The following is a 144,179-nucleotide window of genomic DNA, read 5'->3' on the forward strand; positions in this document are numbered from 1 at the left end:
TGATTGTATTTGGGAGATTGTATTTTGGAGATTGTAATTGTATGATTGCGATTTTATGATTGTGATTGTATGATTGTGATTGTATGGTTGTGATTGTATGATTGTGATGGTATGATTGTGATTGTATGATTGCGATAGTATGATTGTGATTGTATGATTGTGATTGTATGATTGTGACTGTATGATTGTGATTGTATGATTGTGATTGCGTGATTGTGATTGTATGATTGCGATTGTATGATTGCGATTGTATGATTGTGATTGTATGATTGTGATATTATGATTGTGATAGTATGACTGTGATTGTATGACTGTGATTGTATGATTGTGATTGTATGATTGCATATGGGAGATTGTATTTTGGAGATTGTAATTGTATGATTGCGATTGTATGATTGCGATTGTATGATTGTGATTGTATGATTGTGATATTATGATTGTGATAGTATGACTGTGATTGTATGACTGTGATTGTATGATTGTGATTGTATGATTAGGATTGTATGATTGTGATAGTATGATTGTGATTGTATGATTGTGATTGTATGATTGTGATAGTATGATTGTGGTTGTATGATTGTGATTGCGTGATTGTGATTGTATGATTGCGATTGTATGATTGTCATTGTATGATTATGATTGTATGATTGTGATTGCATGATTGTGATTGTATGATCGTGATTGTATGATTGTGATAGTATGATTGTGATTGTATGATTGTGATTGTATGATTGTGATTGTATGACGGTGATTGTATGATTGTGATTGTATGACTGTGATTGTATGATTGTGATTGTGCGATTGTGATTGTACGATTGTGATTGTACGATTGTGATTGTACGATTGTGATTGTATGATTATAGTTGTATGATTGTGATAGTATGATTGTGATTGTAAGATTGTGATTGTATGACTGTGATTGTATGATTGTGATTGTATGATTGTGTTTGTATGATTAGGATTGTATGATTGCGATAGTATGATTGTGATTGTATGATTGTGATTGTATGATTGTGATTGTATGATTGCATATGGGAGATTGTATTTTGGAGATTGTAATTGTATGATTGCGATTGTATGATTGCGATTGTATGATTGTGATTGTATGATTGTGATATTATGATTGTGATAGTATGACTGTGATTGTATGACTGTGATTGTATGATTGTGATTGTATGATTGTGATTGTCTGATTGTGGTTGTATGATTGTGATTGTATGACTGTGATTGTATGATTGTCATTGTATGATTATGATTGTATGATTGTGATTGCATGATTGTGATTGTATGATTGAGATTGCATGATTTTGTATGTATGTTTGTGATTGTATGATTGTGATTGTATGATTGTGATTGTATGATTGTGATTGTATGATTGCGATATTATGACTGTGATTGTATGATTGTGGTTGTATGATTGTGGTTGTATGATTGTGATTGTATGATTGTATTTGGGAGATTGTGATTGTATGATTGCGATTGTATGATTGTGATTGCGTGATTGTGATTGTATGATTGCGATTGTATGATTGTGATTGTATGGTTGTGATTGTATGATTGTGATGGTATGATTGTGATTGTATGATTGTGATTGTATGATTGTGATTGTATGATTATGATGGAATGATTGTGATTGCATGATTGTGATTGTATGATTGTGATTGTATGACTGTGATTGTATGATTGTGATTGTATGATTGTGATTGTATGATTAGGAATGTGTGATTGTGATAGTATGATTGTGATTGTATGATTGTGATTGTATGATTGTGATTGTATGATTGTGATTGTATGATTGTGATTGTATGATTGTGATTGTATGATTGTGATTGTATGATTGTATTTGGGAGATTGTATTTTGGAGATTGTAATTGTATGATTGCGATTGTATGATTGCGATTGTATGATTGCGATTGTATGATTGTGACTGTATGATTATGATTGTATGATTGTGATTGTATGATTGTGATTGTATGATTGTGATTGTATGATTGTAATTGTATGATTATAATTGTATGATTGTGATTGTATGATTGTGATTGTATGACTGGGATTGTATGATTGTGATTGTGCGACTGTGATTGTACGATTGTGATTGTACGATTGTGATTGTATGATTGTGATTGTATGATTGTGATTGTATGATTGCATTTGGGAGATTGTATTTTGGAGATTGTAATTGAATGATAGCGATTGTATGATTGAGATTGTATGATTGTGATTGTATGATTGTGATTGTATGATTGTGATTGTATGATTGTGGTTGTATGATTGTGATTGTATGATCGCGATTGTATGATTGTGATTGTATGATTGTGATTGTATGATTGTGATTGTATGATTGTGATTGTATGACTGTGATTGTATGATTGTGATTGTGCGATTGTGATTGTACGATTGTGATTGTACGATTGTGATTGTAAGATTGTGATTGTATGATTATAGTTGTATGATTGTGATAGTATGATTGTGATTGTAAGATTGTGATTGTATGACTGTGATTGTATGATTGTGATTGTATGATTGTGTTTGTATGATTAGGATTGTATGATTGCGATAGTATGATTGTGATTGTATGATTGTGATTGTATGATTGTGATTGTATGATTGTGATTGTATGATTGTGATTGTATGATTGCATTTGGGAGATTGTATTTTGGAGATTGTAATTGTATGATTGCGATTGTATGATTGCGATTGTATGATTGTGATTGTATGATTGTGATATTATGATTGTGATAGTATGACTGGGATTGTATGACTGTGATTGTATGATTGTGATTGTATGATTGTGATTGTCTGATTGTGGTTGTATGATTGTGATTGTATGACTGTGATTGTATGATTGTCATTGTATGATTATGATTGTATGATTGTGATTGCATGATTGTGATTGTATGATTGAGATTGCATGATTTTGTATGTATGTTTGTGATTGTATGATTGTGATTGTATGATTGTGATTGTATGATTGCGATATTATGATTGTGATTGTATGATTGTGATTGTATGATTGTGGTTGTATGATTGTGATTGTATGATTGTATTTGGGAGATTGTGATTGTATGATTGCGATTGTATGATTGTGATTGCGTGATTGTGATTGTATGATTGCGATTGTATGATTGTGATTGTATGGTTGTGATTGTATGATTGTGATGGTATGATTGTGATTGTATGATTGTGATTGTATGATTGTGATTGTATGATTATGATGGAATGATTGAGATTGCATGATTGTGATTGTATGATTGTGATTGCATGATTTTGAATGTATGATTGTGATTGTATGATTGTGATTGTATGATTGTGATTGTATGATTGTGATTGTATGATTGTGATTGTATGATTGTGATTGTATGATTGTGATTGTATGATTGTGATTGTATGATAGCGATTGTATGATTGTGATTGTATGATTATAATTGTATGATTGTGATTGTATGATTATGATTGTATGGTTGTGATTGAATGATTGTGATTGGATGATTGCGATTGTACGATTGCGATAGTATGATTGTGATTGTATGATTGTGATTTTATGATTGTCATTGTCTGATTATGATTGTATGATTGTGATTGTATGATCGTGATTGTATGATTGTGATTGTATGATTGTGATTGTATGATTGTGATTGTATGATTGTGATTGTATGACTGTGATTGTATGATTGTGATTGTGCGATTGTGATTGTATGATTGTATTTGGGAGATTGTATTTGGGAGATTGTAATTGTATGATTGCGATTGTATGATTGAGATTGTATGATTGTGATTGTATGATTGTGATTGTATGATTGTGATAGCATGATTGTGATTGTGTGATTGTGATTGTATGACTGTGATTGTATGATTGTGATTGTATGATTGTGATAGTATGATTGTGATTGTATGATTGTGATTGTATGATTGTGATAGTATGATTGTGATTGTATGATTGTGATTGCGTGATTGTGATTGTATGATTGCGATTGTATGATTGTGATTGTATGATTGTGATTGTATGATTGTGATATTATGATTGTGATAGTATGACTGTGATTGTATGACTGTGATTGTATGATTGTGATTGTATGATTTTGATTGTCTGATTGTGGTTGTATGATTGTGATTGTATGATTGTGATTGTATGATTGTCATTGTATGATTATGATTGTATGATTGTGATTGCATGATTGTGATTGTATGATTGAGATTGCATGATTTTGTATGTATGATTGTGATTGTATGATTGTGATTGTATGATTGTGATAATATGATTGCGAATGTATGATTGTGATTGTATGATTATGATTGTATGATTGTGATAGTATGATTGTGATTGTAAGATTGTGATTGCATGACTGTGATTGTATGATTGTGATTGTATGATTGTGATTGTATGATTAGGATTGTATGATTGTGATAGTATGATTGTGATAGTATGATTGTGATTGTATGATTGTGATTGTATGATTGTGATTGTATGATTGTATTTGGGAGATTGTATTTTGGAGATTGTAATTGTATGATTGCGATTTTATGATTGTGATTGTATGATTGTGATTGTATGATTGTGATCGTATGATTGTGATCGTATGATAGTGATTGTATGATTGTGATTGTATGGTTGTGATTGTATGATTGTGATTGTATGATTGTAATTGTATGATTATGATTGTATGATTGTGATTGTATGATTGTGATGGTTTGATTGTGATTGTATGATTCCGATATTATGATTGTGATTGTATGATTGTGATTGTATGATTGTGGTTGTATGATTGTGATTGTATGATTGTATTTGGGAGATTGTGATTGTATGATTGCGATTGTATGATTGTGATTGCGTGATTGTGATTGTATGATTGCGATTGTATGATTGTGATTGTATGGTTGTGATTGTATGATTGTGATGGTATGATTGTGATTGTATGATTGCGATAGTATGATTGTGATTGTATGATTGTGATTGTATGATTGTGACTGTATGATTGTGATTGTATGATTGTGATTGCGTGATTGTGATTGTATGATTGCGATTGTATGACTGTGATTGTATGATTGTGATTGTATGTCTGTGATTGTATGATTGTGATTGTATGATTGTGCTAGTATGATTGTGATTGTAAGATTGTGATTGTATGTCTGTGATTGTATGATTGTGATTGTATGATTGTGATTGTATGATTGTGATTGTATGATTGCATTTGGGAGATTGTATTTTGGAGATTGTAATTGTATGATTGCGATTGTGTGATTGTGATTGTATGATTGTGATTGTATGATTGTGATTGTATGATTGTGATTGTATGATCGTGATTGTATGATTGTGATATTATGATTGTGATTGTATGATTGTGATTGTATGATTGTGATTGTATGATTGTGATTGTATGACTGTGATTGTATGATTGTGATTGTGCGATTGTGATTGTACGATTGTGATTGTACGATTGTGATTGTATGATTATGATTGTATGATTATGATTGTATGATTGTGATTGCATGATTGTGATTGTATGATTGTGATAGTATGATTGTGATTGTATGACTGTGATTGTACGACTGTGATTGTATGATTGTGATTGTATGATTGTCATTGTATGATTATGATTGTATGATTGTGATTGCATGATTGTGATTGTATGATTGAGATTGCATGATTTTGTATGTATGACTGTGATTGTATGATTGTGATTGTATGATTGTGATTGTATGATTGTGATAGTATGATTGTGATTGTATGATTGTGATTGTATGACTGTGATTGTATGATTGTGACTGTATGATTGTGATTGTATGATTGTGATAGCATGATTGTGATTGTATGATTGTGATTGTATGACTGTGATTGTATGATTGTGATTGTGCGATTGTGATTGTACGATTGTGATTGTACGATTGTGATTGTATGATTGTGATTGTATGATTATGATGGAATGATTGTGATTGCATGATTGTGATTGTATGATTGTGATTGTATGATTGTGATTGTATGATTGTGATTGTATGATTGTGACTGTATGATTGTGATTGTATGATTGTGATTGTGTGATTGCGATTGTATGATTGCGATTGTATGATTGTGATTGTATGATGGTGATTGTATGATTGTGATTGTATGACTGTGATTGTATGATTGTGATTGTATGATTGTGATTGTATGATTAGGATTGTGTGATTGTGATAGTATGATTGTGATTGTATGATTGTGATTGTATGATTGTGATTGTATGATTGTGATTGTATGATTGTGATTGTATGATTGTGATTGTATGATTGTATTTGGGAGATTGTATTTTGGAGATTGTAATTGTATGATTGCGATTGTATGATTATGATTGTATGATTGTGATAGTATGATTGTGATTGTAAGATTGTGATTGCATGACTGTGATTGTATGATTGTGATTGTATGATTGTGATTGTATGATTAGGATTGTATGATTGTGATAGTATGATTGTGATTGTATGATTGTGATTGTATGATTGTGATTGTATGATTGTGATTGTATGATTGTATTTGGGAGATTGTATTTTGGAGATTGTAATTGTATGACTGTGATGGTATGATTTTGATTGTATGATTGCGATAGTATGATTGTGATTGTATGATTGTGATTGTATGATTGTGACTGTATGATTGTGATTGTATGATTGTGATTGCGTGATTGTGATTGTATGATTGTGATTGCGTGATTGTGATTGTATGATTGCGATTGTATGATTGTGATTGTATGATTGTGATTGTATGATTGTGATTGTATGATTGTGATTGTATGATTGTGATTGTATGATTGTGATATTATGATTGTGATAGTATGACTGTGATTGTATGACTGTGATTGTATGATTGTGATTGTGTGATTGTGATTGTCTGATTGTGGTTGTATGATTGTGATTGTATGATTGTGATTGTATGATTGTGATTGTATGACTGTGATTGTATGATTGTGATTGTGTGATTGCGATTGTATGATTGCGATTGTATGATTGCGATTGTATGATTGTGATTGTATGATTGTGATTGTATGACTGTGATTGTATGATTGTGATTGTATGATTGTGATTGTATGATTAGGATTGTGTGATTGTGATAGTATGATTGTGATTGTATGATTGTGATTGTATGATTGTGACTGTATGATTGTGATTGTATGATTGTGATTGTGTGATTGCGATTGTATGATTGCGATTGTATGATTGTGATTGTATGATTGTGATTGCGTGATTGTGATTGTATGATTGCGATTGTATGATTGTGATTGTATGATTGTGATTGTATGATTGTGATATTATGATTGTGATAGTATGACTGTGATTGTATGACTGTGATTGTATGATTGTGATTGTATGATTGTGATTGTCTGATTGTGGTTGTATGATTGTGATTGTATGACTGTGATTGTATGATTGTGATTGTATGATTGTGATTGTATGATTACGATTGTGTGATTGTGATAGTATGATTGTGATTGTATGATTGTGATTGTATGATTGTGATTGTATGATTGTGATTGTATGATTGTGATTGTATGATTGTGATTGTATGATTGTGATTGTATGATTGTATTTGGGAGATTGTATTTTGGAGATTGTAATTGTATGATTGCGATTGTATGATTATGATTGTATGATTGTGATAGTATGATTGTGATTGTAAGATTGTGATTGCATGACTGTGATTGTATGATTGTGATTGTATGATTGTGATTGTATGATTAGGATTGTATGATTGTGATAGTATGATTGTGATTGTATGATTGTGATTGTATGATTGTGATTGTATGATTGTGATTGTATGATTGTATTTGGGAGATTGTATTTTGGAGATTGTAATTGTATGATTGTGATGGTATGATTTTGATTGTATGATTGCGATAGTATGATTGTGATTGTATGATTGTGATTGTATGATTGTGACTGTATGATTGTGATTGTATGATTGTGATTGCGTGATTGTGATTGTATGATTGTGATTGCGTGATTGTGATTGTATGATTGCGATTGTATGATTGTGATTGTATGATTGTGATTGTATGATTGTGATAGTATGATTGTGATAGTATGACTGTGATTGTATGACTGTGATTGTATGATTGTGATTGTGTGATTGTGATTGTCTGATTGTGGTTGTATGATTGTGATTGTATGATTGTGATTGTATGATTGTGATTGTATGACTGTGATTGTATGATTGTGATTGTGTGATTGCGATTGTATGATTGCGATTGTATGATTGCGATTGTATGATTGTGATTGTATGATTGTGATTGTATGACTGTGATTGTATGATTGTGATTGTATGATTGTGATTGTATGATTAGGATTGTGTGATTGTGATAGTATGATTGTGATTGTATGATTGTGATTGTATGATTGTGATTGTCTGATTGTGGTTGTATGATTGTGATTGTATGATTGTGATTGTATGATTGTGATTGTATGACTGTGATTGTATGATTGTGATTGTGTGATTGCGATTGTATGATTGCGATTGTATGATTGTGATTGTATGATTGTGATTGTATGATTGTGATTGTATGATTGTGATTGTATGATTGTGACTGTATGATTGTGATTGTATGATTGTGATTGTGTGATTGCGATTGTATGATTGCGATTGTATGATTGTGATTGTATGATTGTGATTGCGTGATTGTGATTGTATGATTGCGATTGTATGATTGTGATTGTATGATTGTGATTGTATGATTGTGATATTATGATTGTGATAGTATGACTGTGATTGTATGACTGTGATTGTATGATTGTGATTGTATGATTGTGATTGTCTGATTGTGGTTGTATGATTGTGATTGTATGACTGTGATTGTATGATTGTGATTGTATGATTGTGATTGTATGATTAGGATTGTGTGATTGTGATAGTATGATTGTGATTGTATGATTGTGATTGTATGATTGTGATTGTATGATTGTATTTGGGAGATTGTATTTTGGAGATTGTAATTGTATGATTGCGATTGTATGATTGTGATTGTATGATTGTGATTGTATGATTGTGATCGTATGATTGTGATCGTATGATTGTGATTGTATGATTGTGATTGTATGGTTGTGATTGTATAATTGTGATTGTTTGATTGTAATTGTATGATTATGATTGTATGATTGTGATTGTATGATTGTGATGGTTTGATTGTGATTGTATGATTCCGATATTATGATTGTGATTGTATGATTGTAATTGTATGATTATGATTGTATGATTGTGATTGTATGATTGTGATGGTTTGATTGTGATTGTATGATTGCGATATTATGATTGTGATTGTATGATTGTGATTGTATGATAGCGATTGTATGATTGTGATTGTATGATTATGATTGTATGATTGTGATTGTATGATTATGATTGTATGGTTGTGATTGAATGATTGTGATTGGATGATTGCGATTGTATGATTGTGATAGTATGATTGTGATTGTATGATTGTGATTGTATGATTGTGATAGTATGATTGTGATTGTATGATTGTGATTGTATGATTGTGATTGTATGATTGTATTTGGGAGATTGTATTTTGGAGATTGTAATTGTATGATTGCGATTGTATGATTGTGATTGTATGATTGTGATTGTATGGTTGTGATCGTATGATTGTGATCGTATGATTGTGATTGTATGATTGTGATTGTATGGTTGTGATTGTATAATTGTGATTGTTTGATTGTAATTGTATGATTATGATTGTATGATTGTGATTGTATGATTGTGATGGTTTGATTGTGATTGTATGATTCCGATATTATGATTGTGATTGTATGATTGTAATTGTATGATTATGATTGTATGATTGTGATTGTATGATTGTGATGGTTTGATTGTGATTGTATGATTGCGATATTATGATTGTGATTGTATGATTGCGATTGTATGATTGTGATTGTATGATTGTGATTGTATGATTGTGATATTATGATTGTGATATTATGATTGTGATATTATGATTGTGATAGTATGACTTTGATTGTATGACTGTGATTGTATGATTGTGATTGTATGATTGTGATTATCTGATTGTGGTTGTATGATTGTGATTGTATGATTGTGATTGTGCGATTGTCATTGTATGATTATGATTGTATGATTGTGATTGCATGATTGCGATTGCATGATTGTGATAATATGATTGCGAATGTATGATTGTGATTGTATGTCTGTGATTGTATGATTGTGATTGTATGATTGTGCTAGTATGATTGTGATTGTAAGATTGTGATTGTATGTCTGTGATTGTATGATTGTGATTGTATGATTGTGATTGTATGATTGTGATTGTATGATTGCATTTGGGAGATTGTATTTTGGAGATTGTAATTGTATGATTGCGATTGTGTGATTGTGATTGTATGATTGTGATTTTATGATTGTGATTGTATGATCGTGATTGTATGATTGTGATATTATGATTGTGATTGTATGATTGTGATTGTATGATTGTGATTGTATGATTGTGATTGTATGACTGTGATTGTATGATTGTGATTGTGCGATTGTGATTGTATGATTGTGATTGTATGATTGTAATTGTATGATTATGATTGTGTGATTGTGATTGTATGATTATGATTGTATGATTGTGATAGTATGATTGTGATTGTAAGATTGTGATTGCATGACTGTGATTGTATGATTGTGATTGTATGATTGTGATTGTATGATTAGGATTGTATGATTGTGATAGTATGATTGTGATTGTATGATTGTGATTGTATGATTGTGATTGTATGATTGTATTTGGGAGATTGTATTTTGGAGATTGTAATTGTATGATTGCGATTGTATGATTGTGATTGTATGATTGTGATATTATGATTGTGATAGTATGACTGTGATTGTATGACTGTGATTGTATGATTGTGATTGTATGATTGTGATTGTCTGATTGTGGTTGTATGATTGTGATTGTATGACTGTGATTGTATGATTGTCAATGTATGATTATGATTGTATGATTGTGATTGCATGATTGTGATTGTATGATTGAGATTGCATGATTTTGTATGTATGTTTGTGATTGTATGATTGTGATTGTATGATTGTGATTGTATGATTGTATTTGGGAGATTGTGATTGTATGATTGCGATTGTATGATTGTGATTGCGTGATTGTGATTGTATGATTGCGATTGTATGATTGTGATTGTATGGTTGTGATTGTATGATTGTGATGGTATGATTGTGATTGTATGATTGCGATTGTATGATTGTGATTGTATGATTATGATGGAATGATTGTGATTGTATGGTTGTGATTGAATGATTGTGTTTGGATGATTGTGATGGTTTGATTGTGATTGTATGATTCCGATATTATGATTGTGATTGTATGATTGTAATTGTATGATTATGATTGTATGATTGTGATTGTATGATTGTGATGGTTTGATTGTGATTGTATGATTGCGATATTATGATTGTGATTGTATGATTGTGATTGTATGATAGCGATTGTATGATTGTGATTGTATGATTATGATTGTATGATTGTGATTGTATGATTATGATTGTATGGTTGTGATTGAATGATTGTGATATTATGATTGTGATATTATGATTGTGATATTATGATTGTGATAGTATGACTTTGATTGTATGACTGTGATTGTATGATTGTGATTGTATGATTGTGATTATCTGATTGTGGTTGTATGATTGTGATTGTATGATTGTGATTGTGCGATTGTCATTGTATGATTATGATTGTATGATTGTGATTGCATGATTGCGATTGCATGATTGTGATAATATGATTGCGAATGTATGATTGTGATTGTATGTCTGTGATTGTATGATTGTGATTGTATGATTGTGCTAGTATGATTGTGATTGTAAGATTGTGATTGTATGTCTGTGATTGTATGATTGTGATTGTATGATTGTGATTGTATGATTGCATTTGGGAGATTGTATTTTGGAGATTGTAATTGTATGATTGCGATTGTGTGATTGTGATTGTATGATTGTGATTGTATGATTGTGATTGTATGATCGTGATTGTATGATTGTGATATTATGATTGTGATTGTATGATTGTGATTGTATGATTGTGATTGTATGATTGTGATTGTATGACTGTGATTGTATGATTGTGATTGTGCGATTGTGATTGTATGATTGTGATTGTATGATTGTAATTGTATGATTATGATTGTGTGATTGTGATTGTATGATTATGATTGTATGATTGTGATAGTATGATTGTGATTGTAAGATTGTGATTGCATGACTGTGATTGTATGATTGTGATTGTATGATTAGGATTGTATGATTGTGATAGTATGATTGTGATTGTATGATTGTGATTGTATGATTGTGATTGTATGATTGTATTTGGGAGATTGTATTTTGGAGATTGTAATTGTATGATTGCGATTGTATGATTGTGATTGTATGATTGTGATTGTATGATTGTGATCGTATGATTGTGATCGTATGATTGTGATTGTATGATTGTGATTGTATGGTTGTGATTGTATAATTGTGATTGTTTGATTGTAATTGTATGATTATGATTGTATGATTGTGATTGTATGATTGTGATGGTTTGATTGTGATTGTATGATTCCGATATTATGATTGTGATTGTATGATTGTAATTGTATGATTATGATTGTATGATTGTGATTGTATGATTGTGATGGTTTGATTGTGATTGTATGATTGCGATATTATGATTGTGATTGTATGATTGTGATTGTATGATAGCGATTGTATGATTGTGATTGTATGATTATGATTGTATGATTGTGATTGTATGATTATGATTGTATGGTTGTGATTGAATGATTGTGATTGGATGATTGCGATTGTATGATTGTGATAGTATGATTGTGATTGTATGATTGTGATTGTATGATTGTGATAGTATGATTGTGATTGTATGATTGTGATTGTATGATTGTGATTGTATGATTGTATTTGGGAGATTGTATTTTGGAGATTGTAATTGTATGATTGCGATTGTATGATTGTGATTGTATGATTGTGATTGTATGGTTGTGATCGTATGATTGTGATCGTATGATTGTGATTGTATGATTGTGATTGTATGGTTGTGATTGTATAATTGTGATTGTTTGATTGTAATTGTATGATTATGATTGTATGATTGTGATTGTATGATTGTGATGGTTTGATTGTGATTGTATGATTCCGATATTATGATTGTGATTGTATGATTGTAATTGTATGATTATGATTGTATGATTGTGATTGTATGATTGTGATGGTTTGATTGTGATTGTATGATTGCGATATTATGATTGTGATTGTATGATTGCGATTGTATGATTGTGATTGCGTGATTGTGATTGTATGATTGCGATTGTATGATTGTGATTGTATGATTGTGATTGTATGATTGTGATATTATGATTGTGATATTATGATTGTGATAGTATGACTTTGATTGTATGACTGTGATTGTATGATTGTGATTGTATGATTGTGATTATCTGATTGTGGTTGTATGATTGTGATTGTATGATTGTGATTGTGCGATTGTCATTGCATGATTATGATTGTATGATTGTGATTGCATGATTGCGATTGCATGATTGTGATAATATGATTGCGAATGTATGATTGTGATTGTATGTCTGTGATTGTATGATTGTGATTGTATGATTGTGCTAGTATGATTGTGATTGTAAGATTGTGATTGTATGTCTGTGATTGTATGATTGTGATTGTATGATTGTGATTGTATGATTGTGATTGTATGATTGCATTTGGGAGATTGTGTTTTGGAGATTGTAATTGTATGATTGCGATTGTGTGATTGTGATTGTATGATTGTGATTGTATGATTGTGATTGTATGATCGTGATTGTATGATTGTGATATTATGATTGTGATTGTATGATTGTGATTGTATGATTGTGATTGTATGATTGTGATTGTATGACTGTGATTGTATGATTGTGATTGTGCGATTGTGATTGTACGATTGTGATTGTACGATTGTGATTGTATGATTTTGATTGTATGATTATGATTGTATGATTGTGATTGCATGATTGTGATTGTATGATTGTGATAGTATGATTGTGATTGTATGACTGTGATTGTACGACTGTGATTGTATGATTGTGATTGTATGATTGTCATTGTATGATTATGATTGTAAGATTGTGATTGCATGATTGTGATTGTATGATTGAGATTGCATGATTTTGTATGTATGACTGTGATTGTATGATTGTGATTGTATGATTGTGATTGTATGATTGTGATAGTATGATTGTGATTGTATGATTGTGATTGTATGACTGTGATTGTATGATTGTGACTGTATGATTGTGATTGTATGATTGTGATAGTATGATTGTGATTGTATGATTGTGATTGTATGACTGTGATTGTATGATTGTGATTGTGCGATTGTGATTGTACGATTGTGATTGTACGATTGTGATTGTATGATTGTGATTGTATGATTATGATGGAATGATTGTGATTGCATGATTGTGATTGTATGATTGTGATTGTATGATTGTGATTGTATGATTGTGATTGTATGATTGTGACTGTATGATTGTGATTGTATGATTGTGATTGTGTGATTGCGATTGTATGATTGCGATTGTATGATTGTGATTGTATGATGGTGATTGTATGATTGTGATTGTATGACTGTGATTGTATGATTGTGATTGTATGATTGTGATTGTATGATTAGGATTGTGTGATTGTGATAGTATGATTGTGATTGTATGATTGTGATTGTATGATTGTGATTGTATGATTGTGATTGTATGATTGTGATTGTATGATTGTGATTGTATGATTGTATTTGGGAGATTGTATTTTGGAGATTGTAATTGTATGATTGCGATTGTATGACTGTGATTGTATGATTGTGATTGTATGATTGTGATTGTATGATTAGGATTGTATGATTGTGATAGTATGATTGTGATTGTATGATTGTGATTGTATGATTGTGATTGTATGATTGTATTTGGGAGATTGTATTTTGGAGATTGTAATTGTATGATTGTGATGGTATGATTTTGATTGTATGATTGCGATAGTATGATTGTGATTGTATGATTGTGATTGTATGATTGTGACTGTATGATTGTGATTGTATGATTGTGATTGCGTGATTGTGATTGTATGATTGTGATTGCGTGATTGTGATTGTATGATTGCGATTGTATGATTGTGATTGTATGATTGTGATTGTATGATTGTGATAGTATGATTGTGATAGTATGACTGTGATTGTATGACTGTGATTGTATGATTGTGATTGTGTGATTGTGATTGTCTGATTGTGGTTGTATGATTGTGATTGTATGATTGTGATTGTATGATTGTGATTGTATGACTGTGATTGTATGATTGTGATTGTGTGATTGCGATTGTATGATTGCGATTGTATGATTGCGATTGTATGATTGTGATTGTATGACTGTGATTGTATGATTGTGATTGTATGATTGTGATTGTATGATTAGGATTGTGTGATTGTGATAGTATGATTGTGATTGTATGATTGTGATTGTATGATTGTGATTGTCTGATTGTGGTTGCATGATTGTGATTGTATGATTGTGATTGTATGATTGTGATTGTATGACTGTGATTGTATGATTGTGATTGTGTGATTGCGATTGTATGATTGCGATTGTATGATTGTGATTGTATGATTGTGATTGTATGATTGTGATTGTATGATTGTGATTGTATGATTGTGACTGTATGATTGTGATTGTATGATTGTGATTGTGTGATTGCGATTGTATGATTGCGATTGTATGATTGTGATTGTATGATTGTGATTGCGTGATTGTGATTGTATGATTGCGATTGTATGATTGTGATTGTATGATTGTGATTGTATGATTGTGATATTATGATTGTGATAGTATGACTGTGATTGTATGACTGTGATTGTATGATTGTGATTGTATGATTGTGATTGTCTGATTGTGGTTGTATGATTGTGATTGTATGACTGTGATTGTATGATTGTGATTGTATGATTGTGATTGTATGATTAGGATTGTGTGATTGTGATAGTATGATTGTGATTGTATGATTGTGATTGTATGATTGTGATTGTATGATTGTGATTGTATGATTGTATTTGGGAGATTGTATTTTGGAGATTGTAATTGTATGATTGCGATTGTATGATTGTGATTGTATGATTGTGATTGTATGATTGTGATCGTATGATTGTGATCGTATGATTGTGATTGTATGATTGTGATTGTATGGTTGTGATTGTATAATTGTGATTGTTTGATTGTAATTGTATGATTATGATTGTATGATTGTGATTGTATGATTGTGATGGTTTGATTGTGATTGTATGATTCCGATATTATGATTGTGATTGTATGATTGTAATTGTATGATTATGATTGTATGATTGTGATTGTATGATTGTGATGGTTTGATTGTGATTGTATGATTGCGATATTATGATTGTGATTGTATGATTGTGATTGTATGATAGCGATTGTATGATTGTGATTGTATGATTATGATTGTATGATTGTGATTGTATGATTGTGATTGTATGGTTGTGATTGAATGATTGTGATTGGATGATTGCGATTGTATGATTGTGATAGTATGATTGTGATTGTATGATTGTGATTGTATGATTGTGATAGTATGATTGTGATTGTATGATTGTGATTGTATGATTGTGATTGTATGATTGTATTTGGGAGATTGTATTTTGGAGATTGTAATTGTATGATTGCGATTGTATGATTGTGATTGTATGATTGTGATTGTATGGTTGTGATCGTATGATTGTGATCGTATGATTGTGATTGTATGATTGTGATTGTATGACTGTGATTGTATGATTGTGATTGTATGATTGTGATTGTATGATTAGGATTGTGTGATTGCGATTGTATGATTGCGATTGTATGATTGTGATTGTATGATTGTGATTGTATGATTGTGATTGTATGATTGTGATTGTATGATTGTGACTGTATGATTGTGATTGTATGATTGTGATTGTGTGAGTGCGATTGTATGATTGCGATTGTATGATTGTGATTGTATGATTGTGATTGCGTGATTGTGATTGTATGATTGCGATTGTATGATTGTGATTGTATGATTATGATTGTATGATTGTGATTGCATGATTGTGATTGTATGATTGTGATAGTATGATTGTGATTGTATGACTGTGATTGTACGACTGTGATTGTATGATTGTGATTGTATGATTGTCATTGTATGATTATGATTGTATGATTGTGATTGCATGATTGTGATTGTATGATTGAGATTGCATGATTTTGTATGTATGACTGTGATTGTATGATTGTGATTGTATGATTGTGATTGTATGATTGTGATAGTATGATTGTGATTGTACGATTGTGATTGTATGACTGTGATTGTATGATTGTGACTGTATGATTGTGATTGTATGATTGTGATAGTATGATTGTGATTGTATGATTGTGATTGTATGACTGTGATTGTATGATTGTGATTGTGCGATTGTGATTGTACGATTGTGATTGTACGATTGTGATTGTATGATTGTGATTGTATGATTATGATGGAATGATTGTGATTGCATGATTGTGATTGTATGATTGTGATTGTATGATTGTGATTGTATGATTGTGATTGTATGATTGTGACTGTATGATTGTGATTGTATGATTGTGATTGTGTGATTGCGATTGTATGATTGCGATTGTATGATTGTGATTGTATGATGGTGATTGTATGATTGTGATTGTATGACTGTGATTGTATGATTGTGATTGTATGATTGTGATTGTATGATTAGGATTGTGTGATTGTGATAGTGTGATTGTGATTGTATGATTGTGATTGTATGATTGTGATTGTATGATTGTGATTGTATGATTGTGATTGTATGATTGTGATTGTATGATTGTGATTGTATGATTGTATTTGGGAGATTGTATTTTGGAGATTGTAATTGTATGATTGCGATTGTATGATTATGATTGTATGATTGTGATAGTATGATTGTGATTGTAAGATTGTGATTGCATGACTGTGATTGTATGATTGTGATTGTATGATTGTGATTGTATGATTAGGATTGTATGATTGTGATAGTATGATTGTGATTGTATGATTGTGATTGTATGATTGTGACTGTATGATTGTGATTGTATGAGTGTGATTGCGTGATTGTGATTGTATGATTGTGATTGCGTGATTGTGATTGTATGATTGCGATTGTATGATTGTGATTGTATGATTGTGATTGCATGATTGTGATTGTATGATTGTGATAGTATGATTGTGATTGTATGACTGTGATTGTACGACTGTGATTGTATGATTGTGATTGTATGATTGTCATTGTATGATTATGATTGTATGATTGTGATTGCGTGATTGTGATAGTATGATTGTGATTGTATGATTGTGATTGTATGATTGTGATTGTATGATTGTGATTGTACGATTGTGATTGTATGATTATAGTTGTATGATTGTGATAGTATGATTGTGATTGTAAGATTGTGATTGTATGACTGTGATTGTATGATTGTGATTGTATGATTGTGTTTGTATGATTAGGATTGTATGATTGCGATAGTATGATTGTGATTGTATGATTGTGATTGTATGATTGTGATTGTATGATTGTGATTGTATGATTGTGATTGTATGATTGCATTTGGGAGATTGTATTTTGGAGATTGTAATTGTATGATTGCGATTGTATGATTGCGATTGTATGATTGTGATTGTATGATTGTGATATTATGATTGTGATAGTATGACTGTGATTGTATGACTGTGATTGTATGATTGTGATTGTATGATTGTGATTGTCTGATTGTGGTTGTATGATTGTGATTGTATGACTGTGATTGTATGATTGTCATTGTATGATTATGATTGTATGATTGTGATTGCATGATTGTGATTGTATGATTGAGATTGTATGATTGTGATAGTATGATTGTGATTGTATGATTGTGGTTGTATGATTGTGGTTGAATGATTGTGATTGTATGATTGTATTTGGGAGATTGTGATTGTATGATTGCGATTGTATGATTGTGATTGCGTGATTGTGATTGTATGATTGCGATTGTATGATTGTGATTGTATGATTGTGATTGTATGATTGTGATTGTATGATTGCGATATTATGATTGTGATTGTATGATTGTGGTTGTATGATTGTGGTTGTATGATTGTGATTGTATGATTGTATTTGGGAGATTGTGATTGTATGATTGCGATTGTATGATTGTGATTGCGTGATTGTGATTGTATGATTGCGATTGTATGATTGTGATTGTATGGTTGTGATTGTATGATTGTGATGGTATGATTGTGATTGTATGATTGTGATTGTATGATTGTGATTGTATGATTATGATGGAATGATTGTGATTGCATGATTGTGATTGTATGATTGTGATTGTATGACTGTGATTGTATGATTGTGATTGTATGATTGTGATTGTATGATTAGGAATGTGTGATTGTGATAGTATGATTGTGATTGTATGATTGTGATTGTATGATTGTGATTGTATGATTGTGATTGTATGATTGTGATTGTATGATTGTGATTGTATGATTGTATTTGGGAGATTGTATTTTGGAGATTGTAATTGTATGATTGCGATTGTATGATTGCGATTGTATGATTGCGATTGTATGATTGCGATTGTATGATTGTGATTGTATGATTGTGATTGTATGATTGTGATTGTATGATTGTGATTGTATGATTGTAATTGTATGATTATAATTGTATGATTGTGATTGTATGATTGTGATTGTATGACTGTGATTGTATGATTGTGATTGTGCGACTGTGATTGTACGATTGTGATTGTACGATTGTGATTGTATGATTGTGATTGTATGATTGTGATTGTATGATTGCATTTGGGAGATTGTATTTTGGAAATTGTAATTGAATGATAGCGATTGTATGATTGAGATTGTATGATTGTGATTGTATGATTGTGATTGTATGATTGTGATTGTATGATTGTGATTGTATGATTGTGATTGTATGATCGTGATTGTATGATTGTGGTAGTATGATTGTGATTGTATGATTGTGATTGTATGATTGTGATTGTATGACTGTGATTGTATGATTGTGATTGTGCGATTGTGATTGTACGATTGTGATTGAACGATTGTGATTGTAAGATTGTGATTGTATGATTATAGTTGTATGATTGTGATAGTATGATTGTGATTGTAAGATTGTGATTGTATGACTGTGATTGTATGATTGTGATTGTATGATTGTGTTTGTATGATTAGGATTGTATGATTGCGATAGTATGATTGTGATTGTATGATTGTGATTGTATGATTGTGATTGTATGATTGTGATTGTATGATTGTGATTGTATGATTAGGATTGTGTGATTGTGATAGTGTGATTGTGATTGTATGATTGTGATTGTATGATTGCGATTGTATGATTGTGATTGTATGATTGTGATTGCATGATTGTGATTGCATGATTGTGATAGTATGATTGTGATTGTATGACTGTGATTGTACGACTGTGATTGTATGATTGTGATTGTATGATTGTCATTGTATGATTATGATTGTATGATTGTGATTGCGTGATTGTGATAGTATGATTGTGATTGTATGATTGTGATTGTATGATTGTGATTGTATGATTGTGATTGTACGATTGTGATTGTATGATTATAGTTGTATGATTGTGATAGTATGATTGTGATTGTAAGATTGTGATTGTATGACTGTGATTGTATGATTGTGATTGTATGATTGTGTTTGTATGATTAGGATTGTATGATTGCGATAGTATGATTGTGATTGTATGATTGTGATTGTATGATTGTGATTGTATGATTGTGATTGTATGATTGCATTTGGGAGATTGTATTTTGGAGACTGTAATTGTATGATTGCGATTGTATGATTGCGATTGTATGATTGTGATTGTATGATTGTGATATTATGATTGTGATAGTATGACTGTGATTGTATGACTGTGATTGTATGATTGTGATTGTATGATTGTGATTGTCTGATTGTGGTTGTATGATTGTGATTGTATGACTGTGATTGTATGATTGTCATTGTATGATTATGATTGTATGATTGTGATTGCATGATTGTGATTGTATGATTGAGATTGTATGATTGTGATAGTATGATTGTGATTGTATGATTGTGGTTGTATGATTGTGGTTGAATGATTGTGATTGTATGATTGTATTTGGGAGATTGTGATTGTATGATTGCGATTGTATGATTGTGATTGCGTGATTGTGATTGTATGATTGCGATTGTATGATTGTGATTGTATGATTGTGATTGTATGATTGTGATTGTATGATTGCGATATTATGATTGTGATTGTATGATTGTGGTTGTATGATTGTGGTTGTATGATTGTGATTGTATGATTGTATTTGGGAGATTGTGATTGTATGATTGCGATTGTATGATTGTGATTGCGTGATTGTGATTGTATGATTGCGATTGTATGATTGTGATTGTATGGTTGTGATTGTATGATTGTGATGGTATGATTGTGATTGTATGATTGTGATTGTATGATTGTGATTGTATGATTATGATGGAATGATTGTGATTGCATGATTGTGATTGTATGATTGTGATTGTATGACTGTGATTGTATGATTGTGATTGTATGATTGTGATTGTATGATTAGGAATGTGTGATTGTGATAGTATGATTGTGATTGTATGATTGTGATTGTATGATTGTGATTGTATGATTGTGATTGTATGATTGTGATTGTATGATTGTGATTGTATGATTGTATTTGGGAGATTGTATTTTGGAGATTGTAATTGTATGATTGCGATTGTATGATTGCGATTGTATGATTGCGATTGTATGATTGCGATTGTATGATTGTGATTGTATGATTGTGATTGTATGATTGTGATTGTATGATTGTGATTGTATGATTGTAATTGTATGATTATAATTGTATGATTGTGATTGTATGATTGTGATTGTATGACTGTGATTGTATGATTGTGATTGTGCGACTGTGATTGTACGATTGTGATTGTACGATTGTGATTGTATGATTGTGATTGTATGATTGTGATTGTATGATTGCATTTGGGAGATTGTATTTTGGAGATTGTAATTGAATGATAGCGATTGTATGATTGAGATTGTATGATTGTGATTGTATGATTGTGATTGTATGATTGTGATTGTATGATTGTGATTGTATGATCGTGATTGTATGATTGTGGTAGTATGATTGTGATTGTATGATTGTGATTGTATGATTGTGATTGTATGACTGTGATTGTATGATTGTGATTGTGCGATTGTGATTGTACGATTGTGATTGTACGATTGTGATTGTAAGATTGTGATTGTATGATTATAGTTGTATGATTGTGATAGTATGATTGTGATTGTAAGATTGTGATTGTATGACTGTGATTGTATGATTGTGATTGTATGATTGTGTTTGTATGATTAGGATTGTATGATTGCTATAGTATGATTGTGATTGTATGATTGTGATTGTATGATTGTGATTGTATGATTGTGATTGTATGATTGCATTTGGGAGATTGTATTTTGGAGATTGTAATTGTATGATTGCGATTGTATGATTGCGATTGTATGATTGTGATTGTATGATTGTGATATTATGATTGTGATAGTATGACTGTGATTGTATGACTGTGATTGTATGATTGTGATTGTATGATTGTGATTGTCTGATTGTGGTTGTATGATTGTGATTGTATGACTGTGATTGTATGATTGTCAATGTATGATTATGATTGTATGATTGTGATTGCATGATTGTGATTGTATGATTGAGATTGCATGATTTTGTATGTATGTTTGTGATTGTATGATTGTGATTGTATGATTGTGATTGTATGATTGTGATTGTATGATTGCGATATTATGATTGTGATTGTATGATTGTGATTGTATGATTGTGGTTGTATGATTGTGATTGTATGATTGTATTTGGGAGATTGTGATTGTATGATTGCGATTGTATGATTGTGATTGCGTGATTGTGATTGTATGATTGCGATTGTATGATTGTGATTGTATGGTTGTGATTGTATGATTGTGATGGTATGATTGTGATTGTATGATTGTGATTGTATGATTGTGATTGTATGATTATGATGGAATGATTGTGATTGTATGGTTGTGATTGAATGATTGTGTTTGGATGATTGCGATTGTACGATTGCGATAGTATGATTGTGATTGTATGATTGTGATTTTATGATTGTCATTGTCTGATTATGATTGTATGATTGTGATTGTATGATCGTGATTGTATGATTGTGATAGTATGATTGTGATTGTATGATTGTGATTGTATGATTGTGATTGTATGACTGTGATTGTATGATTGTGATTGTGCGATTGCGATTGTATGATTGTATTTGGGAGATTGTATTTGGGAGATTGTAATTGTATGATTGCGATTGTATGATTGAGATTGTATGATTGTGATTGTATGATTGTGATTGTATGATTGTGATAGCATGATTGTGATTGTGTGATTGTGATTGTATGACTGTGATTGTATGATTAGGATTGTATGATTGTGATAGTATGATTGTGATTGTATGATTGTGATTGTATGATTGTGATAGTATGATTGTGATTGTATGATTGTGATTGCGTGATTGTGATTGTATGATTGCGATTGTATGATTGTGATTGTATGATTGTGATTGTATGATTGTGATATTATGATTGTGATAGTATGACTGTGATTGTATGACTGTGATTGTATGATTGTGATTGTATGATTGTGATTGTCTGATTGTGGTTGTATGATTGTGATTGTATGATTGTGATTGTATGATTGTGATTGTATGATTGTATTTGGGAGATTGTATTTTGGAGATTGTAATTGTATGATTGCGATTTTATGATTGTGATTGTATGATTGTGATTGTATGATTGTGATCGTATGATTGTGATCGTATGATAGTGATTGTATGATTGTGATTGTATGGTTGTGATTGTATGATTGTGATTGTATGATTGTAATTGTATGATTATGATTGTATGATTGTGATTGTATGATTGTGATGGTTTGATTGTGATTGTATGATTCCGATATTATGATTGTGATTGTATGATTGTATTTGTATGATTGTGGTTGTATGATTGTGATTGTATGATTGTATTTGGGAGATTGTGATTGTATGATTGCGATTGTATGATTGTGATTGCGTGATTGTGATTGTATGATTGCGATTGTATGATTGTGATCGTATGGTTGTGATTGTATGATTGTGATGGTATGATTGTGATTGTATGATTGCGATAGTATGATTGGGATTGTATGATTGTGATTGTATGATTGTGACTGTATGATTGTGATTGTATGATTGTGATTGCGTGATTGTGATTGTATGATTGCGATTGTATGATTGTGATTGTATGATTGTGATTGTCTGATTGTGGTTGTATGATTGTGATTGTATGACTGTGATTGTATGATTGTCATTGTATGATTATGATTGTATGATTGTGATTGCATGATTGTGAATGTATGATTGTGATTGTATGATTGCATTTGGGAGATTGTATTTTGGAGATTGTAATTGTATGATTGTGATTGTATGATTGCGATTGTATGATTGTGATTGTATGATTGTGATATTATGATTGTGATAGTATGACTGTGATTGTATGACTGTGATTGTATGATTGTGATTGTATGATTGTGATTGTCTGATTGTGGTTGTATGATTGTGATTGTATGACTGTGATTGTATGATTGTCATTGTATGATTATGATTGTATGATTGTGATTGCATGATTGTGATTGTATGATCGTGATTGTATGATTGTGATAGTATGATTGTGATTGTATGATTGTGATTGTATGATTGTGATTGTATGACGGTGATTGTATGATTGTGATTGTATGACTGTGATTGTATGATTGTGATTGTGCGATTGTGATTGTACGATTGTGATTGTACGATTGTGATTGTACGATTGTGATTGTATGATTATAGTTGTATGATTGTGATAGTATGATTGTGATTGTAAGATTGTGATTGTATGACTGTGATTGTATGATTGTGATTGTATGATTGTGTTTGTATGATTAGGATTGTATGATTGCGATAGTATGATTGTGATTGTATGATTGTGATTGTATGATTGTGATTGTATGATTGCATTTGGGAGATTGTATTTTGGAGATTGTAATTGTATGATTGCGATTGTATGATTGCGATTGTATGATTGTGATTGTATGATTGTGATATTATGATTGTGATAGTATGACTGTGATTGTATGACTGTGATTGTATGATTGTGATTGTATGATTGTGATTGTCTGATTGTGGTTGTATGATTGTGATTGTATGACTGTGATTGTATGATTGTCATTGTATGATTATGATTGTATGATTGTGATTGCATGATTGTGATTGTATGATTGAGACTGCATGATTTTGTATGTATGTTTGTGATTGTATGATTGTGATTGTATGATTGTGATTGTATGATTGTGATTGTATGATTGCGATATTATGACTGTGATTGTATGATTGTGGTTGTATGATTGTGGTTGTATGATTGTGATTGTATGATTGTATTTGGGAGAATGTGATTGTATGATTGCGATTGTATGATTGTGATTGCGTGATTGTGATTGTATGATTGCGATTGTATGATTGTGATTGTATGGTTGTGATTGTATGATTGTGATGGTATGATTGTGATTGTATGATTGTGATTGTATGATTGTGATTGTATGATTATGATGGAATGATTGTGATTGCATGATTGTGATTGTATGATTGTGATTGTATGACTGTGATTGTATGATTGTGATTGTATGATTGTGATTGTATGATTAGGAATGTGTGATTGCGATAGTATGATTGTGATTGTATGATTGTGATTGTATGATTGTGATTGTATGATTGTGATTGTATGATTGTGATTGTATGATTGTGATTGTATGATTGTATTTGGGAGATTGTATTTTGGAGATTGTAATTGTATGATTGCGATTGTATGATTGCGATTGTATGATTGCGATTGTATGATTGTGATTGTATGATTGTGATTGTATGATTGTGATTGTATGATTGTGATTGTATGATTGTGATTGTATGATTGTAATTGTATGATTATAATTGTATGATTGTGATTGTATGATTGTGATTGTATGACTGTGATTGTATGATTGTGATTGTGCGACTGTGATTGTACGATTGTGATTGTACGATTGTGATTGTATGATTGTGATTGTATGATTGTGATTGTATGATTGCATTTGGGAGATTGTATTTTGGAGATTGTAATTGAATGATAGCGATTGTATGATTGAGATTGTATGATTGTGATTGTATGGTTGTGATTGTATGATTGTGATGGTATGATTGTGATTGTATGATTGTGATTGTATGATTGTGATTGTATGATCGTGATTGCATGATTGTGATAGTATGATTGTGATTGTATGATTGTGATTGTATGATTGTGATTGTATGACTGTGATTGTATGATTGTGATTGTGCGATTGTGATTGTACGATTGTGATTGTACGATTGTGATTGTAAGATTGTGATTGTATGATTATAGTTGTATGATTGTGATAGTATGATTGTGATTGTAAGATTGTGATTGTATGACTGTGATTGTATGATTGTGATTGTATGATTGTGTTTGTATGATTAGGATTGTATGATTGCGATAGTATGATTGTGATTGTATGATTGTGATTGTATGATTGTGATTGTATGATTGTGATTGTATGATTGCATTTGGGAGATTGTATTTTGGAGATTGTAATTGTATGATTGCGATTGTATGATTGCGATTGTATGATTGTGATTGTATGATTGTGATATTATGATTGTGATAGTATGACTGTGATTGTATGACTGTGATTGTATGATTGTGATTGTATGATTGTGATTGTCTAATTGTGGTTGTATGATTGTGATTGTATGACTGTGATTGTATGATTGTCATTGTATGATTATGATTGTATGATTGTGATTGCATGATTGTGATTGTATGATTGAGATTGCATGATTTTGTATGTATGTTTGTGATTGTATGATTGTGATTGTATGATTGTGATTGTATGATTGTGATTGTATGATTGTGATTGTATGATTGCGATATTATGATTGTGATTGTATGATTGTGATTGTATGATTGTGGTTGTATGATTGTGATTGTATGATTGTATTTGGGAGATTGTGATTGTATGATTGCGATTGTATGATTGTGATTGCGTGATTGTGATTGTATGATTGCGATTGTATGATTGTGATTGTATGGTTGTGATTGTATGATTGTGATGGTATGATTGTGATTGTATGATTGTGATTGTATGATTGTGATTGTATGATTATGATGGAATGATTGTGATTGCATGATTGCGATTGTATGATTGTGATTGCATGATTTTGAATGTATGATTGTGATTGTATGATTGTGATTGTATGATTGTGATTGTATGATTGTGATTGTATGATTGTGATTGTATGATTGTGATTGTATGATTGTGATTGTATGATTGTGATTGTATGATAGCGATTGTATGATTGTGATTGTATGATTATGATTGTATGATTGTGATTGTATGATTATGATTGTATGGTTGTGATTGAATGATTGTGATTGGATGATTGCGATTGTACGATTGCGATAGTATGATTGTGATTGTATGATTGTGATTTTATGATTGTCATTGTCTGATTATGATTGTATGATTGTGATTGTATGATCGTGATTGTATGATTGTGATTGTATGATTGTGATTGTATGATTGTGATTGTATGATTGTGATTGTATGACTGTGATTGTATGATTGTGATTGTGCGATTGTGATTGTATGATTGTATTTGGGAGATTGTATTTGGGAGATTGTAATTGTATGATTGCGATTGTATGATTGAGATTGTATGATTGTGATTGTATGATTGTGATTGTATGATTGTGATAGCATGATTGTGATTGTGTGATTGTGATTGTATGACTGTGATTGTATGATTGTGATTGTATGATTGTGATAGTATGATTGTGATTGTATGATTGTGATTGTATGATTGTGATAGTATGATTGTGATTGTATGATTGTGATTGCGTGATTGTGATTGTATGATTGCGATTGTATGATTGTGATTGTATGATTGTGATTGTATGATTGTGATATTATGATTGTGATAGTATGACTGTGATTGTATGACTGTGATTGTATGATTGTGATTGTATGATTTTGATTGTCTGATTGTGGTTGTATGATTGTGATTGTATGATTGTGATTGTATGATTGTCATTGTATGATTATGATTGTATGATTGTGATTGCATGATTGTGATTGTATGATTGAGATTGCATGATTTTGTATGTATGATTGTGATTGTATGATTGTGATTGTATGATTGTGATAATATGATTGCGAATGTATGATTGTGATTGTATGATTATGATTGTATGATTGTGATAGTATGATTGTGATTGTAAGATTGTGATTGCATGACTGTGATTGTATGATTGTGATTGTATGATTGTGATTGTATGATTAGGATTGTATGATTGTGATAGTATGATTGTGATTGTATGATTGTGATTGTATGATTGTGATTGTATGATTGTATTTGGGAGATTGTATTTTGGAGATTGTAATTGTATGATTGCGATTTTATGATTGTGATTGTATGATTGTGATTGTATGATTGTGATCGTATGATTGTGATCGTATGATAGTGATTGTATGATTGTGATTGTATGGTTGTGATTGTATGATTGTGATTGTATGATTGTAATTGTATGATTATGATTGTATGATTGTGATTGTATGATTGTGATGGTTTGATTGTGATTGTATGATTCCGATATTATGATTGTGATTGTATGATTGTATTTGTATGATTGTGGTTGTATGATTGTGATTGTATGATTGTATTTGGGAGATTGTGATTGTATGATTGCGATTGTATGATTGTGATTGCGTGATTGTGATTGTATGATTGCGATTGTATGATTGTGATTGTATGGTTGTGATTGTATGATTGTGATGGTATGATTGTGATTGTATGATTGCGATAGTATGATTGGGATTGTATGATTGTGATTGTATGATTGTGACTGTATGATTGTGATTGTATGATTGTGATTGCGTGATTGTGATTGTATGATTGCGATTGTATGATTGTGATTGTATGATTGTGATTGTCTGATTGTGGTTGTATGATTGTGATTGTATGACTGTGATTGTATGATTGTCATTGTATGATTATGATTGTATGATTGTGATTGCATGATTGTGAATGTATGATTGTGATTGTATGATTGCATTTGGGAGATTGTATTTTGGAGATTGTAATTGTATGATTGTGATTGTATGATTGCGATTGTATGATTGTGATTGTATGATTGTGATATTATGATTGTGATAGTATGACTGTGATTGTATGACTGTGATTGTATGATTGTGATTGTATGATTGTGATTGTCTGATTGTGGTTGTATGATTGTGATTGTATGACTGTGATTGTATGATTGTCATTGTATGATTATGATTGTATGATTGTGATTGCATGATTGTGATTGTATGATCGTGATTGTATGATTGTGATAGTATGATTGTGATTGTATGATTGTGATTGTATGATTGTGATTGTATGACGGTGATTGTATGATTGTGATTGTATGACTGTGATTGTATGATTGTGATTGTGCGATTGTGATTGTACGATTGTGATTGTACGATTGTGATTGTACGATTGTGATTGTACGATTGTGATTGTATGATTATAGTTGTATGATTGTGATAGTATGATTGTGATTGTAAGATTGTGATTGTATGACTGTGATTGTATGATTGTGATTGTATGATTGTGTTTGTATGATTAGGATTGTATGATTGCGATAGTATGATTGTGATTGTATGATTGTGATTGTATGATTGTGATTGTATGATTGCATTTGGGAGATTGTATTTTGGAGATTGTAATTGTATGATTGCGATTGTATGATTGCGATTGTATGATTGTGATTGTATGATTGTGATATTATGATTGTGATAGTATGACTGTGATTGTATGACTGTGATTGTATGATTGTGATTGTATGATTGTGATTGTCTGATTGTGGTTGTATGATTGTGATTGTATGACTGTGATTGTATGATTGTCATTGTATGATTATGATTGTATGATTGTGATTGCATGATTGTGATTGTATGATTGAGACTGCATGATTTTGTGTGTATGTTTGTGATTGTATGATTGTGATTGTATGATTGTGATTGTATGATTGTGATTGTATGATTGCGATATTATGACTGTGATTGTATGATTGTGGTTGTATGATTGTGGTTGTATGATTGTGATTGTATGATTGTATTTGGGAGAATGTGATTGTATGATTGCGATTGTATGATTGTGATTGCGTGATTGTGATTGTATGATTGCGATTGTATGATTGTGATTGTATGGTTGTGATTGTATGATTGTGATGGTATGATTGTGATTGTATGATTGTGATTGTATGATTGTGATTGTATGATTATGATGGAATGATTGTGATTGCATGATTGTGATTGTATGATTGTGATTGTATGACTGTGATTGTATGATTGTGATTGTATGATTGTGATTGTATGATTAGGAATGTGTGATTGCGATAGTATGATTGTGATTGTATGATTGTGATTGTATGATTGTGATTGTATGATTGTGATTGTATGATTGTGATTGTATGATTGTGATTGTATGATTGTGATTGTATGATTGTATTTGGGAGATTGTATTTTGGAGATTGTAATTGTATGATTGCGATTGTATGATTGCGATTGTATGATTGCGATTGTATGATTGTGATTGTATGATTGTGATTGTATGATTGTGATTGTATGATTGTGATTGTATGATTGTGATTGTATGATTGTAATTGTATGATTATAATTGTATGATTGTGATTGTATGATTGTGATTGTATGACTGTGATTGTATGATTGTGATTGTGCGACTGTGATTGTACGATTGTGATTGTACGATTGTGATTGTATGATTGTGATTGTATGATTGTGATTGTATGATTGCATTTGGGAGATTGTATTTTGGAGATTGTAATTGAATGATAGCGATTGTATGATTGAGATTGTATGATTGTGATTGTATGATTGTGATTGTATGATTGTGATTGTATGATTGTGATTGTATGATTGTGATTGTATGATCGTGATTGTATGATTGTGATAGTATGATTGTGATTGTATGATTGTGATTGTATGATTGTGATTGTATGACTGTGATTGTATGATTGTGATTGTGCGATTGTGATTGTACGATTGTGATTGTACGATTGTGATTGTAAGATTGTGATTGTATGATTATAGTTGTATGATTGTGATAGTATGATTGTGATTGTAAGATTGTGATTGTATGACTGTGATTGTATGATTGTGATTGTATGATTGTGTTTGTATGATTAGGATTGTATGATTGCGATAGTATGATTGTGATTGTATGATTGTGATTGTATGATTGTGATTGTATGATTGTGATTGTATGATTGCATTTGGGAGATTGTATTTTGGAGATTGTAATTGTATGATTGCGATTGTATGATTGCGATTGTATGATTGTGATTGTATGATTGTGATATTATGATTGTGATAGTATGACTGTGATTGTATGACTGTGATTGTATGATTGTGATTGTATGATTGTGATTGTCTGATTGTGGTTGTATGATTGTGATTGTATGACTGTGATTGTATGATTGTCATTGTATGATTATGATTGTATGATTGTGATTGCATGATTGTGATTGTATGATTGAGATTGCATGATTTTGTATGTATGTTTGTGATTGTATGATTGTGATTGTATGATTGTGATTGTATGATTGTGATTGTATGATTGCGATATTATGATTGTGATTGTATGATTGTGATTGTATGATTGTGGTTGTATGATTGTGATTGTATGATTGTATTTGGGAGATTGTGTTTGTATGATTGCGATTGTATGATTGTGATTGCGTGATTGTGATTGTATGATTGCGATTGTATGATTGTGATTGTATGGTTGTGATTGTATGATTGTGATGGTATGATTGTGATTGTATGATTGTGATTGTATGATTGTGATTGTATGATTATGATGGAATGATTGTGATTGCATGATTGTGATTGTATGATTGTGATTGCATGATTTTGAATGTATGATTGTGATTGTATGATTGTGATTGTATGATTGTGATTGTATGATTGTGATTGTATGATTGTGATTGTATGATTGTGATTGTATGATTGTGATTGTATGATTGTGATTGTATGATAGCGATTGTATGATTGTGATTGTATGATTATGATTGTATGATTGTGATTGTATGATTATGATTGTATGGTTGTGATTGAATGATTGTGATTGGATGATTGCGATTGTACGATTGCGATAGTATGATTGTGATTGTATGATTGTGATTTTATGATTGTCATTGTCTGATTATGATTGTATGATTGTGATTGTATGATCGTGATTGTATGATTGTGATTGTATGATTGTGATTGTATGATTGTGATTGTATGATTGTGATTGTATGACTCTGATTGTATGATTGTGATTGTGCGATTGTGATTGTATGATTGTATTTGGGAGATTGTATTTGGGAGATTGTAATTGTATGATTGCGATTGTATGATTGAGATTGTATGATTGTGATTGTATGATTGTGATTGTATGATTGTGATAGCATGATTGTGATTGTGTGATTGTGATTGTATGACTGTGATTGTATGATTGTGATTGTATGATTGTGATAGTATGATTGTGATTGTATGATTGTGATTGTATGATTGTGATAGTATGATTGTGATTGTATGATTGTGATTGCGTGATTGTGATTGTATGATTGCGATTGTATGATTGTGATTGTATGATTGTGATTGTATGATTGTGATATTATGATTGTGATAGTATGACTGTGATTGTATGACTGTGATTGTATGATTGTGATTGTATGATTTTGATTGTCTGATTGTGGTTGTATGATTGTGATTGTATGATTGTGATTGTATGATTGTCATTGTATGATTATGATTGTATGATTGTGATTGCATGATTGTGATTGTATGATTGAGATTGCATGATTTTGTGTGTATGATTGTGATTGTATGATTGTGATTGTATGATTGTGATAATATGATTGCGAATGTATGATTGTGATTGTATGATTATGATTGTATGATTGTGATAGTATGATTGTGATTGTAAGATTGTGATTGCATGACTGTGATTGTATGATTGTGATTGTATGATTGTGATTGTATGATTAGGATTGTATGATTGTGATAGTATGATTGTGATTGTATGATTGTGATTGTATGATTGTGATTGTATGATTGTATTTGGGAGATTGTATTTTGGAGATTGTAATTGTATGATTGCGATTTTATGATTGTGATTGTATGATTGTGATTGTATGATTGTGATCGTATGATTGTGATCGTATGATAGTGATTGTATGATTGTGATTGTATGGTTGTGATTGTATGATTGTGATTGTATGATTGTAATTGTATGATTATGATTGTATGATTGTGATTGTATGATTGTGATGGTTTGATTGTGATTGTATGATTCCGATATTATGATTGTGATTGTATGATTGTGATTGTATGATTGTGGTTGTATGATTGTGATTGTATGATTGTATTTGGGAGATTGTGATTGTATGATTGCGATTGTATGATTGTGATTGCGTGATTGTGATTGTATGATTGCGATTGTATGATTGTGATTGTATGGTTGTGATTGTATGATTGTGATGGTATGATTGTGATTGTATGATTGCGATAGTATGATTGTGATTGTATGATTGTGATTGTATGATTGTGACTGTATGATTGTGATTGTATGATTGTGATTGCGTGATTGTGATTGTATGATTGCGATTGTATGACTGTGATTGTATGATTGTGATTGTATGATTGTGATTGTATGACTGTGATTGTATGATTGTGATTGTATGATTGTAATTGTATGATTATGATTGTGTGATTGTGATTGTATGATTATGATTGTATGATTGTGATAGTATGATTGTGATTGTAAGATTGTGATTGCATGGATGTGATTGTATGATTGTGATTGTATGATTGTGATTGTATGATTAGGATTGTATGATTGTGATAGTATGATTGTGATTGTATGATTGTGATTGTATGATTGTGATTGTATGATTGTATTTGGGAGATTGTATTTTGGAGATTGTAATTGTATGATTGCGATTGTATGATTGTGATTGTATGATTGTGATTGTATGATTGTGATCGTATGATTGTGATCGTATGATTGTGATTGTATGATTGTGATTGTATGGTTGTGATTGTATAATTGTGATTGTTTGATTGTAATTGTATGATTATGATTGTATGATTGTGATTGTATGATTGTGATGGTTTGATTGTGATTGTATGATTCCGATATTATGATTGTGATTGTATGATTGTAATTGTATGATTATGATTGTATGATTGTGATTGTATGATTGTGATGGTTTGATTGTGATTGTATGATTGCGATATTATGATTGTGATTGTATGATTGTGATTGTATGATAGCGATTGTATGATTGTGATTGTATGATTATGATTGTATGATTGTGATTGTATGATTATGATTGTATGGTTGTGATTGAATGATTGTGATTGGATGATTGCGATTGTATGATTGTGATAGTACGATTGTGATTGTATGATTGTGATTGTATGATTGTGATAGTATGATTGTGATTGTATGATTGTGATTGTATGATTGTATTTGGGAGATTGTATTTTGGAGATTGTAATTGTATGATTGCGATTGTATGATTGTGATAGTATGATTGTGATTGTATGATTGTAATTGTATGATTGTGATTGTATGATTGTAATTGTATGATTATGATTGTATGATTGTGATTGTATGATTGTGATGGTTTGATTGTGATTGTATGATTGCGATATTATGATTGTGATTGTATGATTGCGATTGTATGATTGTGATTGCGTGATTGTGATTGTATGATTGCGATTGTATGATTGTGATTGTATGATTGTGATTGTATGATTGTGATATTATGATTGTGATTGTATGACTGTGATTGTATGATTGTGATTGTGCGATTGTGATTGTACGATTGTGATTGTACGATTGTGATTGTATGATTATGATTGTATGATTATGATTGTATGATTGTGATTGCATGATTGTGATTGTATGATTGTGATAGTATGATTGTGATTGTATGACTGTGATTGTACGACTGTGATTGTATGATTGTGATTGTACGACTGTGATTGTATGATTATGATTGTATGATTGTGATTGCATGATTGTGATTGTATGATTGAGATTGCATGATTTTGTATGTATGACTGTGATTGTATGATTGTGATTGTATGATTGTGATTGTATGATTGTGATAGTATGATTGTGATTGTATGATTGTGATTGTATGACTGTGATTGTATGATTGTGACTGTATGATTGTGATTGTATGATTGTGATTGTATGATTATGATGGAATGATTGTGATTGCATGATTGTGATTGTATGATTGTGATTGTATGATTGTGATTGTATGATTGTGATTGTATGATTGTGACTGTATGATTGTGATTGTATGATTGTGATTGTGTGATTGCGATTGTATGATTGCGATTGTATGATTGTGATTGTATGATGGTGATTGTATGATTGTGATTGTATGACTGTGATTGTATGATTGTGATTGTATGATTGTGATTGTATGATTAGGATTGTGTGATTGTGATAGTATGATTGTGATTGTATGATTGTGATTGTATGATTGTGATTGTATGATTGTGATTGTATGATTGTGATTGTATGATTGTGATTGTATGATTGTATTTGGGAGATTGTATTTTGGAGATTGTAATTGTATGATTGTGATGGTATGATTTTGATTGTATGATTGCGATAGTATGATTGTGATTGTATGATTGTGATTGTATGATTGTGACTGTATGATTGTGATTGTATGATTGTGATTGCGTGATTGTGATTGTATGATCGTGATTGCGTGATTGTGATTGTATGATTGCGATTGTATGATTGCGATTGTATGATTGCGATTGTATGATTGTGATTGTATGATTGTGATATTATGATTGTGATAGTATGACTGTGATTGTATGACTGTGATTGTATGATTGTGATTGTATGATTGTGATTGTCTGATTGTGGTTGTATGATTGTGATTGTATGACTGTGATTGTATGATTGTCATTGTATGATTATGATTGTATGATTGTGATTGCATGATTGTGATTGTATGATCGTGATTGTATGATTGTGATAGTATGATTGTGATAGTATGATTGTGATTGTATGATTGTGATTGTATGATTGTGATTGTATAACTGTGATTGTATGATTGTGATTGTATGACTGTGATTGTATGATTGTGATTGTGCGATTGTGATTGTACGATTGTGATTGTACGATTGTGATTGTACGATTGTGATTGTATGATTATAGTTGTATGATTGTGATAGTATGATTGTGATTGTAAGATTGTGATTGTATGACTGTGATTGTATGATTGTGATTGTATGATTGTGTTTGTATGATTAGGATTGTATGATTGCGATAGTATGATTGTGATTGTATGATTGTGATTGTATGATTGTGATTGTATGATTGCATTTGGGAGATTGTATTTTGGAGATTGTAATTGTATGATTGCGATTGTATGATTGCGATTGTATGATTGTGATTGTATGATTGTGATATTATGATTGTGATAGTATGACTGTGATTGTATGACTGTGATTGTATGATTGTGATTGTATGATTGTGATTGTCTGATTGTGGTTGTATGATTGTGATTGTATGACTGTGATTGTATGATTGTCATTGTATGATTATGATTGTATGATTGTGATTGCATGATTGTGATTGTATGATTGAGATTGTATGATTTTGTATGTATGTTTGTGATTGTATGATTGTGATTGTATGATTGTGATTGTATGATTGTGATTGTATGATTGCGATATTATGATTGTGATTGTATGATTGTGGTTGTATGATTGTGGTTGTATGATTGTGATTGTATGATTGTATTTGGGAGATTGTGATTGTATGATTGCGATTGTATGATTGTGATTGCGTGATTGTGATTGTATGATTGCGATTGTATGATTGTGATTGTATGGTTGTGATTGTATGATTGTGATGGTATGATTGTGATTGTATGATTGTGATTGTATGATTGTGATTGTATGATTGTGATTGTATGATTATGATGGAATGATTGTGATTGCATGATTGTGATTGTATGATTGTGATTGTATGACTGTGATTGTATGATTGTGATTGTATGATTGTGATTGTATGATTAGGAATGTGTGATTGTGATAGTATGATTGTGATTGTATGATTGTGATTGTATGATTGTGATTGTATGATTGTGATTGTATGATTGTGATTGTATGATTGTGATTGTATGATTGCATTTGGGAGATTGTATTTTGGAGATTGTAATTGTATGATTGCGATTGTATGATTGCGATTGTATGATTGTGATTGTATGATTGTGATATTATGATTGTGATAGTATGACTGTGATTGTATGACTGTGATTGTATGATTGTGATTGTATGATTGTGATTGTCTGATTGTGGTTGTATGATTGTGATTGTATGACTGTGATTGTATGATTGTCATTGTATGATTATGATTGTATGATTGTGATTGCATGATTGTGATTGTATGATTGAGATTGCATGATTTTGTATGTATGTTTGTGATTGTATGATTGTGATTGTATGATTGTGATTGTATGATTGTGATTGTATGATTGCGATATTATGATTGTGATTGTATGATTGTGATTGTATGATTGTGGTTGTATGATTGTGATTGTATGATTGTATTTGGGAGATTGTGATTGTATGATTGCGATTGTATGATTGTGATTGCGTGATTGTGATTGTATGATTGCGATTGTATGGTTGTGATTGTATGGTTGTGATTGTATGATTGTGATTGTATGATTGTGATTGTATGATTGTGATTGTATGATTGTGATTGTATGATTATGATGGAATGATTGTGATTGCATGATTGTGATTGTATGATTGTGAATGCATGATTTTGAATGTATGATTGTGATTGTATGATTGTGATTGTATGATTGTGATTGTATGATTGTGATTGTATGATTGTGATTGTATGATTGTGATTGTATGATTGTGATTGTATGATTGTGATTGTATGATTGTGATTGTATGATTGTGATTGTATGATTAGGATTGTATGATTGTGATAGTATGATTGTGATTGTATGATTGTGATTGTATGATTGTGATTGTATGATTGTATTTGGGAGATTGTATTTTGGAGATTGTAATTGTATGATTGCGATTTTATGATTGTGATTGTATGATTGTGATTGTATGATTGTGATCGTATGATTGTGATCGTATGATAGTGATTGTATGATTGTGATTGTATGGTTGTGATTGTATGATTGTGATTGTATGATTGTAATTGTATGATTATGATTGTATGATTGTGATTGTATGATTGTGATGGTTTGATTGTGATTGTATGATTCCGATATTATGATTGTGATTGTATGATTGTGATTGTATGATTGTGGTTGTATGATTGTGATTGTATGATTGTATTTGGGAGATTGTGATTGTATGATTGCGATTGTATGATTGTGATTGCGTGATTGTGATTGTATGATTGCGATTGTATGATTGTGATTGTATGGTTGTGATTGTATGATTGTTATGGTATGATTGTGATTGTATGATTGCGATAGTATGATTGTGATTGTATGATTGTGATTGTATGATTGTGACTGTATGATTGTGATTGTATGATTGTGATTGCGTGATTGTGATTGTATGATTGCGATTGTATGATTGTGATTGTATGATTGTGATTGTATGATTGTGATTGTATGACTGTGATTGTATGATTGTGATTGTATGATTGTAATTGTATGATTATGATTGTGTGATTGTGATTGTATGATTGTGATAGTATGATTGTGATTGTATGATTGTGATTGTATGATTGTATTTGGGAGATTGTATTTTGGAGATTGTAATTGTATGATTGCGATTGTATGATTGTGATTGTATGATTGTGATTGTATGATAGCGATTGTATGATTGTGATTGTATGATTATGATTGTATGATTGTGATTGTATGATTATGATTGTATGGTTGTGATTGAATGATTGTGATTGGATGATTGCGATTGTACGATTGCGATAGTATGATTGTGATTGTATGATTGTGATTTTATGATTGTCATTGTCTGATTATGATTGTATGATTGTGATTGTATGATCGTGATTGTATGATTGTGATAGTATGATTGTGATTGTATGATTGTGATTGTATGATTGTGATTGTATGACTGTGATTGTATGATTGTGATTGTGCGATTGTGATTGTATGATTGTATTTGGGAGATTGTATTTGGGAGATTGTAATTGTATGATTGCGATTGTATGATTGAGATTGTATGATTGTGATTGTATGATTGTGATTGTATGATTGTGATAGCATGATTGTGATTGTGTGATTGTGATTGTATGACTGTGATTGTATGATTGTGATTGTATGATTGTGATAGTATGATTGTGATTGTATGATTGTGATTGTATGATTGTGATAGTATGATTGTGATTGTATGATTGTGATTGCGTGATTGTGATTGTATGATTGCGATTGTATGATTGTGATTGTATGATTGTGATTGTATGATTGTGATATTATGATTGTGATAGTATGACCGTGATTGTATGACTGTGATTGTATGATTGTGATTGTATGATTGTGATTGTCTGATTGTGGTTGTATGATTGTGATTGTATGATTGTGATTGTATGATTGTCATTGTATGATTATGATTGTATGATTGTTATTGCATGATTGTGATTGTATGATTGAGATTGCATGATTTTGTATGTATGATTGTGATTGTATGATTGTGATTGTATGATTGTGATAATATGATTGCGAATGTATGATTGTGATTGTATGTCTGTGACTGTATGATTGTGATTGTATGATTGTGATAGTATGATTGTGATTGTAAGATTGTGATTGTATGTCTGTGATTGTATGATTGTGATTGTATGATTTTGAATGTATGATTGTGATTGTATGATTGTGATTGTATGATTGTGATTGTATGATTGTGATTGTATGATTGTGAATGTATGATTGTGATTGTATGATAGTGATTGTATGATTGTGATTGTATGATTGCATTTGGGAGATTGTATTTTGGAGATTGTAATTGTATGATTGCGATTGTGTGATTGTGATTGTATGATTGTGATTGTATGATTGTGATTGTATGACCGTGATTGTATGATTGTGATAGTATGATTGTGATTGTATGATTGTGATTGTATGATTGTGATTGTATGACTGTGATTGTATGATTGTGATTGTGCGATTGTGATTGTATGATTGTATTTGGGAGATTGTATTTGGGAGATTGTAATTGTATGATTGCGATTGTATGATTGAGATTGTATGATTGTGATTTTATGATTGTGATTGTATGATTGTGATAGTATGATTGTCATTGTGTGATTGTGATTGTATGACTGTGATTGTATGATTGTGATTGTATGATCGTCATTGTATGATTGTGATTGTATGATTGTGATAGTATGATTGTGATTGTATGATTGTGATTGTATGACAGTGATTGTATGATTGTGATCGTATGATTGTGATTGTATGATTGTGATAGTATGATTGTGATTGTATGATTGTGATTGTATGACTGTGATTGTATGATTGTGACAGTGCGATTGTGATTGCACGATTGTGATTGTACGATTGTGATTGTATGATTGTGATTGTATGATTATGATGGAATGATTGTGATTGCATGATTGTGATTGTATGATTGTGATTGCATGATTTTGGATGTATGATTGTGATTGTATGATTGTGATTGTATGATTGTGATTGTATGATTGTGCTAGTATGATTGTGATTGTAAGATTGTGATTGTATGACTGTGATTGTATGATTGTGATTGTATGATTGTGATGGTATGATTGCGATTGTATGATTGTGATTGTATGATTGCGATTGTATGATTGTGATTGTATGACTATGATTGTATCATTGTGATTGTATGATTGTGATTGCATGATTATGATTGTATGGTTGTGACTGTATGATTGTGATGGTATGATTGCGGTTGTATGATTGTGATTGTGCGATTGTGATTGTACGATTGTGATTGTATGATTGTGATTGTATGATTATGATTGTATGATTGTGATAGTATGATTGTGATTGTAAGATTGTGATTGCATGATTATGATTGTATGATTGTGATAGTATGATTGTGATTGTAAGATTGTGATTGCATGACTGTCATTGTATGATTGTGATTGTATGATTGTGATTGTGTGATTAGGATTGTATGATTGTGATTGTATGATTATGATTGTATGATTGTGATAGTATGATTGTGATTGTAAGATTGTGATTGCATGACTGTCATTGTATGATTGTGATTGTATGATTGTGATTGTGTGATTAGGATTGTATGATTGTGATAGTATGATTGTGATTGTGTGACTGTGATTGTATGATCGTGATTGTGCGATTGTGATTGTACGATTGTGATTGTATGATCGTGATTGTATGATTGTGATTGTATGACTGTGATTGTATGATTGTGATTGTGCGATTGTGATTGTAAGATTGTGATTGTAAGATTGTGATTGTACGATTGTGATTGTATGATTATGATTGTATGATTGTGATAGTATGATTGTGATTGTAAGATTGTGATTGTATGATTGTGATAGTATGACTGTGATTGTATGATTGTGATTGTATGATTGTGATATAATGATTGTGATAGTATGACTGTGATTGTATGACTGTGACTGTATGATTGTGATTGTGTGATTGCGATTGTATGATTGCGATTGTATGATTGTGATTGTATGATTGTGATTGTATGATTGTGATTGTATGACTGTGATTGTATGATTGTGATTGTATGATTGTGATTGTATGATTGTGATTGTATGATTGGGATTGTGTGATTGTGATAGTATGATTGTGATTGTATGATTGTGATTGTATGATTGTGATTGTATGATTGTGATTGTATGATTGTGATTGTATGATTGTGATTGTATGATTCTGATAGTATGATTGTGATTGTATGATTGTGATTGTATGATTGTGATTGTATGATTGTATTTGGGAGATTGTATTTGGGAGATTGTAATTGTATGATTGCGATTGGATGATTGAGATTGTATGGTTGTGATTGTATGATCGTGACTGTATGATTGTGATAGTATGATTGTGATTGTATGATTGTGATTGTATGATTGTGATTGTATGACTGTGATTGTATGATTGTGATTGTGCGATTGTGATTGTACGATTGTGATTGTACGATTGTGATTGTACGATTATGATTGTATGATTATGATTGTATGATTGTGATTGCATGATTGTGATTGTATGATTGTCATAGTATGATTGTGATTGTATGACTGTGATTGTATGACTGTGATTGTATGATTGTGATTGTATGATTGTAATTGTATGATTATGATTGTATGATTGTGATTGCATGATTGGGATTGTATGATTGAGATTGCATGATTTTGTATGTATGATTGTGATTGTATGATTGTGATTGTATGATTGTGATTGTATGATTGTGATTGTATGATTGTGATTGTATGATTGTGATTGTATGATTGTGATTGTATGATTGTGATTGTATGATTGTGACTGTATGATTGTAATTGTATGATTGTGATTGCGTGATTGTGATTGTATGATTGCGATTGTATGATTGTGATTGTATGATTGTGATTGTATGATTGTGATATTATGATTGTGATAGTATGACTGTGATTGTATGACTGTGATTGTATGATTGTGATTGTGTGATTGCGATTGTATGATTGCGATTGTATGATTGTGATTGTATGATTGTGATTGTATGATTGTGATTGTATGACTGTGATTGTATGATTGTGATTGTATGATTGTGATTGTATGATTAGGAATGTGTGATTGTGATAGTATGATTGTGATTGTATGATTGTGATTGTATGATTGTGATTGTATGATTGTGATTGTATGATTGTGATTGTATGATTGTATTTGGGAGATTGTATTTTGGAGATTGTAATTGTATGATTGCGATTGTATGATTGCGATTGTATGATTGTGATTGTATGATTGTGATTGTATGATTGTGATTGTATGATTGTGATTGTATGATTGTGATTGTATGATTGTGATTGTATGATAGTAATTGTATGATTGTGATTGTATGATTGTGATTGTATGATTGTGATTGTATGACTGTGATTGTATGATTGTGATTGTGCGACTGTGATTGTACGATTGTGATTGTACGATTGTGATTGTATGATTGTGATTGTATGATTGTGATTGTATGATTGCATTTGGGAGATTGTATTTTGCAGATTGTAATTGTATGATTGCGATTGTATGATTGTGATTGTATGATTGTAATTGTATGATTGTGATTGTATGATTGTGATTGTATGATTGTGATTGTATGATTGTGATTGTATGATTGTGATTTTATGATAGTAATTGTATGATTGTGATTGTATGATTGTGATTGTATGATTGCATTTGGGAGATTGTATTTTGGAGATTGTAATTGTATGATTGCGATTGTATGATTGCGATTGTATGATTGCGATTGTATGATTGTGATTGTATGATTGTGATTGTATGATTGTGATTGTATGATTGTGATTGTATGATTGTAATTGTATGATTATGATTGTATGATTGTGATTGTATGATTGTGATGGTTTGATTGTGATTGTATGATTGTGATTGCGTGATTGTGATTGTATGATTGCGATTGTATGATTGCGATTGTATGATTGTGATTGTATGATTGTGATATTATGAATGTGATAGTATGACTGTGATTGTATGACTGTGATTGTATGATTGTGATTGTCTGATTGTGATTGTCTGATTGTGGTTGTATGATTGTGATTGTATGATTGTGATTGTATGATTGTCATTGTATGATTATGATTGTATGATTGTGATTGCATGATTGTGATTGTATGATTGAGATTGCATGATTTTGTATGTATGTTTGTGATTGTATGATTGTGATTGTATGATTGTGATTGTATGATTGCGATATTATGATTGTGGTTGTATGATTGTGATTGTATGATTGCGGTTGTATGATTGTGATTGTATGATTGTATTTGGGAGATTGTGATTGTATGATTGCGATTGTATGATTGTGATTGCGTGATTGTGATTGTATGATTGCGATTGTATGATTGTGATTGTATGGTTGTGATTGTATGATTGTGATGGTATGATTGTGATTGTATGATTGTGATTGTATGATTGTGATTGTATGATTATGATGGAATGATTGTGATTGCATGATTGTGATTGTATGATTGTGGTTGCATGATTTTGAATGTATGATTGTGATTGTATGATTGTGATTGTATGATTGTGATTGTATGATTGTGATTGTATGATTGTGATTGTATGATTGTGATTGTATGATAGCGATTGTATGATTGTGATTGTATGATTATGATTGTATGATTGTGATTGTATGATTATGATTGTATGGTTGTGATTGAATGATTGTGTTTGGATGATTGCGATTGTACGATTGCGATAGTATGATTGTGATTGTATGATTGTGATTTTATGTTTGTCATTGTCTGATTATGATTGTATGATTGTGATTGTATGATCGTGATTGTATGATTGTGATAGTATGATTGTGATTGTATGATTGTGATTGTATGATTGTGATTGTATGACTGTGATTGTATGATTGTGATTGTGCGATTGTGATTGTATGATTGTATTTGGGAGATTGTATTTGGGAGATTGTAATTGTATGATTGCGATTGTATGATTGAGATTGTATGATTGTGATTGTATGATTGTGATTGTATGATTGTGATAGCATGATTGTGATTGTATGATTGTGATTGTATGATTGTGATTTTATGATAGTAATTGTATGATTGTGATTGTATGATTGTGATTGTATGATTGCATTTGGGAGATTGTATTTTGGAGATTGTAATTGTATGATTGCGATTGTATGATTGCGATTGTATGATTGCGATTGTATGATTGTGATTGTATGATTGTGATTGTATGATTGTGATTGTATGATTGTGATTGTATGATTGTAATTGTATGATTATGATTGTATGATTGTGATTGTATGATTGTGATGGTTTGATTGTGATTGTATGATTGTGATTGCGTGATTGTGATTGTATGATTGCGATTGTATGATTGCGATTGTATGATTGTGATTGTATGATTGTGATATTATGAATGTGATAGTATGACTGTGATTGTATGACTGTGATTGTATGATTGTGATTGTCTGATTGTGATTGTCTGATTGTGGTTGTATGATTGTGATTGTATGATTGTGATTGTATGATTGTCATTGTATGATTATGATTGTATGATTGTGATTGCATGATTGTGATTGTATGATTGAGATTGCATGATTTTGTATGTATGTTTGTGATTGTATGATTGTGATTGTATGATTGTGATTGTATGATTGCGATATTATGATTGTGGTTGTATGATTGTGATTGTATGATTGCGGTTGTATGATTGTGATTGTATGATTGTATTTGGGAGATTGTGATTGTATGATTGCGATTGTATGATTGTGATTGCGTGATTGTGATTGTATGATTGCGATTGTATGATTGTGATTGTATGGTTGTGATTGTATGATTGTGATGGTATGATTGTGATTGTATGATTGTGATTGTATGATTGTGATTGTATGATTATGATGGAATGATTGTGATTGCATGATTGTGATTGTATGATTGTGGTTGCATGATTTTGAATGTATGATTGTGATTGTATGATTGTGATTGTATGATTGTGATTGTATGATTGTGATTGTATGATTGTGATTGTATGATTGTGATTGTATGATAGCGATTGTATGATTGTGATTGTATGATTATGATTGTATGATTGTGATTGTATGATTATGATTGTATGGTTGTGATTGAATGATTGTGTTTGGATGATTGCGATTGTACGATTGCGATAGTATGATTGTGATTGTATGATTGTGATTTTATGTTTGTCATTGTCTGATTATGATTGTATGATTGTGATTGTATGATCGTGATTGTATGATTGTGATAGTATGATTGTGATTGTATGATTGTGATTGTATGATTGTGATTGTATGACTGTGATTGTATGATTGTGATTGTGCGATTGTGATTGTATGATTGTATTTGGGAGATTGTATTTGGGAGATTGTAATTGTATGATTGCGATTGTATGATTGAGATTGTATGATTGTGATTGTATGATTGTGATTGTATGATTGTGATAGCATGATTGTGATTGTGTGATTGTAATTGTATGATTATGATTGTGTGATTGTGATTGTATGATTATGATTGTATGATTGTGATAGTATGATTGTGATTGTAAGATTGTGATTGCATGACTGTGATTGTATGACTGTGATAGTATGATTGTGATTGTATGATTGTGATTGCGTGATTGTGATTGTATGATTGCGATTGTATGATTGCGATTGTATGATTGTGATTGTATGATTGTGATATTATGAATGTGATTGTATGATTGTGATTGTATGATTGTGATTGTGCGATTGTGATTGTATGATTGTGATTGTATGATTGTGATTGTATGATTGTGGTTGTATGATTCTGATGGTATGATTGCGATTGTATGATTGTGATTGTATGATTGCGATTGTATGATTGTGATTGTATGATTATGATTGTATCATTGTGATTGTATGATTGTGATTGTATGATTATGATTGTATGGTTGTGACTGTATGATTGTGATGGTATGATTGCGGTTGTATGATTGCGATCGTATGATTGCGATTGTATGCTTATGATTGTATGATTGTGATTGTATGATTGTGATTGTATGATTGCGATTGTATGATTGTGATTGTATGATTGTGATTGTATGATTGTATTTGGGAGATTTTATTTTGGAGATTGTAATTGTATGATTGCGATTGTATGATTGTGATTGTATGATTGTGATCGTATGATTGCGATAGTATGATTGTGATTGTAAGATTGTGATTGCATGACTGTCATTGTATGATTGTGATTGTATGATTGTGATTGTGTGATTAGGATTGAATGATTGTGATAGTATGATTGTGATTGTATGATTGTGATTGTATGATTGTGATTGTATGATTGTATTTGGGAGATTGTATTTTGGAGATTGTAATTGTATGATTGCGATTGTATGATTGTGATTGTATGATTGTGATTGTATGATTGTGATCGTATGGTTGTGATCGTATGATTGTGATTGTATGATTGTGATTGTATGGTTGTGATTGTATGATTGTGATTGTATGATTGTAATTGTATGTTTATGATTGTATGATTGTGATTGTATGATTGTGATGGTTTGATTGTGATTGTATGATTGCGATATTATGATTGTGATTGTATGATTGTGATTGTATGATTGTGATTGTATGATTGTGATTGTCTGATTGTGGTTGTATGATTGTGATTTAATGATTGTGATTGTATGATTGTCATTGTATGATTATGATTGTATGATTGTGATTGTATGATTGAGATTGCATGATTTTGTATGTATGATTGTGATTGTATGATTGTGATTGTATGACTGTGATTGTATGATTGTGATCGTGTGATTCCGATTGTATGGTTGCGACTGTATGATTGTGATTGTATGATTGTGATTGTGTGATTGTGATTGTATGATTGTGATTGTATGACTGTGATTGTATGATTGTGACTTTATGATTGTGATTGTATGATTAGGATTGTGTGATTGTGATGGTATGATTGTGATTGTATGATTGTGATTGTATGATTGTGATTGTATGATTGTGATTGTATGATTGTGATTGTATGATTGTATTTGGGAGATTGTATTTGGGAGATTGTAATTGTATGATTGCGATTGTATGATTGTGATTGTATGATTGTGATTGTATGATTGTGATTGTATGATTGTGATTACATGATTGTGATTGTATGATTGTGATTGTATGATTGTGATTGTATGATTGTGATTGTATGATTGTGATTGTATGATTGTGATTGTATGATTGTAATTGTATGATTATGGTTGTATGATTGTGATTGTATGGTTGTGATTGTATGACTGTGATTGTATGATTGTGATTGTACGATTGTGATTGTACGATTGTGATTGTATGATTGTGATTGTATGATTATGATTGTATGATTGTGATAGTATGATTGTGATTGTAAGATTGTGATTGCATGACTGTGATTGTATGATTGTGATTGTATGATTGTGATTGTATGATTAGGATTGTATGATTGTGATAGTATGATTGTGATTGTATGATTGTGATTGTATGATTGTGATTGTATGATTGTATTTGGGAGATTGTATTTTGGAGATTGTAATTGTATGATTGCGATTTTATGATTGTGATTGTATGATTGTGATTGTATGATTGTGATCGTATGATTGTGATCGTATGATAGTGATTGTATGATTGTGATTGTATGGTTGTGATTGTATGATTGTGATTGTATGATTGTAATTGTATGATTATGATTGTATGATTGTGATTGTATGATTGTGATGGTTTGATTCTGATTGTATGATTCCGATATTATGATTGTGATTGTATGATTGTGATTGTATGATTGTGGTTGTATGATTGTGATTGTATGATTGTATTTGGGAGATTGTGATTGTATGATTGCGATTGTATGATTGTGATTGCGTGATTGTGATTGTATGATTGCGATTGTATGATTGTGATTGTATGGTTGTGATTGTATGATTGTGATGGTATGATTGTGATTGTATGATTGCGATAGTATGATTGTGATTGTATGATTGTGATTGTATGATTGTGACTGTATGATTGTGATTGTATGATTGTGATTGCGTGATTGTGATTGTATGATTGCGATTGTATGATTGTGATTGTATGATTGTGATTGTATGATTGTGATTGTATGACTGTGATTGTATGATTGTGATTGTATGATTGTAATTGTATGATTATGATTGTGTGATTGTGATTGTATGATTGTGATTGTATGGTTGTGATTGTATAATTGTGATTGTTTGATTGTAATTGTATGATTATGATTGTATGATTGTGATTGTATGATTGTGATGGTTTGATTGTGATTGTATGATTCCGATATTATGATTGTGATTGTATGATTGTAATTGTATGATTATGATTGTATGATTGTGATTGTATGATTGTGATGGTTTGATTGTGATTGTATGATTGCGATATTATGATTGTGATTGTATGATTGTGATTGTATGATTGCGATTGTATGATTGTGATTGTATGATTGTGATCGTATGATTGCGATAGTATGATTGTGATTGTAAGATTGTGATTGCATGACTGTCATTGTATGATTGTGATTGTATGATTGTGATTGTGTGATTAGGATTGAATGATTGTGATAGTATGATTGTGATTGTATGATTGTGATTGTATGATTGTGATTGTATGATTGTATTTGGGAGATTGTATTTTGTTGATTGTAATTGTATGATTGCGATTGTGTGATTGTGATTGTATGATTGTGATTGTATGATTGTGATCGTATGATTGTGATCGTATGATTGTGATTGTATGATTGTGATTGTATGGTTGTGATTGTATAATTGTGATTGTTTGATTGTAATTGTATGATTATGATTGTATGATTGTGATTGTATGATTGTGATGGTTTGATTGTGATTGTATGATTCCGATATTATGATTGTGATTGTATGATTGTAATTGTATGATTATGATTGTATGATTGTGATTGTATGATTGTGATGGTTTGATTGTGATTGTATGATTGCGATATTATGATTGTGATTGTATGATTGCGATTGTATGATTGTGATTGCGTGATTGTGATTGTATGATTGCGATTGTATGATTGTGATTGTATGATTGTGATTGTATGATTGTGATATTATGATTGTGATATTATGATTGTGATAGTATGACTTTGATTGTATGACTGTGATTGTATGATTGTGATTGTATGATTGTGATTATCTGATTGTGGTTGTATGATTGTGATTGTATGATTGTGATTGTGCGATTGTCATTGTATGATTATGATTGTATGATTGTGATTGCATGATTGTGATTGCATGATTGTGATAATATGATTGCGAATGTATGATTGTGATTGTATGTCTGTGATTGTATGATTGTGATTGTATGATTGTGCTAGTATGATTGTGATTGTAAGATTGTGATTGTATGTCTGTGATTGTATGATTGTGATTGTATGATTGTGATTGTATGATTGTGATTGTATGATTGCATTTGGGAGATTGTATTTTGGAGATTGTAATTGTATGATTGCGATTGTGTGATTGTGATTGTATGATTGTGATTGTATGATTGTGATTGTATGATCGTGATTGTATGATTGTGATATTATGATTGTGATTGTATGATTGTGATTGTATGATTGTGATTGTATGACTGTGATTGTATGATTGTGATTGTGCGATTGTGATTGTACGATTGTGATTGTACGATTGTGATTGTATGATTATGATTGTATGATTATGATTGTATGATTGTGATTGCATGATTGTGATTGTATGATTGTGATAGTATGATTGTGATTGTATGACTGTGATTGTACGACTGTGATTGTATGATTGTGATTGTATGATTGTCATTGTATGATTATGATTGTATGATTGTGATTGCATGATTGTGATTGTATGATTGAGATTGCATGATTTTGTATGTATGACTGTGATTGTATGATTGTGACTGTATGATTGTGATTGTATGATTGTGATAGTATGATTGTGATTGTATGATAGTGATTGTATGACTGTGATTGTATGATTGTGACTGTATGATTGTGATTGTATGATTGTGATAGTATGATTGTGATTGTATGATTGTGATTGTATGACTGTGATTGTATGATTGTGATTGTGCGATTGTGATTGTACGATTGTGATTGTACGATTGTGATTGTATGATTGTGATTGTATGATTATGATGGAATGATTGTGATTGCATGATTGTGATTGTACGTTTGTGATTGTATGATTGTGATTGTATGATTGTGATTGTATGATTGTGACTGTATGATTGTGATTGTATGATTGTGATTGTGTGATTGCGATTGTATGATTGCGATTGTATGATTGTGATTGTATGATTGTGATTGTATGATTGTGATTGTATGACTGTGATTGTATGATTGTGATTGTATGATTGTGATTGTATGATTATTATTGTGTGATTGTGATAGTATGATTGTGATTGTATGATTGTGATTGTATGATTGTGATTGTATGATTGTGATTGTATGATTGTGATTGTATGATTGTGATTGTATGATTGTATTTGGGAGATTGTATTTTGGAGATTGTAATTGTATGATTGCGATTGTATGATTATGATTGTATGATTGTGATAGTATGATTGTGATTGTAAGATTGTGATTGCATGACTGTGATTATATAATTGTGATTGTATGATTGTGATTGTATGATTAGGATTGTATGATTGTGATAGTATGATTGTGATTGTATGATTGTGATTGTATGATTGTGATTGTATGATTGTATTTGGGAGGCTGTAATTGTATGATTGCGATTGTATGATTGTGATTGTATGATTGTGATTGTATGATTGTGATCGTATGATTGTGATCGTATGATTCTGATTGTATGATTGTGATTGTATGGTTGTGATTGTATGATTGTGACTGTATGATTGTGATTGTATGATTGTGATTGCATGATTGTGATTGTATGATTGAGATTGTATGATTGTGATGGTTTGATTGTGATTGTATGATTGCGATATTATGATTGTGATTGTATGATTGTGGTTGTATGATAGTGATTGTATGATTGTATTTGGGAGATTGTGATTGTATGATTGCGATTGTATGATTGTGATTGCGTGATTGTGATTGTATGATTGAGATTGTATGATTGTGATGGTTTGATTGTGATTGTATGATTGCGATATTATGATTGTGATTGTATGATTGTGGTTGTATGATAGTGATTGTATGATTGTATTTGGGAGATTGTGATTGTATGATTGCGATTGTATGATTGTGATTGCGTGATTGTGATTGTATGATTGAGATTGTATGATTGTGATGGTTTGATTGTGATTGTATGATTGCGATATTATGATTGTGATTGTATGATTGTGGTTGTATGATAGTGATTGTATGATTGTATTTGGGAGATTGTGATTGTATGATTGCGATTGTATGATTGTGATTGCGTGATTGTGATTGTATGATTGAGATTGTATGATTGTGATTGTATGATCGTGATTGTATGATTGTGATATTATGATTGTGATTGTATGATTGTGATTGTATGATTGTGATTGTATGACTGTGATTGTATGATTGTGATTGTGCGATTGTGATTGTACGATTGTGATTGTACGATTGTGATTGTATGATTATGATTGTATGATTATGATTGTATGATTGTGATTGCATGATTGTGATTGTGTGATTGTGATAGTATGATTGTGATTGTATGACTGTGATTGTACGACTGTGATTGTATGATTGTGATTGTATGATTGTCATTGTATGATTATGATTGTATGATTGTGATTGCATGATTGTGATTGTATGATTGAGATTGCATGATTTTGTATGTATGACTGTGATTGTATGATTGTGACTGTATGATTGTGATTGTATGATTGTGATAGTATGATTGTGATTGTATGATAGTGATTGTATGACTGTGATTGTATGATTGTGACTGTATGATTGTGATTGTATGATTGTGATAGTATGATTGTGATTGTATGATTGTGATTGTATGACTGTGATTGTATGATTGTGATTGTGCGATTGTGATTGTACGATTGTGATTGTACGATTGTGATTGTATGATTGTGATTGTATGATTATGATGGAATGATTGTGATTGCATGATTGTGATTGTATGTTTGTGATTGTATGATTGTGATTGTATGATTGTGATTGTATGATTGTGACTGTATGATTGTGATTGTATGATTGTGATTGTGTGATTGCGATTGTATGATTGCGATTGTATGATTGTGATTGTATGATTGTGATTGTATGATTGTGATTGTATGACTGTGATTGTATGATTGTGATTGTATGATTGTGATTGTATGATTATTATTGTGTGATTGTGATAGTATGATTGTGATTGTATGATTGTGATTGTATGATTGTGATTGTATGATTGTGATTGTATGATTGTGATTGTATGATTGTGATTGTATGATTGTATTTGGGAGATTGTATTTTGGAGATTGTAATTGTATGATTGCGATTGTATGATTATGATTGTATGATTGTGATAGTATGATTGTGATTGTAAGATTGTGATTGCATGACTGTGATTATATAATTGTGATTGTATGATTGTGATTGTATGATTAGGATTGTATGATTGTGATAGTATGATTGTGATTGTATGATTGTGATTGTATGATTGTGATTGTATGATTGTATTTGGGAGACTGTAATTGTATGATTGTGATTGTATGATTGTGATTGTCTGATTGTGGTTGTATGATTGTGATTGTATGATTGTGATTGTATGATTGTCATTGTATGATTATGCTTGTATGATTGTGATTGCATGATTGTGATTGTATGATTGAGATCGTATGATTGCGATTGTATGATTGTGATTGTATGGTTGTGATTGTATGATTGTGATTGTATGATTGTAATTGTATGATTATGATTGTATGATTGTGATTGTATGATTGCGATGGTTTGATTGTGATTGTATGATTGCGATATTATGATTGTGATTGTATGATTGTGATTGTATGATTGTGATTGTCTGATTGTGGTTGTATGATTGTGATTGTATGATTGTGATTGTATGATAGTCATTGTATGATTATGATTGTATGATTGTGATTGCATGATTGTGATTGTATGATTGAGATTGCATGATTTTGTATGTATGATTTCGATTGTAGGATTGTGATTGTATGACTGTGATTGTATGATTGTGATTGTGTGATTGCGATTGTATGATTGCGATTGTATGACTGTGATTGTATGATTGTGACAGTGCGATTGTGATTGTACGATTGTGATTGTACGATTGTGATTGTATGATTATGATTGTATGATTATGATGGAATGATTGTGATTGCATGATTGTGATTGTATGATTGTGATTGCATGATTTTGAATGTATGATTGTGATTGTATGATTGTGATTGTATGATTGCGATTGTATGATTGTGCTAGTATGATTGTGATTGTATGATTGTGATTGTATGATTGTGATTGTATGATTGTGATTGTATGATTGTGACTGTATGATTGTAATTGTATGATTATGATTGCATGATTTTGTATGTATGATTGTGATTGTATGATTGTGATTGTATGATTGTGATTGTATGATTGTGATTGTATGATTGTGATTGTATGATTGTGATTGTATGACTGTGATTGTATGATTGTGATTGTATGATTGTGATAGTATGATTGTGATTGTATGACTGTGATTGTATGATTGTGATTGTATGATTGCGATTGTATGATTGTGATTGTATGATTGTGATTGTATGATTGTATTTGGGAGATTGTATTTTGGAGATTGTAATTGTATGATTGCGATTGTATGACTGTGATTGTATGATTGTGATAGTATGATTGTGATTGTATGATAGTGATTGTATGACTGTGATTGTATGATTGTGACTGTATGATTGTGATTGTATGATTGTGATAGTATGATTGTGATTGTATGATTGTGATTGTATGACTGTGATTGTATGATTGTGATTGTGCGATTGTGATTGTACGATTGTGATTGTACGATTGTGATTGTATGATTGTGATTGTATGATTATGATGGAATGATTGTGATTGCATGATTGTGATTGTACGTTTGTGATTGTATGATTGTGATTGTATGATTGTGATTGTATGATTGTGACTGTATGATTGTGATTGTATGATTGTGATTGTGTGATTGCGATTGTATGATTGCGATTGTATGATTGTGATTGTATGATTGTGATTGTATGATTGTGATTGTATGACTGTGATTGTATGATTGTGATTGTATGATTGTGATTGTATGATTATTATTGTGTGATTGTGATAGTATGATTGTGATTGTATGATTGTGATTGTATGATTGTGATTGTATGATTGTGATTGTATGATTGTGATTGTATGATTGTGATTGTATGATTGTATTTGGGAGATTGTATTTTGGAGATTGTAATTGTATGATTGCGATTGTATGATTATGATTGTATGATTGTGATAGTATGATTGTGATTGTAAGATTGTGATTGCATGACTGTGATTATATAATTGTGATTGTATGATTGTGATTGTATGATTAGGATTGTATGATTGTGATAGTATGATTGTGATTGTATGATTGTGATTGTATGATTGTGATTGTATGATTGTATTTGGGAGGCTGTAATTGTATGATTGCGATTGTATGATTGTGATTGTATGATTGTGATTGTATGATTGTGATCGTATGATTGTGATCGTATGATTCTGATTGTATGATTGTGATTGTATGGTTGTGATTGTATGATTGTGACTGTATGATTGTGATTGTATGATTGTGATTGCATGATTGTGATTGTATGATTGAGATTGTATGATTGTGATGGTTTGATTGTGATTGTATGATTGCGATATTATGATTGTGATTGTATGATTGTGGTTGTATGATAGTGATTGTATGATTGTATTTGGGAGATTGTGATTGTATGATTGCGATTGTATGATTGTGATTGCGTGATTGTGATTGTATGATTGAGATTGTATGATTGTGATGGTTTGATTGTGATTGTATGATTGCGATATTATGATTGTGATTGTATGATTGTGGTTGTATGATAGTGATTGTATGATTGTATTTGGGAGATTGTGATTGTATGATTGCGATTGTATGATTGTGATTGCGTGATTGTGATTGTATGATTGAGATTGTATGATTGTGATGGTTTGATTGTGATTGTATGATTGCGATATTATGATTGTGATTGTATGATTGTGGTTGTATGATAGTGATTGTATGATTGTATTTGGGAGATTGTGATTGTATGATTGCGATTGTATGATTGTGATTGCGTGATTGTGATTGTATGATTGAGATTGTATGATTGTGATTGTATGATCGTGATTGTATGATTGTGATATTATGATTGTGATTGTATGATTGTGATTGTATGATTGTGATTGTATGACTGTGATTGTATGATTGTGATTGTGCGATTGTGATTGTACGATTGTGATTGTACGATTGTGATTGTATGATTATGATTGTATGATTATGATTGTATGATTGTGATTGCATGATTGTGATTGTGTGATTGTGATAGTATGATTGTGATTGTATGACTGTGATTGTACGACTGTGATTGTATGATTGTGATTGTATGATTGTCATTGTATGATTATGATTGTATGATTGTGATTGCATGATTGTGATTGTATGATTGAGATTGCATGATTTTGTATGTATGACTGTGATTGTATGATTGTGACTGTATGATTGTGATTGTATGATTGGGATAGTATGATTGTGATTGTATGATAGTGATTGTATGACTGTGATTGTATGATTGTGACTGTATGATTGTGATTGTATGATTGTGATAGTATGATTGTGATTGTATGATTGTGATTGTATGACTGTGATTGTATGATTGTGATTGTGCGATTGTGATTGTACGATTGTGATTGTACGATTGTGATTGTATGATTGTGATTGTATGATTATGATGGAATGATTGTGATTGCATGATTGTGATTGTATGTTTGTGATTGTATGATTGTGATTGTATGATTGTGATTGTATGATTGTGACTGTATGATTGTGATTGTATGATTGTGATTGTGTGATTGCGATTGTATGATTGCGATTGTATGATTGTGATTGTATGATTGTGATTGTATGATTGTGATTGTATGACTGTGATTGTATGATTGTGATTGTATGATTGTGATTGTATGATTATTATTGTGTGATTGTGATAGTATGATTGTGATTGTATGATTGTGATTGTATGATTGTGATTGTATGATTGTGATCGTATGATTGTGATTGTATGATTGTATTTGGGAGATTGTATTTTGGAGATTGTAATTGTATGATTGCGATTGTATGATTATGATTGTATGATTGTGATAGTATGATTGTGATTGTAAGATTGTGATTGCATGACTGTGATTATATAATTGTGATTGTATGATTGTGATTGTATGATTAGGATTGTATGATTGTGATAGTATGATTGTGATTGTATGATTGTGATTGTATGATTGTGATTGTATGATTGTATTTGGGAGACTGTAATTGTATGATTGCGATTGTATGATTGTGATTGTATGATTGTGATTGTATGATTGTGATCGTATGATTGTGATCGTATGATTCTGATTGTATGATTGTGATTGTATGGTTGTGATTGTATGATTGTGACTGTATGATTGTGATTGTATGATTGTGATTGCATGATTGTGATTGTATGATTGAGATTGTATGATTGTGATGGTTTGATTGTGATTGTATGATTGCGATATTATGATTGTGATTGTATGATTGTGGTTGTATGATAGTGATTGTATGATTGTATTTGGGAGATTGTGATTGTATGATTGCGATTGTATGATTGTGATTGCGTGATTGTGATTGTATGATTGAGATTGTATGATTGTGATGGTTTGATTGTGATTGTATGATTGCGATATTATGATTGTGATTGTATGATTGTGGTTGTATGATAGTGATTGTATGATTGTATTTGGGAGATTGTGATTGTATGATTGCGATTGTATGATTGTGATTGCGTGATTGTGATTGTATGATTGAGATTGTATGATTGTGATGGTTTGATTGTGATTGTATGATTGCGATATTATGATTGTGATTGTATGATTGTGGTTGTATGATAGTGATTGTATGATTGTATTTGGGAGATTGTGATTGTATGATTGCGATTGTATGATTGTGATTGCGTGATTGTGATTGTATGATTGAGATTGTATGATTGTGATTGTATGATTATGATTGTATGATTGTGATAGTATGATTGTGATTGTAAGATTGTGATTGCATGACTGTGATTGTATGATTGTGATTGTATGATTGTGATTGTATGATTAGGATTGTATGATTGTGATAGTATGATTGTGATTGTATGATTGTGATTGTATGATTGTGATTGTATGATTGTATTTGGGAGATTGTATTTTGGAGATTGTAATTGTATGATTGCGATTTTATGATTGTGATTGTATGATTGTGATTGTATGATTGTGATCGTATGATTGTGATCGTATGATAGTGATTGTATGATTGTGATTGTATGGTTGTGATTGTATGATTGTGATTGTATGATTGTAATTGTATGATTATGATTGTATGATTGTGATTGTATGATTGTGATGGTTTGATTCTGATTGTATGATTCCGATATTATGATTGTGATTGTATGATTGTGATTGTATGATTGTGGTTGTATGATTGTGATTGTATGATTGTATTTGGGAGATTGTGATTGTATGATTGCGATTGTATGATTGTGATTGCGTGATTGTGATTGTATGATTGCGATTGTATGATTGTGATTGTATGGTTGTGATTGTATGATTGTGATGGTATGATTGTGATTGTATGATTGCGATAGTATGATTGTGATTGTATGATTGTGATTGTATGATTGTGACTGTATGATTGTGATTGTATGATTGTGATTGCGTGATTGTGATTGTATGATTGCGATTGTATGATTGTGATTGTATGATTGTGATTGTATGATTGTGATTGTATGACTGTGATTGTATGATTGTGATTGTATGATTGTAATTGTATGATTATGATTGTGTGATTGTGATTGTATGATTGTGATTGTATGGTTGTGATTGTATAATTGTGATTGTTTGATTGTAATTGTATGATTATGATTGTATGATTGTGATTGTATGATTGTGATGGTTTGATTGTGATTGTATGATTCCGATATTATGATTGTGATTGTATGATTGTAATTGTATGATTATGATTGTATGATTGTGATTGTATGATTATGATTGCATGGTTGTGATTGAATGATTGTGATTGGATGATTGCGATTGTATGATTGTGATAGTATGATTGTGATTGTATGATTGTGATTGTATGATTGTGATAGTATGATTGTGATTGTATGATTGTGATTGTATGATTGTATTTGGGAGATTGTATTTTGGAGATTGTAATTGTATGATTGCGATTGTGTGATTGTGATTGTATGATTGTGATTGTATGATTGTGATCGTATGATTGTGATCGTATGATTGTGATTGTATGATTGTGATTGTATGGTTGTGATTGTATAATTGTGATTGTTTGATTGTAATTGTATGATTATGATTGTATGATTGTGATTGTATGATTGTGATGGTTTGATTGTGATTGTATGATTCCGTTATTATGATTGTGATTGTATGATTGTAATTGTATGATTATGATTGTATGATTGTGATTGTATGATTGTGATGGTTTGATTGTGATTGTATGATTGCGATATTATGATTGTGATTGTATGATTGCGATTGTATGATTGTGATTGCGTGATTGTGATTGTATGATTGCGATTGTATGATTGTGATTGTATGATTGTGATTGTATGATTGTGATATTATGATTGTGATATTATGATTGTGATAGTATGACTTTGATTGTATGACTGTGATTGTATGATTGTGATTGTATGATTGTGATTATCTGATTGTGGTTGTATGATTGTGATTGTATGATTGTGATTGTGCGATTGTCATTGTATGATTATGATTGTATGATTGTGATTGCATGATTGTGATTGCATGATTGTGATAATATGATTGCGAATGTATGATTGTGATTGTATGTCTGTGATTGTATGATTGTGATTGTATGATTGTGCTAGTATGATTGTGATTGTAAGATTGTGATTGTATGTCTGTGATTGTATGATTGTGATTGTATGATTGTGATTGTATGATTGTGATTGTATGATTGCATTTGGGAGATTGTATTTTGGAGATTGTAATTATATGATTGCGATTGTGTGATTGTGATTGTATGATTGTGATTGTATGATTGTGATTGTATGATCGTGATTGTATGATTGTGATATTATGATTGTGATTGTATGATTGTGATTGTATGATTGTGATTGTATGATTGTGATTGTATGACTGTGATTGTATGATTGTGATTGTGCGATTGTGATTGTATGATTGTGATTGTATGATTGTGATTGTATGACTGTGATTGTATGACTGTGATTGTATGACTGTGATTGTATGATTGTGATTGTGTGATTGCGATTGTATGATTGCGATTGTATGATTGTGATTGTATGATTGTGATTGTATGATTGTGATTGTATGACTGTGATTGTATGATTGTGATTGTATGATTGTGATTGTATGATTAGGATTGTGTGATTGTGATAGTATGATTGTGATTGTATGATTGTGATTGTATGATTGTGATTGTATGATTGTGATTGTATGATTGTGATTGTATGATTGTGATTGTATGATTGTGATTGTATGATTGTGAGTGTATGATTGTGATTGTATGATTGTATTTGGGAGATTGTATTTTGGAGATTGTAATTGTATGATTGCGATTGTAGGATTGTGATTGTATGATTGTGATTGTATGATTGTGATTGTATGATTGTGATTGTATGACTGTGATTGTATGATTGTGATTGTGCGATTGTGATTGTACGATTGTGATTGTACGATTTTGATTGTATGATTGTGGTTGTATGATTATGATTGTATGATTGTGATAGTATGATTGTGATTGTAAGATTGTGATTGCATGACTGTGATTGTATGATTGCGATGGTTTGATTGTGATTGTATGATTGCGATATTATGATTGTGATTGTATGATTGTGATTGTATGATTGTGATTGTATGATTGTGATTGTATGATTGTGATTGTATGATTGTGATTGTCTGATTGTGGTTGTATGATTGTGATTGTATGATTGTGATTGTATGATTGTCATTGTATGATTATGCTTGTATGATTGTGATTGCATGATTGTGATTGTATGATTGAGATCGTATGATTGCGATTGTATGATTGTGATTGTATGGTTGTGATTGTACGATTGTGATTGTATGATTGTAATTGTATGATTATGATTGTATGATTGTGATTGTATGATTGCGATGGTTTGATTGTGATTGTATGATTGCGATATTATGATTGTGATTGTATGATTGTGATTGTATGATTGTGATTGTCTGATTGTGGTTGTATGATTGTGATTGTATGATTGTGATTGTATGATAGTCATTGTATGATTATGATTGTATGATTGTGATTGCATGATTGTGATTGTATGATTGAGATTGCATGATTTTGTATGTATGATTTCGATTGTAGGATTGTGATTGTATGACTGTGATTGTATGATTGTGATTGTGTGATTGCGATTGTATGATTGCGATTGTATGACTGTGATTGTATGATTCTGACAGTGCGATTGTGATTGTACGATTGTGATTGTACGATTGTGATTGTATGATTATGATTGTATGATTATGATGGAATGATTGTGATTGCATGATTGTGATTGTATGATTGTGATTGTATGATTGTGATTGTATGATTGTATTTGGGAGATTGTATTTTGGAGATTGTAATTGTATGATTGCGATTGTATGACTGTGATTGTATGATTGTGATTGTGTGATTGTGATTGTCAGATTGTGGTTGTATGATTGTGATTGTATGATTGTGATTGTATGATTGTGATTGTATGACTGTGATTGTATGATTGTGATTGTGTGATTGCGATTGTATGATTGCGATTGTATGATTGCGATTGTATGATTGTGATTGTATGATTGTGATTGTATGACTGTGATTGTATGATTGTGATTGTATGATTGTGATTGTATGATTAGGATTGTGTGATTGTGATAGTATGATTGTGATTGTATGATTGTGATTGTATGATTGTGATTGTCTGATTGTGGTTGTATGATTGTGATTGTATGATTGTGATTGTATGATTGTGATTGTATGACTGTGATTGTATGATTGTGATTGTGTGATTGCGATTGTATGATTGCGATTGTATGATTGTGATTGTATGATTGTGATTGTATGATTGTGATTGTATGACTGTGATTGTATGATTGTGATTGTATGATTGTGATTGTATGATTAGGATTGTGTGATTGTGATAGTATGATTGTGATTGTATGATTGTGATTGTATGATTGTGATTGTATGATTGTGATTGTATGATTGTGATTGTATGATTGTGATTGTATGATTGTGAGTGTATGATTGTGATTGTATGATTGTATTTGGGAGATTGTATTTTGGAGATTGTAATTGTATGATTGCGATTGTATGATTGTGATTGTATGATTGTGATTGTATGATTGTGATTGTATGATTGTGATTGTATGACTGTGATTGTATGATTGTGATTGTGCGATTGTGATTGTACGATTGTGATTGTACGATTTTGATTGTATGATTGTGGTTGTATGATTATGATTGTATGATTGTGATAGTATGATTGTGATTGTAAGATTGTGATTGCATGACTGTGATTGTATGATTGCGATGGTTTGATTGTGATTGTATGATTGCGATATTATGATTGTGATTGTATGATTGTGATTGTATGATTGTGATTGTATGATTGTGATTGTATGATTGTGATTGTCTGATTGTGGTTGTATGATTGTGATTGTATGATTGTGATTGTATGATTGTCATTGTATGATTATGCTTGTATGATTGTGATTGCATGATTGTGATTGTATGATTGAGATCGTATGATTGCGATTGTATGATTGTGATTGTATGGTTGTGATTGTATGATTGTGATTGTATGATTGTAATTGTATGATTATGATTGTATGATTGTGATTGTATGATTGCGATGGTTTGATTGTGATTGTATGATTGCGATATTATGATTGTGATTGTATGATTGTGATTGTATGATTGTGATTGTCTGATTGTGGTTGTATGATTGTGATTGTACGATTGTGATTGTATGATAGTCATTGTATGATTATGATTGTATGATTGTGATTGCATGATTGTGATTGTATGATTGAGATTGCATGATTTTGTATGTATGATTTCGATTGTAGGATTGTGATTGTATGACTGTGATTGTATGATTGTGACAGTGCGATTGTGATTGTACGATTGTGATTGTACGATTGTGATTGTATGATTATGATTGTATGATTATGATGGAATGATTGTGATTGCATGATTGTGATTGTATGATTGTGATTGCATGATTTTGAATGTATGATTGTGATTGTATGATTGTGATTGTATGATTGCGATTGTATGATTGTGCTAGTATGATTGTGATTGTATGATTGTGATTGTATGATTGTGATTGTATGATTGTGATTGTATGATTGTGACTGTATGATTGTAATTGTATGATTATGATTGCATGATTTTGTATGTATGATTGTGATTGTATGATTGTGATTGTATGATTGTGATTGTATGATTGTGATTGTATGATTGTAATTGTATGATTGTGATTGTATGACTGTGATTGTATGATTGTGATTGTATGATTGTGATTGTATGATTAGGAATGTGTGATTGTGATAGTATGATTGTGATTGTATGATTGTGATTGTATGATTGTGATTGTATGATTGTGATTGTATGATTGTGATTGTATGAGTGTGATTGTATGATTGTATTTGGGAGATTGTATTTTGGAGATTGTAATTGTATGATTGCGATTGTATGATTGCGATTGTATGATTGTGATTGTATGATTGTGATTGTATGATTGTGATTGTATGATTGTGATTGTATGATTGTGATTGTATGATTGTAATTGTATGATTATAATTGTATGATTGTGATTGTATGATTGTGATTGTATGACTGTGATTGTATGATTGTGATTGTGCGACTGTGATTGTATGATTGTGATTGTATGATTGTGATTGTATGATTGTATTTGGGAGATTGTATTTTGGAGATTGTAATTGTATGATTGCGATTGTATGATTATGATTGTATGATTGTGATAGTATGATTGTGATAGTATGACTGTGATTGTATGACTGTGATTGTATGATTGTGATTGTGTGACTGTGATTGTCTGATTGTGGTTGTATGATTGTGATTGTATGATTGTGATTGTATGATTGTGATTGTATGATTGCGATTGTATAATTGCGATTGTGTGATTGCGATTGTATGATTGCGATTGTATGATTGGGATTGTATGATTGTGATTGTATGATTGTGATTGTATGATTGTGATTGTATGATTGTGATTGTATGATTGTGACTGTATGATTGTGATTGTATGATTGTGATTGTGTGATTGCGATTGTATGATTGCGATTGTATGATTGCGATTGTATGATTGTGATTGTATGATTGTGATTGTATGATTGTGATTGTATGACTGTGATTGTATGATTGTGATTGTATGATTGTGATTGTATGATTAGGATTGTGTGATTGTGATAGTATGATTGTAATTGTATGATTATAATTGTATGATTGTGATTGTATGATTGTGATTGTATGACTGTGATTGTACGATTGTGATTGTGCGACTGTGATTGTACGATTGTGATTGTACGATTGTGATTGTATGATTGTGATTGTATGATTGTGATTGTATGATTGCATTTGGGAGATTGTATTTTGGAGATTGTAATTGAATGATAGCGATTGTATGATTGAGATTGTATGATTGTGATTGTATGATTGTGATTGTATGATTGTGATTGTATGATTGTGATTATATGATTGTGATTGTATGATCGTGATTGTATGATTGTGATAGTATGATTGTGATTGTATGATTGTGATTGTATGATTGTGATTGTATGACTGTGATTGTATGATTGTGATTGTGCGATTGTGATTGTACGATTGTGATTGTACGATTGTGATTGTAAGATTGTGATTGTATGATTATAGTTGTATGATTGTGATAGTATGATTGTGATTGTAAGATTGTGATTGTATGACTGTGATTGTATGATTGTGATTGTATGATTGTGTTTGTATGATTAGGATTGTATGATTGCGATAGTATGATTGTGATTGTATGATTGTGATTGTATGATTGTGATTGTATGATTGTGATTGTATGATTGCATTTGGGAGATTGTATTTTGGAGATTGTAATTGTATGATTGCGATTGTATGATTGCGATTGTATGATTGTGATTGTATGATTGTGATATTATGATTGTGATAGTATGACTGTGATTGTATGACTGTGATTGTATGATTGTGATTGTATGATTGTGATTGTCTGATTGTGGTTGTATGATTGTGATTGTATGACTGTGATTGTATGATTGTCATTGTATGATTATGATTGTATGATTGTGATGGCATGATTGTGATTGTATGATTGAGATTGCATGATTTTGTATGTATGTTTGTGATTGTATGATTGTGATTGTATGATTGTGATTGTATGATTGCGATATTATGATTGTGATTGTATGATTGTGATTGTATGATTGTGGTTGTATGATTGTGATTGTATGATTGTATTTGGGAGATTGTGATTGTATGATTGCGATTGTATGATTGTGATTGCGTGATTGTGATTGTATGATAGCGATTGTATGATTGTGATTGTATGATTATAATTGTATGATTGTGATTGTATGATTATGATTGTATGGTTGCGATTGAATGATTGTGATTGGATGATTGCGATTGTACGATTGCGATAGTATGATTGTGATTGTATGATTGTGATTTTATGATTGTCATTGTCTGATTATGATTGTATGATTGTGATTGTATGATCGTGATTGTATGATTGTGATTGTATGATTGTGATTGTATGATTGTGATTGTATGATTGTGATTGTATGACTGTGATTGTATGATTGTGATTGTGCGATTGTGATTGTATGATTGTATTTGGGAGATTGTATTTGGGAGATTGTAATTGTATGATTGCGATTGTATGATTGAGATTGTATGATTGTGATTGTATGATTGTGATTGTATGATTGTGATAGCATGATTGTGATTGTGTGATTGTGATTGTATGACTGTGATTGTATGATTGTGATTGTATGATTGTGATAGTATGATTGTGATTGTATGATTGTGATTGTATGATTGTGATAGTATGATTGTGATTGTATGATTGTGATTGCGTGATTGTGATTGTATGATTGCGATTGTATGATTGTGATTGTATGATTGTGATTGTATGATTGTGATATTATGATTGTGATAGTATGACTGTGATTGTATGACTGTGATTGTATGATTGTGATTGTATGATTTTGATTGTCTGATTGTGGTTGTATGATTGTGATTGTATGATTGTGATTGTATGATTGTCATTGTATGATTATGATTGTATGATTGTGATTGCATGATTGTGATTGTATGATTGAGATTGCATGATTTTGTATGTATGATTGTGATTGTATGATTGTGATTGTATGATTGTGATAATATGATTGCGAATGTATGATTGTGATTGTATGATTATGATTGTATGATTGTGATAGTATGATTGTGATTGTAAGATTGTGATTGCATGACTGTGATTGTATGATTGTGATTGTATGATTGTGATTGTATGATTAGGATTGTATGATTGTGATAGTATGATTGTGATTGTATGATTGTGATTGTATGATTGTGATTGTATGATTGTATTTGGGAGATTGTATTTTGGAGATTGTAATTGTATGATTGCGATTTTATGATTGTGATTGTATGATTGTGATTGTATGATTGTGATCGTATGATTGTGATCGTATGATAGTGATTGTATGATTGTGATTGTATGGTTGTGATTGTATGATTGTGATTGTATGATTGTAATTGTATGATTATGATTGTATGATTGTGATTGTATGATTGTGATGGTTTGATTGTGATTGTATGATTCCGATATTATGATTGTGATTGTATGATTGTGATTGTATGATTGTGGTTGTATGATTGTGATTGTATGATTGTATTTGGGAGATTGTGATTGTATGATTGCGATTGTATGATTGTGATTGCGTGATTGTGATTGTATGATTGCGATTGTATGATTGTGATTGTATGGTTGTGATTGTATGATTGTGATGGTATGATTGTGATTGTATGATTGCGATAGTATGATTGTGATTGTATGATTGTGATTGTATGATTGTGACTGTATGATTGTGATTGTATGATTGTGATTGCGTGATTGTGATTGTATGATTGGGATTGTATGACTGTGATTGTATGATTGTGATTGTATGTCTGTGATTGTATGATTGTGATTGTATGATTGTGCTAGTATGATTGTGATTGTAAGATTGTGATTGTATGTCTGTGATTGTATGATTGTGATTGTATGATTGTGATTGTATGATTGTGATTGTATGATTGTGATTGTATGATTGCATTTGGGAGATTGTATTTTGGAGATTGTAATTGTATGATTGCGATTGTGTGATTGTGATTGTATGATTGTGATTGTATGATTGTGATTGTATGATTGTGATTGTATGATCGTGATTGTATGATTGTGATATTATGATTGTGATTGTATGATTGTGATTGTATGATTGTGATTGTATGATTGTGATTGTATGACTGTGATTGTATGATTGTGATTGTGCGATTGTGATTGTACGATTGTGATTGTACGATTGTGATTGTATGATTATGATTGTATGATTGTGATTGTATGATTGTATTTGGGAGATTGTATTTTGGAGATTGTAATTGTATGATTGCGATTGTATGATTGCGATTGTATGATTGCGATTGTATGATTGTGATTGTATGATTGTGATTGTATGATTGTGATTGTATGATTGTGATTGTATGATTGTGATTGTATGATTGTAATTGTATGATTATAATTGTATGATTGTGATTGTATGATTGTGATTGTATGACTGTGATTGTATGATTGTGATTGTGCGACTGTGATTGTACGATTGTGATTGTACGATTGTGATTGTATGATTGTGATTGTATGATTGTGATTGTATGATTGCATTTGGGAGATTGTATTTTGGAGATTGTAATTGAATGATAGCGATTGTATGATTGAGATTGTATGATTGTGATTGTATGATTGTGATTGTATGATTGTGATTGTATGATTGTGATTGTATGATTGTGATTGTATGATCGTGATTGTATGATTGTGGTAGTATGATTGTGATTGTATGATTGTGATTGTATGATTGTGATTGTATGACTGTGATTGTATGATTGTGATTGTGCGATTGTGATTGTACGATTGTGATTGTACGATTGTGATTGTAAGATTGTGATTGTATGATTATAGTTGTATGATTGTGATAGTATGATTGTGATTGTAAGATTGTGATTGTATGACTGTGATTGTATGATTGTGATTGTATGATTGTGTTTGTATGATTAGGATTGTATGATTGCGATAGTATGATTGTGATTGTATGATTGTGATTGTATGATTGTGATTGTATGATTGTGATTGTATGATTGCATTTGGGAGATTGTATTTTGGAGATTGTAATTGTATGATTGCGATTGTATGATTGCGATTGTATGATTGTGATTGTATGATTGTGATATTATGATTGTGATAGTATGACTGTGATTGTATGACTGTGATTGTATGATTGTGATTGTATGATTGTGATTGTCTGATTGTGGTTGTATGATTGTGATTGTATGACTGTGATTGTATGATTGTCAATGTATGATTATGATTGTATGATTGTGATTGCATGATTGTGATTGTATGATTGAGATTGCATGATTTTGTATGTATGTTTGTGATTGTATGATTGTGATTGTATGATTGTGATTGTATGATTGTGATTGTATGATTGCGATATTATGATTGTGATTGTATGATTGTGATTGTATGATTGTGGTTGTATGATTGTGATTGTATGATTGTATTTGGGAGATTGTGATTGTATGATTGCGATTGTATGATTGTGATTGCGTGATTGTGATTGTATGATTGCGATTGTATGATTGTGATTGTATGGTTGTGATTGTATGATTGTGATGGTATGATTGTGATTGTATGATTGTGATTGTATGATTGTGATTGTATGATTATGATGGAATGATTGTGATTGTATGGTTGTGATTGAATGATTGTGTTTGGATGATTGCGATTGTACGATTGCGATAGTATGATTGTGATTGTATGATTGTGATTTTATGATTGTCATTGTCTGATTATGATTGTATGATTGTGATTGTATGATCGTGATTGTATGATTGTGATAGTATGATTGTGATTGTATGATTGTGATTGTATGATTGTGATTGTATGACTGTGATTGTATGATTGTGATTGTGCGATTGCGATTGTATGATTGTATTTGGGAGATTGTATTTGGGAGATTGTAATTGTATGATTGCGATTGTATGATTGAGATTGTATGATTGTGATTGTATGATTGTGATTGTATGATTGTGATAGCATGATTGTGATTGTGTGATTGTGATTGTATGACTGTGATTGTATGATTAGGATTGTATGATTGTGATAGTATGATTGTGATTGTATGATTGTGATTGTATGATTGTGATAGTATGATTGTGATTGTATGATTGTGATTGCGTGATTGTGATTGTATGATTGCGATTGTATGATTGTGATTGTATGATTGTGATTGTATGATTGTGATATTATGATTGTGATAGTATGACTGTGATTGTATGACTGTGATTGTATGATTGTGATTGTATGATTGTGATTGTCTGATTGTGGTTGTATGATTGTGATTGTATGATTGTGATTGTATGATTGTGATTGTATGATTGTATTTGGGAGATTGTATTTTGGAGATTGTAATTGTATGATTGCGATTTTATGATTGTGATTGTATGATTGTGATTGTATGATTGTGATCGTATGATTGTGATCGTATGATAGTGATTGTATGATTGTGATTGTATGGTTGTGATTGTATGATTGTGATTGTATGATTGTAATTGTATGATTATGATTGTATGATTGTGATTGTATGATTGTGATGGTTTGATTGTGATTGTATGATTCCGATATTATGATTGTGATTGTATGATTGTGATTGTATGATTGTGGTTGTATGATTGTGATTGTATGATTGTATTTGGGAGATTGTGATTGTATGATTGCGATTGTATGATTGTGATTGCGTGATTGTGATTGTATGATTGCGATTGTATGATTGTGATTGTATGGTTGTGATTGTATGATTGTGATGGTATGATTGTGATTGTATGATTGCGATAGTATGATTGTGATTGTATGATTGTGATTGTATGATTGTGACTGTATGATTGTGATTGTATGATTGTGATTGCGTGATTGTGATTGTATGATTGCGATTGTATGATTGTGATTGTATGATTGTGATTGTCTGATTGTGGTTGTATGATTGTGATTGTATGACTGTGATTGTATGATTGTCATTGTATGATTATGATTGTATGATTGTGATTGCATGATTGTGAATGTATGATTGTGATTGTATGATTGCATTTGGGAGATTGTATTTTGGAGATTGTAATTGTATGATTGCGATTGTATGATTGCGATTGTATGATTGTGATTGTATGATTGTGATATTATGATTGTGATAGTATGACTGTGATTGTATGACTGTGATTGTATGATTGTGATTGTATGATTGCATATGGGAGATTGTATTTTGGAGATTGTAATTGTATGATTGCGATTGTATGATTGCGATTGTATGATTGTGATTGTATGATTGTGATATTATGATTGTGATAGTATGACTGTGATTGTATGACTGTGATTGTATGATTGTGATTGTATGATTAGGATTGTATGATTGTGATAGTATGATTGTGATTGTATGATTGTGATTGTATGATTGTGATAGTATGATTGTGGTTGTATGATTGTGATTGCGTGATTGTGATTGTATGATTGCGATTGTATGATTGTCATTGTATGATTATGATTGTATGATTGTGATTGCATGATTGTGATTGTATGATCGTGATTGTATGATTGTGATAGTATGATTGTGATTGTATGATTGTGATTGTATGATTGTGATTGTATGACGGTGATTGTATGATTGTGATTGTATGACTGTGATTGTATGATTGTGATTGTGCGATTGTGATTGTACGATTGTGATTGTACGATTGTGATTGTACGATTGTGATTGTATGATTATAGTTGTATGATTGTGATAGTATGATTGTGATTGTAAGATTGTGATTGTATGACTGTGATTGTATGATTGTGATTGTATGATTGTGTTTGTATGATTAGGATTGTATGATTGCGATAGTATGATTGTGATTGTATGATTGTGATTGTATGATTGTGATTGTATGATTGCATATGGGAGATTGTATTTTGGAGATTGTAATTGTATGATTGCGATTGTATGATTGCGATTGTATGATTGTGATTGTATGATTGTGATATTATGATTGTGATAGTATGACTGTGATTGTATGACTGTGATTGTATGATTGTGATTGTATGATTGTGATTGTCTGATTGTGGTTGTATGATTGTGATTGTATGACTGTGATTGTATGATTGTCATTGTATGATTATGATTGTATGATTGTGATTGCATGATTGTGATTGTATGATTGAGATTGCATGATTTTGTATGTATGTTTGTGATTGTATGATTGTGATTGTATGATTGTGATTGTATGATTGTGATTGTATGATTGCGATATTATGACTGTGATTGTATGATTGTGGTTGTATGATTGTGGTTGTATGATTGTGATTGTATGATTGTATTTGGGAGATTGTGATTGTATGATTGCGATTGTATGATTGTGATTGCGTGATTGTGATTCTATGATTGCGATTGTATGATTGTGATTGTATGGTTGTGATTGTATGATTGTGATGGTATGATTGTGATTGTATGATTGTGATTGTATGATTGTGATTGCATGATTATGATGGAATGATTGTGATTGCATGATTGTGATTGTATGATTGTGATTGTATGACTGTGATTGTATGATTGTGATTGTATGATTGTGATTGTATGATTAGGAATGTGTGATTGTGATAGTATGATTGTGATTGTATGATTGTGATTGTATGATTGTGATTGTATGATTGTGATTGTATGATTGTGATTGTATGATTGTGATTGTATGATTGTGATTGTATGATTGTATTTGGGAGATTGTATTTTGGAGATTGTAATTGTATGATTGCGATTGTATGATTGCGATTGTATGATTGCGATTGTATGATTGTGACTGTATGATTATGATTGTATGATTGTGATTGTATGATTGTGATTGTATGATTGTGATTGTATGATTGTAATTGTATGATTATAATTGTATGATTGTGATTGTATGATTGTGATTGTATGACTGGGATTGTATGATTGTGATTGTGCGACTGTGATTGTACGATTGTGATTGTACGATTGTGATTGTATGATTGTGATTGTATGATTGTGATTGTATGATTGCATTTGGGAGATTGTATTTTGGAGATTGTAATTGAATGATAGCGATTGTATGATTGAGATTGTATGATTGTGATTGTATGATTGTGATTGTATGATTGTGATTGTATGATTGTGGTTGTATGATTGTGATTGTATGATCGCGATTGTATGATTGTGATTGTATGATTGTGATTGTATGATTGTGATTGTATGACTGTGATTGTATGATTGTGATTGTGCGATTGTGATTGTACGATTGTGATTGTACGATTGTGATTGTAAGATTGTGATTGTATGATTATAGTTGTATGATTGTGATAGTATGATTGTGATTGTAAGATTGTGATTGTATGACTGTGATTGTATGATTGTGATTGTATGATTGTGTTTGTATGATTAGGATTGTATGATTGCGATAGTATGATTGTGATTGTATGATTGTGATTGTATGATTGTGATTGTATGATTGTGATTGTATGATTGCATTTGGGAGATTGTATTTTGGAGATTGTAATTGTATGATTGCGATTGTATGATTGCGATTGTATGATTGTGATTGTATGATTGTGATATTATGATTGTGATAGTATGACTGGGATTGTATGACTGTGATTGTATGATTGTGATTGTATGATTGTGATTGTCTGATTGTGGTTGTATGATTGTGATTGTATGACTGTGATTGTATGATTGTCATTGTATGATTATGATTGTATGATTGTGATTGCATGATTGTGATTGTATGATTGAGATTGCATGATTTTGTATGTATGTTTGTGATTGTATGATTGTGATTGTATGATTGTGATTGTATGATTGCGATATTATGATTGTGATTGTATGATTGTGATTGTATGATTGTGGTTGTATGATTGTGATTGTATGATTGTATTTGGGAGATTGTGATTGTATGATTGCGATTGTATGATTGTGATTGCGTGATTGTGATTGTATGATTGCGATTGTATGATTGTGATTGTATGGTTGTGATTGTATGATTGTGATGGTATGATTGTGATTGTATGATTGTGATTGTATGATTGTGATTGTATGATTATGATGGAATGATTGTGATTGCATGATTGTGATTGTATGATTGTGATTGCATGATTTTGAATGTATGATTGTGATTGTATGATTGTGATTGTATGATTGTGATTGTATGATTGTGATTGTATGATTGTGATTGTATGATTGTGATTGTATGATTGTGATTGTATGATTGTGATTGTATGATAGCGATTGTATGATTGTGATTGTATGATTATAATTGTATGATTGTGATTGTATGATTATGATTGTATGGTTGTGATTGAATGATTGTGATTGGATGATTGCGATTGTACGATTGCGATAGTATGATTGTGATTGTATGATTGTGATTTTATGATTGTCATTGTCTGATTATGATTGTATGATTGTGATTGTATGATCGTGATTGTATGATTGTGATTGTATGATTGTGATTGTATGATTGTGATTGTATGATTGTGATTGTATGACTGTGATTGTATGATTGTGATTGTGCGATTGTGATTGTATGATTGTATTTGGGAGATTGTATTTGGGAGATTGTAATTGTATGATTGCGATTGTATGATTGAGATTGTATGATTGTGATTGTATGATTGTGATTGTATGATTGTGATAGCATGATTGTGATTGTGTGATTGTGATTGTATGACTGTGATTGTATGATTGTGATTGAATGATTGTGATAGTATGATTGTGATTGTATGATTGTGATTGTATGATTGTGATAGTATGATTGTGATTGTATGATTGTGATTGCGTGATTGTGATTGTATGATTGCGATTGTATGATTGTGATTGTATGATTGTGATTGTATGATTGTGATATTATGATTGTGATAGTATGACTGTGATTGTATGACTGTGATTGTATGATTGTGATTGTATGATTTTGATTGTCTGATTGTGGTTGTATGATTGTGATTGTATGATTGTGATTGTATGATTGTCATTGTATGATTATGATTGTATGATTGTGATTGCATGATTGTGATTGTATGATTGAGATTGCATGATTTTGTATGTATGATTGTGATTGTATGATTGTGATTGTATGATTGTGATAATATGATTGCGAATGTATGATTGTGATTGTATGATTATGATTGTATGATTGTGATAGTATGATTGTGATTGTAAGATTGTGATTGCATGACTGTGATTGTATGATTGTGATTGTATGATTGTGATTGTATGATTAGGATTGTATGATTGTGATAGTATGATTGTGATAGTATGATTGTGATTGTATGATTGTGATTGTATGATTGTGATTGTATGATTGTATTTGGGAGATTGTATTTTGGAGATTGTAATTGTATGATTGCGATTTTATGATTGTGATTGTATGATTGTGATTGTATGATTGTGATCGTATGATTGTGATCGTATGATAGTGATTGTATGATTGTGATTGTATGGTTGTGATTGTATGATTGTGATTGTATGATTGTAATTGTATGATTATGATTGTATGATTGTGATTGTATGATTGTGATGGTTTGATTGTGATTGTATGATTCCGATATTATGATTGTGATTGTATGATTGTGATTGTATGATTGTGGTTGTATGATTGTGATTGTATGATTGTATTTGGGAGATTGTGATTGTATGATTGCGATTGTATGATTGTGATTGCGTGATTGTGATTGTATGATTGCGATTGTATGATTGTGATTGTATGGTTGTGATTGTATGATTGTGATGGTATGATTGTGATTGTATGATTGCGATAGTATGATTGTGATTGTATGATTGTGATTGTATGATTGTGACTGTATGATTGTGATTGTATGATTGTGATTGCGTGATTGTGATTGTATGATTGCGATTGTATGACTGTGATTGTATGATTGTGATTGTATGTCTGTGATTGTATGATTGTGATTGTATGATTGTGCTAGTATGATTGTGATTGTAAGATTGTGATTGTATGTCTGTGATTGTATGATTGTGATTGTATGATTGTGATTGTATGATTGTGATTGTATGATTGCATTTGGGAGATTGTATTTTGGAGATTGTAATTGTATGATTGCGATTGTGTGATTGTGATTGTATGATTGTGATTGTATGATTGTGATTGTATGATTGTGATTGTATGATCGTGATTGTATGATTGTGATATTATGATTGTGATTGTATGATTGTGATTGTATGATTGTGATTGTATGATTGTGATTGTATGACTGTGATTGTATGATTGTGATTGTGCGATTGTGATTGTACGATTGTGATTGTACGATTGTGATTGTATGATTATGATTGTATGATTATGATTGTATGATTGTGATTGCATGATTGTGATTGTATGATTGTGATAGTATGATTGTGATTGTATGACTGTGATTGTACGACTGTGATTGTATGATTGTGATTGTATGATTGTCATTGTATGATTATGATTGTATGATTGTGATTGCATGATTGTGATTGTATGATTGAGATTGCATGATTTTGTATGTATGACTGTGATTGTATGATTGTGATTGTATGATTGTGATTGTATGATTGTGATAGTATGATTGTGATTGTATGATTGTGATTGTATGACTGTGATTGTATGATTGTGACTGTATGATTGTGATTGTATGATTGTGATAGCATGATTGTGATTGTATGATTGTGATTGTATGACTGTGATTGTATGATTGTGATTGTGCGATTGTGATTGTACGATTGTGATTGTACGATTGTGATTGTACGATTGTGATTGTATGATTATGATGGAATGATTGTGATTGCATGATTGTGATTGTATGATTGTGATTGTATGATTGTGATTGTATGATTGTGATTGTATGATTGTGACTGTATGATTGTGATTGTATGATTGTGATTGTGTGATTGCGATTGTATGATTGCGATTGTATGATTGTGATTGTATGATGGTGATTGTATGATTGTGATTGTATGACTGTGATTGTATGATTGTGATTGTATGATTGTGATTGTATGATTAGGATTGTGTGATTGTGATAGTATGATTGTGATTGTATGATTGTGATTGTATGATTGTGATTGTATGATTGTGATTGTATGATTGTGATTGTATGATTGTGATTGTATGATTGTATTTGGGAGATTGTATTTTGGAGATTGTAATTGTATGATTGCGATTGTATGATTATGATTGTATGATTGTGATAGTATGATTGTGATTGTAAGATTGTGATTGCATGACTGTGATTGTATGATTGTGATTGTATGATTGTGATTGTATGATTAGGATTGTATGATTGTGATAGTATGATTGTGATTGTATGATTGTGATTGTATGATTGTGATTGTATGATTGTGATTGGATGATTGTATTTGGGAGATTGTATTTTGGAGATTGTAATTGTATGATTGTGATGGTATGATTTTGATTGTATGATTGCGATAGTATGATTGTGATTGTATGATTGTGATTGTATGATTGTGACTGTATGATTGTGATTGTATGATTGTGATTGCGTGATTGTGATTGTATGATTGTGATTGCGTGATTGTGATTGTATGATTGCGATTGTATGATTGTGATTGTATGATTGTGATTGTATGATTGTGATTGTATGATTGTGATTGTATGATTGTGATTGTATGATTGTGATATTATGATTGTGATAGTATGACTGTGATTGTATGACTGTGATTGTATGATTGTGATTGTGTGATTGTGATTGTCTGATTGTGGTTGTATGATTGTGATTGTATGATTGTGATTGTATGATTGTGATTGTATGACTGTGATTGTATGATTGTGATTGTGTGATTGCGATTGTATGATTGCGATTGTATGATTGCGATTGTATGATTGTGATTGTATGATTGTGATTGTATGACTGTGATTGTATGATTGTGATTGTATGATTGTGATTGTATGATTAGGATTGTGTGATTGTGATAGTATGATTGTGATTGTATGATTGTGATTGTATGATTGTGACTGTATGATTGTGATTGTATGATTGTGATTGTGTGATTGCGATTGTATGATTGCGATTGTATGATTGTGATTGTATGATTGTGATTGCGTGATTGTGATTGTATGATTGCGATTGTATGATTGTGATTGTATGATTGTGATTGTATGATTGTGATATTATGATTGTGATAGTATGACTGTGATTGTATGACTGTGATTGTATGATTGTGATTGTATGATTGTGATTGTCTGATTGTGGTTGTATGATTGTGATTGTATGACTGTGATTGTATGATTGTGATTGTATGATTGTGATTGTATGATTACGATTGTGTGATTGTGATAGTATGATTGTGATTGTATGATTGTGATTGTATGATTGTGATTGTATGATTGTGATTGTATGATTGTGATTGTATGATTGTGATTGTATGATTGTGATTGTATGATTGTATTTGGGAGATTGTATTTTGGAGATTGTAATTGTATGATTGCGATTGTATGATTATGATTGTATGATTGTGATAGTATGATTGTGATTGTAAGATTGTGATTGCATGACTGTGATTGTATGATTGTGATTGTATGATTGTGATTGTATGATTAGGATTGTATGATTGTGATAGTATGATTGTGATTGTATGATTGTGATTGTATGATTGTGATTGTATGATTGTGATTGTATGATTGTATTTGGGAGATTGTATTTTGGAGATTGTAATTGTATGATTGTGATGGTATGATTTTGATTGTATGATTGCGATAGTATGATTGTGATTGTATGATTGTGATTGTATGATTGTGACTGTATGATTGTGATTGTATGATTGTGATTGCGTGATTGTGATTGTATGATTGTGATTGCGTGATTGTGATTGTATGATTGCGATTGTATGATTGTGATTGTATGATTGTGATTGTATGATTGTGATAGTATGATTGTGATAGTATGACTGTGATTGTATGACTGTGATTGTATGATTGTGATTGTGTGATTGTGATTGTCTGATTGTGGTTGTATGATTGTGATTGTATGATTGTGATTGTATGATTGTGATTGTATGACTGTGATTGTATGATTGTGATTGTGTGATTGCGATTGTATGATTGCGATTGTATGATTGCGATTGTATGATTGTGATTGTATGATTGTGATTGTATGACTGTGATTGTATGATTGTGATTGTATGATTGTGATTGTATGATTAGGATTGTGTGATTGTGATAGTATGATTGTGATTGTATGATTGTGATTGTATGATTGTGATTGTCTGATTGTGGTTGTATGATTGTGATTGTATGATTGTGATTGTATGATTGTGATTGTATGACTGTGATTGTATGATTGTGATTGTGTGATTGCGATTGTATGATTGCGATTGTATGATTGTGATTGTATGATTGTGATTGTATGATTGTGATTGTATGATTGTGATTGTATGATTGTGACTGTATGATTGTGATTGTATGATTGTGATTGTGTGATTGCGATTGTATGATTGCGATTGTATGATTGTGATTGTATGATTGTGATTGCGTGATTGTGATTGTATGATTGCGATTGTATGATTGTGATTGTATGATTGTGATTGTATGATTGTGATATTATGATTGTGATAGTATGACTGTGATTGTATGACTGTGATTGTATGATTGTGATTGTATGATTGTGATTGTCTGATTGTGGTTGTATGATTGTGATTGTATGACTGTGATTGTATGATTGTGATTGTATGATTGTGATTGTATGATTAGGATTGTGTGATTGTGATAGTATGATTGTGATTGTATGATTGTGATTGTATGATTGTGATTGTATGATTGTATTTGGGAGATTGTATTTTGGAGATTGTAATTGTATGATTGCGATTGTATGATTGTGATTGTATGATTGTGATTGTATGATTGTGATCGTATGATTGTGATCGTATGATTGTGATTGTATGATTGTGATTGTATGGTTGTGATTGTATAATTGTGATTGTTTGATTGTAATTGTATGATTATGATTGTATGATTGTGATTGTATGATTGTGATGGTTTGATTGTGATTGTATGATTCCGATATTATGATTGTGATTGTATGATTGTAATTGTATGATTATGATTGTATGATTGTGATTGTATGATTGTGATGGTTTGATTGTGATTGTATGATTGCGATATTATGATTGTGATTGTATGATTGTGATTGTATGATAGCGATTGTATGATTGTGATTGTATGATTATGATTGTATGATTGTGATTGTATGATTATGATTGTATGGTTGTGATTGAATGATTGTGATTGGATGATTGCGATTGTGTGATTGTGATAGTATGATTGTGATTGTATGATTGTGATTGTATGATTGTGATAGTATGATTGTGATTGTATGATTGTGATTGTATGATTGTGATTGTATGATTGTATTTGGGAGATTGTATTTTGGAGATTGTAATTGTATGATTGCGATTGTATGATTGTGATTGTATGATTGTGATTGTATGGTTGTGATCGTATGATTGTGATCGTATGATTGTGATTGTATGATTGTGATTGTATGGTTGTGATTGTATAATTGTGATTGTTTGATTGTAATTGTATGATTATGATTGTATGATTGTGATTGTATGATTGTGATGGTTTGATTGTGATTGTATGATTCCGATATTATGATTGTGATTGTATGATTGTAATTGTATGATTATGATTGTATGATTGTGATTGTATGATTGTGATGGTTTGATTGTGATTGTATGATTGCGATATTATGATTGTGATTGTATGATTGCGATTGTATGATTGTGATTGTATGATTGTGATTGTATGATTGTGATATTATGATTGTGATATTATGATTGTGATATTATGATTGTGATAGTATGACTTTGATTGTATGACTGTGATTGTATGATTGTGATTGTATGATTGTGATTATCTGATTGTGGTTGTATGATTGTGATTGTATGATTGTGATTGTGCGATTGTCATTGTATGATTATGATTGTATGATTGTGATTGCATGATTGCGATTGCATGATTGTGATAATATGATTGCGAATGTATGATTGTGATTGTATGTCTGTGATTGTATGATTGTGATTGTATGATTGTGCTAGTATGATTGTGATTGTAAGATTGTGATTGTATGTCTGTGATTGTATGATTGTGATTGTATGATTGTGATTGTATGATTGCATTTGGGAGATTGTATTTTGGAGATTGTAATTGTATGATTGCGATTGTGTGATTGTGATTGTATGATTGTGATTTTATGATTGTGATTGTATGATCGTGATTGTATGATTGTGATATTATGATTGTGATTGTATGATTGTGATTGTATGATTGTGATTGTATGATTGTGATTGTATGACTGTGATTGTATGATTGTGATTGTGCGATTGTGATTGTATGATTGTGATTGTATGATTGTAATTGTATGATTATGATTGTGTGATTGTGATTGTATGATTATGATTGTATGATTGTGATAGTATGATTGTGATTGTAAGATTGTGATTGCATGACTGTGATTGTATGATTGTGATTGTATGATTGTGATTGTATGATTAGGATTGTATGATTGTGATAGTATGATTGTGATTGTATGATTGTGATTGTATGATTGTGATTGTATGATTGTATTTGGGAGATTGTATTTTGGAGATTGTAATTGTATGATTGCGATTGTATGATTGTGATTGTATGATTGTGATATTATGATTGTGATAGTATGACTGTGATTGTATGACTGTGATTGTATGATTGTGATTGTATGATTGTGATTGTCTGATTGTGGTTGTATGATTGTGATTGTATGACTGTGATTGTATGATTGTCAATGTATGATTATGATTGTATGATTGTGATTGCATGATTGTGATTGTATGATTGAGATTGCATGATTTTGTATGTATGTTTGTGATTGTATGATTGTGATTGTATGATTGTGATTGTATGATTGCGATATTATGATTGTGATTGTATGATTGTGATTGTATGATTGTGGTTGTATGATTGTGATTGTATGATTGTATTTGGGAGATTGTGATTGTATGATTGCGATTGTATGATTGTGATTGCGTGATTGTGATTGTATGATTGCGATTGTATGATTGTGATTGTATGGTTGTGATTGTATGATTGTGATGGTATGATTGTGATTGTATGATTGCGATTGTATGATTGTGATTGTATGATTATGATGGAATGATTGTGATTGTATGGTTGTGATTGAATGATTGTGTTTGGATGATTGTGATGGTTTGATTGTGATTGTATGATTCCGATATTATGATTGTGATTGTATGATTGTAATTGTATGATTATGATTGTATGATTGTGATTGTATGATTGTGATGGTTTGATTGTGATTGTATGATTGCGATATTATGATTGTGATTGTATGATTGTGATTGTATGATAGCGATTGTATGATTGTGATTGTATGATTATGATTGTATGATTGTGATTGTATGATTATGATTGTATGGTTGTGATTGAATGATTGTGATTGGATGATTGCGATTGTATGATTGTGATAGTATGATTGTGATTGTATGATTGTGATTGTATGATTGTGATAGTATGATTGTGATTGTATGATTGTGATTGTATGATTGTGATTGTATGATTGTATTTGGGAGATTGTATTTTGGAGATTGTAATTGTATGATTGCGATTGTATGATTGTGATTGTATGATTGTGATTGTATGGTTGTGATCGTATGATTGTGATCGTATGATTGTGATTGTATGATTGTGATTGTATGGTTGTGATTGTATAATTGTGATTGTTTGATTGTAATTGTATGATTATGATTGTATGATTGTGATTGTATGATTGTGATGGTTTGATTGTGATTGTATGATTCCGATATTATGATTGTGATTGTATGATTGTAATTGTATGATTATGATTGTATGATTGTGATTGTATGATTGTGATGGTTTGATTGTGATTGTATGATTGCGATATTATGATTGTGATTGTATGATTGCGATTGTATGATTGTGATTGTATGATTGTGATTGTATGATTGTGATATTATGATTGTGATATTATGATTGTGATATTATGATTGTGATAGTATGACTTTGATTGTATGACTGTGATTGTATGATTGTGATTGTATGATTGTGATTATCTGATTGTGGTTGTATGATTGTGATTGTATGATTGTGATTGTGCGATTGTCATTGTATGATTATGATTGTATGATTGTGATTGCATGATTGCGATTGCATGATTGTGATAATATGATTGCGAATGTATGATTGTGATTGTATGTCTGTGATTGTATGATTGTGATTGTATGATTGTGCTAGTATGATTGTGATTGTAAGATTGTGATTGTATGTCTGTGATTGTATGATTGTGATTGTATGATTGTGATTGTATGATTGCATTTGGGAGATTGTATTTTGGAGATTGTAATTGTATGATTGCGATTGTGTGATTGTGATTGTATGATTGTGATTGTATGATTGTGATTGTATGATCGTGATTGTATGATTGTGATATTATGATTGTGATTGTATGATTGTGATTGTATGATTGTGATTGTATGATTGTGATTGTATGACTGTGATTGTATGATTGTGATTGTGCGATTGTGATTGTATGATTGTGATTGTATGATTGTAATTGTATGATTATGATTGTGTGATTGTGATTGTATAATTATGATTGTATGATTGTGATAGTATGATTGTGATTGTAAGATTGTGATTGCATGACTGTGATTGTATGATTGTGATTGTATGATTGTGATTGTATGATTAGGATTGTATGATTGTGATAGTATGATTGTGATTGTATGATTGTGATTGTATGATTGTGATTGTATGATTGTATTTGGGAGATTGTATTTTGGAGATTGTAATTGTATGATTGCGATTGTATGATTGTGATTGTATGATTGTGATTGTATGATTGTGATCGTATGATTGTGATCGTATGATTGTGATTGTATGATTGTGATTGTATGGTTGTGATTGTATAATTGTGATTGTTTGATTGTAATTGTATGATTATGATTGTATGATTGTGATTGTATGATTGTGATGGTTTGATTGTGATTGTATGATTCCGATATTATGATTGTGATTGTATGATTGTAATTGTATGATTATGATTGTATGATTGTGATTGTATGATTGTGATGGTTTGATTGTGATTGTATGATTGCGATATTATGATTGTGATTGTATGATTGTGATTGTATGATAGCGATTGTATGATTGTGATTGTATGATTATGATTGTATGATTGTGATTGTTTGATTATGATTGTATGGTTGTGATTGAATGATTGTGATTGGATGATTGCGATTGTATGATTGTGATAGTATGATTGTGATTGTATGATTGTGATTGTATGATTGTGATAGTATGATTGTGATTGTATGATTGTGATTGTATGATTGTGATTGTATGATTGTATTTGGGAGATTGTATTTTGGAGATTGTAATTGTATGATTGCGATTGTATGATTGTGATTGTATGATTGTGATTGTATGGTTGTGATCGTATGATTGTGATCGTATGATTGTGATTGTATGATTGTGATTGTATGGTTGTGATTGTATAATTGTGATTGTTTGATTGTAATTGTATGATTATGATTGTATGATTGTGATTGTATGATTGTGATGGTTTGATTGTGATTGTATGATTCCGATATTATGATTGTGATTGTATGATTGTAATTGTATGATTATGATTGTATGATTGTGATTGTATGATTGTGATGGTTTGATTGTGATTGTATGATTGCGATATTATGATTGTGATTGTATGATTGCGATTGTATGATTGTGATTGTATGATTGTGATTGTATGATTGTGATATTATGATTGTGATATTATGATTGTGATATTATGATTGTGATAGTATGACTTTGATTGTATGACTGTGATTGTATGATTGTGATTGTATGATTGTGATTATCTGATTGTGGTTGTATGATTGTGATTGTATGATTGTGATTGTGCGATTGTCATTGTATGATTATGATTGTATGATTGTGATTGCATGATTGCGATTGCATGATTGTGATAATATGATTGCGAATGTATGATTGTGATTGTATGTCTGTGATTGTATGATTGTGATTGTATGATTGTGCTAGTATGATTGTGATTGTAAGATTGTGATTGTATGTCTGTGATTGTATGATTGTGATTGTATGATTGTGATTGTATGATTGCATTTGGGAGATTGTATTTTGGAGATTGTAATTGTATGATTGCGATTGTGTGATTGTGATTGTGTGATTGTGATTGTATGATTGTGATTGTATGATCGTGATTGTATGATTGTGATATTATGATTGTGATTGTATGATTGTGATTGTATGATTGTGATTGTATGATTGTGATTGTATGACTGTGATTGTATGATTGTGATTGTGCGATTGTGATTGTATGATTGTGATTGTATGATTGTAATTGTATGATTATGATTGTGTGATTGCGATTGTATGATTATGATTGTATGATTGTGATAGTATGATTGTGATTGTAAGATTGTGATTGCATGACTGTGATTGTATGATTGTGATTGTATGATTGTGATTGTATGATTGGGATTGTATGATTGTGATAGTATGATTGTGATTGTATGATTGTGATTGTATGATTGTGATTGTATGATTGTATTTGGGAGATTGTATTTTGGAGATTGTAATTGTATGATTGCGATTGTATGATTGTGATTGTATGATTGTGATTGTATGATTGTGATCGTATGATTGTGATCGTATGATTGTGATTGTATGATTGTGATTGTATGGTTGTGATTGTATAATTGTGATTGTTTGATTGTAATTGTATGATTATGATTGTATGATTGTGATTGTATGATTGTGATGGTTTGATTGTGATTGTATGATTCCGATATTATGATTGTGATTGTATGATTGTAATTGTATGATTATGATTGTATGATTGTGATTGTATGATTGTGATGGTTTGATTGTGATTGTATGATTGCGATATTATGATTGTGATTGTATGATTGTGATTGTATGATAGCGATTGTATGATTGTGATTGTATGATTATGATTGTATGATTGTGATTGTATGATTATGATTGTATGGTTGTGATTGAATGATTGTGATTGGATGATTGCGATTGTATGATTGTGATAGTATGATTGTGATTGTATGATTGTGATTGTATGATTGTGATAGTATGATTGTGATTGTATGATTGTGATTGTATGATTGTGATTGTATGATTGTATTTGGGAGATTGTATTTTGGAGATTGTAATTGTATGATTGCGATTGTATGATTGTGATTGTATGATTGTGATTGTATGGTTGTGATCGTATGATTGTGATCGTATGATTGTGATTGTATGATTGTGATTGTATGGTTGTGATTGTATAATTGTGATTGTTTGATTGTAATTGTATGATTATGATTGTATGATTGTGATTGTATGATTGTGATGGTTTGATTGTGATTGTATGATTCCGATATTATGATTGTGATTGTATGATTGTAATTGTATGATTATGATTGTATGATTGTGATTGTATGATTGTGATGGTTTGATTGTGATTGTATGATTGCGATATTATGATTGTGATTGTATGATTGCGATTGTATGATTGTGATTGCGTGATTGTGATTGTATGATTGCGATTGTATGATTGTGATTGTATGATTGTGATTGTATGATTGTGATATTATGATTGTGATATTATGATTGTGATAGTATGACTTTGATTGTATGACTGTGATTGTATGATTGTGATTGTATGATTGTGATTATCTGATTGTGGTTGTATGATTGTGATTGTATGATTGTGATTGTGCGATTGTCATTGCATGATTATGATTGTATGATTGTGATTGCATGATTGCGATTGCATGATTGTGATAATATGATTGCGAATGTATGATTGTGATTGTATGTCTGTGATTGTATGATTGTGATTGTATGATTGTGCTAGTATGATTGTGATTGTAAGATTGTGATTGTATGTCTGTGATTGTATGATTGTGATTGTATGATTGTGATTGTATGATTGTGATTGTATGATTGCATTTGGGAGATTGTGTTTTGGAGATTGTAATTGTATGATTGCGATTGTGTGATTGTGATTGTATGATTGTGATTGTATGATTGTGATTGTATGATCGTGATTGTATGATTGTGATATTATGATTGTGATTGTATGATTGTGATTGTATGATTGTGATTGTATGATTGTGATTGTATGACTGTGATTGTATGATTGTGATTGTGCGATTGTGATTGTACGATTGTGATTGTACGATTGTGATTGTATGATTTTGATTGTATGATTATGATTGTATGATTGTGATTGCATGATTGTGATTGTATGATTGTGATAGTATGATTGTGATTGTATGACTGTGATTGTACGACTGTGATTGTATGATTGTGATTGTATGATTGTCATTGTATGATTATGATTGTATGATTGTGATTGCATGATTGTGATTGTATGATTGAGATTGCATGATTTTGTATGTATGACTGTGATTGTATGATTGTGATTGTATGATTGTGATTGTATGATTGTGATAGTATGATTGTGATTGTATGATTGTGATTGTATGACTGTGATTGTATGATTGTGACTGTATGATTGTGATTGTATGATTGTGATAGTATGATTGTGATTGTATGATTGTGATTGTATGACTGTGATTGTATGATTGTGATTGTGCGATTGTGATTGTACGATTGTGATTGTACGATTGTGATTGTATGATTGTGATTGTATGATTATGATGGAATGATTGTGATTGCATGATTGTGATTGTATGATTGTGATTGTATGATTGTGATTGTATGATTGTGATTGTATGATTGTGACTGTATGATTGTGATTGTATGATTGTGATTGTGTGATTGCGATTGTATGATTGCGATTGTATGATTGTGATTGTATGATGGTGATTGTATGATTGTGATTGTATGACTGTGATTGTATGATTGTGATTGTATGATTGTGATTGTATGATTAGGATTGTGTGATTGTGATAGTATGATTGTGATTGTATGATTGTGATTGTATGATTGTGATTGTATGATTGTGATTGTATGATTGTGATTGTATGATTGTGATTGTATGATTGTATTTGGGAGATTGTATTTTGGAGATTGTAATTGTATGATTGCGATTGTATGACTGTGATTGTATGATTGTGATTGTATGATTGTGATTGTATGATTAGGATTGTATGATTGTGATAGTATGATTGTGATTGTATGATTGTGATTGTATGATTGTGATTGTATGATTGTATTTGGGAGATTGTATTTTGGAGATTGTAATTGTATGATTGTGATGGTATGATTTTGATTGTATGATTGCGATAGTATGATTGTGATTGTATGATTGTGATTGTATGATTGTGACTGTATGATTGTGATTGTATGATTGTGATTGCGTGATTGTGATTGTATGATTGTGATTGCGTGATTGTGATTGTATGATTGCGATTGTATGATTGTGATTGTATGATTGTGATTGTATGATTGTGATAGTATGATTGTGATAGTATGACTGTGATTGTATGACTGTGATTGTATGATTGTGATTGTGTGATTGTGATTGTCTGATTGTGGTTGTATGATTGTGATTGTATGATTGTGATTGTATGATTGTGATTGTATGACTGTGATTGTATGATTGTGATTGTGTGATTGCGATTGTATGATTGCGATTGTATGATTGCGATTGTATGATTGTGATTGTATGATTGTGATTGTATGACTGTGATTGTATGATTGTGATTGTATGATTGTGATTGTATGATTAGGATTGTGTGATTGTGATAGTATGATTGTGATTGTATGATTGTGATTGTATGATTGTGATTGTCTGATTGTGGTTGCATGATTGTGATTGTATGATTGTGATTGTATGATTGTGATTGTATGACTGTGATTGTATGATTGTGATTGTGTGATTGCGATTGTATGATTGCGATTGTATGATTGTGATTGTATGATTGTGATTGTATGATTGTGATTGTATGATTGTGATTGTATGATTGTGACTGTATGATTGTGATTGTATGATTGTGATTGTGTGATTGCGATTGTATGATTGCGATTGTATGATTGTGATTGTATGATTGTGATTGCGTGATTGTGATTGTATGATTGCGATTGTATGATTGTGATTGTATGATTGTGATTGTATGATTGTGATATTATGATTGTGATAGTATGACTGTGATTGTATGACTGTGATTGTATGATTGTGATTGTATGATTGTGATTGTCTGATTGTGGTTGTATGATTGTGATTGTATGACTGTGATTGTATGATTGTGATTGTATGATTGTGATTGTATGATTAGGATTGTGTGATTGTGATAGTATGATTGTGATTGTATGATTGTGATTGTATGATTGTGATTGTATGATTGTATTTGGGAGATTGTATTTTGGAGATTGTAATTGTATGATTGCGATTGTATGATTGTGATTGTATGATTGTGATTGTATGATTGTGATCGTATGATTGTGATCGTATGATTGTGATTGTATGATTGTGATTGTATGGTTGTGATTGTATAATTGTGATTGTTTGATTGTAATTGTATGATTATGATTGTATGATTGTGATTGTATGATTGTGATGGTTTGATTGTGATTGTATGATTCCGATATTATGATTGTGATTGTATGATTGTAATTGTATGATTATGATTGTATGATTGTGATTGTATGATTGTGATGGTTTGATTGTGATTGTATGATTGCGATATTATGATTGTGATTGTATGATTGTGATTGTATGATAGCGATTGTATGATTGTGATTGTATGATTATGATTGTATGATTGTGATTGTATGATTGTGATTGTATGGTTGTGATTGAATGATTGTGATTGGATGATTGCGATTGTATGATTGTGATAGTATGATTGTGATTGTATGATTGTGATTGTATGATTGTGATAGTATGATTGTGATTGTATGATTGTGATTGTATGATTGTGATTGTATGATTGTATTTGGGAGATTGTATTTTGGAGATTGTAATTGTATGATTGCGATTGTATGATTGTGATTGTATGATTGTGATTGTATGGTTGTGATCGTATGATTGTGATCGTATGATTGTGATTGTATGATTGTGATTGTATGACTGTGATTGTATGATTGTGATTGTATGATTGTGATTGTATGATTAGGATTGTGTGATTGCGATTGTATGATTGCGATTGTATGATTGTGATTGTATGATTGTGATTGTATGATTGTGATTGTATGATTGTGATTGTATGATTGTGACTGTATGATTGTGATTGTATGATTGTGATTGTGTGAGTGCGATTGTATGATTGCGATTGTATGATTGTGATTGTATGATTGTGATTGCGTGATTGTGATTGTATGATTGCGATTGTATGATTGTGATTGTATGATTATGATTGTATGATTGTGATTGCATGATTGTGATTGTATGATTGTGATAGTATGATTGTGATTGTATGACTGTGATTGTACGACTGTGATTGTATGATTGTGATTGTATGATTGTCATTGTATGATTATGATTGTATGATTGTGATTGCATGATTGTGATTGTATGATTGAGATTGCATGATTTTGTATGTATGACTGTGATTGTATGATTGTGATTGTATGATTGTGATTGTATGATTGTGATAGTATGATTGTGATTGTACGATTGTGATTGTATGACTGTGATTGTATGATTGTGACTGTATGATTGTGATTGTATGATTGTGATAGTATGATTGTGATTGTATGATTGTGATTGTATGACTGTGATTGTATGATTGTGATTGTGCGATTGTGATTGTACGATTGTGATTGTACGATTGTGATTGTATGATTGTGATTGTATGATTATGATGGAATGATTGTGATTGCATGATTGTGATTGTATGATTGTGATTGTATGATTGTGATTGTATGATTGTGATTGTATGATTGTGATTGTATGATTGTGACTGTATGATTGTGATTGTATGATTGTGATTGTGTGATTGCGATTGTATGATTGCGATTGTATGATTGTGATTGTATGATGGTGATTGTATGATTGTGATTGTATGACTGTGATTGTATGATTGTGATTGTATGATTGTGATTGTATGATTAGGATTGTGTGATTGTGATAGTGTGATTGTGATTGTATGATTGTGATTGTATGATTGTGATTGTATGATTGTGATTGTATGATTGTGATTGTATGATTGTGATTGTATGATTGTGATTGTATGATTGTATTTGGGAGATTGTATTTTGGAGATTGTAATTGTATGATTGCGATTGTATGATTATGATTGTATGATTGTGATAGTATGATTGTGATTGTAAGATTGTGATTGCATGACTGTGATTGTATGATTGTGATTGTATGATTGTGATTGTATGATTAGGATTGTATGATTGTGATAGTATGATTGTGATTGTATGATTGTGATTGTATGATTGTGACTGTATGATTGTGATTGTATGAGTGTGATTGCGTGATTGTGATTGTATGATTGTGATTGCGTGATTGTGATTGTATGATTGCGATTGTATGATTGTGATTGTATGATTGTGATTGTATGATTGTGATTGTATGATTGTGATTGTACGATTGTGATTGTATGATTATAGTTGTATGATTGTGATTGTATGATTGTGATTGTATGATTGTGATTGTACGATTGTGATTGTATGATTATAGTTGTATGATTGTGATAGTATGATTGTGATTGTAAGATTGTGATTGTATGACTGTGATTGTATGATTGTGATTGTATGATTGTGTTTGTATGATTAGGATTGTATGATTGCGATAGTATGATTGTGATTGTATGATTGTGATTGTATGATTGTGATTGTATGATTGTGATTGTATGATTGCATTTGGGAGATTGTATTTTGGAGATTGTAATTGTATGATTGCGATTGTATGATTGCGATTGTATGATTGTGATTGTATGATTGTGATATTATGATTGTGATAGTATGACTGTGATTGTATGACTGTGATTGTATGATTGTGATTGTATGATTGTGATTGTCTGATTGTGGTTGTATGATTGTGATTGTATGACTGTGATTGTATGATTGTGATTGCATGATTGTGATTGTATGATTGAGATTGCATGATTTTGTATGTATGTTTGTGATTGTATGATTGTGATTGTATGATTGTGATTGTATGATTGCGATATTATGATTGTGATTGTATGATTGTGATTGTATGATTGTGGTTGTATGATTGTGATTGTATGATTGTATTTGGGAGATTGTGATTGTATGATTGCGATTGTATGATTGTGATTGCGTGATTGTGATTGTATGATTGCGATTGTATGATTGTGATTGTATGGTTGTGATTGTATGATTGTGATGGTATGATTGTGATTGTATGATTGCGATTGTATGATTGTGATTGTATGATTATGATGGAATGATTGTGATTGTATGGTTGTGATTGAATGATTGTGTTTGGATGATTGTGATGGTTTGATTGTGATTGTATGATTCCGATATTATGATTGTGATTGTATGATTGTAATTGTATGATTATGATTGTATGATTGTGATTGTATGATTGTGATGGTTTGATTGTGATTGTATGATTGCGATATTATGATTGTGATTGTATGATTGTGATTGTATGATAGCGATTGTATGATTGTGATTGTATGATTATGATTGTATGATTGTGATTGTATGATTATGATTGTATGGTTGTGATTGAATGATTGTGATTGGATGATTGCGATTGTATGATTGTGATAGTATGATTGTGATTGTATGATTGTGATTGTATGATTGTGATAGTATGATTGTGATTGTATGATTGTGATTGTATGATTGTGATTGTATGATTGTATTTGGGAGATTGTATTTTGGAGATTGTAATTGTATGATTGCGATTGTATGATTGTGATTGTATGATTGTGATTGTATGGTTGTGATCGTATGATTGTGATCGTATGATTGTGATTGTATGATTGTGATTGTATGGTTGTGATTGTATAATTGTGATTGTTTGATTGTAATTGTATGATTATGATTGTATGATTGTGATTGTATGATTGTGATGGTTTGATTGTGATTGTATGATTCCGATATTATGATTGTGATTGTATGATTGTAATTGTATGATTATGATTGTATGATTGTGATTGTATGATTGTGATGGTTTGATTGTGATTGTATGATTGCGATATTATGATTGTGATTGTATGATTGCGATTGTATGATTGTGATTGTATGATTGTGATTGTATGATTGTGATATTATGATTGTGATATTATGATTGTGATATTATGATTGTGATAGTATGACTTTGATTGTATGACTGTGATTGTATGATTGTGATTGTATGATTGTGATTATCTGATTGTGGTTGTATGATTGTGATTGTATGATTGTGATTGTGCGATTGTCATTGTATGATTATGATTGTATGATTGTGATTGCATGATTGCGATTGCATGATTGTGATAATATGATTGCGAATGTATGATTGTGATTGTATGATTGTGATTGTATGATTGTGCTAGTATGATTGTGATTGTAAGATTGTGATTGTATGTCTGTGATTGTATGATTGTGATTGTATGATTGTGATTGTATGATTGCATTTGGGAGATTGTATTTTGGAGATTGTAATTGTATGATTGCGATTGTGTGATTGTGATTGTATGATTGTGATTGTATGATTGTGATTGTATGATCGTGATTGTATGATTGTGATATTATGATTGTGATTGTATGATTGTGATTGTATGATTGTGATTGTATGATTGTGATTGTATGACTGTGATTGTATGATTGTGATTGTGCGATTGTGATTGTATGATTGTGATTGTATGATTGTAATTGTATGATTATGATTGTGTGATTGTGATTGTATGATTATGATTGTATGATTGTGATAGTATGATTGTGATTGTAAGATTGTGATTGCATGACTGTGATTGTATGATTGTGATTGTATGATTGTGATTGTATGATTAGGATTGTATGATTGTGATAGTATGATTGTGATTGTATGATTGTGATTGTATGATTGTGATTGTATGATTGTATTTGGGAGATTGTATTTTGGAGATTGTAATTGTATGATTGCGATTGTATGATTGTGATTGTATGATTGTGATTGTATGATTGTGATCGTATGATTGTGATCGTATGATTGTGATTGTATGATTGTGATTGTATGGTTGTGATTGTATAATTGTGATTGTTTGATTGTAATTGTATGATTATGATTGTATGATTGTGATTGTATGATTGTGATGGTTTGATTGTGATTGTATGATTCCGATATTATGATTGTGATTGTATGATTGTAATTGTATGATTATGATTGTATGATTGTGATTGTATGATTGTGATGGTTTGATTGTGATTGTATGATTGCGATATTATGATTGTGATTGTATGATTGTGATTGTATGATAGCGATTGTATGATTGTGATTGTATGATTATGATTGTATGATTGTGATTGTATGATTATGATTGTATGGTTGTGATTGAATGATTGTGATTGGATGATTGCGATTGTATGATTGTGATAGTATGATTGTGATTGTATGATTGTGATTGTATGATTGTGATAGTATGATTGTGATTGTATGATTGTGATTGTATGATTGTGATTGTATGATTGTATTTGGGAGATTGTATTTTGGAGATTGTAATTGTATGATTGCGATTGTATGATTGTGATTGTATGATTGTGATTGTATGGTTGTGATCGTATGATTGTGATCGTATGATTGTGATTGTATGATTGTGATTGTATGGTTGTGATTGTATAATTGTGATTGTTTGATTGTAATTGTATGATTATGATTGTATGATTGTGATTGTATGATTGTGATGGTTTGATTGTGATTGTATGATTCCGATATTATGATTGTGATTGTATGATTGTAATTGTATGATTATGATTGTATGATTGTGATTGTATGATTGTGATGGTTTGATTGTGATTGTATGATTGCGATATTATGATTGTGATTGTATGATTGCGATTGTATGATTGTGATTGCGTGATTGTGATTGTATGATTGCGATTGTATGATTGTGATTGTATGATTGTGATTGTATGATTGTGATATTATGATTGTGATATTATGATTGTGATAGTATGACTTTGATTGTATGACTGTGATTGTATGATTGTGATTGTATGATTGTGATTATCTGATTGTGGTTGTATGATTGTGATTGTATGATTGTGATTGTGCGATTGTCATTGCATGATTATGATTGTATGATTGTGATTGCATGATTGCGATTGCATGATTGTGATAATATGATTGCGAATGTATGATTGTGATTGTATGTCTGTGATTGTATGATTGTGATTGTATGATTGTGCTAGTATGATTGTGATTGTAAGATTGTGATTGTATGTCTGTGATTGTATGATTGTGATTGTATGATTGTGATTGTATGATTGTGATTGTATGATTGCATTTGGGAGATTGTGTTTTGGAGATTGTAATTGTATGATTGCGATTGTGTGATTGTGATTGTATGATTGTGATTGTATGATTGTGATTGTATGATCGTGATTGTATGATTGTGATATTATGATTGTGATTGTATGATTGTGATTGTATGATTGTGATTGTATGATTGTGATTGTATGACTGTGATTGTATGATTGTGATTGTGCGATTGTGATTGTACGATTGTGATTGTACGATTGTGATTGTATGATTTTGATTGTATGATTATGATTGTATGATTGTGATTGCATGATTGTGATTGTATGATTGTGATAGTATGATTGTGATTGTATGACTGTGATTGTACGACTGTGATTGTATGATTGTGATTGTATGATTGTCATTGTATGATTATGATTGTATGATTGTGATTGCATGATTGTGATTGTATGATTGAGATTGCATGATTTTGTATGTATGACTGTGATTGTATGATTGTGATTGTATGATTGTGATTGTATGATTGTGATAGTATGATTGTGATTGTATGATTGTGATTGTATGACTGTGATTGTATGATTGTGACTGTATGATTGTGATTGTATGATTGTGATAGTATGATTGTGATTGTATGATTGTGATTGTATGACTGTGATTGTATGATTGTGATTGTGCGATTGTGATTGTACGATTGTGATTGTACGATTGTGATTGTATGATTGTGATTGTATGATTATGATGGAATGATTGTGATTGCATGATTGTGATTGTATGATTGTGATTGTATGATTGTGATTGTATGATTGTGATTGTATGATTGTGACTGTATGATTGTGATTGTATGATTGTGATTGTGTGATTGCGATTGTATGATTGCGATTGTATGATTGTGATTGTATGATGGTGATTGTATGATTGTGATTGTATGACTGTGATTGTATGATTGTGATTGTATGATTGTGATTGTATGATTAGGATTGTGTGATTGTGATAGTATGATTGTGATTGTATGATTGTGATTGTATGATTGTGATTGTATGATTGTGATTGTATGATTGTGATTGTATGATTGTGATTGTATGATTGTGATTGTATGATTGTATTTGGGAGATTGTATTTTGGAGATTGTAATTGTATGATTGCGATTGTATGACTGTGATTGTATGATTGTGATTGTATGATTGTGATTGTATGATTAGGATTGTATGATTGTGATAGTATGATTGTGATTGTATGATTGTGATTGTATGATTGTGATTGTATGATTGTATTTGGGAGATTGTATTTTGGAGATTGTAATTGTATGATTGTGATGGTATGATTTTGATTGTATGATTGCGATAGTATGATTGTGATTGTATGATTGTGATTGTATGATTGTGACTGTATGATTGTGATTGTATGATTGTGATTGCGTGATTGTGATTGTATGATTGTGATTGCGTGATTGTGATTGTATGATTGCGATTGTATGATTGTGATTGTATGATTGTGATTGTATGATTGTGATAGTATGATTGTGATAGTATGACTGTGATTGTATGACTGTGATTGTATGATTGTGATTGTGTGATTGTGATTGTCTGATTGTGGTTGTATGATTGTGATTGTATGATTGTGATTGTATGATTGTGATTGTATGACTGTGATTGTATGATTGTGATTGTGTGATTGCGATTGTATGATTGCGATTGTATGATTGCGATTGTATGATTGTGATTGTATGATTGTGATTGTATGACTGTGATTGTATGATTGTGATTGTATGATTGTGATTGTATGATTGCGATTGTATGATTGTGATTGTATGATTGTGATTGTATGATTGTGATTGTATGATTGTGATTGTATGATTGTGACTGTATGATTGTGATTGTATGATTGTGATTGTGTGATTGCGATTGTATGATTGCGATTGTATGATTGTGATTGTGTGATTGCGATTGTATGATTGCGATTGTATGATTGTGATTGTATGATGGTGATTGTATGATTGTGATTGTATGACTGTGATTGTATGATTGTGATTGTATGATTGTGATTGTATGATTAGGATTGTGTGATTGTGATAGTGTGATTGTGATTGTATGATTGTGATTGTATGATTGTGATTGTATGATTGTGATTGTATGATTGTGATTGTATGATTGTGATTGTATGATTGCGATATTATGATTGTGATTGTATGATTGTGATTGTATGATTGTGGTTGTATGATTGTGATTGTATGATTGTATTTGGGAGATTGTGATTGTATGATTGCGATTGTATGATTGTGATTGCGTGATTGTGATTGTATGATTGCGATTGTATGATTGTGATTGTATGGTTGTGATTGTATGATTGTGATGGTATGATTGTGATTGTATGATTGTGATTGTATGATTGTGATTGTATGATTATGATGGAATGATTGTGATTGTATGGTTGTGATTGAATGATTGTGTTTGGATGATTGCGATTGTACGATTGCGATAGTATGATTGTGATTGTATGATTGTGATTTTATGATTGTCATTGTCTGATTATGATTGTATGATTGTGATTGTATGATCGTGATTGTATGATTGTGATAGTATGATTGTGATTGTATGATTGTGATTGTATGATTGTGATTGTATGACTGTGATTGTATGATTGTGATTGTGCGATTGCGATTGTATGATTGTATTTGGGAGATTGTATTTGGGAGATTGTAATTGTATGATTGCGATTGTATGATTGAGATTGTATGATTGTGATTGTATGATTGTGATTGTATGATTGTGATAGCATGATTGTGATTGTGTGATTGTGATTGTATGACTGTGATTGTATGATTAGGATTGTATGATTGTGATAGTATGATTGTGATTGTATGATTGTGATTGTATGATTGTGATAGTATGATTGTGATTGTATGATTGTGATTGCGTGATTGTGATTGTATGATTGCGATTGTATGATTGTGATTGTATGATTGTGATTGTATGATTGTGATATTATGATTGTGATAGTATGACTGTGATTGTATGACTGTGATTGTATGATTGTGATTGTATGATTGTGATTGTCTGATTGTGGTTGTATGATTGTGATTGTATGATTGTGATTGTATGATTGTGATTGTATGATTGTATTTGGGAGATTGTATTTTGGAGATTGTAATTGTATGATTGCGATTTTATGATTGTGATTGTATGATTGTGATTGTATGATTGTGATCGTATGATTGTGATCGTATGATAGTGATTGTATGATTGTGATTGTATGGTTGTGATTGTATGATTGTGATTGCATGATTGTGAATGTATGATTGTGATTGTATGATTGCATTTGGGAGATTGTATTTTGGAGATTGTAATTGTATGATTGTGATTGTATGATTGCGATTGTATGATTGTGATTGTATGATTGTGATATTATGATTGTGATAGTATGACTGTGATTGTATGACTGTGATTGTATGATTGTGATTGTATGATTGTGATTGTATGATTCCGATATTATGATTGTGATTGTATGATTGTATTTGTATGATTGTGGTTGTATGATTGTGATTGTATGATTGTATTTGGGAGATTGTGATTGTATGATTGCGATTGTATGATTGTGATTGCGTGATTGTGATTGTATGATTGCGATTGTATGATTGTGATCGTATGGTTGTGATTGTATGATTGTGATGGTATGATTGTGATTGTATGATTGCGATAGTATGATTGGGATTGTATGATTGTGATTGTATGATTGTGACTGTATGATTGTGATTGTATGATTGTGATTGCGTGATTGTGATTGTATGATTGCGATTGTATGATTGTGATTGTATGATTGTGATTGTCTGATTGTGGTTGTATGATTGTGATTGTATGACTGTGATTGTATGATTGTCATTGTATGATTATGATTGTATGATTGTGATTGCATGATTGTGAATGTATGATTGTGATTGTATGATTGCATTTGGGAGATTGTATTTTGGAGATTGTAATTGTATGATTGTGATTGTATGATTGCGATTGTATGATTGTGATTGTATGATTGTGATATTATGATTGTGATAGTATGACTGTGATTGTATGACTGTGATTGTATGATTGTGATTGTATGATTGTGATTGTCTGATTGTGGTTGTATGATTGTGATTGTATGACTGTGATTGTATGATTGTCATTGTATGATTATGATTGTATGATTGTGATTGCATGATTGTGATTGTATGATCGTGATTGTATGATTGTGATAGTATGATTGTGATTGTATGATTGTGATTGTATGATTGTGATTGTATGACGGTGATTGTATGATTGTGATTGTATGACTGTGATTGTATGATTGTGATTGTGCGATTGTGATTGTACGATTGTGATTGTACGATTGTGATTGTACGATTGTGATTGTATGATTATAGTTGTATGATTGTGATAGTATGATTGTGATTGTAAGATTGTGATTGTATGACTGTGATTGTATGATTGTGATTGTATGATTGTGTTTGTATGATTAGGATTGTATGATTGCGATAGTATGATTGTGATTGTATGATTGTGATTGTATGATTGTGATTGTATGATTGCATTTGGGAGATTGTATTTTGGAGATTGTAATTGTATGATTGCGATTGTATGATTGCGATTGTATGATTGTGATTGTATGATTGTGATATTATGATTGTGATAGTATGACTGTGATTGTATGACTGTGATTGTATGATTGTGATTGTATGATTGTGATTGTCTGATTGTGGTTGTATGATTGTGATTGTATGACTGTGATTGTATGATTGTCATTGTATGATTATGATTGTATGATTGTGATTGTATGATTATGATTGTATGATTGTGATTGTATGATTATGATTGTATGGTTGTGATTGAATGATTGTGATTGGATGATTGCGATTGTATGATTGTGATAGTATGATTGTGATTGTATGATTGTGATTGTATGATTGTGATAGTATGATTGTGATTGTATGATTGTGATTGTATGATTGTGATTGTATGATTGTATTTGGGAGATTGTATTTTGGAGATTGTAATTGTATGATTGCGATTGTATGATTGTGATTGTATGATTGTGATTGTATGGTTGTGATCGTATGATTGTGATCGTATGATTGTGATTGTATGATTGTGATTGTATGGTTGTGATTGTATAATTGTGATTGTTTGATTGTAATTGTATGATTATGATTGTATGATTGTGATTGTATGATTGTGATGGTTTGATTGTGATTGTATGATTCCGATATTATGATTGTGATTGTATGATTGTAATTGTATGATTATGATTGTATGATTGTGATTGTATGATTGTGATGGTTTGATTGTGATTGTATGATTGCGATATTATGATTGTGATTGTATGATTGCGATTGTATGATTGTGATTGCGTGATTGTGATTGTATGATTGCGATTGTATGATTGTGATTGTATGATTGTGATTGTATGATTGTGATATTATGATTGTGATATTATGATTGTGATAGTATGACTTTGATTGTATGACTGTGATTGTATGATTGTGATTGTATGATTGTGATCGTATGATTGTGATCGTATGATAGTGATTGTATGATTGTGATTGTATGGTTGTGATTGTATGATTGTGATTGCATGATTGTGAATGTATGATTGTGATTGTATGATTGCATTTGGGAGATTGTATTTTGGAGATTGTAATTGTATGATTGTGATTGTATGATTGCGATTGTATGATTGTGATTGTATGATTGTGATATTATGATTGTGATAGTATGACTGTGATTGTATGACTGTGATTGTATGATTGTGATTGTATGATTGTGATTGTATGATTCCGATATTATGATTGTGATTGTATGATTGTATTTGTATGATTGTGGTTGTATGATTGTGATTGTATGATTGTATTTGGGAGATTGTGATTGTATGATTGCGATTGTATGATTGTGATTGCGTGATTGTGATTGTATGATTGCGATTGTATGATTGTGATCGTATGGTTGTGATTGTATGATTGTGATGGTATGATTGTGATTGTATGATTGCGATAGTATGATTGGGATTGTATGATTGTGATTGTATGATTGTGACTGTATGATTGTGATTGTATGATTGTGATTGCGTGATTGTGATTGTATGATTGCGATTGTATGATTGTGATTGTATGATTGTGATTGTCTGATTGTGGTTGTATGATTGTGATTGTATGACTGTGATTGTATGATTGTCATTGTATGATTATGATTGTATGATTGTGATTGCATGATTGTGAATGTATGATTGTGATTGTATGATTGCATTTGGGAGATTGTATTTTGGAGATTGTAATTGTATGATTGTGATTGTATGATTGCGATTGTATGATTGTGATTGTATGATTGTGATATTATGATTGTGATAGTATGACTGTGATTGTATGACTGTGATTGTATGACTGTGATTGTATGATTGTGATTGTCTGATTGTGGTTGTATGATTGTGATTGTATGACTGTGATTGTATGATTGTCATTGTATGATTATGATTGTATGATTGTGATTGCATGATTGTGATTGTATGATCGTGATTGTATGATTGTGATAGTATGATTGTGATTGTATGATTGTGATTGTATGATTGTGATTGTATGACGGTGATTGTATGATTGTGATTGTATGACTGTGATTGTATGATTGTGATTGTGCGATTGTGATTGTACGATTGTGATTGTACGATTGTGATTGTACGATTGTGATTGTATGATTATAGTTGTATGATTGTGATAGTATGATTGTGATTGTAAGATTGTGATTGTATGACTGTGATTGTATGATTGTGATTGTATGATTGTGTTTGTATGATTAGGATTGTATGATTGCGATAGTATGATTGTGATTGTATGATTGTGATTGTATGATTGTGATTGTATGATTGCATTTGGGAGATTGTATTTTGGAGATTGTAATTGTATGATTGCGATTGTATGATTGCGATTGTATGATTGTGATTGTATGATTGTGATATTATGATTGTGATAGTATGACTGTGATTGTATGACTGTGATTGTATGATTGTGATTGTATGATTGTGATTGTCTGATTGTGGTTGTATGATTGTGATTGTATGACTGTGATTGTATGATTGTCATTGTATGATTATGATTGTATGATTGTGATTGCATGATTGTGATTGTATGATTGAGACTGCATGATTTTGTATGTATGTTTGTGATTGTATGATTGTGATTGTATGATTGTGATTGTATGATTGTGATTGTATGATTGCGATATTATGACTGTGATTGTATGATTGTGGTTGTATGATTGTGGTTGTATGATTGTGATTGTATGATTGTATTTGGGAGAATGTGATTGTATGATTGCGATTGTATGATTGTGATTGCGTGATTGTGATTGTATGATTGCGATTGTATGATTGTGATTGTATGGTTGTGATTGTATGATTGTGATGGTATGATTGTGATTGTATGATTGTGATTGTATGATTGTGATTGTATGATTATGATGGAATGATTGTGATTGCATGATTGTGATTGTATGATTGTGATTGTATGACTGTGATTGTATGATTGTGATTGTATGATTGTGATTGTATGATTAGGAATGTGTGATTGCGATAGTATGATTGTGATTGTATGATTGTGATTGTATGATTGTGATTGTATGATTGTGATTGTATGATTGTGATTGTATGATTGTGATTGTATGATTGTGATTGTATGATTGTATTTGGGAGATTGTATTTTGGAGATTGTAATTGTATGATTGCGATTGTATGATTGCGATTGTATGATTGCGATTGTATGATTGCGATTGTATGATTGTGATTGTATGATTGTGATTGTATGATTGTGATTGTATGATTGTGATTGTATGATTGTAATTGTATGATTATAATTGTATGATTGTGATTGTATGATTGTGATTGTATGACTGTGATTGTATGATTGTGATTGTGCGACTGTGATTGTACGATTGTGATTGTACGATTGTGATTGTATGATTGTGATTGTATGATTGTGATTGTATGATTGCATTTGGGAGATTGTATTTTGGAGATTGTAATTGAATGATAGCGATTGTATGATTGAGATTGTATGATTGTGATTGTATGATTGTGATTGTATGATTGTGATTGTATGATTGTGATTGTATGATTGTGATTGTATGATCGTGATTGTATGATTGTGATAGTATGATTGTGATTGTATGATTGTGATTGTATGATTGTGATTGTATGACTGTGATTGTATGATTGTGATTGTGCGATTGTGATTGTACGATTGTGATTGTACGATTGTGATTGTAAGATTGTGATTGTATGATTATAGTTGTATGATTGTGATAGTATGATTGTGATTGTAAGATTGTGATTGTATGACTGTGATTGTATGATTGTGATTGTATGATTGTGTTTGTATGATTAGGATTGTATGATTGCGATAGTATGATTGTGATTGTATGATTGTGATTGTATGATTGTGATTGTATGATTGTGATTGTATGATTGTGATTGTATGATTGCATTTGGGAGATTGTATTTTGGAGATTGTAATTGTATGATTGCGATTGTATGATTGCGATTGTATGATTGTGATTGTATGATTGTGATATTATGATTGTGATAGTATGACTGTGATTGTATGACTGTGATTGTATGATTGTGATTGTATGATTGTGATTGTCTGATTGTGGTTGTATGATTGTGATTGTATGACTGTGATTGTATGATTGTCATTGTATGATTATGATTGTATGATTGTGATTGCATGATTGTGATTGTATGATTGAGATTGCATGATTTTGTATGTATGTTTGTGATTGTATGATTGTGATTGTATGATTGTGATTGTATGATTGTGATTGTATGATTGCGATATTATGATTGTGATTGTATGATTGTGATTGTATGATTGTGGTTGTATGATTGTGATTGTATGATTGTATTTGGGAGATTGTGATTGTATGATTGCGATTGTATGATTGTGATTGCGTGATTGTGATTGTATGATTGCGATTGTATGATTGTGATTGTATGGTTGTGATTGTATGATTGTGATGGTATGATTGTGATTGTATGATTGTGATTGTATGATTGTGATTGTATGATTATGATGGAATGATTGTGATTGCATGATTGCGATTGTATGATTGTGATTGCATGATTTTGAATGTATGATTGTGATTGTATGATTGTGATTGTATGATTGTGATTGTATGATTGTGATTGTATGATTGTGATTGTATGATTGTGATTGTATGATTGTGATTGTATGATTGTGATTGTATGATAGCGATTATATGATTGTGATTGTATGATTATGATTGTATGATTGTGATTGTATGATTATGATTGTATGGTTGTGATTGAATGATTGTGATTGGATGATTGCGATTGTACGATTGCGATAGTATGATTGTGATTGTATGATTGTGATTTTATGATTGTCATTGTCTGATTATGATTGTATGATTGTGATTGTATGATCGTGATTGTATGATTGTGATTGTATGATTGTGATTGTATGATTGTGATTGTATGATTGTGATTGTATGACTGTGATTGTATGATTGTGATTGTGCGATTGTGATTGTATGATTGTATTTGGGAGATTGTATTTGGGAGATTGTAATTGTATGATTGCGATTGTATGATTGAGATTGTATGATTGTGATTGTATGATTGTGATTGTATGATTGTGATAGCATGATTGTGATTGTGTGATTGTGATTGTATGACTGTGATTGTATGATTGTGATTGTATGATTGTGATAGTATGATTGTGATTGTATGATTGTGATTGTATGATTGTGATAGTATGATTGTGATTGTATGATTGTGATTGCGTGATTGTGATTGTATGATTGCGATTGTATGATTGTGATTGTATGATTGTGATTGTATGATTGTGATATTATGATTGTGATAGTATGACTGTGATTGTATGACTGTGATTGTATGATTGTGATTGTATGATTTTGATTGTCTGATTGTGGTTGTATGATTGTGATTGTATGATTGTGATTGTATGATTGTCATTGTATGATTATGATTGTATGATTGTGATTGCATGATTGTGATTGTATGATTGAGATTGCATGATTTTGTATGTATGATTGTGATTGTATGATTGTGATTGTATGATTGTGATAATATGATTGCGAATGTATGATTGTGATTGTATGATTATGATTGTATGATTGTGATAGTATGATTGTGATTGTAAGATTGTGATTGCATGACTGTGATTGTATGATTGTGATTGTATGATTGTGATTGTATGATTAGGATTGTATGATTGTGATAGTATGATTGTGATTGTATGATTGTGATTGTATGATTGTGATTGTATGATTGTATTTGGGAGATTGTATTTTGGAGATTGTAATTGTATGATTGCGATTTTATGATTGTGATTGTATGATTGTGATTGTATGATTGTGATCGTATGATTGTGATCGTATGATAGTGATTGTATGATTGTGATTGTATGGTTGTGATTGTATGATTGTGATTGTATGATTGTAATTGTATGATTATGATTGTATGATTGTGATTGTATGATTGTGATGGTTTGATTGTGATTGTATGATTCCGATATTATGATTGTGATTGTATGATTGTATTTGTATGATTGTGGTTGTATGATTGTGATTGTATGATTGTATTTGGGAGATTGTGATTGTATGATTGCGATTGTATGATTGTGATTGCGTGATTGTGATTGTATGATTGCGATTGTATGATTGTGATTGTATGGTTGTGATTGTATGATTGTGATGGTATGATTGTGATTGTATGATTGCGATAGTATGATTGGGATTGTATGATTGTGATTGTATGATTGTGACTGTATGATTGTGATTGTATGATTGTGATTGCGTGATTGTGATTGTATGATTGCGATTGTATGATTGTGATTGTATGATTGTGATTGTCTGATTGTGGTTGTATGATTGTGATTGTATGACTGTGATTGTATGATTGTCATTGTATGATTATGATTGTATGATTGTGATTGCATGATTGTGAATGTATGATTGTGATTGTATGATTGCATTTGGGAGATTGTATTTTGGAGATTGTAATTGTATGATTGTGATTGTATGATTGCGATTGTATGATTGTGATTGTATGATTGTGATATTATGATTGTGATAGTATGACTGTGATTGTATGACTGTGATTGTATGATTGTGATTGTATGATTGTGATTGTCTGATTGTGGTTGTATGATTGTGATTGTATGACTGTGATTGTATGATTGTCATTGTATGATTATGATTGTATGATTGTGATTGCATGATTGTGATTGTATGATCGTGATTGTATGATTGTGATAGTATGATTGTGATTGTATGATTGTGATTGTATGATTGTGATTGTATGACGGTGATTGTATGATTGTGATTGTATGACTGTGATTGTATGATTGTGATTGTGCGATTGTGATTGTACGATTGTGATTGTACGATTGTGATTGTACGATTGTGATTGTATGATTATAGTTGTATGATTGTGATAGTATGATTGTGATTGTAAGATTGTGATTGTATGACTGTGATTGTATGATTGTGATTGTATGATTGTGTTTGTATGATTAGGATTGTATGATTGCGATAGTATGATTGTGATTGTATGATTGTGATTGTATGATTGTGATTGTATGATTGCATTTGGGAGATTGTATTTTGGAGATTGTAATTGTATGATTGCGATTGTATGATTGCGATTGTATGATTGTGATTGTATGATTGTGATATTAGGATTGTGATAGTATGACTGTGATTGTATGACTGTGATTGTATGATTGTGATTGTATGATTGTGATTGTCTGATTGTGGTTGTATGATTGTGATTGTATGACTGTGATTGTATGATTGTCATTGTATGATTATGATTGTATGATTGTGATTGCATGATTGTGATTGTATGATTGAGACTGCATGATTTTGTGTGTATGTTTGTGATTGTATGATTGTGATTGTATGATTGTGATTGTATGATTGTGATTGTATGATTGCGATATTATGACTGTGATTGTATGATTGTGGTTGTATGATTGTGGTTGTATGATTGTGATTGTATGATTGTATTTGGGAGAATGTGATTGTATGATTGCGATTGTATGATTGTGATTGCGTGATTGTGATTGTATGATTGCGATTGTATGATTGTGATTGTATGGTTGTGATTGTATGATTGTGATGGTATGATTGTGATTGTATGATTGTGATTGTATGATTGTGATTGTATGATTATGATGGAATGATTGTGATTGCATGATTGTGATTGTATGATTGTGATTGTATGACTGTGATTGTATGATTGTGATTGTATGATTGTGATTGTATGATTAGGAATGTGTGATTGCGATAGTATGATTGTGATTGTATGATTGTGATTGTATGATTGTGATTGTATGATTGTGATTGTATGATTGTGATTGTATGATTGTGATTGTATGATTGTGATTGTATGATTGTATTTGGGAGATTGTATTTTGGAGATTGTAATTGTATGATTGCGATTGTATGATTGCGATTGTATGATTGCGATTGTATGATTGTGATTGTATGATTGTGATTGTATGATTGTGATTGTATGATTGTGATTGTATGATTGTGATTGTATGATTGTAATTGTATGATTATAATTGTATGATTGTGATTGTATGATTGTGATTGTATGACTGTGATTGTATGATTGTGATTGTGCGACTGTGATTGTACGATTGTGATTGTACGATTGTGATTGTATGATTGTGATTGTATGATTGTGATTGTATGATTGCATTTGGGAGATTGTATTTTGGAGATTGTAATTGAATGATAGCGATTGTATGATTGAGATTGTATGATTGTGATTGTATGATTGTGATTGTATGATTGTGATTGTATGATTGTGATTGTATGATTGTGATTGTATGATCGTGATTGTATGATTGTGATAGTATGATTGTGATTGTATGATTGTGATTGTATGATTGTGATTGTATGACTGTGATTGTATGATTGTGATTGTGCGATTGTGATTGTACGATTGTGATTGTACGATTGTGATTGTAAGATTGTGATTGTATGATTATAGTTGTATGATTGTGATAGTATGATTGTGATTGTAAGATTGTGATTGTATGACTGTGATTGTATGATTGTGATTGTATGATTGTGTTTGTATGATTAGGATTGTATGATTGCGATAGTATGATTGTGATTGTATGATTGTGATTGTATGATTGTGATTGTATGATTGTGATTGTATGATTGCATTTGGGAGATTGTATTTTGGAGATTGTAATTGTATGATTGCGATTGTATGATTGCGATTGTATGATTGTGATTGTATGATTGTGATATTATGATTGTGATAGTATGACTGTGATTGTATGACTGTGATTGTATGATTGTGATTGTATGATTGTGATTGTCTGATTGTGGTTGTATGATTGTGATTGTATGACTGTGATTGTATGATTGTCATTGTATGATTATGATTGTATGATTGTGATTGCATGATTGTGATTGTATGATTGAGATTGCATGATTTTGTATGTATGTTTGTGATTGTATGATTGTGATTGTATGATTGTGATTGTATGATTGTGATTGTATGATTGCGATATTATGATTGTGATTGTATGATTGTGATTGTATGATTGTGGTTGTATGATTGTGATTGTATGATTGTATTTGGGAGATTGTGATTGTATGATTGCGATTGTATGATTGTGATTGCGTGATTGTGATTGTATGATTGCGATTGTATGATTGTGATTGTATGGTTGTGATTGTATGATTGTGATGGTATGATTGTGATTGTATGATTGTGATTGTATGATTGTGATTGTATGATTATGATGGAATGATTGTGATTGCATGATTGTGATTGTATGATTGTGATTGCATGATTTTGAATGTATGATTGTGATTGTATGATTGTGATTGTATGATTGTGATTGTATGATTGTGATTGTATGATTGTGATTGTATGATTGTGATTGTATGATTGTGATTGTATGATTGTGATTGTATGATAGCGATTGTATGATTGTGATTGTATGATTATGATTGTATGATTGTGATTGTATGATTATGATTGTATGGTTGTGATTGAATGATTGTGATTGGATGATTGCGATTGTACGATTGCGATAGTATGATTGTGATTGTATGATTGTGATTTTATGATTGTCATTGTCTGATTATGATTGTATGATTGTGATTGTATGATCGTGATTGTATGATTGTGATTGTATGATTGTGATTGTATGATTGTGATTGTATGATTGTGATTGTATGACTGTGATTGTATGATTGTGATTGTGCGATTGTGATTGTATGATTGTATTTGGGAGATTGTATTTGGGAGATTGTAATTGTATGATTGCGATTGTATGATTGAGATTGTATGATTGTGATTGTATGATTGTGATTGTATGATTGTGATAGCATGATTGTGATTGTGTGATTGTGATTGTATGACTGTGATTGTATGATTGTGATTGTATGATTGTGATAGTATGATTGTGATTGTATGATTGTGATTGTATGATTGTGATAGTATGATTGTGATTGTATGATTGTGATTGCGTGATTGTGATTGTATGATTGCGATTGTATGATTGTGATTGTATGATTGTGATTGTATGATTGTGATATTATGATTGTGATAGTATGACTGTGATTGTATGACTGTGATTGTATGATTGTGATTGTATGATTTTGATTGTCTGATTGTGGTTGTATGATTGTGATTGTATGATTGTGATTGTATGATTGTCATTGTATGATTATGATTGTATGATTGTGATTGCATGATTGTGATTGTATGATTGAGATTGCATGATTTTGTATGTATGATTGTGATTGTATGATTGTGATTGTATGATTGTGATAATATGATTGCGAATGTATGATTGTGATTGTATGATTATGATTGTATGATTGTGATAGTATGATTGTGATTGTAAGATTGTGATTGCATGACTGTGATTGTATGATTGTGATTGTATGATTGTGATTGTATGATTAGGATTGTATGATTGTGATAGTATGATTGTGATTGTATGATTGTGATTGTATGATTGTGATTGTATGATTGTATTTGGGAGATTGTATTTTGGAGATTGTAATTGTATGATTGCGATTTTATGATTGTGATTGTATGATTGTGATTGTATGATTGTGATCGTATGATTGTGATCGTATGATAGTGATTGTATGATTGTGATTGTATGGTTGTGATTGTATGATTGTGATTGTATGATTGTAATTGTATGATTATGATTGTATGATTGTGATTGTATGATTGTGATGGTTTGATTGTGATTGTATGATTCCGATATTATGATTGTGATTGTATGATTGTGATTGTATGATTGTGGTTGTATGATTGTGATTGTATGATTGTATTTGGGAGATTGTGATTGTATGATTGCGATTGTATGATTGTGATTGCGTGATTGTGATTGTATGATTGCGATTGTATGATTGTGATTGTATGGTTGTGATTGTATGATTGTGATGGTATGATTGTGATTGTATGATTGCGATAGTATGATTGTGATTGTATGATTGTGATTGTATGATTGTGACTGTATGATTGTGATTGTATGATTGTGATTGCGTGATTGTGATTGTATGATTGCGATTGTATGACTGTGATTGTATGATTGTGATTGTATGATTGTGATTGTATGACTGTGATTGTATGATTGTGATTGTATGATTGTAATTGTATGATTATGATTGTGTGATTGTGATTGTATGATTATGATTGTATGATTGTGATAGTATGATTGTGATTGTAAGATTGTGATTGCATGGCTGTGATTGTATGATTGTGATTGTATGATTGTGATTGTATGATTAGGATTGTATGATTGTGATAGTATGATTGTGATTGTATGATTGTGATTGTATGATTGTGATTGTATGATTGTATTTGGGAGATTGTATTTTGGAGATTGTAATTGTATGATTGCGATTGTATGATTGTGATTGTATGATTGTGATTGTATGATTGTGATCGTATGATTGTGATCGTATGATTGTGATTGTATGATTGTGATTGTATGGTTGTGATTGTATAATTGTGATTGTTTGATTGTAATTGTATGATTATGATTGTATGATTGTGATTGTATGATTGTGATGGTTTGATTGTGATTGTATGATTCCGATATTATGATTGTGATTGTATGATTGTAATTGTATGATTATGATTGTATGATTGTGATTGTATGATTGTGATGGTTTGATTGTGATTGTATGATTGCGATATTATGATTGTGATTGTATGATTGTGATTGTATGATAGCGATTGTATGATTGTGATTGTATGATTATGATTGTATGATTGTGATTGTATGATTATGATTGTATGGTTGTGATTGAATGATTGTGATTGGATGATTGCGATTGTATGATTGTGATAGTACGATTGTGATTGTATGATTGTGATTGTATGATTGTGATAGTATGATTGTGATTGTATGATTGTGATTGTATGATTGTATTTGGGAGATTGTATTTTGGAGATTGTAATTGTATGATTGCGATTGTATGATTGTGATAGTATGATTGTGATTGTATGATTGTAATTGTATGATTGTGATTGTATGATTGTAATTGTATGATTATGATTGTATGATTGTGATTGTATGATTGTGATGGTTTGATTGTGATTGTATGATTGCGATATTATGATTGTGATTGTATGATTGCGATTGTATGATTGTGATTGCGTGATTGTGATTGTATGATTGCGATTGTATGATTGTGATTGTATGATTGTGATTGTATGATTGTGATATTATGATTGTGATTGTATGACTGTGATTGTATGATTGTGATTGTGCGATTGTGATTGTACGATTGTGATTGTACGATTGTGATTGTATGATTATGATTGTATGATTATGATTGTATGATTGTGATTGCATGATTGTGATTGTATGATTGTGATAGTATGATTGTGATTGTATGACTGTGATTGTACGACTGTGATTGTATGATTGTGATTGTACGACTGTGATTGTATGATTATGATTGTATGATTGTGATTGCATGATTGTGATTGTATGATTGAGATTGCATGATTTTGTATGTATGACTGTGATTGTATGATTGTGATTGTATGATTGTGATTGTATGATTGTGATAGTATGATTGTGATTGTATGATTGTGATTGTATGACTGTGATTGTATGATTGTGACTGTATGATTGTGATTGTATGATTGTGATTGTATGATTATGATGGAATGATTGTGATTGCATGATTGTGATTGTATGATTGTGATTGTATGATTGTGATTGTATGATTGTGATTGTATGATTGTGACTGTATGATTGTGATTGTATGATTGTGATTGTGTGATTGCGATTGTATGATTGCGATTGTATGATTGTGATTGTATGATGGTGATTGTATGATTGTGATTGTATGACTGTGATTGTATGATTGTGATTGTATGATTGTGATTGTATGATTAGGATTGTGTGATTGTGATAGTATGATTGTGATTGTATGATTGTGATTGTATGATTGTGATTGTATGATTGTGATTGTATGATTGTGATTGTATGATTGTGATTGTATGATTGTATTTGGGAGATTGTATTTTGGAGATTGTAATTGTATGATTGTGATGGTATGATTTTGATTGTATGATTGCGATAGTATGATTGTGATTGTATGATTGTGATTGTATGATTGTGACTGTATGATTGTGATTGTATGATTGTGATTGCGTGATTGTGATTGTATGATTGTGATTGCGTGATTGTGATTGTATGATTGCGATTGTATGATTGTGATTGTATGATTGTGATTGTATGATTGTGATTGTGTGATTGTGATTGTCTGATTGTGGTTGTATGATTGTGATTGTATGATTGTGATTGTATGATTGTGATTGTATGACTGTGATTGTATGATTGTGATAGTATGACTGTGATTGTATGACTGTGATTGTATGATTGTGATTGTGTGATTGTGATTGTCTGATTGTGGTTGTATGATTGTGATTGTATGATTGTGATTGTATGATTGTGATTGTATGACTGTGATTGTATGATTGTGATTGTGTGATTGCGATTGTATGATTGCGATTGTATGATTGCGATTGTATGATTGTGATTGTATGATTGTGATTGTATGACTGTGATTGTATGATTGTGATTGTATGATTGTGATTGTATGATTAGGATTGTATGATTGTGATAGTATGATTGTGATTGTATGATTGTAATTGTATGATTGTGATTGTATGATTGTAATTGTATGATTATGATTGTATGATTGTGATTGTATGATTGTGATGGTTTGATTGTGATTGTATGATTGCGATATTATGATTGTGATTGTATGATTGCGATTGTATGATTGTGATTGCGTGATTGTGATTGTATGATTGCGATTGTATGATTGTGATTGTATGATTGTGATTGTATGATTGTGATATTATGATTGTGATATTATGATTGTGATAGTATGACTTTGATTGTATGACTGTGATTGTATGATTGTGATTGTATGATTGTGATTATCTGATTGTGGTTGTATGATTGTGATTGTATGATTGTGATTGTGCGATTGTCATTGTATGATTATGATTGTATGATTGTGATTGCATGATTGCGATTGCATGATTGTGATAATATGATTGCGAATGTATGATTGTGATTGTATGTCTGTGATTGTATGATTGTGATTGTATGATTGTGCTAGTATGATTGTGATTGTAAGATTGTGATTGTATGTCTGTGATTGTATGATTGTGATTGTATGATTGTGATTGTATGATTGTGATTGTATGATTGCATTTGGGAGATTGTATTTTGGAGATTGTAATTGTATGATTGCGATTGTGTGATTGTGATTGTATGATTGTGATTGTATGATTGTGATTGTATGATTGTGATTGTATGATCGTGATTGTATGATTGTGATATTATGATTGTGATTGTATGATTGTGATTGTATGATTGTGATTGTATGATTGTGATTGTATGACTGTGATTGTATGATTGTGATTGTGCGATTGTGATTGTACGATTGTGATTGTACGATTGTGATTGTATGATTATGATTGTATGATTATGATTGTATGATTGTGATTGCATGATTGTGATTGTATGATTGAGATTGCATGATTTTGTATGTATGACTGTGATTGTATGATTGTGATTGTATGATTGTGATAGTATGATTGTCATTGTATGATTGTGATTGTATGACTGTGATTGTATGATTGTGACTGTATGATTGTGATTGTATGATTGTGATTGTATGATTATGATGGAATGATTGTGATTGCATGATTGTGATTGTATGATTGTGATTGTATGACTGTGATTGTATGATTGTGATTGTGCGATTGTGATTGTACGATTGTGATTGTACGATTGTGATTGTATGATTATGATTGTATGATTATGATTGTATGATTGTGATTGCATGATTGTGATTGTATGATTGTGATAGTATGATTGTGATTGTATGACTGTGATTGTACGACTGTGATTGTATGATTGTGATTGTATGATTGTCATTGTATGATTATGATTGTATGATTGTGATTGCATGATTGTGATTGTATGATTGAGATTGCATGATTTTGTATGTATGACTGTGATTGTATGATTGTGATTGTATGATTGTGATAGTATGATTGTGATTGTACGATTGTGATTGTATGACTGTGATTGTATGATTGTGACTGTATGATTGTGATTGTATGATTGTGATAGTATGATTGTGATTGTATGATTGTGATTGTATGACTGTGATTGTATGATTGTGATTGTGCGATTGTGATTGTACGATTGTGATTGTACGATTGTGATTGTATGATTGTGATTGTATGATTATGATGGAATGATTGTGATTGCATGATTGTGATTGTATGATTGTGATTGTATGATTGTGATTGTATGATTGTGATTGTATGATTGTGACTGTATGATTGTGATTGTATGATTGTGATTGTGTGATTGCGATTGTATGATTGCGATTGTATGATTGTGATTGTATGATGGTGATTGTATGATTGTGATTGTATGACTGTGATTGTATGATTGTGATTGTATGATTGTGATTGTATGATTAGGATTGTGTGATTGTGATAGTGTGATTGTGATTGTATGATTGTGATTGTATGATTGTGATTGTATGATTGTGATTGTATGATTGTGATTGTATGATTGTATTTGGGAGATTGTATTTTGGAGATTGTAATTGTATGATTGCGATTGTATGATTATGATTGTATGATTGTGATAGTATGATTGTGATTGTAAGATTGTGATTGCATGACTGTGATTGTATGATTGTGATTGTATGATTGTGATTGTATGATTAGGATTGTATGATTGTGATAGTATGATTGTGATTGTATGATTGTGATTGTATGATTGTGACTGTATGATTGTGATTGTATGAGTGTGATTGCGTGATTGTGATTGTATGATTGTGATTGCGTGATTGTGATTGTATGATTGCGATTGTATGATTGTGATTGTATGATTGTGATTGCATGATTGTGATTGTATGATTGTGATAGTATGATTGTGATTGTATGACTGTGATTGTACGACTGTGATTGTATGATTGTGATTGTATGATTGTCATTGTATGATTATGATTGTATGATTGTGATTGCGTGATTGTGATAGTATGATTGTGATTGTATGATTGTGATTGTATGATTGTGATTGTATGATTGTGATTGTACGATTGTGATTGTATGATTATAGTTGTATGATTGTGATAGTATGATTGTGATTGTAAGATTGTGATTGTATGACTGTGATTGTATGATTGTGATTGTATGATTGTGTTTGTATGATTAGGATTGTATGATTGCGATAGTATGATTGTGATTGTATGATTGTGATTGTATGATTGTGATTGTATGATTGTGATTGTATGATTGCATTTGGGAGATTGTATTTTGGAGATTGTAATTGTATGATTGCGATTGTATGATTGCGATTGTATGATTGTGATTGTATGATTGTGATATTATGATTGTGATAGTATGACTGTGATTGTATGACTGTGATTGTATGATTGTGATTGTATGATTGTGATTGTCTGATTGTGGTTGTATGATTGTGATTGTATGACTGTGATTGTATGATTGTCATTGTATGATTATGATTGTATGATTGTGATTGCATGATTGTGATTGTATGATTGAGATTGTATGATTGTGATAGTATGATTGTGATTGTATGATTGTGGTTGTAAGATTGTGGTTGAATGATTGTGATTGTATGATTGTATTTGGGAGATTGTGATTGTATGATTGCGATTGTATGATTGTGATTGCGTGATTGTGATTGTATGATTGCGATTGTATGATTGTGATTGTATGATTGTGATTGTATGATTGTGATTGTATGATTGCGATATTATGATTGTGATTGTATGATTGTGGTTGTATGATTGTGGTTGTATGATTGTGATTGTATGATTGTATTTGGGAGATTGTGATTGTATGATTGCGATTGTATGATTGTGATTGCGTGATTGTGATTGTATGATTGCGATTGTATGATTGTGATTGTATGGTTGTGATTGTATGATTGTGATGGTATGATTGTGATTGTATGATTGTGATTGTATGATTGTGATTGTATGATTATGATGGAATGATTGTGATTGCATGATTGTGATTGTATGATTGTGATTGTATGACTGTGATTGTATGATTGTGATTGTATGATAGTGATTGTATGATTAGGAATGTGTGATTGTGATAGTATGATTGTGATTGTATGATTGTGATTGTATGATTGTGATTGTATGATTGTGATTGTATGATTGTGATTGTATGATTGTGATTGTATGATTGTATTTGGGAGATTGTATTTTGGAGATTGTAATTGTATGATTGCGATTGTATGATTGCGATTGTATGATTGCGATTGTATGATTGCGATTGTATGATTGTGATTGTATGATTGTGATTGTATGATTGTGATTGTATGATTGTGATTGTATGATTGTAATTGTATGATTATAATTGTATGATTGTGATTGTATGATTGTGATTGTATGACTGTGATTGTATGATTGTGATTGTGCGACTGTGATTGTACGATTGTGATTGTACGATTGTGATTGTATGATTGTGATTGTATGATTGTGATTGTATGATTGCATTTGGGAGATTGTATTTTGGAGATTGTAATTGAATGATAGCGATTGTATGATTGAGATTGTATGATTGTGATTGTATGATTGTGATTGTATGATTGTGATTGTATGATTGTGATTGTATGATTGTGATTGTATGATCGTGATTGTATGATTGTGGTAGTATGATTGTGATTGTATGATTGTGATTGTATGATTGTGATTGTATGACTGTGATTGTATGATTGTGATTGTGCGATTGTGATTGTACGATTGTGATTGTACGATTGTGATTGTAAGATTGTGATTGTATGATTATAGTTGTATGATTGTGATAGTATGATTGTGATTGTAAGATTGTGATTGTATGACTGTGATTGTATGATTGTGATTGTATGATTGTGTTTGTATGATTAGGATTGTATGATTGCGATAGTATGATTGTGATTGTATGATTGTGATTGTATGATTGTGATTGTATGATTGTGATTGTATGATTGCATTTGGGAGATTGTATTTTGGAGATTGTAATTGTATGATTGCGATTGTATGATTGCGATTGTATGATTGTGATTGTATGATTGTGATATTATGATTGTGATAGTATGACTGTGATTGTATGACTGTGATTGTATGATTGTGATTGTATGATTGTGATTGTCTGATTGTGGTTGTATGATTGTGATTGTATGACTGTGATTGTATGATTGTCAATGTATGATTATGATTGTATGATTGTGATTGCATGATTGTGATTGTATGATTGAGATTGCATGATTTTGTATGTATGTTTGTGATTGTATGATTGTGATTGTATGATTGTGATTGTATGATTGTGATTGTATGATTGCGATATTATGATTGTGATTGTATGATTGTGATTGTATGATTGTGGTTGTATGATTGTGATTGTATGATTGTATTTGGGAGATTGTGATTGTATGATTGCGATTGTATGATTGTGATTGCGTGATTGTGATTGTATGATTGCGATTGTATGATTGTGATTGTATGGTTGTGATTGTATGATTGTGATGGTATGATTGTGATTGTATGATTGTGATTGTATGATTGTGATTGTATGATTATGATGGAATGATTGTGATTGTATGGTTGTGATTGAATGATTGTGTTTGGATGATTGCGATTGTACGATTGCGATAGTATGATTGTGATTGTATGATTGTGATTTTATGATTGTCATTGTCTGATTATGATTGTATGATTGTGATTGTATGATCGTGATTGTATGATTGTGATAGTATGATTGTGATTGTATGATTGTGATTGTATGATTGTGATTGTATGACTGTGATTGTATGATTGTGATTGTGCGATTGCGATTGTATGATTGTATTTGGGAGATTGTATTTGGGAGATTGTAATTGTATGATTGCGATTGTATGATTGAGATTGTATGATTGTGATTGTATGATTGTGATTGTATGATTGTGATAGCATGATTGTGATTGTGTGATTGTGATTGTATGACTGTGATTGTATGATTAGGATTGTATGATTGTGATAGTATGATTGTGATTGTATGATTGTGATTGTATGATTGTGATAGTATGATTGTGATTGTATGATTGTGATTGCGTGATTGTGATTGTATGATTGCGATTGTATGATTGTGATTGTATGATTGTGATTGTATGGTTGTGATTGTATAATTGTGATTGTTTGATTGTAATTGTATGATTATGATTGTATGATTGTGATTGTATGATTGTGATGGTTTGATTGTGATTGTATGATTCCGATATTATGATTGTGATTGTATGATTGTAATTGTATGATTATGATTGTATGATTGTGATTGTATGATTGTGATGGTTTGATTGTGATTGTATGATTGCGATATTATGATTGTGATTGTATGATTGTGATTGTATGATAGCGATTGTATGATTGTGATTGTATGATTATGATTGTATGATTGTGATTGTTTGATTATGATTGTATGGTTGTGATTGAATGATTGTGATTGGATGATTGCGATTGTATGATTGTGATAGTATGATTGTGATTGTATGATTGTGATTGTATGATTGTGATAGTATGATTGTGATTGTATGATTGTGATTGTATGATTGTGATTGTATGATTGTATTTGGGAGATTGTATTTTGGAGATTGTAATTGTATGATTGCGATTGTATGATTGTGATTGTATGATTGTGATTGTATGGTTGTGATCGTATGATTGTGATCGTATGATTGTGATTGTATGATTGTGATTGTATGGTTGTGATTGTATAATTGTGATTGTTTGATTGTAATTGTATGATTATGATTGTATGATTGTGATTGTATGATTGTGATGGTTTGATTGTGATTGTATGATTCCGATATTATGATTGTGATTGTATGATTGTAATTGTATGATTATGATTGTATGATTGTGATTGTATGATTGTGATGGTTTGATTGTGATTGTATGATTGCGATATTATGATTGTGATTGTATGATTGCGATTGTATGATTGTGATTGTATGATTGTGATTGTATGATTGTGATATTATGATTGTGATATTATGATTGTGATATTATGATTGTGATAGTATGACTTTGATTGTATGACTGTGATTGTATGATTGTGATTGTATGATTGTGATTATCTGATTGTGGTTGTATGATTGTGATTGTATGATTGTGATTGTGCGATTGTCATTGTATGATTATGATTGTATGATTGTGATTGCATGATTGCGATTGCATGATTGTGATAATATGATTGCGAATGTATGATTGTGATTGTATGTCTGTGATTGTATGATTGTGATTGTATGATTGTGCTAGTATGATTGTGATTGTAAGATTGTGATTGTATGTCTGTGATTGTATGATTGTGATTGTATGATTGTGATTGTATGATTGCATTTGGGAGATTGTATTTTGGAGATTGTAATTGTATGATTGCGATTGTGTGATTGTGATTGTGTGATTGTGATTGTATGATTGTGATTGTATGATCGTGATTGTATGATTGTGATATTATGATTGTGATTGTATGATTGTGATTGTATGATTGTGATTGTATGATTGTGATTGTATGACTGTGATTGTATGATTGTGATTGTGCGATTGTGATTGTATGATTGTGATTGTATGATTGTAATTGTATGATTATGATTGTGTGATTGCGATTGTATGATTATGATTGTATGATTGTGATAGTATGATTGTGATTGTAAGATTGTGATTGCATGACTGTGATTGTATGATTGTGATTGTATGATTGTGATTGTATGATTGGGATTGTATGATTGTGATAGTATGATTGTGATTGTATGATTGTGATTGTATGATTGTGATTGTATGATTGTATTTGGGAGATTGTATTTTGGAGATTGTAATTGTATGATTGCGATTGTATGATTGTGATTGTATGATTGTGATTGTATGATTGTGATCGTATGATTGTGATCGTATGATTGTGATTGTATGATTGTGATTGTATGGTTGTGATTGTATAATTGTGATTGTTTGATTGTAATTGTATGATTATGATTGTATGATTGTGATTGTATGATTGTGATGGTTTGATTGTGATTGTATGATTCCGATATTATGATTGTGATTGTATGATTGTAATTGTATGATTATGATTGTATGATTGTGATTGTATGATTGTGATGGTTTGATTGTGATTGTATGATTGCGATATTATGATTGTGATTGTATGATTGTGATTGTATGATAGCGATTGTATGATTGTGATTGTATGATTATGATTGTATGATTGTGATTGTATGATTATGATTGTATGGTTGTGATTGAATGATTGTGATTGGATGATTGCGATTGTATGATTGTGATAGTATGATTGTGATTGTATGATTGTGATTGTATGATTGTGATAGTATGATTGTGATTGTATGATTGTGATTGTATGATTGTGATTGTATGATTGTATTTGGGAGATTGTATTTTGGAGATTGTAATTGTATGATTGCGATTGTATGATTGTGATTGTATGATTGTGATTGTATGGTTGTGATCGTATGATTGTGATCGTATGATTGTGATTGTATGATTGTGATTGTATGGTTGTGATTGTATAATTGTGATTGTTTGATTGTAATTGTATGATTATGATTGTATGATTGTGATTGTATGATTGTGATGGTTTGATTGTGATTGTATGATTCCGATATTATGATTGTGATTGTATGATTGTAATTGTATGATTATGATTGTATGATTGTGATTGTATGATTGTGATGGTTTGATTGTGATTGTATGATTGCGATATTATGATTGTGATTGTATGATTGCGATTGTATGATTGTGATTGCGTGATTGTGATTGTATGATTGCGATTGTATGATTGTGATTGTATGATTGTGATTGTATGATTGTGATATTATGATTGTGATATTATGATTGTGATAGTATGACTTTGATTGTATGACTGTGATTGTATGATTGTGATTGTATGATTGTGATTATCTGATTGTGGTTGTATGATTGTGATTGTATGATTGTGATTGTGCGATTGTCATTGCATGATTATGATTGTATGATTGTGATTGCATGATTGCGATTGCATGATTGTGATAATATGATTGCGAATGTATGATTGTGATTGTATGTCTGTGATTGTATGATTGTGATTGTATGATTGTGCTAGTATGATTGTGATTGTAAGATTGTGATTGTATGTCTGTGATTGTATGATTGTGATTGTATGATTGTGATTGTATGATTGTGATTGTATGATTGCATTTGGGAGATTGTGTTTTGGAGATTGTAATTGTATGATTGCGATTGTGTGATTGTGATTGTATGATTGTGATTGTATGATTGTGATTGTATGATCGTGATTGTATGATTGTGATATTATGATTGTGATTGTATGATTGTGATTGTATGATTGTGATTGTATGATTGTGATTGTATGACTGTGATTGTATGATTGTGATTGTGCGATTGTGATTGTACGATTGTGATTGTACGATTGTGATTGTATGATTTTGATTGTATGATTATGATTGTATGATTGTGATTGCATGATTGTGATTGTATGATTGTGATAGTATGATTGTGATTGTATGACTGTGATTGTACGACTGTGATTGTATGATTGTGATTGTATGATTGTCATTGTATGATTATGATTGTATGATTGTGATTGCATGATTGTGATTGTATGATTGAGATTGCATGATTTTGTATGTATGACTGTGATTGTATGATTGTGATTGTATGATTGTGATTGTATGATTGTGATAGTATGATTGTGATTGTATGATTGTGATTGTATGACTGTGATTGTATGATTGTGACTGTATGATTGTGATTGTATGATTGTGATAGTATGATTGTGATTGTATGATTGTGATTGTATGACTGTGATTGTATGATTGTGATTGTGCGATTGTGATTGTACGATTGTGATTGTACGATTGTGATTGTATGATTGTGATTGTATGATTATGATGGAATGATTGTGATTGCATGATTGTGATTGTATGATTGTGATTGTATGATTGTGATTGTATGATTGTGATTGTATGATTGTGACTGTATGATTGTGATTGTATGATTGTGATTGTGTGATTGCGATTGTATGATTGCGATTGTATGATTGTGATTGTATGATGGTGATTGTATGATTGTGATTGTATGACTGTGATTGTATGATTGTGATTGTATGATTGTGATTGTATGATTAGGATTGTGTGATTGTGATAGTATGATTGTGATTGTATGATTGTGATTGTATGATTGTGATTGTATGATTGTGATTGTATGATTGTGATTGTATGATTGTGATTGTATGATTGTATTTGGGAGATTGTATTTTGGAGATTGTAATTGTATGATTGCGATTGTATGACTGTGATTGTATGATTGTGATTGTATGATTGTGATTGTATGATTAGGATTGTATGATTGTGATAGTATGATTGTGATTGTATGATTGTGATTGTATGATTGTGATTGTATGATTGTATTTGGGAGATTGTATTTTGGAGATTGTAATTGTATGATTGTGATGGTATGATTTTGATTGTATGATTGCGATAGTATGATTGTGATTGTATGATTGTGATTGTATGATTGTGACTGTATGATTGTGATTGTATGATTGTGATTGCGTGATTGTGATTGTATGATTGTGATTGCGTGATTGTGATTGTATGATTGCGATTGTATGATTGTGATTGTATGATTGTGATTGTATGATTGTGATAGTATGATTGTGATAGTATGACTGTGATTGTATGACTGTGATTGTATGATTGTGATTGTGTGATTGTGATTGTCTGATTGTGGTTGTATGATTGTGATTGTATGATTGTGATTGTATGATTGTGATTGTATGACTGTGATTGTATGATTGTGATTGTGTGATTGCGATTGTATGATTGCGATTGTATGATTGCGATTGTATGATTGTGATTGTATGATTGTGATTGTATGACTGTGATTGTATGATTGTGATTGTATGATTGTGATTGTATGATTAGGATTGTGTGATTGTGATAGTATGATTGTGATTGTATGATTGTGATTGTATGATTGTGATTGTCTGATTGTGGTTGCATGATTGTGATTGTATGATTGTGATTGTATGATTGTGATTGTATGACTGTGATTGTATGATTGTGATTGTGTGATTGCGATTGTATGATTGCGATTGTATGATTGTGATTGTATGATTGTGATTGTATGATTGTGATTGTATGATTGTGATTGTATGATTGTGACTGTATGATTGTGATTGTATGATTGTGATTGTGTGATTGCGATTGTATGATTGCGATTGTATGATTGTGATTGTATGATTGTGATTGCGTGATTGTGATTGTATGATTGCGATTGTATGATTGTGATTGTATGATTGTGATTGTATGATTGTGATATTATGATTGTGATAGTATGACTGTGATTGTATGACTGTGATTGTATGATTGTGATTGTATGATTGTGATTGTCTGATTGTGGTTGTATGATTGTGATTGTATGACTGTGATTGTATGATTGTGATTGTATGATTGTGATTGTATGATTAGGATTGTGTGATTGTGATAGTATGATTGTGATTGTATGATTGTGATTGTATGATTGTGATTGTATGATTGTATTTGGGAGATTGTATTTTGGAGATTGTAATTGTATGATTGCGATTGTATGATTGTGATTGTATGATTGTGATTGTATGATTGTGATCGTATGATTGTGATCGTATGATTGTGATTGTATGATTGTGATTGTATGGTTGTGATTGTATAATTGTGATTGTTTGATTGTAATTGTATGATTATGATTGTATGATTGTGATTGTATGATTGTGATGGTTTGATTGTGATTGTATGATTCCGATATTATGATTGTGATTGTATGATTGTAATTGTATGATTATGATTGTATGATTGTGATTGTATGATTGTGATGGTTTGATTGTGATTGTATGATTGCGATATTATGATTGTGATTGTATGATTGTGATTGTATGATAGCGATTGTATGATTGTGATTGTATGATTATGATTGTATGATTGTGATTGTATGATTGTGATTGTATGGTTGTGATTGAATGATTGTGATTGGATGATTGCGATTGTATGATTGTGATAGTATGATTGTGATTGTATGATTGTGATTGTATGATTGTGATAGTATGATTGTGATTGTATGATTGTGATTGTATGATTGTGATTGTATGATTGTATTTGGGAGATTGTATTTTGGAGATTGTAATTGTATGATTGCGATTGTATGATTGTGATTGTATGATTGTGATTGTATGGTTGTGATCGTATGATTGTGATCGTATGATTGTGATTGTATGATTGTGATTGTATGACTGTGATTGTATGATTGTGATTGTATGATTGTGATTGTATGATTAGGATTGTGTGATTGCGATTGTATGATTGCGATTGTATGATTGTGATTGTATGATTGTGATTGTATGATTGTGATTGTATGATTGTGATTGTATGATTGTGACTGTATGATTGTGATTGTATGATTGTGATTGTGTGAGTGCGATTGTATGATTGCGATTGTATGATTGTGATTGTATGATTGTGATTGCGTGATTGTGATTGTATGATTGCGATTGTATGATTGTGATTGTATGATTATGATTGTATGATTGTGATTGCATGATTGTGATTGTATGATTGTGATAGTATGATTGTGATTGTATGACTGTGATTGTACGACTGTGATTGTATGATTGTGATTGTATGATTGTCATTGTATGATTATGATTGTATGATTGTGATTGCATGATTGTGATTGTATGATTGAGATTGCATGATTTTGTATGTATGACTGTGATTGTATGATTGTGATTGTATGATTGTGATTGTATGATTGTGATAGTATGATTGTGATTGTACGATTGTGATTGTATGACTGTGATTGTATGATTGTGACTGTATGATTGTGATTGTATGATTGTGATAGTATGATTGTGATTGTATGATTGTGATTGTATGACTGTGATTGTATGATTGTGATTGTGCGATTGTGATTGTACGATTGTGATTGTACGATTGTGATTGTATGATTGTGATTGTATGATTATGATGGAATGATTGTGATTGCATGATTGTGATTGTATGATTGTGATTGTATGATTGTGATTGTATGATTGTGATTGTATGATTGTGATTGTATGATTGTGACTGTATGATTGTGATTGTATGATTGTGATTGTGTGATTGCGATTGTATGATTGCGATTGTATGATTGTGATTGTATGATGGTGATTGTATGATTGTGATTGTATGACTGTGATTGTATGATTGTGATTGTATGATTGTGATTGTATGATTAGGATTGTGTGATTGTGATAGTGTGATTGTGATTGTATGATTGTGATTGTATGATTGTGATTGTATGATTGTGATTGTATGATTGTGATTGTATGATTGTGATTGTATGATTGTGATTGTATGATTGTATTTGGGAGATTGTATTTTGGAGATTGTAATTGTATGATTGCGATTGTATGATTATGATTGTATGATTGTGATAGTATGATTGTGATTGTAAGATTGTGATTGCATGACTGTGATTGTATGATTGTGATTGTATGATTGTGATTGTATGATTAGGATTGTATGATTGTGATAGTATGATTGTGATTGTATGATTGTGATTGTATGATTGTGACTGTATGATTGTGATTGTATGAGTGTGATTGCGTGATTGTGATTGTATGATTGTGATTGCGTGATTGTGATTGTATGATTGCGATTGTATGATTGTGATTGTATGATTGTGATTGTATGATTGTGATTGTATGATTGTGATTGTACGATTGTGATTGTATGATTATAGTTGTATGATTGTGATTGTATGATTGTGATTGTATGATTGTGATTGTACGATTGTGATTGTATGATTATAGTTGTATGATTGTGATAGTATGATTGTGATTGTAAGATTGTGATTGTATGACTGTGATTGTATGATTGTGATTGTATGATTGTGTTTGTATGATTAGGATTGTATGATTGCGATAGTATGATTGTGATTGTATGATTGTGATTGTATGATTGTGATTGTATGATTGTGATTGTATGATTGCATTTGGGAGATTGTATTTTGGAGATTGTAATTGTATGATTGCGATTGTATGATTGCGATTGTATGATTGTGATTGTATGATTGTGATATTATGATTGTGATAGTATGACTGTGATTGTATGACTGTGATTGTATGATTGTGATTGTATGATTGTGATTGTCTGATTGTGGTTGTATGATTGTGATTGTATGACTGTGATTGTATGATTGTGATTGCATGATTGTGATTGTATGATTGAGATTGCATGATTTTGTATGTATGTTTGTGATTGTATGATTGTGATTGTATGATTGTGATTGTATGATTGCGATATTATGATTGTGATTGTATGATTGTGATTGTATGATTGTGGTTGTATGATTGTGATTGTATGATTGTATTTGGGAGATTGTGATTGTATGATTGCGATTGTATGATTGTGATTGCGTGATTGTGATTGTATGATTGCGATTGTATGATTGTGATTGTATGGTTGTGATTGTATGATTGTGATGGTATGATTGTGATTGTATGATTGCGATTGTATGATTGTGATTGTATGATTATGATGGAATGATTGTGATTGTATGGTTGTGATTGAATGATTGTGTTTGGATGATTGTGATGGTTTGATTGTGATTGTATGATTCCGATATTATGATTGTGATTGTATGATTGTAATTGTATGATTATGATTGTATGATTGTGATTGTATGATTGTGATGGTTTGATTGTGATTGTATGATTGCGATATTATGATTGTGATTGTATGATTGTGATTGTATGATAGCGATTGTATGATTGTGATTGTATGATTATGATTGTATGATTGTGATTGTATGATTATGATTGTATGGTTGTGATTGAATGATTGTGATTGGATGATTGCGATTGTATGATTGTGATAGTATGATTGTGATTGTATGATTGTGATTGTATGATTGTGATAGTATGATTGTGATTGTATGATTGTGATTGTATGATTGTGATTGTATGATTGTATTTGGGAGATTGTATTTTGGAGATTGTAATTGTATGATTGCGATTGTATGATTGTGATTGTATGATTGTGATTGTATGGTTGTGATCGTATGATTGTGATCGTATGATTGTGATTGTATGATTGTGATTGTATGGTTGTGATTGTATAATTGTGATTGTTTGATTGTAATTGTATGATTATGATTGTATGATTGTGATTGTATGATTGTGATGGTTTGATTGTGATTGTATGATTCCGATATTATGATTGTGATTGTATGATTGTAATTGTATGATTATGATTGTATGATTGTGATTGTATGATTGTGATGGTTTGATTGTGATTGTATGATTGCGATATTATGATTGTGATTGTATGATTGCGATTGTATGATTGTGATTGTATGATTGTGATTGTATGATTGTGATATTATGATTGTGATATTATGATTGTGATATTATGATTGTGATAGTATGACTTTGATTGTATGACTGTGATTGTATGATTGTGATTGTATGATTGTGATTATCTGATTGTGGTTGTATGATTGTGATTGTATGATTGTGATTGTGCGATTGTCATTGTATGATTATGATTGTATGATTGTGATTGCATGATTGCGATTGCATGATTGTGATAATATGATTGCGAATGTATGATTGTGATTGTATGATTGTGATTGTATGATTGTGCTAGTATGATTGTGATTGTAAGATTGTGATTGTATGTCTGTGATTGTATGATTGTGATTGTATGATTGTGATTGTATGATTGCATTTGGGAGATTGTATTTTGGAGATTGTAATTGTATGATTGCGATTGTGTGATTGTGATTGTATGATTGTGATTGTATGATTGTGATTGTATGATCGTGATTGTATGATTGTGATATTATGATTGTGATTGTATGATTGTGATTGTATGATTGTGATTGTATGATTGTGATTGTATGACTGTGATTGTATGATTGTGATTGTGCGATTGTGATTGTATGATTGTGATTGTATGATTGTAATTGTATGATTATGATTGTGTGATTGTGATTGTATGATTATGATTGTATGATTGTGATAGTATGATTGTGATTGTAAGATTGTGATTGCATGACTGTGATTGTATGATTGTGATTGTATGATTGTGATTGTATGATTAGGATTGTATGATTGTGATAGTATGATTGTGATTGTATGATTGTGATTGTATGATTGTGATTGTATGATTGTATTTGGGAGATTGTATTTTGGAGATTGTAATTGTATGATTGCGATTGTATGATTGTGATTGTATGATTGTGATTGTATGATTGTGATCGTATGATTGTGATCGTATGATTGTGATTGTATGATTGTGATTGTATGGTTGTGATTGTATAATTGTGATTGTTTGATTGTAATTGTATGATTATGATTGTATGATTGTGATTGTATGATTGTGATGGTTTGATTGTGATTGTATGATTCCGATATTATGATTGTGATTGTATGATTGTAATTGTATGATTATGATTGTATGATTGTGATTGTATGATTGTGATGGTTTGATTGTGATTGTATGATTGCGATATTATGATTGTGATTGTATGATTGTGATTGTATGATAGCGATTGTATGATTGTGATTGTATGATTATGATTGTATGATTGTGATTGTATGATTATGATTGTATGGTTGTGATTGAATGATTGTGATTGGATGATTGCGATTGTATGATTGTGATAGTATGATTGTGATTGTATGATTGTGATTGTATGATTGTGATAGTATGATTGTGATTGTATGATTGTGATTGTATGATTGTGATTGTATGATTGTATTTGGGAGATTGTATTTTGGAGATTGTAATTGTATGATTGCGATTGTATGATTGTGATTGTATGATTGTGATTGTATGGTTGTGATCGTATGATTGTGATCGTATGATTGTGATTGTATGATTGTGATTGTATGGTTGTGATTGTATAATTGTGATTGTTTGATTGTAATTGTATGATTATGATTGTATGATTGTGATTGTATGATTGTGATGGTTTGATTGTGATTGTATGATTCCGATATTATGATTGTGATTGTATGATTGTAATTGTATGATTATGATTGTATGATTGTGATTGTATGATTGTGATGGTTTGATTGTGATTGTATGATTGCGATATTATGATTGTGATTGTATGATTGCGATTGTATGATTGTGATTGCGTGATTGTGATTGTATGATTGCGATTGTATGATTGTGATTGTATGATTGTGATTGTATGATTGTGATATTATGATTGTGATATTATGATTGTGATAGTATGACTTTGATTGTATGACTGTGATTGTATGATTGTGATTGTATGATTGTGATTATCTGATTGTGGTTGTATGATTGTGATTGTATGATTGTGATTGTGCGATTGTCATTGCATGATTATGATTGTATGATTGTGATTGCATGATTGCGATTGCATGATTGTGATAATATGATTGCGAATGTATGATTGTGATTGTATGTCTGTGATTGTATGATTGTGATTGTATGATTGTGCTAGTATGATTGTGATTGTAAGATTGTGATTGTATGTCTGTGATTGTATGATTGTGATTGTATGATTGTGATTGTATGATTGTGATTGTATGATTGCATTTGGGAGATTGTGTTTTGGAGATTGTAATTGTATGATTGCGATTGTGTGATTGTGATTGTATGATTGTGATTGTATGATTGTGATTGTATGATCGTGATTGTATGATTGTGATATTATGATTGTGATTGTATGATTGTGATTGTATGATTGTGATTGTATGATTGTGATTGTATGACTGTGATTGTATGATTGTGATTGTGCGATTGTGATTGTACGATTGTGATTGTACGATTGTGATTGTATGATTTTGATTGTATGATTATGATTGTATGATTGTGATTGCATGATTGTGATTGTATGATTGTGATAGTATGATTGTGATTGTATGACTGTGATTGTACGACTGTGATTGTATGATTGTGATTGTATGATTGTCATTGTATGATTATGATTGTATGATTGTGATTGCATGATTGTGATTGTATGATTGAGATTGCATGATTTTGTATGTATGACTGTGATTGTATGATTGTGATTGTATGATTGTGATTGTATGATTGTGATAGTATGATTGTGATTGTATGATTGTGATTGTATGACTGTGATTGTATGATTGTGACTGTATGATTGTGATTGTATGATTGTGATAGTATGATTGTGATTGTATGATTGTGATTGTATGACTGTGATTGTATGATTGTGATTGTGCGATTGTGATTGTACGATTGTGATTGTACGATTGTGATTGTATGATTGTGATTGTATGATTATGATGGAATGATTGTGATTGCATGATTGTGATTGTATGATTGTGATTGTATGATTGTGATTGTATGATTGTGATTGTATGATTGTGACTGTATGATTGTGATTGTATGATTGTGATTGTGTGATTGCGATTGTATGATTGCGATTGTATGATTGTGATTGTATGATGGTGATTGTATGATTGTGATTGTATGACTGTGATTGTATGATTGTGATTGTATGATTGTGATTGTATGATTAGGATTGTGTGATTGTGATAGTATGATTGTGATTGTATGATTGTGATTGTATGATTGTGATTGTATGATTGTGATTGTATGATTGTGATTGTATGATTGTGATTGTATGATTGTGATTGTATGATTGTATTTGGGAGATTGTATTTTGGAGATTGTAATTGTATGATTGCGATTGTATGACTGTGATTGTATGATTGTGATTGTATGATTGTGATTGTATGATTAGGATTGTATGATTGTGATAGTATGATTGTGATTGTATGATTGTGATTGTATGATTGTGATTGTATGATTGTATTTGGGAGATTGTATTTTGGAGATTGTAATTGTATGATTGTGATGGTATGATTTTGATTGTATGATTGCGATAGTATGATTGTGATTGTATGATTGTGATTGTATGATTGTGACTGTATGATTGTGATTGTATGATTGTGATTGCGTGATTGTGATTGTATGATTGTGATTGCGTGATTGTGATTGTATGATTGCGATTGTATGATTGTGATTGTATGATTGTGATTGTATGATTGTGATAGTATGATTGTGATAGTATGACTGTGATTGTATGACTGTGATTGTATGATTGTGATTGTGTGATTGTGATTGTCTGATTGTGGTTGTATGATTGTGATTGTATGATTGTGATTGTATGATTGTGATTGTATGACTGTGATTGTATGATTGTGATTGTGTGATTGCGATTGTATGATTGCGATTGTATGATTGCGATTGTATGATTGTGATTGTATGATTGTGATTGTATGACTGTGATTGTATGATTGTGATTGTATGATTGTGATTGTATGATTGCGATTGTATGATTGTGATTGTATGATTGTGATTGTATGATTGTGATTGTATGATTGTGATTGTATGATTGTGACTGTATGATTGTGATTGTATGATTGTGATTGTGTGATTGCGATTGTATGATTGCGATTGTATGATTGTGATTGTGTGATTGCGATTGTATGATTGCGATTGTATGATTGTGATTGTATGATGGTGATTGTATGATTGTGATTGTATGACTGTGATTGTATGATTGTGATTGTATGATTGTGATTGTATGATTAGGATTGTGTGATTGTGATAGTGTGATTGTGATTGTATGATTGTGATTGTATGATTGTGATTGTATGATTGTGATTGTATGATTGTGATTGTATGATTGTGATTGTATGATTGCGATATTATGATTGTGATTGTATGATTGTGATTGTATGATTGTGGTTGTATGATTGTGATTGTATGATTGTATTTGGGAGATTGTGATTGTATGATTGCGATTGTATGATTGTGATTGCGTGATTGTGATTGTATGATTGCGATTGTATGATTGTGATTGTATGGTTGTGATTGTATGATTGTGATGGTATGATTGTGATTGTATGATTGTGATTGTATGATTGTGATTGTATGATTATGATGGAATGATTGTGATTGTATGGTTGTGATTGAATGATTGTGTTTGGATGATTGCGATTGTACGATTGCGATAGTATGATTGTGATTGTATGATTGTGATTTTATGATTGTCATTGTCTGATTATGATTGTATGATTGTGATTGTATGATCGTGATTGTATGATTGTGATAGTATGATTGTGATTGTATGATTGTGATTGTATGATTGTGATTGTATGACTGTGATTGTATGATTGTGATTGTGCGATTGCGATTGTATGATTGTATTTGGGAGATTGTATTTGGGAGATTGTAATTGTATGATTGCGATTGTATGATTGAGATTGTATGATTGTGATTGTATGATTGTGATTGTATGATTGTGATAGCATGATTGTGATTGTGTGATTGTGATTGTATGACTGTGATTGTATGATTAGGATTGTATGATTGTGATAGTATGATTGTGATTGTATGATTGTGATTGTATGATTGTGATAGTATGATTGTGATTGTATGATTGTGATTGCGTGATTGTGATTGTATGATTGCGATTGTATGATTGTGATTGTATGATTGTGATTGTATGATTGTGATATTATGATTGTGATAGTATGACTGTGATTGTATGACTGTGATTGTATGATTGTGATTGTATGATTGTGATTGTCTGATTGTGGTTGTATGATTGTGATTGTATGATTGTGATTGTATGATTGTGATTGTATGATTGTATTTGGGAGATTGTATTTTGGAGATTGTAATTGTATGATTGCGATTTTATGATTGTGATTGTATGATTGTGATTGTATGATTGTGATCGTATGATTGTGATCGTATGATAGTGATTGTATGATTGTGATTGTATGGTTGTGATTGTATGATTGTGATTGCATGATTGTGAATGTATGATTGTGATTGTATGATTGCATTTGGGAGATTGTATTTTGGAGATTGTAATTGTATGATTGTGATTGTATGATTGCGATTGTATGATTGTGATTGTATGATTGTGATATTATGATTGTGATAGTATGACTGTGATTGTATGACTGTGATTGTATGATTGTGATTGTATGATTGTGATTGTATGATTCCGATATTATGATTGTGATTGTATGATTGTATTTGTATGATTGTGGTTGTATGATTGTGATTGTATGATTGTATTTGGGAGATTGTGATTGTATGATTGCGATTGTATGATTGTGATTGCGTGATTGTGATTGTATGATTGCGATTGTATGATTGTGATCGTATGGTTGTGATTGTATGATTGTGATGGTATGATTGTGATTGTATGATTGCGATAGTATGATTGGGATTGTATGATTGTGATTGTATGATTGTGACTGTATGATTGTGATTGTATGATTGTGATTGCGTGATTGTGATTGTATGATTGCGATTGTATGATTGTGATTGTATGATTGTGATTGTCTGATTGTGGTTGTATGATTGTGATTGTATGACTGTGATTGTATGATTGTCATTGTATGATTATGATTGTATGATTGTGATTGCATGATTGTGAATGTATGATTGTGATTGTATGATTGCATTTGGGAGATTGTATTTTGGAGATTGTAATTGTATGATTGTGATTGTATGATTGCGATTGTATGATTGTGATTGTATGATTGTGATATTATGATTGTGATAGTATGACTGTGATTGTATGACTGTGATTGTATGATTGTGATTGTATGATTGTGATTGTCTGATTGTGGTTGTATGATTGTGATTGTATGACTGTGATTGTATGATTGTCATTGTATGATTATGATTGTATGATTGTGATTGCATGATTGTGATTGTATGATCGTGATTGTATGATTGTGATAGTATGATTGTGATTGTATGATTGTGATTGTATGATTGTGATTGTATGACGGTGATTGTATGATTGTGATTGTATGACTGTGATTGTATGATTGTGATTGTGCGATTGTGATTGTACGATTGTGATTGTACGATTGTGATTGTACGATTGTGATTGTATGATTATAGTTGTATGATTGTGATAGTATGATTGTGATTGTAAGATTGTGATTGTATGACTGTGATTGTATGATTGTGATTGTATGATTGTGTTTGTATGATTAGGATTGTATGATTGCGATAGTATGATTGTGATTGTATGATTGTGATTGTATGATTGTGATTGTATGATTGCATTTGGGAGATTGTATTTTGGAGATTGTAATTGTATGATTGCGATTGTATGATTGCGATTGTATGATTGTGATTGTATGATTGTGATATTATGATTGTGATAGTATGACTGTGATTGTATGACTGTGATTGTATGATTGTGATTGTATGATTGTGATTGTCTGATTGTGGTTGTATGATTGTGATTGTATGACTGTGATTGTATGATTGTCATTGTATGATTATGATTGTATGATTGTGATTGTATGATTATGATTGTATGATTGTGATTGTATGATTATGATTGTATGGTTGTGATTGAATGATTGTGATTGGATGATTGCGATTGTATGATTGTGATAGTATGATTGTGATTGTATGATTGTGATTGTATGATTGTGATAGTATGATTGTGATTGTATGATTGTGATTGTATGATTGTGATTGTATGATTGTATTTGGGAGATTGTATTTTGGAGATTGTAATTGTATGATTGCGATTGTATGATTGTGATTGTATGATTGTGATTGTATGGTTGTGATCGTATGATTGTGATCGTATGATTGTGATTGTATGATTGTGATTGTATGGTTGTGATTGTATAATTGTGATTGTTTGATTGTAATTGTATGATTATGATTGTATGATTGTGATTGTATGATTGTGATGGTTTGATTGTGATTGTATGATTCCGATATTATGATTGTGATTGTATGATTGTAATTGTATGATTATGATTGTATGATTGTGATTGTATGATTGTGATGGTTTGATTGTGATTGTATGATTGCGATATTATGATTGTGATTGTATGATTGCGATTGTATGATTGTGATTGCGTGATTGTGATTGTATGATTGCGATTGTATGATTGTGATTGTATGATTGTGATTGTATGATTGTGATATTATGATTGTGATATTATGATTGTGATAGTATGACTTTGATTGTATGACTGTGATTGTATGATTGTGATTGTATGATTGTGATCGTATGATTGTGATCGTATGATAGTGATTGTATGATTGTGATTGTATGGTTGTGATTGTATGATTGTGATTGCATGATTGTGAATGTATGATTGTGATTGTATGATTGCATTTGGGAGATTGTATTTTGGAGATTGTAATTGTATGATTGTGATTGTATGATTGCGATTGTATGATTGTGATTGTATGATTGTGATATTATGATTGTGATAGTATGACTGTGATTGTATGACTGTGATTGTATGATTGTGATTGTATGATTGTGATTGTATGATTCCGATATTATGATTGTGATTGTATGATTGTATTTGTATGATTGTGGTTGTATGATTGTGATTGTATGATTGTATTTGGGAGATTGTGATTGTATGATTGCGATTGTATGATTGTGATTGCGTGATTGTGATTGTATGATTGCGATTGTATGATTGTGATCGTATGGTTGTGATTGTATGATTGTGATGGTATGATTGTGATTGTATGATTGCGATAGTATGATTGGGATTGTATGATTGTGATTGTATGATTGTGACTGTATGATTGTGATTGTATGATTGTGATTGCGTGATTGTGATTGTATGATTGCGATTGTATGATTGTGATTGTATGATTGTGATTGTCTGATTGTGGTTGTATGATTGTGATTGTATGACTGTGATTGTATGATTGTCATTGTATGATTATGATTGTATGATTGTGATTGCATGATTGTGAATGTATGATTGTGATTGTATGATTGCATTTGGGAGATTGTATTTTGGAGATTGTAATTGTATGATTGTGATTGTATGATTGCGATTGTATGATTGTGATTGTATGATTGTGATATTATGATTGTGATAGTATGACTGTGATTGTATGACTGTGATTGTATGACTGTGATTGTATGATTGTGATTGTCTGATTGTGGTTGTATGATTGTGATTGTATGACTGTGATTGTATGATTGTCATTGTATGATTATGATTGTATGATTGTGATTGCATGATTGTGATTGTATGATCGTGATTGTATGATTGTGATAGTATGATTGTGATTGTATGATTGTGATTGTATGATTGTGATTGTATGACGGTGATTGTATGATTGTGATTGTATGACTGTGATTGTATGATTGTGATTGTGCGATTGTGATTGTACGATTGTGATTGTACGATTGTGATTGTACGATTGTGATTGTATGATTATAGTTGTATGATTGTGATAGTATGATTGTGATTGTAAGATTGTGATTGTATGACTGTGATTGTATGATTGTGATTGTATGATTGTGTTTGTATGATTAGGATTGTATGATTGCGATAGTATGATTGTGATTGTATGATTGTGATTGTATGATTGTGATTGTATGATTGCATTTGGGAGATTGTATTTTGGAGATTGTAATTGTATGATTGCGATTGTATGATTGCGATTGTATGATTGTGATTGTATGATTGTGATATTATGATTGTGATAGTATGACTGTGATTGTATGACTGTGATTGTATGATTGTGATTGTATGATTGTGATTGTCTGATTGTGGTTGTATGATTGTGATTGTATGACTGTGATTGTATGATTGTCATTGTATGATTATGATTGTATGATTGTGATTGCATGATTGTGATTGTATGATTGAGACTGCATGATTTTGTATGTATGTTTGTGATTGTATGATTGTGATTGTATGATTGTGATTGTATGATTGTGATTGTATGATTGCGATATTATGACTGTGATTGTATGATTGTGGTTGTATGATTGTGGTTGTATGATTGTGATTGTATGATTGTATTTGGGAGAATGTGATTGTATGATTGCGATTGTATGATTGTGATTGCGTGATTGTGATTGTATGATTGCGATTGTATGATTGTGATTGTATGGTTGTGATTGTATGATTGTGATGGTATGATTGTGATTGTATGATTGTGATTGTATGATTGTGATTGTATGATTATGATGGAATGATTGTGATTGCATGATTGTGATTGTATGATTGTGATTGTATGACTGTGATTGTATGATTGTGATTGTATGATTGTGATTGTATGATTAGGAATGTGTGATTGCGATAGTATGATTGTGATTGTATGATTGTGATTGTATGATTGTGATTGTATGATTGTGATTGTATGATTGTGATTGTATGATTGTGATTGTATGATTGTGATTGTATGATTGTATTTGGGAGATTGTATTTTGGAGATTGTAATTGTATGATTGCGATTGTATGATTGCGATTGTATGATTGCGATTGTATGATTGCGATTGTATGATTGTGATTGTATGATTGTGATTGTATGATTGTGATTGTATGATTGTGATTGTATGATTGTAATTGTATGATTATAATTGTATGATTGTGATTGTATGATTGTGATTGTATGACTGTGATTGTATGATTGTGATTGTGCGACTGTGATTGTACGATTGTGATTGTACGATTGTGATTGTATGATTGTGATTGTATGATTGTGATTGTATGATTGCATTTGGGAGATTGTATTTTGGAGATTGTAATTGAATGATAGCGATTGTATGATTGAGATTGTATGATTGTGATTGTATGATTGTGATTGTATGATTGTGATTGTATGATTGTGATTGTATGATTGTGATTGTATGATCGTGATTGTATGATTGTGATAGTATGATTGTGATTGTATGATTGTGATTGTATGATTGTGATTGTATGACTGTGATTGTATGATTGTGATTGTGCGATTGTGATTGTACGATTGTGATTGTACGATTGTGATTGTAAGATTGTGATTGTATGATTATAGTTGTATGATTGTGATAGTATGATTGTGATTGTAAGATTGTGATTGTATGACTGTGATTGTATGATTGTGATTGTATGATTGTGTTTGTATGATTAGGATTGTATGATTGCGATAGTATGATTGTGATTGTATGATTGTGATTGTATGATTGTGATTGTATGATTGTGATTGTATGATTGTGATTGTATGATTGCATTTGGGAGATTGTATTTTGGAGATTGTAATTGTATGATTGCGATTGTATGATTGCGATTGTATGATTGTGATTGTATGATTGTGATATTATGATTGTGATAGTATGACTGTGATTGTATGACTGTGATTGTATGATTGTGATTGTATGATTGTGATTGTCTGATTGTGGTTGTATGATTGTGATTGTATGACTGTGATTGTATGATTGTCATTGTATGATTATGATTGTATGATTGTGATTGCATGATTGTGATTGTATGATTGAGATTGCATGATTTTGTATGTATGTTTGTGATTGTATGATTGTGATTGTATGATTGTGATTGTATGATTGTGATTGTATGATTGCGATATTATGATTGTGATTGTATGATTGTGATTGTATGATTGTGGTTGTATGATTGTGATTGTATGATTGTATTTGGGAGATTGTGATTGTATGATTGCGATTGTATGATTGTGATTGCGTGATTGTGATTGTATGATTGCGATTGTATGATTGTGATTGTATGGTTGTGATTGTATGATTGTGATGGTATGATTGTGATTGTATGATTGTGATTGTATGATTGTGATTGTATGATTATGATGGAATGATTGTGATTGCATGATTGCGATTGTATGATTGTGATTGCATGATTTTGAATGTATGATTGTGATTGTATGATTGTGATTGTATGATTGTGATTGTATGATTGTGATTGTATGATTGTGATTGTATGATTGTGATTGTATGATTGTGATTGTATGATTGTGATTGTATGATAGCGATTATATGATTGTGATTGTATGATTATGATTGTATGATTGTGATTGTATGATTATGATTGTATGGTTGTGATTGAATGATTGTGATTGGATGATTGCGATTGTACGATTGCGATAGTATGATTGTGATTGTATGATTGTGATTTTATGATTGTCATTGTCTGATTATGATTGTATGATTGTGATTGTATGATCGTGATTGTATGATTGTGATTGTATGATTGTGATTGTATGATTGTGATTGTATGATTGTGATTGTATGACTGTGATTGTATGATTGTGATTGTGCGATTGTGATTGTATGATTGTATTTGGGAGATTGTATTTGGGAGATTGTAATTGTATGATTGCGATTGTATGATTGAGATTGTATGATTGTGATTGTATGATTGTGATTGTATGATTGTGATAGCATGATTGTGATTGTGTGATTGTGATTGTATGACTGTGATTGTATGATTGTGATTGTATGATTGTGATAGTATGATTGTGATTGTATGATTGTGATTGTATGATTGTGATAGTATGATTGTGATTGTATGATTGTGATTGCGTGATTGTGATTGTATGATTGCGATTGTATGATTGTGATTGTATGATTGTGATTGTATGATTGTGATATTATGATTGTGATAGTATGACTGTGATTGTATGACTGTGATTGTATGATTGTGATTGTATGATTTTGATTGTCTGATTGTGGTTGTATGATTGTGATTGTATGATTGTGATTGTATGATTGTCATTGTATGATTATGATTGTATGATTGTGATTGCATGATTGTGATTGTATGATTGAGATTGCATGATTTTGTATGTATGATTGTGATTGTATGATTGTGATTGTATGATTGTGATAATATGATTGCGAATGTATGATTGTGATTGTATGATTATGATTGTATGATTGTGATAGTATGATTGTGATTGTAAGATTGTGATTGCATGACTGTGATTGTATGATTGTGATTGTATGATTGTGATTGTATGATTAGGATTGTATGATTGTGATAGTATGATTGTGATTGTATGATTGTGATTGTATGATTGTGATTGTATGATTGTATTTGGGAGATTGTATTTTGGAGATTGTAATTGTATGATTGCGATTTTATGATTGTGATTGTATGATTGTGATTGTATGATTGTGATCGTATGATTGTGATCGTATGATAGTGATTGTATGATTGTGATTGTATGGTTGTGATTGTATGATTGTGATTGTATGATTGTAATTGTATGATTATGATTGTATGATTGTGATTGTATGATTGTGATGGTTTGATTGTGATTGTATGATTCCGATATTATGATTGTGATTGTATGATTGTATTTGTATGATTGTGGTTGTATGATTGTGATTGTATGATTGTATTTGGGAGATTGTGATTGTATGATTGCGATTGTATGATTGTGATTGCGTGATTGTGATTGTATGATTGCGATTGTATGATTGTGATTGTATGGTTGTGATTGTATGATTGTGATGGTATGATTGTGATTGTATGATTGCGATAGTATGATTGGGATTGTATGATTGTGATTGTATGATTGTGACTGTATGATTGTGATTGTATGATTGTGATTGCGTGATTGTGATTGTATGATTGCGATTGTATGATTGTGATTGTATGATTGTGATTGTCTGATTGTGGTTGTATGATTGTGATTGTATGACTGTGATTGTATGATTGTCATTGTATGATTATGATTGTATGATTGTGATTGCATGATTGTGAATGTATGATTGTGATTGTATGATTGCATTTGGGAGATTGTATTTTGGAGATTGTAATTGTATGATTGTGATTGTATGATTGCGATTGTATGATTGTGATTGTATGATTGTGATATTATGATTGTGATAGTATGACTGTGATTGTATGACTGTGATTGTATGATTGTGATTGTATGATTGTGATTGTCTGATTGTGGTTGTATGATTGTGATTGTATGACTGTGATTGTATGATTGTCATTGTATGATTATGATTGTATGATTGTGATTGCATGATTGTGATTGTATGATCGTGATTGTATGATTGTGATAGTATGATTGTGATTGTATGATTGTGATTGTATGATTGTGATTGTATGACGGTGATTGTATGATTGTGATTGTATGACTGTGATTGTATGATTGTGATTGTGCGATTGTGATTGTACGATTGTGATTGTACGATTGTGATTGTACGATTGTGATTGTATGATTATAGTTGTATGATTGTGATAGTATGATTGTGATTGTAAGATTGTGATTGTATGACTGTGATTGTATGATTGTGATTGTATGATTGTGTTTGTATGATTAGGATTGTATGATTGCGATAGTATGATTGTGATTGTATGATTGTGATTGTATGATTGTGATTGTATGATTGCATTTGGGAGATTGTATTTTGGAGATTGTAATTGTATGATTGCGATTGTATGATTGCGATTGTATGATTGTGATTGTATGATTGTGATATTAGGATTGTGATAGTATGACTGTGATTGTATGACTGTGATTGTATGATTGTGATTGTATGATTGTGATTGTCTGATTGTGGTTGTATGATTGTGATTGTATGACTGTGATTGTATGATTGTCATTGTATGATTATGATTGTATGATTGTGATTGCATGATTGTGATTGTATGATTGAGACTGCATGATTTTGTGTGTATGTTTGTGATTGTATGATTGTGATTGTATGATTGTGATTGTATGATTGTGATTGTATGATTGCGATATTATGACTGTGATTGTATGATTGTGGTTGTATGATTGTGGTTGTATGATTGTGATTGTATGATTGTATTTGGGAGAATGTGATTGTATGATTGCGATTGTATGATTGTGATTGCGTGATTGTGATTGTATGATTGCGATTGTATGATTGTGATTGTATGGTTGTGATTGTATGATTGTGATGGTATGATTGTGATTGTATGATTGTGATTGTATGATTGTGATTGTATGATTATGATGGAATGATTGTGATTGCATGATTGTGATTGTATGATTGTGATTGTATGACTGTGATTGTATGATTGTGATTGTATGATTGTGATTGTATGATTAGGAATGTGTGATTGCGATAGTATGATTGTGATTGTATGATTGTGATTGTATGATTGTGATTGTATGATTGTGATTGTATGATTGTGATTGTATGATTGTGATTGTATGATTGTGATTGTATGATTGTATTTGGGAGATTGTATTTTGGAGATTGTAATTGTATGATTGCGATTGTATGATTGCGATTGTATGATTGCGATTGTATGATTGTGATTGTATGATTGTGATTGTATGATTGTGATTGTATGATTGTGATTGTATGATTGTGATTGTATGATTGTAATTGTATGATTATAATTGTATGATTGTGATTGTATGATTGTGATTGTATGACTGTGATTGTATGATTGTGATTGTGCGACTGTGATTGTACGATTGTGATTGTACGATTGTGATTGTATGATTGTGATTGTATGATTGTGATTGTATGATTGCATTTGGGAGATTGTATTTTGGAGATTGTAATTGAATGATAGCGATTGTATGATTGAGATTGTATGATTGTGATTGTATGATTGTGATTGTATGATTGTGATTGTATGATTGTGATTGTATGATTGTGATTGTATGATCGTGATTGTATGATTGTGATAGTATGATTGTGATTGTATGATTGTGATTGTATGATTGTGATTGTATGACTGTGATTGTATGATTGTGATTGTGCGATTGTGATTGTACGATTGTGATTGTACGATTGTGATTGTAAGATTGTGATTGTATGATTATAGTTGTATGATTGTGATAGTATGATTGTGATTGTAAGATTGTGATTGTATGACTGTGATTGTATGATTGTGATTGTATGATTGTGTTTGTATGATTAGGATTGTATGATTGCGATAGTATGATTGTGATTGTATGATTGTGATTGTATGATTGTGATTGTATGATTGTGATTGTATGATTGCATTTGGGAGATTGTATTTTGGAGATTGTAATTGTATGATTGCGATTGTATGATTGCGATTGTATGATTGTGATTGTATGATTGTGATATTATGATTGTGATAGTATGACTGTGATTGTATGACTGTGATTGTATGATTGTGATTGTATGATTGTGATTGTCTGATTGTGGTTGTATGATTGTGATTGTATGACTGTGATTGTATGATTGTCATTGTATGATTATGATTGTATGATTGTGATTGCATGATTGTGATTGTATGATTGAGATTGCATGATTTTGTATGTATGTTTGTGATTGTATGATTGTGATTGTATGATTGTGATTGTATGATTGTGATTGTATGATTGCGATATTATGATTGTGATTGTATGATTGTGATTGTATGATTGTGGTTGTATGATTGTGATTGTATGATTGTATTTGGGAGATTGTGATTGTATGATTGCGATTGTATGATTGTGATTGCGTGATTGTGATTGTATGATTGCGATTGTATGATTGTGATTGTATGGTTGTGATTGTATGATTGTGATGGTATGATTGTGATTGTATGATTGTGATTGTATGATTGTGATTGTATGATTATGATGGAATGATTGTGATTGCATGATTGTGATTGTATGATTGTGATTGCATGATTTTGAATGTATGATTGTGATTGTATGATTGTGATTGTATGATTGTGATTGTATGATTGTGATTGTATGATTGTGATTGTATGATTGT

The sequence above is a fragment of the Megachile rotundata genome, unplaced genomic scaffold (genome assembly GCF_050947335.1).
Source record: "Megachile rotundata isolate GNS110a unplaced genomic scaffold, iyMegRotu1 scaffold0030, whole genome shotgun sequence".
Classification (NCBI taxonomy): Eukaryota; Metazoa; Arthropoda; class Insecta; order Hymenoptera; family Megachilidae; genus Megachile; species Megachile rotundata.